This window comes from Drosophila subobscura, chromosome A (genome assembly GCF_008121235.1).
Source record: "Drosophila subobscura isolate 14011-0131.10 chromosome A, UCBerk_Dsub_1.0, whole genome shotgun sequence".
In the NCBI taxonomy this organism is placed as follows: Eukaryota; Metazoa; Arthropoda; class Insecta; order Diptera; family Drosophilidae; genus Drosophila; species Drosophila subobscura.
In genome coordinates this window covers 15538301-15674988 of record NC_048530.1, presented here as the reverse complement: position 1 = coordinate 15674988, position 136688 = coordinate 15538301, and the positions used below count along the sequence as shown (strand labels likewise).

Genomic DNA, 136688 nt, shown 5'->3' with positions numbered 1-136688 from the left:
CAGCAGCAGTGGGGGTGGAGGTGGAGTTGGAAAAACTTTTACAAATTAAGACGAGCGGCGGAGGTTGGGACACACCCAGCCACAGGCAGAGCCACACAGCCACACAGCTACACAGCTACACCCTTCAACCTTCAGCCTTCATCCTTCAGCTACACCCACAGACAGACAACGACTATTTTCCGCTGGGCAGGGCCACACCCCCCTTCGGACAGGCACAGGCACAGGCAGAGCCGCAGCTTCTGGCATTTCTTGTGCAGCTCCTGCCAGCAGCTTCTGCCCACGCACCCAATCTCTGGCCGGGCACTTCGGGCGGCGCTCATGTTAATCAGGTTATGATAATTATTTGTAACAAATTGTAGCCAGCCAGGCAGGCAGTGAGGCGGGGAGATCCGCGGGGGCGGCTGCAATTAAAATGTGTAAAATCCACAGTGCGTCAAATCGCGCCAAAGCTGGTGGAAAAGTTTATGAAAATGACAGAGCAAGGGGCAGGGGGCAGAACGACATTTTCATTTAGACAATTAAAATTTAAAGTGGCGTTAAATTATACAGGCATTAATGGGGGGTTTATGTCCAGGCAGGGAGGGGGGAGGGGCTGGGGGCTGGGGGCAGCAACACCAAAGGGTGAGTGGCTCCTCAATTATTCAGCACAAAAAAGTTTCCTGGGACTCCTCCTCCTTCAGCTCATCGCGTGTCACTTTGTCAGTTTCGTAAGTTGTAAGTTTTGCACTTTGCCTTGGCACTCCGCACCTCAACTGTCACGGAATAGGGGTGGTTGCCACGGGGAGGGGGAGGGTGGAGGGTGGAGGGGTGCAAATGAACTGCCAGTCAAACTATCGCTCGTCACAGAAAAGTGAGAGACGACAACTGAGAGAATGAAAACGAAAGCCAAACCGCAGCTCCGAAAGCCAAGAGGCAGAGGCAGCAGCAGCGGAGGAACTTCTTCATCTTTTTGGATAGTTTTCCCCCAGAGGGGTGGCAGGATGAGCACCAGCGGGGGGGGGTGGGCTGAGTGCGGCACTGCGGCAGGTGCACGATAAAAGTTTTTGAAGTTGACAATTAAGAAATTAAGTTGCCACTTAAGGCACACTGTCAGTATCAGTTTGACAAGCAGTCAAACAGCAAACAGAGACGGAGATGGAGCTGCAGCTGGGATGGGGGATAAAGGATAAAGGATACGGGATACAGGATACAGGATACGGCATTAAGCAGCTGAGAGATGGCAGCTGGAAGGCAGGGTATTCGGAGGAGCGCACCAGCAGAAAGATCCTTCCTGCTGCGACAAGCAAAAACCACTCGCTAGTTGAAAGTAGCGAGTTCCTTGCTGTTTCCTTGGCCTAAACGCTTCCAGCAGTAAGAGCATTCATGGTGCGGTGCGAGTGCTTTTGCCTTCTGCTTTCTGGGCTGACATTATCAACAGACTAACACCTTGGCAGGTGGCTGGCATGCTCGTGTGTGATACCCAGTCGCTACTCGCTGCCAACGCCACTACTCGCTGCCTCTGCCCTTACCTTTGCAACTGCCTCTGCCTCTGCCACCACCCTGGATGCCTGCCTCCTGCCACAGCGGCTCTTAGCTATAAATGCCACTCATAATTAAATCAAATGTTTGTCTGTCTCTTGCGAGAACTTTTGCCCGAGCACTCGCTCTCTCCGCGTGAAGCTTAAACATTCATTTCCTACGTGCCACGCCCCACTACACATGCTCCCATCCCATCCCACAGTCCGCAGTTGTTGCTGCTGCGGCTCTTGTTACTTTATCACTGGCAAAAAGGTAAATAGAAAGCGGCAAAAGTTGTTCCCTTGGGGGTAGATTTTCATATGCTCCCTGCCCCAACCCCCAATCCCACTGGGCTGAATTTATTCTGTGAATACATTCTCCTTGCAGAGCGAGACTGCCATCCAGCCATAGTTTCACTCTAATGAGCGTTTGTACGAGCGTGTGGCAAGCGTATCATTTCGCTGCTTGCTGCCTCTAAAATTGTATCCTAATGTCTTCAGTTGCTCCCGCTCCCGCTCCTGCTCCTGACACACATATGGCTGCTGCTGCTGCGTGTTTGGATGCGTTTGGCATGCCAAAATGACATTAGTCACACATCAAAAGAGATCGTGGGCAGGATAGGGAGACCGGGAGACCGGAGAGCGGGAGCTGTGCGGCTGGCAGTGGCACGGGCTGACAGATGGAGTTACATTTACACAACAGCATCATTTAGCAAACTCCCCGCCTCATGCCACTCGTTAAATCTGCCAGTTAGTAGTTGCCAGCGAGTAGCTGCTGGCTGCTGAAGTACTTCACATTCCACGTAGCCACAGCATCCGCAGAGTCAGAGTCTGACTGGAAGCTGCAGCATTTTTGGTGTGGCATATGAATTTCAACGATTTGACTTTAAGTCTTCGATGCGCCACGGCAATGTGTCTCCAGCCACAGCTCCTGGGCCAACTCCTGCTCGAACTCCTTCTCCCGTTAGGGAAGGTTACAACAGCAAAAAATTGAATAGCGAGTAAATGTTTGGCAGCTTCCGGTTTAAAATGGCCAAGCCAGAAGCCATTTGTGACAAATCTACGTAGAAAGAGGAAGCCAGGAGGCGGGAGGCTGGCGGCTGGAGGTCAGGGCAGAGAGATGGCTGCATAATGGATGCGGCGATAAAAGCCAGCGATGGGCAACAAAGGCAAACAGGAACTGGGAACAGGAACAGGGGACAGGGGCCAGGGGGCAGACCCATGTAAACGATACCTAATTTCCGTTGCATGTCGCTTGGACGGCTGGCAGGTGAGCAATGGGCAATGGGGAACGTGGAAAGGGGAACGTGTAAGGGCATGGGCGGAACGTGCGCTGGCTGTCTTGCACTGTTTATGAACAGCACGCGGGACGCTGGCCGCTGGCCGCTCGGTGCGCAGTGAGCCGTGAGCTTTTATAAACTTATCTCATAACATTAATTGTGGTCAACACTTTTTGGCCATTTAACCCAGACGCACACACACACGTATCAGAGAGAGCGGGGGGGGAGAGAGCGGGATGTGTGTGTTTACATTGTCAGTGATTTATGCAACTGCGCCACATGAGCCATAAATACCGAAATGCCAAAACTTTTCCCCTGACCAGGTGGAGGTCGTAGCCAGGACCGCAGCATGTCCAAGTGTGGGTGCGGGCTGCGGGCTGTGTGTGTGTGTGTGTGTGTGTGGGCTCCCAAGTGGCCAACTAAGCGGTCAAAGGATAGCCATGCCAGGCAGTCGCACAAAAGGGCCAAAGTTAAATATTTAAGCAGGCCAACTGCACAGAACGGAGAAAACAAGTCAATTAATTTGAAACGACCCAAGCAGCAGCGGAGAGCGAGGGAGAGCGAGCGAGAGAGGGAGAGAGAGAGAGAGAGAGTGGCAGGCAGGCAGAGCTCGAGCAATTGAGAAAGTTTCGTTGGGCGAAAACATGACATAAATAAAAAGGCAACTTAGCAGCAGCCCCAGGCCCCAGGCCCCAGGCCTCACCATCTTCTACCTGCGCACATTATCCCCCCCACCCCCGCTACAGCACGCCGCTAATGCCCAATGACTATGAGACTATGATATGCCATTATATCAATCGCATGACGCAACGGAAACGGCAGCGGTAAACACAAAAACAGCAAAGGAGACAGAAACAACAGCAAACGGCAGAACAGACAGCAACCCACAGGCAGGGCAGGCCGGGCAGAGGCGACGAGCAACAACAAATATTGCGCTGCTTACTTTTCGGCGGCGTCAGCACTCGAGTGTCGAAACGGAACGGAACGAAACGGAACGGAACAGTTACAAGCTCATTAAACGATTCGCAGCAGCCGCCGGGCTCACTGGCAGTGTGGGAGACGGAGAGTGCGAGAGTGGGAGGGTGCGAGTGCGAGTGCGAGCACGAGAACCGTTAATTTCTTTTTATGAACCAGCTGGGAAACATTTTCTGTAACAACGCCAAAGGGCAAGGCGACGAAAACAAAACTGAGCAGCAAAAAAATTAAGAAAATAAAACTTATCCTCAAGATAAATATCAGAGAGATAGAGAGAGAGCTCTGCCCGCGGGCCGGGCCCCTCAGCCACTCCAAAGCAGAGAGAGAGGCGAGGCCCAGCAGAAGCAACAACTGAGCAAACGGCAGGAGCGGGAACAGCGGGGCAGGCACAATGGGGAACAACTGCTGTAATCAGCAGTTAACGAAATATAAAAACAAAAAGGGACATCAGCGATGGGGAAGTGGAACCTGGGGACCGGGAACCGGCAACCGGGAATCGGCAACCGGGCACTGGGCTGGCGGACTTTGTTGGCTGTGCGCTAACGAGCAATTAGATTTCATTCTAAGCTGGGGAATTAATTGCTCTTCCTTTTGCCCAGCGGGAGACCCAAGCAAGCAAGCCAGCCAGCAAGGAGCGACCCAAGCAACGATACTCGCACTGCCATGGGGCCATATGCTGTCCTCCTTGTGATTCATTGAGAAAATGGCCAATTGGCGTGAATGCGGATGGGAATGGGAATGGGTATGGGAATGGACTGTGGCTCTGTCTACAAGCGACTCGAGCTCATCTTCACACTACTTGACAACGTAAGCACCTTTCGGAATTGCACATTAGCACATTAGCTGGAGGACACCGACCCACCGACCCACCCTGACCCATTCAGAGCCACAGCGAACACGCGTAATGAGGGGCCAGGCCACAGTTCGGGCTCCTGCCGCTGCTTGTGATTAATTTTTTATTGTGTGTCCAATAAGGGCTTGGCACAGCCGCAAATAATTGGGGTTTGTCTCGGCCATGAGATTTGTATTCGAATTAGATGAGCAAGACGAGCATCAAACGGCCTATTGAGCCATAAGCAGCCATCAGAGAGAGGGAGAGAGAGAGGGAGTCTCCCAGCCCCCATTTGTCGTGCTGCTTTTATCTTCGTGTGGCTGTGCACCTCCCACACAACTGTCGCCAGCAATTTGCCACAAAATATAAGAGAGAGAGACGCTTTAAATCCTTTCCCTGGCTGCTCCTCCTGCTCCTCGGATGCCAACGCCAACGCCCACGCCCACGTTGTCGACTATCGAAGTCATTTAACCAAAAAGCGATTAATCTATAAACACATAAACAACATGCCCGTCCCGGCTGCAGCCGGCAATGTCTACAGTGCAAAAAAAGAGCGAAAAAAAACGATTGAAAAAACAAAAACCAAACCAAAAACCCAACGACGGACACTGAAAAATGGCCAAAAATCAACGGGGGCAAAAATCGAAAATCGAGTATCGAGTCTGGTTCGAGCCGCCGCAGCCGCCGGGGGCTCCATGACCAACCTCAAACTCTTCCGTGCATTGGCATGCCCGTACCCTTTCCTCATAGCTGTCCCCTGGTAACTGGTCCTGCTGCTGCTGCTGCTGCTGCTGCTGTCCCCTCGTGGTGTCCCTCTGCTGGCGTTTTATGCAAATGTTTGGCCACATGCAGTGTCGGAGGCGATTTCCGGCCATGTGTGACAGTGGCCAGCGGCCAACGGCGAGCTCGGTGTGCCATGAGAAGGACCACGACCACGGACAGGCCAGCAATCCAGGCAATAAAAGTAACGGCTGCCGTCGTAAACAAAAAGACAGCCACGCGGCCAGCTCTTGATGGAACATCGAACCCTGAAATACCCTCCTCATGGGACGCAGTCTACAGAGGATCCGTGTCTGAGGCTGATCTCTCTGAGCAAAGTGTCTGCAACTTTCACGTGTTTCGCGGGCCCAACTCCTTTCAGCTTTCTCACCTCATCTTCACCTTTTGCGGAAGCTGCGACGCATCCGGCTGTGAATCAACACTGCCAGACTGAGGATGGACTCTCGCGCTCGCTCGGACACTGCCGCTCCTGTTGCTGTGGCCAGCGACCATTAAACGGTATTTGGCCATTTGCAATTTATGAGCCATTCCGCCCTTCAGTTGGCTGCAGATCCGGTCAAGGGTTGTGGCAGGGGCAGGGGCAGGGGCAGGGGCAGGGACGCTGCACGTTGGCTTGTCCGCGGAGTGGAATACTCTTCGTTGGCTCTGCTGGAATGACATTTGCATTGCCATTTCATATGTGCGCGATTATTGGTAAATTACTGTTGGCCGACATCACAGCACAGCAACAGGAGCAGTCAAGAGACGCCAAGGGGGATGCAGTTGGTAAGTTTCTCGAATTGCCAATAAATTTAACGATGAACGATGTGAAGTACAAAAGAAGCAACTAAATGTTGAAATTGTGCAATGAATTTGAACTCAACTCTTACAGTTTTAAAGCTAATTTTGTTGGAGAATGATTGTATTTACTCGATCACACTACCTGAAAGTGGAGTAGAAAGTGGAGCCAACACTGCACAGCAACACTGCAGCAGTGCAAGTCCGCACATTGCTGCTTAGCTGAGGCGAAAGCTCTAACAGTGAGACCTAACCGAGTGGGTGTGTGGGCGCTATGACGATCAGCTCGCGCCTAAGCACTGCGCCATGCAGAGTTTCGTGCAAGCGAGCGACCGAAAGCGATCGAAAGAGAGCGTTGTAGCAGGCAGCTGCAGTCCGCTGGGCTGCGCACGAACGCAAGCTGGAGAGCACGAACGAAGAAGGCGAGACAGATAGCCGAAAGAGCGGACGCTGCCGCTGTGTTTATGTGCGGCGAGTATTGCAAATAGCAAACCAAAGTGATAATATATTTGCATTATAATTGTATGATTGATGCTGAACCGAATGCTGGCAAAGAAAATAAAAAAAAGTAATTCTGAATGCAGAATGCGCCTTAACGGATTTAGGCTGCCGAGCAGGAAGCGCAGGCTAAACTACAGCAAAAGAGAAACAGAAAGAGAGAGACAGTAAGTGGCAGAGAGGAAGTCAAAGAGAAGACAAGCTAAGTGCCGGAAATATTTGGCCAAGCCACGATGGAGCGGGGGAGACTCGCAGCGGAAATCACAAAATAAGCAAATTGTCTGGCAAAAAGTAAAAAATAAATATAACGAGAAGGGACGTGTGAGACGCTTCTTACGCGTCACAACTTTCATGCCCGGCACTCAGTACCACAACTGCACCTTAGCGGTTATTTGTCATATTTTACACTTTTTCTTCATCTGTCATCTACATCAACAACACTACTCACGCCAAGGTTCAACTTCCCCTCTTGCGGGTGCGGAAGCGGCGGGGCTCATTCCTTAAATACACTTGTAACAGTGGGAGCACACAGAAGTCTGGATGCAAAACTTGGTTGCCCTATCTCTTATGGTCATTGAGTAGGACGGACAGACGGACAGACGGACGGACGGACATGGCTCTATCGACTCGGCTATTGATGCTATTGATGGGTCGGAAACGTTTCCTACTGTGCACTACATACAACCGGTATTCCCCACAAATACAATATACCCAATATTTGCTCTTCGAGTACCGGGTATAAAAATTGCTTCCGCAACGCACGGACGCAGCTGTCCTGCAGGACCTCCAACGATGGCTTGTGTACTTGTTGCACTTGCTGGCGACAGTCAGGCAGAAGCTCCTCTCTGAGCTCTGAGATATGCTTCTGCATTCTTTGGCTTGGAATTTGTCAAAGAAGTTTGCCCACCCACCTCTTGGCACCTCAGCAACGGCAACGGCAACGGCAACGGCAACGGCAAATAGCAACTGGCTGGCTGGCGAATTTGCCATTTATTTGCCATTGAAATCGGAATTTGTAGCTTCCCCACGCAGCTCAGGCCAGCTGCCTGCCTGGCATTCCGCTGCCATGTAATTATGGCAAATTCAGCTCCTTCCTCCTTCCATTCGCCGCAGTGCTGCCTGCTCTGAGCTGCACGCTGATGACTGACTGACTGACAATGGAAACCCTAGCACAGTGCTTTGATCTAACAAACAAATTTCGGGGTGGAGGCAGGTGTGGCGGGGTACAATTGTGGCGAACGGTAAACAAGCGAATGCCGAAAACTCCGAACACCAATTATGGGGGGTAGAGCGGGGACGAGCCCTCTGCTGCCGCTGTGCAAAAGTTCTAATGAGTTGCCTGGCAGCCTTTGGACATTGAAATGCGAGCGCTGAAATGTGTGTGCTGTGGCGCTCCTCTGTGATTGTGACGCCTCTCAGTTGTTGGAGGGGAACGTGCGGAGTGTGGCGGAACGAGTGGAGTGGAACGAGTGGAATGGAGCGGCCATGTGGGTGTTTGTCTTGTTTTTCTGGTTTATTGGGCTAATTCAATAACCAACAAAAGCGAGCCAGGCGGCAGCACACAAAAAAGGAACACAACAGCAGCAGCAGCAGCAGGAGCAGCAGGAGCAACCGATATGCCAGGGCTTCATCGAATGTGAGGTGGCAGGATGAGCAGGTCCTGGAGCATGGAGTGTGGTTGGGTGGCTGCTGAGATTGAGGGTTGCTGCTGAGCACACACGGCTGGGAGTTAGCCTTAATGCATGACAGTTATCTGCCCACAGGATTTCCGTTTTAGATCATCACAGAGAGAGAGAGGGAGAGGGAGAGGGAGAGGACGTTGGGTTCGACCTCCTGCTGAGACCATTGGCTCGGCTGTTCGCACTCAATCGGATAAGTTTGCCAGCTCCGCAAAAGTCGGTCGCACGGCAGCCGCAAGCACAAAATATAATGATAGCTGTCGAGTCGGTAAGTAAGTGTGCGGCGGCAAGCAGTGCAGGCAGAAAGCTGAGCTTGAGCTGCGCCCCCAAGCCCCTGGAGTCGCTTTTGCATGTGTGTTTAATTCTGGCAGGCACTAAATCAATTCGAAAGCAAAAGGACAACCAAAAACACCTAGAGAAGCGGCAGCACCAGGAGCAGACAGACTCCCAGTCGCAGTCCGCCCTAAGGGGGGGCACACACACACCCCCCCACTTCCCCACACACACACACACACACACGAGTTTATAACTTTATCGGGCATAACGAGTGCATTATCCTGGCACAGGCTGGCACACGTTCCGGCCACCCACTCCAGCTCCAGCTCCAGCTCCAGCTACGCCTGTGGGTCTCTCTCTCTCTCTCTCTCTCTCTCTCTCTCTCTCTCTCTCTCTCTCTGTGTTGTCTTGTTTTGTTGCGGCATTTAAAAATAACTTTAATGGAAAATTTATCGATCAGGCAGCATGCCTGTCGGCAGGGACCTGGGACCGTGCTGTGCCAGTCCTCCTCCTGCTGCTCCTGCTCCTGCTCCTGTTCTGTTGCTGATCCCTGCCTGGAGATAAGCAAACGCAAACGCAAACGCACAAGCACAAAGCCAGCAGCAACAATATCGTGTGTAGGCAGTAAATCGCCTGAAAAGAAATCAACAAGGATATTATGTGCCTCCTGCCATGTCCTGCCGCTGCTGCCGCTGCTGCTGCTGCTGCTGGTTAACCATTTGGCAGGTTTCGCCTGCCCCTTTTGTTCCCTTTGCTAGTCCTGTCTCTGTCTGCGCTTTCACCGAAAATCCACACACAATATTAAGACATTTTAGTGCCGTTTTCACTTCATTAGTTTTGATTTTCATGCAGGGATGCCACAGATGGATGGATGGATGAATGGAGCAGTTCTGGCGCTCTGTGGCTAGAGCGATGGCTAATTGATGGCACTGTTCCTGCCTGTTTTCTGGATTGTTTTTGGCATAAACTCACGGCTCACAGCTCACAGCTGGCAGACAGCAAAGCTCACACTTGGCGGCCCCCCCTTGGGCGGCACTTAATTATGCGACCGCCATCTTGGCAGAGTGTCGCCGAGGAGTGGGCCGGAGTGGGCCGACACATTGTGTGGCACATTGCAGCGGCAAACAACTTGCAAGAAAGTTTGTAGGGAAAGTAAAGGAAAAACTCGCAGGCGAAGTGCTCGCCAGGACTTAATCATGGCGCGGGAATTATGAAATGTGCTGCGTAACAGCCAACTGCCCGGCCCAAAAACCATTAAGCTAATGTACTCTCCACAGTCTGCGAGTGGTAAGCTCCAAGGCAGCGACGTGGACGGGGACGGGGGCGGGGACGGGGGCAGCAGTCGATGACTAGTGGCTGAATGCAGTTCGCGCGTCTGTTGTCCATTCATCTGCAGATTCACTCACGAAACTGACCAGAAAAAAGAGGACAAGGCAGCAGCAGGAGGAGCGGGCAGGCAACACCAGGCGAAGGCACTTAACCTAATAACGAGGCAGAGCGCTGCTGGCAGGGCGGGGGATGGCAGAACGTTAAGTAAACGCCAGTTAAAAGAGGAGCAGGAGCAGCAGCAGCAGCAGCCGCAGGACCAACTCCAAGGCGTACAAAAACTTTTGAAGAACTCGCATAAAAGTGACGGGCGCAGGACTCAACGACAGCGAGGACGACAACGAGGACGACTCCTTGGGCGACTGTGTCCAATTTGATGAAGACGTTGCTGAAATAAATACAAAAAGAAAACGCCAAAAAATGCCGCGACAATGACAACAAACAAGACAAAGACAGCGGCAACAGCCAAGCCAGCCCCGCCCTCAACACTGCCCCTGCCACCGCCCCAGCCCCTGCCCCTGCCACACTGGTTGAGGGGCAAACAAAGATGCAAATCCGCTTAAGTATCTTGCAATGATTGCCGTCAACGAGGCTGCCGCGGGAGCATGAGGGGGAACCAGTCGCAAACAAAAAAAACCAAGAAAATTCGCCTTCGTCTCGCTGTGTCTCTCTCGCTCTCTCTCGCTCTCTCTCGCTCTCGCTCCCTGGCTTGAACCACTTAAAGTGATCAAGAAGGATTCACAGTTTGTAAAATGGAATTTTATGGCTTAGTTAAGGACGCCAAAACGGGCCGGGCTGCACGGGGGGGGACAAAAAGGAAAATATTTTTGCGAGGCCGAAGGGAAAAAGTGAACAAATCACACCCCATTACAAAGGGGAGTGGAGCCGGGGCGGGGGCAGGACCCGGCAGGACCGAGAGAGATGCTGCTGCCACAGCTCATAGCCAGCGGCGGGGCAGTGCTCAAAGGGGGGGAGGGCGAGGCAGGGGTTTTCCTGTGCTTTTCTTTTCTTTTCTGTGTGTTTTTTTTGTTGCTCCTTTTTGCTCCACAGATTTGGAGCAGCTTATCGCGCGACTTCATTTGAATATTTCCTCGTGAATTGTCTTGGATTTTGGACCCCCTTGGCCTGCCCCCCGCCCCTGCCCCTGCCCCTCTCCACTTTGTTTATGCATTTGTTAATGTTGTAACGGAGATTTTTACGAGTGGAGCGGCATAATAACAGTAATGAAAAGCTATTATGAGCCAGGAGGCTGCCCCCCAGTCGCGGCTCGTGCCAGTCGGCCATATTAAGCGAATTAGAGCACCGGGAAACGCTTCGCCACGAGCGACTGAGGCGATAAACCAGCAACTGGGAGTGCGCCGAATGGCAGGCTCCAAGGGGGCATTGAGTGGGGGGGGATGCATGCCTCATAATTCGACTTTATGGCCGCTAATGGGCGACACATTTATAAGGGACACACACAGACACCTAGCCCCAGCCCCAGTCCATCCCTTTTGCATTTATTGAAATAAATAAGAAAAAATGTAAATGTAAATGTAAATGGGAGGCTGCCGCCCCCCGGCCGCCCCCGATCAGCTGACACAAACGTGTCTCAGGTGGGGCGTGCACCTGCCTCCCCCAGGACGCGACTTGACTCCTTTTGTTTTATCTTGGCGGGGAGAGAATTTCTTTTCTGAGCACAAATGTGCGCATGAATAAAATTAAGTTGATGGCGTTAGCATTGCCATTTCCGCTTCCTGCCGGCAGGACTCTCGCCGCACTCCACCCCTCCGCACTGTGGTGGTTCCTCCTGGCTGCTGGCTCGAGCCTGTGAAGTGAAGTGCACATGAAAAGCCACTTGAATGCCATAAGAATCGTTAAAAACCAACGAAACAAAACATTTGCTCGCCCAGAGTGGATTTCGTGGTAATGAAACGAAGAAGCGAACGAAGCCAGAAAGTGAGGAAGGAGGCGGCGGAAGGAATAAACAAAAGGCCGAAATGAATTAGACAACTTAATTATAAATGAGCTGAGGAGGAGCCAACAGCCAGACAAAGGATTTTGGCTCTCGCTCATTGTTGGGCCTCCTCAAGGAGCAGTCCTCGCAGTCCCCTCTCCACCCACAGAGTTGCCAAAAAATGTACAAATTTTCTGTTTACCCACTCATTAGGGTGTGGAGCAGGGAGGGGGTGGGAGAGGGAGAGGGAGAGGGAACAACAACGGAATTAACAAGTTAAACAGTCAACGAGCTGACTGCGCAATGACGAATGCCAAATTGAATGCAATTACAAATAAAATGGGGGAAAAAACAATTCGACAGGAAGGAAAGGAGAGCAAGGGAAAGATTTCAAGCAGTGGATGCAGGGGCGGGGCCAGCGATTGAGGCTAGAGATTGAAGCTAGAGGCTGTGGCCTGTGGGCTGCAGTGGGAGCCGCTGCCGGCGCTGGCTTTTGTTCCTAATTGAGTTGCTGCGACTGAAAGAATGAATGAAGAAAGAAATGAAACGGCCAAATGCAATAAAACTTCAATCGAAACGAAGGCAGGCAGGGAGGCAGCAGTGTGGCAAGCAGTGGGGTAAGCAGTGTGGCAAGCGGTAACGGCAAGCAGTGTGGCGGGCAGGGGAGCACTGAACTAGTTGCCATGCAGCCAGCCAGCGCGCTGATAGTTTCCTGTGCCATGTGCAGCCACTACACATATGTACACCAGAAGCACATAAGGATACATACATACATACAGCTATGCATGTGGATAATGTACATCGTGTCCCTACCCTGGCGAACACGGGGCGGAGCCAACAGGCCACGCCTCTGCAGCATAAATGACCCCCGCCCGCACCGTGTTGCTGTGGCCGTTGTTGTTGTTGTCATAAAAATCCCTAAAAGCGGGCGACAAAAGCAACGCCAACTACGCCGGGGAGGAGCCAGAGCTTTCGCGAGAGAGGGAGAGAGAGAGAGAGCGCAAGCACAAGCACAAAGCAGCCGCAAATAGAGACAGCAAGAGGAGAGCCGTTGGAGAGCGAAAAGCAAAAACTATAAAAGTTGCATTTTTGCTGCTGCTGCTGCTGCTGCTGCTGCTGTGGGAAGAGAGAGCGAGGGAACGAAGCGAAACGAAATGGAATGGAATGGAATGGATGGGCAGGGCAGGGCAGGGCTGAGCAAAGAGAAAACTTTGCAAGTGACATTCGAGTGGCTGTGCGAGCAGTGGGTGGGGGGAGGCAAGGCAAGACAAAAGTCAGTTGCAATGTTTTGTTTGCTTAACCGTTAGACTTCTTCCTCTGCCGCTGCTGCTGCTGCTGCTCCTCACACAAAAGGAATCAAGCAAATAAACACATCACTTACATCACCAGCGACACGGAGAGAGAGCGAGAGGGGAGGCCAAGTGTTTGTCACTGTGGAGACATGTGTGACGACGGAGGAAGACCTACAACCCACCCCAGCCCAGGCAAAAACCCATCAACTTCAGCTTTTGGGCACAGTCATCCTTGGGCATTGTTCGGAGCAGGGCGTAGGTGCGGGAGGGAGCGGCAGCAGGAGCAACGCCTGCCGCAGACAGGCCTACACAAGGTCTGTCGAGTGGCTGCCCCAAACCCTAAGTTGTGGCAGCTGTCGAGCATCTCGCAAGGCGCAACACGTTGCCCCGAAGACGCTGCAAGGTGCCTGCCTGCTGCTGCCGGTCTGACTTGGTGCTGCCTCCCGCCTCGCCTCTCCTTTTGGCTTGTAGTAAATTACTTTTTGTTTATCAAGCAGCAGACGCACACACGCACACGCACACGCACACACACGTGCGATTTGCATAAGGATGTGCTTATGATGTGGCTCGGATTAGGGCGCAATGGACTGGCACCGGCACTGGCACCGGCACTGTGAGTCCTCTGCCGGAATGGCTGGCTATCTAGACATCTACATAATATTAAGACAAAGCTCGTTGAGCCGTAAGACGATTTAATCGAGCTGAAATAATGGACTAAGGCAACGGACACACAGAAGGATGCGCAGCCTGTGTGCTGTCTATTATGTGTGCAAACTTGTTGAAGGAAGCCGAGCCTGGGGCTGGGGCTGAGGCCGAGGCTGCCGAGGAGCCAAGAGGCAGCAAGCAGTGGCCAGCAAGCAGTGGCCAGCCAGCAAGCAGTTGGCATTTGCCAGCAATGAAGCGCATTTGGGGCCCCTATCGAATTTGATGGCTTATCTGATTTCCAACAATTAAAAACAGGATTCTCACAGCAAAAGGACAACCCCCAGCCCCTCCCCCTTCGCTGTCTCGCTTGGCAGCGCTTTAATGCAATCAAAACATTTATAAAGCTTTAGACGCCGCCGCCGTTTGCCGTTCGCCGTTCGCCGAAAGACACCAATTTCGGGTGGTTGTTGTTTTAATTAGATTTCCAAGGCTCAGCCTGCAGGACGATGATTCGACTGTCTAAATTGCCACAGCTGTAAGGGGTTAACGTGCACCCCCAGCCCCCCTAAACCCTTTTAACCCTGCTGCTTGGGCTGGTAAGGCAGTGCCGAATGGCGGCATATCCTCGCGCCTTGCAGCTCTGACTGTGGCCTGGCTGTGCCGGCATGCCCGCTCCACTGCAGGGTGTCAGCATAATCTGCCGCTGGCAATCTCAACGCAGCGCTGAAGTGTGCCAGAGGCAGGGGCCGAGGCAGCGACTGAGGCATAATCAGAGGTGGAGTCAGAGGCAGAGGCAGAGGCAGAGGCAGAGACGCTGGCGCAGCCGCTTAAATTAATGAAGAAATAAAGACGCACGAGATTTACGCGCTTTAGGTGAGTTCTCCAGAAGGGTAGGGGAACGTGGAACGTGGAACGTGGGGAATGGGGAACGGAAATATGCAGGGAAGGATTCATGAAATGCCGCACAACGACTCCCAGGGGCACGATAAAAATCGAATTAATAAGAGTTGCGTATAAAATGAGACTCGAAAATGTCAAGCGCAGGGCGAGGCACAGAGTGAGGCACGCACCACGGCCACATTTGTATACATTATACTCGTATTATTTTTACTGAGATTCGCTGGAGATTTGGCAGACTCGCTGCTTGTAATTAGCCCTGAAGCCTGCCCAAAGGGTTGGGGACTCCCAGCCGAAGAGCTGGCCAACAATGAGCACGGGGAGCGGGAGAGAGCGAGGGCAAGGCAAGGGGTGGCCGGTGGATGCCACACAAGTGCATGCGACAGTTCCTTGTGTCCACTGTGCAGTCGCTCATCATGCAACGCCTGTCGCAGTGCCACAGGTGTTTAGGCTAATAACCAAGCCGGGGGCCAATGAACACAAATCACGCAGGCATGTAACGCACACGCACACACACAGCGCCACACAGAGACACAGACACGTACATGTGTAAGTAAATGATGACAAATGTCCTTGACAGCTTCGGCGGACAGGACAGTGGTTGTAAAACCCCTTTTACGGCCCAGCCCCATGGCAGCGTGTGACATGAGAGGATGAGAGGACATTCTGTGGCAGCTGCAACTAACAACAACAACAAATTACCCATTTAACAGGAGATCCGAAGCAGCAACGAGTAGGGGGAAGAGCAGCGAGAGGCAGCAGCAAGCAGCGAGAGGCAGGAGCAAGCAGCAGCAGCTGAAGTCCATGGCTACAGCCACAGCTTTGGCCATGAAGACAGAGACATCAGCTAATATTTGGGCACAGTTTGCCTCCTCCATAACGAACTCCACCATCTCCCATGTGCCTTTGCCTTGTCCTTGCACTCGCTGCAGCGTGTCCAGCGAGTCGCCTTGCCAGTCATTTATTTGCTGCCTCTCCCTGCTGTCTGCTGTCTGTGTGTGTTTATAATTATTCAATTCAATTAATTCCGTTTACGCCTTTTGGGCCCCCCCTGGCCCGTGGCACGACTCGACTTGAGGATGTGTCCGGCACTTCAGCCAGGGACCGAGCCCTCGCCATGGCTCGTTGGCTCGTTGTCCAGCAGCCATTTCCGCTTCCGCCTGCCGCTGCTGCTGAAGGCGCTCATGTGTGTGTCCTGTGTCTTTAGCTCTCCCTCTCTCTCTCCCGCTCTTCTTTTTTTTGGGTCAGGATCGATGTCAGCCTCGAGTGCGGGCGGCCACTGCTGCTGCTGCCGCTGCTGCTGCTGTGGCAACAATTTTAACTATCCGGCGGCCAAGGGTCCTTGCCTAGGCCGCTGGCACATGGCATTCCTGGCATAGTTCTGCAGCAAAACTTTTGTCTCGTTTTTTGCTTTTGTTCTGCGGCCAAATGGCAAATGAAATCCTTTTGATAACAGCAGTCGGGGCGTGGGGTCATGAGGCAGGCCACAAACGAATTTCATTTATTTTTTAATAAAGTTATGTTCGTATTTGTTGTTAGCATTAATCCGCTCGGCTCTTGTGTGTTTTTCTGTTCTGTTTCTGTTTGTGTTTGTGTTTGTCCATGTTCAACAATGGCCGCATCCGTTTCCGCTGGCCAGCAGCAAGCAGAAAAAGAATATTTCAAATTGCTCGAAAGCCAGAAAGGAGAAAGCCAGCAAAGCGAACATTTTGGACAGCAGGCATGGGCGGAAGCTGCAAATAGAATTATCGTGAAAAGTTTTGTTGTTGGCCAGGATTTGCCAGCAGATATTGCGTGCGTGTGTGTGCGTGTGTGTGTGTGTGTGTGTGTGTGTGCTCGCATCCTTATCACTTCCGTCATAAATTTCATTTTGGTTTTATTTTTCTATTAAAAACTAGCAGTGGAGCAGGCAGCGCGGCTCGGGCCTCTTGGCCATAAATCAAAAGGGAAGCCCAGCAAAAATAGAGACACTCGTCGCAGCGCAGTGCACCCCGCAGGACACACACATGGCAGGGGCAGGGGCGGGGCAGGGGCAGGGGCAGGGGCCAGTCGCAAATACTCATATTGTAATATGAAAAATAACAAAAGAGGCAAAGGGCAAGGGGAGGCAGAGGGAACGGCTGGCAGCTGAATATCTCAAGCGAATGCCCTGCCCTGCCCTGCCCTGCCCTGTGCCACGTGCTACGTGATCTCGCCACACACTCGCATGCAAATGTGGCAACATTAGAATTTTCAACAGTCCTGCCCGAATGCCCCACAGGAGCCGCAATAAAATCCTTGCTTGGGTTTTTTCTTCTCCTTTTTTTATCCGACTGCAGCATCGTTTGTCATTATTCAAATGCCTGAGACAAGACAACCCACACGAGAGCCCCCAATGAAGCTGTCTCCGGCAGGGGCTGGGGGAGGGCAGACTGTCAGCGATAGCCCCCAAGTGAGCGCCTGGCTGGAGGCTCTGCGGCACGCACCAAGTCTGTCAAGAGGCAAAGACAGAGAGGCGGACAGACAGCTTTTATAATGTGACACAACTTGAAATTAAATTAAATGCTTACTTCAACGACTTCAACGAGTTCCTGCTGTACCCGTGGATGTAGGCAGCGGGATTGAGGAGCAGACAGCAAAGAGAGTGACGCAGAGGAGCTCAAAGCAACGCACATTTGAGCAGCAGAGCGGCCGATCAAGAGATCAAGAGATCGACTCAAAGTCGCAGCGCACATATGAGCAGAAGAGCGGGAGATCAAGAGAGCGCGGTTCACAGTTTGACTGCTGCAACAACTATAATTACGGCACAACAAACAATCAACATGAGACCGTGGAGTCACACATGATTAGCGGCAACCTTTTCGGTAATATATCAACAATATATGTTGCATCGCGAGCACAGCAGAGCGTCAAACAATTATTTGCTTCTACTTGCTTGAACTTTTCATAACTGCATTTGCGTTTGCGTTTGCATTTGCGGGTTTGATCTCGCTGAGCGCAGCTGAGCGCAGCTTCGCTCCGCAGGTAGACAACGAAGAGCGAGCTTCGAGAGAGAGAGAGGGCGCTCAGCAGGGCAGGTACATAGAAAGCTTGAGCAAGCGTGAGCGCAGCACATGCAAATGGTTGCAGCAACAAAAACATGCGCCTGAGAACCAATGGAGATGTGTGTAGAGCTGCGAAGGCAGAGTCTTCAGAGAGCTTTTCGCATGCTCCCCACGTTATTCTCCAGCAAGCAGTTCTTCCAATGCGGATGCCTAGGAGCACTGCTTCCTGCCACTCTTTTTGTGACATTTGCTGCGATAAAGTTGCTTGCCACTCGGCATTCCATTTGGCAATAAAAAGCAGCGGGTAGAAAGAAAAAGAAGAATTAAATGTGCTTCTTATCGCACTCAAACTTTGAGCACATTATGCAGCGGCAGCCAGAGTGGATGGGGGGGAGGGAGAGTTGCGGGTTGCGGGCTGCCTTGGGTTGTGTGCCACAAACAATACTCATCAGGTATCATAAGCGCAATCAGCATGCTGCCTCCTGCCTCCTGCCCCCTGCCCCCTGCCCCCTGCCTGAGAATGTTTGAATGGCTGTCATTAAAATGTTGACAAAGGCGCAGAAAGGTGTAAAAACCGCAGCGTGATTGGGGCTTTCCACTGCTTGCCCTCCCCCAACCGAGCACCCCACCGCCCCACCGCCCATCCGCCCATCTGTGTAATGAGTTTTGTTAATGTGCCCCACAAATGGGTGGCCCGGAGCATCCGCCGCGATACTCATTCGGGTCTTCCTTTGCTGCCATTTACGAGCACAGAAATATATTTAAAGCATTTTACACATTGCAACTGACAGGCCCCAAGCCCTGATGATGTGCCCCGGCCACGCCGATGCCCTTGCCAACAGAGGGGGAGAGAGCAGGTGGCACTTCACTCAGCAGAGGGACTCTCGCTGCTCTCTCTCTCTGTGTGTTTGTGCTGGGGCAACATTCCGGCACTCAAGTGGCACACAACCCAGCCCACCTGTGTGTGTGGCTGCCACTCGGCGTGACCCTCGGCAAGCGCCAATCAAGTGGCTGGCTGCTACATGCGTAATTTGCACGCCAAGTGGCGGACCAACGTCTGGTAATTAAATTTTGGTATATGGTATACGCCGCAGAGCCAGAGCCTGGCCCAGAGTCTGGGCGAGAAGTGTGAAAATCATAAAAAGCATCATGTAGCCGCGTTGGCTAATTAAGCGCTCGGCCTTGTCTCGCACTTGCCAACACATAAAGGAAAAGCGACCCTTTTGCGGCGCTGTGTGTGTGTGTGGCAGTGTGTGTGGTGTGATTTCCATATTTTGATAATTTTTGATGATGTGCAGCACTGCTTGCTGGTGGCTTCTCGGCTGGCAACCGGAAATTAACTTCATAATGAGTACTTGATGGTGTCGGTGTGTGTGTGCGTGTGTGTGTGTGTGTGCGTGTGTGCGTGTGTCTGTCTGCTCTAAAAGATAACGCACATGCGGCGTGAATGGAAAACTATTTTTGCGCTCAAAAGTAGGCAATGATTTCGGGTCGGTCACTTAACACCCACTTCAGCGGCCACACAAACACCCTGACACACCCCATCTATAGCCCCACTTGTAGCCCCACTTGTAACCCCTTCTATGGGTAATGTCTATGCATATATGCTTTAAATTAATGACATCATAAATTAGCCTTAATTATTGTAATGAGCCCCCAAGTAACATTAATGAGGCGCCCACCCAGCCTGTGAGACACGGCCGCAGTCTGAGACAATTCAACTTAAAATGTTATTAATTTATGGCCCTGGCCATGTGTTAGGGCCAATTAGTGGCCGTCGCGTATTGTAGTGGGCGCGAAATTCAAGCAATTAAATGCACCTGATGACAGCGGCAATGGCAGAGGTGGCAGAAGGGGCACAGCGACAGAGACACATTAATCACACAAACACATAGAAAGAGAGAGAGAGAGAGAGAGAGAGAGAGAGAGACAGGTGCAGGGGTGCAGCATGGATTATGAAGGGTTGCAGGCCCAACCTCCCTCCCTCCCGACAGACACCAAGCAGCTGGAAGATCTCTTGGCTCTTCGGCCCTGATCTTCGGCCACATAAATCGCAGCCTTATCGAGGGAGCAGCAGTGGAGCAGCCCACAAATAAATTACACTGACCCAGCAATAAATTTCAAAATATATCAATGGAATTAGCCAGCAGCAGCCAGCAGCAAGCAAAGAAAAAAAATAAAGGAAGCAACAAGAAATTGTTTTCATTTGAATTTGGTATTGAGGCGGGAGGGTTGGCTTGGCTTGGGCTGGGGCTGTTGGTTAAGCAAACAAACAAACAAACAAACAACAATGAAACCAAGCAAACAGACAGACAGACAAGCAAAAAGCAAACAACAAGCGAGACGATGGCAGGCACTGGCACAGGCACAGGCATCCATGGACAGGGACAGGCTGCGGCGCGGCAAGTAAAAGGCCAAGGAAAAGTCCACGACGCACCCCGCACCCCGCACCGCGCCTTTCCCTTTTTTTTTATGCCAGCGCGCAAATGAAATTTTAATTTTTTCTCTTTTGCCTTTGCTGCCCACTTTTAATTCCTTCTGCTGCGCTCTTTGGACATTCATTTTTGCTCGCCTTTGCCTGCCAAGATGTGGCTTGAGGCATCCGCGGCGATTATGCACGGTAAATCATTTCGACATTTTCCCGTTCATAAGCACGTAATTTGACTTGATTTTTTGTAGCAGCCGCCGGCCATTTGGTTTATTGACTGCCCTGCCCGCCTTCAGCCAAGGGTCGTCGTCGTCGGCGTCGTCGTTGCCCTCCCAAGACCAAGTTGAGCCGCGTAGAAGTTGATCCTTGGAGTGTCTAGCAGGGGTGGTGGGGAGGGGTATGGGGGATGGAGGCATGACCACGACTTCGCATATAATTGCGGTTAATTAAGGCGATTTTTTAGGGCCGCGTCAAGTGAGCGTTAAAACAAATGGAAGGACAAACCCCACAGTGGAGGATGGGGCTGGGGCTGGGGCTGGGGCTGGGCACCCTGATGGATTTCGATAAGGAATGATCTACTAGCACTGTCCCCCTCCCCGCACCCCCCTGAACTTGGATTCACCTGCCTCTTCCCTGTCTTCCCTGTCTTCCCTGTCTTCTGCTTCCATTTGTTGGTGGTGTCTCTGCTGCTGCCGCTGCCACAAATAAAAAATTGATTATTAATGATGGAAAAAAGCGGGCCCAAAAAAGAAATTAATTATGGAAATGACTTGGCCTGTCTACCGGGAGGACATGCAACACCACAGCCCCAGCCCCAGCCCCAGCCCCGCACCTAATCGGCTTTTGTGGTTTGATTTATTTAAATTTCGGCAATGGAATTTTTTACCATTTTTTCCACGCACTTTTTTGCTTTTTTTTGGTGTGCATTCCGCTGGGCTCGTGTTCGAGTGGTTCGAGTGTTGTTGCCTTTCGCCCTCCCCCTGCCGCGCGCACCCCTGCCGCTTCAAGTAAATAACAATTTATTTTCATTAATTTGCGCCTTAACCCCTTGATGGCGGAACTTCATTAGGAATGCACGCGGCATAGACCATGGACTGCCCCGAATGCCGGATCCCAGTTGGGATGCGCGAAGCTCAACCCTTTCAACCCCCTCCAGCACTCTCTCTCTCTCTCTCTCACTCTGTGTAATTATTGCAATCTGTTCGATTTTGGGACACACTCAGACTGTCAGCAAGGGGGGTGGTGGGGGGGTAGCGCTGGCATTTTGCAATTTGGAAATGCAAATTAATTGCCACATGGCCCGGCTGGGAACGCACGGGGAGGGACAGGGGCTTCGAAGTGTTGCAAGGACTCTGCTCCATTAAAGTAAATTGTAATTGGTAATTCTGGTAATTCTGGTAATTCTCCATGTTGCTGCAGAGTCCTGCGGGTTGCTCCACAGGGTTGCTCCTGCCGTTGGACTTTCTTTTTATTTTTGTTTTATTTTTTTATTTATTCTCTTTTGCTTTGCTGTGTGCCAATATTAAAAGTCATAATTCAATTTTATTGCAAAATGTTTCAGGTGCCTTAATCATTTCTAATATCCTGCCTGGGACTGCCGCTGCCGCTGCCACTGCTTGACTCCCTGCTCTCGCACTGCTTGCCCTCCGCCTCTCGGCTGTACTTTTTGCCGCTTGGCTGATGCAGTGTCAGACGCTGCCTTCCGATGCCTTCCAAACCATAAATACTAATTTCACAGGCAATAAAGGCGCAACATTTGCCAGGAGTCGCGACTGTCTCACGTAATGCGAGTATTGCCATTTTGATTGCTGCCAGACATTTGCCAGCGATAACACAGATAACAGTTAATGGATGGAGAGGGAGAGGGAGAGGGAGAGGAGAGCGCGGAATGGACTGGCAATTTTTAATGGATTACGGCAGCTGCAAAGTAACGGTAGGTGGAGTGAGAGAAGGAGGAGGAGCAGCAAGAGAAGCAGCAGCAGCGGCAAGCAGGCAGCCTGAAGTTGATTTTGACAGCGGCCTTTGGCGGCCAGTGTTTAGTGTTCACAAATAGTTTCAGGCCCACTAATTAGAAGGGGGTGTGTGGGTGTGTGTTTACTCCCAGTTCCAATGCTTCGGCATACCCACATCAGTTGCAGCAGCCACAGTTCAAAGCGAATACCCCCCACCCCCCCAAAACTAGCCACTGGGCAGCAGCAGCAGCAGCAGCAGCAAACAGACAAACAAACGTAAGCAGAGGCAGAGGAGCGAGCAAACGGTGTTTCACTCAGAGACACGCACGCAGAAATGAGAAATGAGAGAGACGCGAGCTACGAGAGAGAGAGACGAGCTACTCTTGAGATCTAGCGCGTGGGCCAAGCACAACGAACTGCGGTTACTCTACACACTCGACGCACTCTCCACGTACACTCCAGCGCTGGCTCAAGGCTATGCAGAGCAGCAGGGCAGCGCATGGAGCAGGGCAGAGCAGCGCACGGCCGCTGTAACCCTTTGCTGGCGAGCAGCTTGGGCGCTGGACTCTCTTTGCATTGTTGCGGTTAGGGCAAGCGCTCGGGTGTGTGGATGTCTGTATGTGATTATACATAACGGTTCATTGCCTGGCAGAAGCAGCAGCAACATCTATAGCTGGAGCGGGGGGTGGAGGAGCAGGAGCAGGAGCAGGCATTCAGGCAACAACTCCGTCTAATCACTGTCACATGCAGGCGTCGCTTACGCATTCAAAGCGAAGCCGAGACAAAGGACAGCGGACAATGCAACTCTCACAGAGGAAGAGGGAGAAGGAGAAGGAGAGTGTGTGTGTGTGTGTGTGTGTGTGTGTGGGGCCAGTGGGCTGCTGTTAATTCGATTAATTACAACAATCAGCGGCATGTTTCATGTGGCAGCGACAGTTCGCTGCGTGTCCATGGGGGAGCTCTTGGCTGTTGGCCGTGTGTGTGGGTGGGTTGGGGACGCTTAACAAATTGCCCAATGCTAATGATGCGTCTGCACCGCCCATGCCCTGCCCCCGCCATCCCTGCCATCCCGCTGTCAGTGTGCCGCTGTGTGTGTGTGGCAAACAATCGAAGCATAATGACAATGATAGATTTGCCAATATCTGTCATGTTTATGAGCAAAACAAAGCGTGAACGCCGAAGGGTGGAGAGAGCAAGGAGAAAGCAAAGGGGCAGACGGGTGGGAAGGGTGGAATGAGCAGCGAAGAGAAAGAACAACGGGACATAATTGGATATAACATTTATACGCAATCATCGACAGATTGCAAAACGATTAAGCCAACCCTCGTCCACGTCCCCGTCCACGTCCAAGTCCTTGTGCCCTCGAGAAGAAAGTTCAGCGGAAAGAGAAGGAGCAAGAAAGAGACTCGTGGATGCCCTTACTCCAGCACGGATGGCTCTCCTTCTCGGTCGTAGTTTTTGTGGCTAATCACAAGGCACAAAGGAGCCAACCCTCCTGGAACAGGAACTGGAACTGGAACTGTAGCCAGAATCCAAATCTAATCAGCCAAGAAACGAAAACGAAAACGAAACGAAGGATGAATGCGGGTCCAGGGCCGGACAGTGGGCCCGTGGGCGCGTGGGCGTGGCACAGTTCATTTACTGTTCGTTCTTTCTGTTGTTGTTGTTGTTTGGCGGGGCTAAAAGCAGAAACAATCAACTTAATTTGGCGCCCGCTGAAAGCCCTGTGGCAGATAAATTAAGTCATTAGTTCGAGCCTTTGCCCGACTGCCTGCCCGACTGTCTGTCGTGGAAGAAACAGAAACTTTCCCCAGAGCTAAAGTGGAAAATAAATTGGCAAACGTTTGTTTTGAGATTAACCGCGATTAGAGCTGGGTTGGGTTGGGTTGCGTAGGCGGGGGCGGAGCATGGGGAATCGTAGCAAATGTTGCCATTATTTGATAAGCTCAAACATAGACATGGACTCTCGGCGGCGGCACCCAGCACCCAGCACCCCCAACCCACCTCCTGCCTGCCCATGTGTTTGTGTAAACAAATGGCAAATGCGAGAATAATCGTAGGAGATTAAAAAGTTTCATGCAGCCCGCACAAGCCAGAGAGGGAGACGGGGGTGCAGGGGGTGCGGGGGGAGCAGGGACCACGTTGAGGATGAGCTTGGGCTCGGAGCTGCTTTGACGCGAGACAAATGAGTGGCGCACGTGAAGCGCCCGTGTGTCCCCCAATCCCCGGGCCAAACTAATTTATGGCGCCGGCATACAAATTGCTTTCGGCTAACCAATACCCCGGCCAAGCCGCAGTCAGTGTCAGAGTCGGGGTACACGAGGGTTGGGTGGAGAGAGAGAGAGGCGCAACTAAGCCCCAAACTACACCCCCAGTGCCGGCAATTGAGTGAGCAAACTAACAAGTAATTAAGATGCACAGCAAAGGCCGACAAAGTTTCACTTCACTTGCCGCTGTCCAACACTACTTGGGGGCTTGCAACACTGCCACCTGTTACTGAGGACTGCAACCCAATTGCTTTGCCTCGTGCTCCATGGCAGGAACTAACTATGGCCATGATCTGTAACTCTATCAAAGTCCAGGAGGGAGTCAAAGCTTACATGAGCCAGGGGCCACATGCTGATCGATTTCTAAGCAATTTAACTTAGTTTCACCTAAACTGTTTCCAAGGCTGGGAGTCATGGGTGGGCGATTGCATCTGGCATACTGTTAGCCGTATTCGGTTTCCACTTTAGAAGCCTTCTGATGGTTGGCCTTTTGATGGTTTTGTGCTCCTCGCCGCAAAAGTTTTTAATTAAATCATGAGCAGTGCATTTGCCGCACACGTTGTAAACATTAGCCAAGGGTTAGAACTGCAACTACAGATGGGTGGTGGGTTGGTTGGTTGGTTGGTTGCATGGCTGTGGCGCAGACACTGAGCAAGACGAATAGCTGCACCAAAGTGGTGCCCCCTTGCACGATTGCAACGGTAGTTTGTCTGCATCAGATAGCACTCGCTGCCACAGCAAGCGAAAAAAAGCGCAACATCAGGGAGGCAGGAAGGGAGACATGAAGCAAGGAAGCGCCACGGCGACGCCTACTACAGCTCTGAACAGAGCGCTGTTAGCGCTGCTGTTAAGGCCGCTGTTAACTGCTCTGTTAACGCTCCCCCTTAAGCCACGCTCGGCCACTGGCACTGCTTTCTTTTTCCTTTTTGTATTTTTTCTTGGCGCTGCTGCTGCTGCTGCTGCTGCTGGGGATGGCACTGTTGGGCGCCTGGGGTGGGGCGTTACAGAAAGTGGGCGTTTACCAATTCGCACGTTGCTCTCTCGCTCTCGCTCTCCCTCTATCTCTCTCTCTCGCTCACACCCGACGAGAGGTGTTTGGCTCGCCTCTACTCAAGACGCCGACGACGTTGAAAACGAAGGCGCACACACGACAACGACAACGACAACGAGGACGACGACGATAAGGACGAGGACGAGGACGCTTCTTTGACATTTGGCCACTCCTACGTCTACACTTGCCCTTATGGCCCCCACCCACCCACTACCCACACCCAACACCCAACACCCAACGCCCAAAGGCAACCCCATCTTGACATGTGGGTCACAGGACACATTTCTGCTGCCACTGGCGGGACTGGAGCTGGGGCTGCTGGGGTGGTGCGGTTGGCTGTCCGCTGCTGCTGCTGCCTTGGAGCGACTTGATTGGCCTCTGGCCAGCCCGCGCAGTAAATGCCTCCAAATGCATTTTTAAGACATGCCCTGGGCTCGGCCTGTGCTCTAAAAGTACCGAAAATATGACAAGAATTTTGACTGAAAAACTGCAGCCGAATGTGCAGCAACTTGTGAGCGTTGTGTCTGCAGCATCGTGCAGCCTGCCTGCCTGCCTGCCTGCCTGCCTGCCTGCCTGCTGTGCTCCAAGTATTTCCCGAGTGGGATCGGTCATGCCGCTGAACTAATTTCCACAAAGCAATCCGAGCTGCTTGGAGTTATGCGCCTGAAGCCTGAGACCCGGCATGGTTTGGGAGGGTTAAGGGTTAAGGGCTAAGGCATGGCATTCCAGCTTTGAAGTTGACAGTTGTCGCATTACACAGGAGCAGGAAGGAGCAGCAAGGAGCAGCAAGGAGCAGCAAGGAGCAGGGGAGCCAAGGCAGCCGCAGCTTATACAAATTGTTTCTTATGCATATTTTCGCCCGTGCAACGTGCCACTGCTGCCACTGCCACTGCTGCCATAGCATCAGCTAAATTATGCCGAGTATTTGCGTAATTAAAACATGAAAAGAGTTTCCCTCGAAAACTCATTTAATTAAGCATGCGGCAGGATATCAGCGTGGCCGGGGGTCGGAGCACTCGTCAAGTGTCTTTTGAATGAATTAATTGCCACAGCCTCAGCCCGTTGTTGTCCCATTTAAGCGATTTCGCTCTCTCCCTCTCTCTGTTGGAGCTTATCAAAACATTTTACGCCATTCTTCTGTGCGCGGAATGATTGACAAGGCTGGAGTCCTGCCCGAGTGCTGGTGTCCTGCCCAGCCCATGCCGAATTGAAACATTATTTTTATAGATTTTCATGCAGACGACAACGCAAATGGGGGTGGCTGATAAGCCACTCGGAACAAAGAACATTTTCATAAGCATCATGCTGATTATGACACTAGGACAAAGACAAAGGACGAAGGACGAAGGCAACCCCGCAAGGAGCTGCTTGGGGAGGGGCAGCAGCAAAAGTGCTGATAAGAATAAGAAGGAGACTGAAACTGAAACTGAAACTATGCAACGTCCAACTTATGCCACAGATAGTGGGCCCCCAAGGGCACTTCCACTCCGCACTCACCCACCCCACCCCACCACACACATGTGTGTGTGTGTGTGTGCACAAAATCGAAATCTATAAATGACTTTTATTGTTATAGCCAGCGGCGGCGGCGGCGGCGGCTCCTTGTGCCCCAATATAATATATCCCGGAATCCGCATCCAATAAGACGGCAAACTTTGTGGCTGCCAGGCTGCCAGCTAGTCATATTCTCCTTCGTTGCTGAATATTGAAAAGATCCTATCCATGAGATACTATCGCCATGGCAAAGTTTTGCGGTCGTCGCAGACAAAAGACGCGCGTGTTCCCTTTTAAAGTTTCATTAATCAATGGCCTCAAATGGGAGTGGAATTGGTGTGTGTGGTGGGGGATGCCTCGATGGGTGGAAGTGGAAGTGGAAATGGAAGTGGAAGCCTCAATGGGAAGCCTGGATGGCTGTGTGCTAAAGCCGACTGGTGTGGCGTAACATTTTATTATTTCAATTGCGGAGTTTGGGCTTCAAAAATATGAAGCATCATTTATCAGCCTTCCCATTCCATTCCATTCCATTCCTCTTCGTTCCGCTCCGCACTGCTCCGCTCTGCTCTGCTCTGCTCTGGTGCGGTGTGCCTGGGATTGCCTGTCTGGGATGTGGATTCGGAATTGGCAACAACAATGCCGTGATTAATGGCCGTCAAAGCGAAAGAGTCAACAAATGTCAAGCGAATGCCAGCAGGCCCCGAAACTGCCGCCAAATCGCAATTGACAAAATCAGAGATTCGTGGCACTGCGCCGCTGTTTGGTGCTCGTACATTTTCGAGTATTACTCAAATTTATATCTTTTTACCCAAAACAACAACACTTCGGGCAAAGGAATGGAAGAGAATGTGCACTGCTGGCACACCGAATTCGGCCTGTGATAATTATCAAATTGGAATCCACACACACGCGTGGCTCAACACAGGCCTGCCCATGGTAGAATTACTAATAGGTAACGGATTCACCACAGTGCTTCTCATTCGAGGCCGGTAAATCTTGTCAGTCGTTTGCCAAACGTCGACGAAAGAGGTTGTGTAGCGCACGAATTTTTTCATTGTCTTCTTCTTCTTTTTCTTCATTGCTTACGAATGAAGGCGTAAGCGGAAGACAATGAAATTAAGTACTGTACATGCAAGTACTTTTTTATTTTGGATGTATTTTTTATTTTTAGAAATGAAAATGTCTGCAAAATATTGTTTGCTGTGCCGATCCAAAACTTAGCATGGAAGTATTTTAGCTCCATTATTTAGCTCATTTATTATCGAACATCTTTTCTTTGCTGTCAGCAGAAACAATAAAAACGAAGAGTGCAGAACGTAAAACGTTTGCTATCTGCTAGAGAGAGATAGCTTGCCTCTCTGAGAGCTGAGAGAGCGTGGTGAATAAGCTTATGGGCCTGCACTCAGCTGACGACGTTACCTATTAGTAATTCTACCATGGGCCTGCCTGCATCTCTCTTAAAATCTCTCTCTTACTTTTCGCATTTGCATGCATAAATATGCATGCAGAACAGCAACAACGATCAGCTCCAGTTCTCACTCTCTTCGCTCCAATAAGTAAGCAAAGACAACAACAACGCAGCAGAGTGCATAATCCGTTATGTTCTGTCTGTTAACGTTTGCTGAGAGCGTGGCTGAAGCTGTACAAGGTGGTGCATTCCCTTTCTCTCGAGCATACCAATGCAGTTGTATGTGCAAAGAATAAGCTAAGAAAAGAGAGCGCATTGCGGGAATGAACCATCTTATGTAGTTTCGTAATGGTCCCAGCCGAGTGTGCAGCGGCAGCACTGCAAAAGAGTAATGTAAGTACTTACTGAGAGAGAGAAGTCGAGTGTATGGTAGTAGATAAAAGAAGCTTCTTGCGGAAAGAGAGACACAACAGCGACGCAACGCGCTTAGCAAACGCAGGTAGAAAAATAAAAAGGTCAGCTTTGCCGTCCGCACGCTGAACGCATGTGCATACATGCATACACATGCAGGCACACGTACACCCGAAAGCTAAAGAACCGCAATTACGCCCAGCGCATTCTCTTATTCTCGCACTCTGAACATTTTGTGCCTAAAAAAGCCCACCAGATTTGCTGTTCGCTGTTCAAGCCTCCTCCCTCCCACAAATCTCCCTTTAAATGAGAACAACAATTGTTAATTAATTTTTTGAAATGTTTGTTAATTACATTTATTGTTTCGCTTTCTCTTTATCTTTCTGTTTTTGTTGTTTTTTCATATTTTCTTTTGTTTTATTTTATTTGTATTTTTTTGTTGGCTTTTTTGCGCTTCTTTAGTTTTGATTTCCTTCAATTGCCATCCTTTGTATTTTGTTGTTGTTGGTTTTTGTTATTGTTGCTGTCCATTCGTACACTCATACATTCGTACAATGCCGTAATACATATATGTATATGTAGATGTATGTATGTATGTAAGTTTATTGTATTTGATGTGTGTGTTTGTGTGTGTGTCTGTATAGGTCTAAGCGGGGGCTGTTTATGGGGCTGTTGGTCTCTTAAATATTTAGATATTTATATTTTGTTTTTGATTTAATTTTATGCTGCTCGAGCAATACGATACAAAAAAAGAGAAAAAAAAACCAGGAGCGGGCGAATTATTCACTTATTTCGTAAGGGTGGCTTTAAGATTACATTTTATCGTAGTTTATCTGCGTTATCGATAATCATAGATAGGTAGTATTGTTTATCGTTTATCGTTATCCGTTTTGGCAGCGCTTATCAATAACCCCGAAAGCTGCCGCTGCCGCTACTGCATTTAGATACATACATACATGGATACATTCATAGATTGATAGTACAATAGTGGTTTTTCCTTTGTTTTTTGTTTTCTTTTTCGTTTTGCTTATACACACACTTTGGTTTCTCCTGCTCCTCCTCCCACGCCCACTCGATCCGTGGATCTACATCCTTACACTCTAGATACATACTTTATATTTGCTAGTTCTGGGGAGGGGTGCGTGTGTGTTCCGCGACACACACACAGTGGACACTAACTATAGCCGATTATCGAATATTATTTAATTGGATGCGCGCACAAAAAAAAAATGTAATATGTAGGGATTAATAAATACAGTTGCTTGCTTTTTATAGATATATTGTAACTAGTTTCACTTGTTGGTTATCGGTTATACACATATTCTATATAGATACACAAATCTTTACATTCAACGCTAGTTTAGGTTTCGATTGCGGCTCTCTCTCTCTCTCGATTGGAGGACAACCCATCATCGACTCTGCACCACCTCGACTCTCCCACTCTGTCTGTCTGTCTGTCTGTCTGTGTGTCTCTCATGTCTATACATCTTTCGGTATCCGCTATGGTTAGCCTCGCACTAAACTAAACTTAAATAATAATCAACAATGTTGCTCTAACAGACTTAAAATGGAATCAGAACAAAAATCATATATGTATGTATGCATATGTAGATGTATGTATTTATGTATGTATTTATGTAATATCCTCCGCTCGTATGTTGTGTGTTTGTATAGTCGTATAGTCGTGTGCAGAGAATGTTTTGTTTTTCTATTTTGTTTCTTCAATATTTACACATTATCAAAAGTCAAAACGTTTTTGTTGCCAAGCCCCTCCCTCGGCATAGGCGCAGCATTGTGGCGAGATGCGGCGCGGCTGGATTTCTGTGTTCAATCGGTGGGGGCATAGAACCTGCCTGCCAGCCTGCCAGCCTGCCATTCCTCTCTTCCTTTTTGTATGCGTTCTTCTCTTGACTTTTTTGTTTTTTTGGCACTGCTTTGAATTTATTTTGGCACCGCACGCTTCGAGCGTGTAAAACTAAAATAATTATTACATATACACATATATCAATATGATGAGTTATGAATATGAATTATGAATACGAATATACCCATACGCAGTGGTACACACTCGGACACACAATAGAAATAAAAAATAAAAAAAAAATGCCAAAAAAAACATACTTCTAGTGTTCAACAGTTTTAGCAATTAAATTATGTACAGATCTTAAATAACGAAACGATTGCTCCGCCCCATATTCAGTTGGGGGGAAAAACTTAATTTGCAAGCCATTCAGCAAGTGATTGTTGTATGTGTGTTTGTGTGTTTGTGTGTGTGTGTGTGGCACAACTTAATCGAGTGAAAAAAACACTAGAAACTAGAACTCTAATTAAGCTTGAACTCAGTCAAAAAAAGCAAACCGAAGATTGAAGTATCGGACTCCACTCCATTCATTCGTCATTCCCTTATGCCCACATCCTGTGGCATCGTCTTCTCTTCTCCTATCTTCTGTTTTCTCTCTCTCTCTCTCTCGTTCAGTTGCGATTGTAAAACTTTCTTTGGTAGCGCTTGCAGCTGCTTCCCATGCTGCCAACGCCTCCGCCTGCTGCTCCTCCGCCGCCTGCTCCTGCTGCACCTCCAATGGATCCAGATGCTCCTCCTCCTCCTAGGCCCAGGCCCAGGCCCATAAGCTGCTGCTGATGCTGCTGCTGCTGCTGGTGTTGCTGCTGCTGCTGCTGCTGTTGCTGATGCTGCTGCTGTTGTTGTTGTTGGTGCAAGCCAAAGCCCGTGGCTCCGTAGAACTGCTGCTGGCCAGCAGCAGCAACACCCATTCCGGGCACACCCACTCCTCCCACTCCGACGACACCTGGTCCAACTCCGCCCATGCCCAGGGCTTTATTTTAGCTGGACGCCCCCAGCTGATTCTTCATGTGTGCAGCGGCGGCGGCGGCAGCTGCAGCGGCCGCAAACGGTGAACCGCCACCGGTGGGCGTCTGTGGTCCATTGTTGTTGTTGTGATCGCCCGGTGTGCGCGGACCATTGACCATGCCCACGCCCACGCCCACACCACCATTGGCCACGCCACCAGGTCCGCCGCCGAGCAGTCCGCCGGTGGCGCCCGCTGCACCAGCAGCGCCAGTGGGCGAGCCCTGGCCCAGCGAGGAGACGTGGCGCTTCAGCATCGGATGATTGGCCATCGAGGCGAAGACCAGCCGCTCCTCATAGTCGTACTCGCAGAGTATTTTGTTCTCGCACAAATAGAAGCGATCGCCCACGCAGAACCTGCAACGAGAGCGAAAAGAGAGGCGGAAAAAGGCGGTTAGAGCAAAAGATGCAACAAAAGGACAGGCAAAGGGGGCAGGAGGGGGCAGGCGGAGCAGGCAGCAGGCGGCAGGAAGTGGAAACGATTTTTCCACACGCTTAAGCAAGGAGAAACCAGAAGGAACAGCAGCAAAAAAGAAAGGACTCAAAGCAAGAGGCAGGAGCCAGTGAAGCCGGAGACAAAGATGACAATTGACAGCGGCTGAGCGTCGGCTGAAAGGTAACTCCAGGTACTCTCTCTCCCTCTCTGCCTCTCTGCCTCTCTCTGTGTGTGTTGTGCAGCACTGGAAACAAGAGCAAATCAAACGAAGAAGCAGCTAGAAACGAGAGAGGGAGAAACAGAGACAACCAACAGCCAGGCAGGCAGGACTATGACCAGTAGCAGCAGCACGAAGCACAAGCACGAAGGAAGTCAGATAAGCATTTGAAAATGTCGCTCCGCTGTCAGCAACAGTTGGTGGTGTGGGTGTGTGGTGTGGGGTGTGGGCTCTCGGTCTCCGGTTTACTAAAGCGCGGCAGTGGAGTGCATTCAGCCAACTGCAAATGAAGTTGCTACGAGCGGGGCCGGCCCCCGCCCCCAACTCCCTGAAGCCCTTTGTCAAAATATTTGTGTTAGCACCTGTACTGGACCTGGACCGAACACGCCCACGCGAATAGCGCAAGAGAAAGAGAGAGAGAGAGAGAGACAGAGAGAGTGCTCGCATTACAAACATTAAAAACGTCGCTAGGTGGCGCCATTAGGCCAGGGCGAAACGGCAGACAAAAGCAGACGAAAGAATGCCCTGAAGGAGCGACGCTGCGGTAGGAGCTGGACTTTCTGGATGCCTAGATGGATGCATGGCTAAACAGTTGAGAATACTTCTGTGATTCGATCCAATCAGTTCTTCCCTCTCAGAGAGAGAGAGAGGGCGAGCTGCAATCAGCGATCTCTTTGATTCGGCATCTGCATCAGAGCACACAGAATGTCCTTCCTGCCGCTGCCGCTGCCTGCCACTGTCCTGGCCACATAAAAAACGTTTAAAGTTTGACAAGTACATGGTGTGCCCTAGCCCCAGTACCAGCGGGAGGGGTGCCAGGGGAGTGGGTAACTGACACTGGCTCCTGCAGCCGCCTGTGTGTGTGTGGAGTGAAATCAGCTTACAGCAGGACTTACAGCGGATATGAAATTTGGCTTTTGATTTACGTCAACATTTTTTTGGTTTGCCTGCTGCTGGTCGCTCGAAGCTCCGGCACCCAAATCGATTGATGGGCAGCGGGAGTGGGCTGTGGGCGGTGGGCGGTGGGCGTGGTGCCCATGTGTGTGTGCGCTCCAAAAAAAGAGAAAATGCTTTGTTTATCTACCAAAAATATACACAAAAAATAATCTACGAAAACGAGTCAACAAAGTGGAAAGTTTTGGTCTTATTTTCGTGCTGGCTGGCTGGCTGGCTGGCGGCGCACCTGTGACATGGCCACAGAGGGAGAGAGGGAGAGCGGGAGAGGAGTACGGGATATGGCGACATCGACGAGGACGAGTTGATAAGTGAGTCCTGGAGTCTGTGTGTGCTCGCACATCCGGGCAGTCGCAGGACCAAAAGGAGGCAACAAATTGTCAACAGGAAATACAGAAAGCAAAAGAAAGCAACAAAAAATATGACGAAAGATTTGACTTGGCCCCTCAGGAGGCAGGAAGGAGCAGCAGCAGCAGCAGCAGCAGCAGGGGGGCTGGGGGGAATCGTCGAATGCTGACGACAGGAAATTATGCAAACCTCACCTCACTGCGGCAGTGCATCCTGCAACCAAACAGCCAAACAGCAACAGCAACAGGAAGCAAACGGACGAATCCAACTCTGCGGCAACAAAAAAATAAAACTCTCTTTTTTGTTGTGTGTTGCCCGCATTTTAAATGTGGCAGCAACAGAAGCAGCAGTGGCAGTGGCAGTGGCAGTGGCAGTACTCTGCCACAGAGATTCAGAATCAGAGTTCCGAGTCCCGAGTCCGCTGGTTGCAAGTCGCCCGCTGGCCATTGCGTGGACACGCCTCAATGGATTTTTTCGGCAATTGAATTAATTTACGTGAAAAATTGATTAGCCAGCGGACAGCGGGCTGCAGGATCTGTACGGTTCCAGATCAATCCACGAGACGCAGGTGGCGCGTAGCAGGAGGCATGCGGCATGCGGCATGCGGCAGGATCAGGGTTCGTTGCACTCCAAGGATGGGGCGGGCAGGGCGGTAGGCACGGCGACTCCTGTTACATTTTTAAAGTCAATTTTCGACAATGCGAAAACAAAGGCGACACGGACGGGGCGCACTATGGCTGGGGGTGCGGCAGGGGGTGGGCTGGAGACGATTCTCACAATATGCCAATATGTTTTAACATTTATTTCAATATTTTTGTTGGTGCCCAGCGATGCCGATGCCGATACCGGTGCCGTGTGGCGGCATTTTTAATATTTAATGCTGCCGAAACCCCACGCATACCCCCCCCCCACACACCCAACCCCTGCCCCTTGCTGTTGCACAATCACGGAGCATATGTGCACCCTCATTATTAATGCAAAAGATGCCCGTGGAAGGACCCGCAAACAAAGAGAGCGAAAAATATTGACCAAAAGGAACAGAATCGAGACGCTGCCTACCAGCACCCCGCCCCCCGCCCACCGCCCACTGCCTTAAAGCTCTCTCCAGAGTGACATTTCACGAATTGGCCAGAACCAATAAAATATCCAAAGCGAAATATGCATGGGAATGGCCCTGAATGGCACCCGAAAGGGTTTGGCACACCCAAAACCCCCCACACGGAATGGGTTTTAGGGCAGAATTTATGCGGTTTTCATAGAAAATCAACGACACTAAAGGGTCGCCCCAGCCCCCCCCCCGGCAGCTGCTTGTAAACGATGGCAATTTGCTGGGCATTGTTGCATGCATAATGGCCAAGACGTCAAGTGGCAAGATTAAAAGAAAAGGAGAAGGGCTCTGCAGGGGGAGGGGGGGTGGATCGACTGACTCACCGATGATTGCACTGCTGACAGGCAAAGCATTCCAAATGATAGACATTGGTGCGGGCGCGCATAACCATCTCGAAGGCGGGTATAACCTTGTTGCAGGCGGCACAGTAGCCCGTGTTGCCAAATAATCTACAAAGACACAAACAAAATATCGTTGTAAGTAGAGTTTTGAGCACTTGCCACACCTGCCACAGCATTTACCTTAAATAATCACGCTTGCAGAGCATTAGATTGCCCTTCGTGTAGAGGGTGGAGCCCACCTCGCCCAGTCGGCAGTCGCAGCAGCCGCACTTGAGGCAATCCTCGTGCCACAGCATGTCGAGGGCGCGCAGCAGGTAACGGTCCTGTATGTGCTTGCCGCAACCGGCGCATAGTTGGCTGCCGTTGTTGTTGTTGTTGTTGTTATTGGCCGCCGCCGCAATGCTTTGCACATTGCTGTTGCTGTTGTTGTTGCCATTGTTGCCACCGCCGTTGCAGCCGTTGTTTGTGTTGTTGTTGCTGTTGCTGTTGGCATTCTGTTGGCCCACATTGTTGCCACTGTTGTTGTTGTTGTTGTTGCTGTTCATGCTGGCGGCCTGCTGCTGCTGCTGCTGCTGCTGCTGCTGTCCGGATTGCTGCTGTTGATTCGATGAGAGCCCGACGAGTCCGGGTTCTGTTTTGGTAATATCCATAGTCATCATCTGCCAGAATGAAAGGGAGTGCAAAATGAATTGGCATCATTCAGTAATCAAAGCAAACATTTCATATTTTATGTACATCAACACCGAAAACATGATTCTCTATCGCTATCTGCGTCCAATAACTCTCCATGAGCGCCATTCGTGACACCGAGGGCGCCGGGGAGCGTGCCAATGGCAGTGGGGGCGGCGCATCGAACAAATATTGCAGCGGCAATGGCAAACGCCGGCCGCTGCGTGCCGCACTTGGATGCCTGCCGTGGTGTGGCACAAAGAACTCATCGATATTCTGCATAGTTATGTGACGCGCAGCGCCCCGCTTGGGCGTTGAGCTTGGCAGATTCTTAAAAGAATTCATTTTCGAATTTTCCTTAATTCTCATTGAAATTGCCGCAGCACGCCGATCTTTTTTTATAACGGAACCTGACAGACAGTGTGACCGCGAAATGATCGATGAAACATACCGTCAGAGCCTCGAAAATATACCGAAATATACCGTAACATAAACCGTAAATCTTAAATCATTTTCCTCGATTTTGATGTTCTAATTGATATTACCAGCTAGTTCGAAGTCTCCGCGCTTAAACTATAATTGTATCCTATTTATCAGTCTAATTTCTACAAGATTGGTTAGTTCACACGACTTCTTATGGAATGTTTACGAATTAATTTATAAACAAAAATAGCATAAACGTTAAGTGAGTGGGAATGGATTGCTACGTTTTCGACAATCGTTTGCCGTGCAGGTGGCGCTAGTGAGCGGTGCATTGCCTACTTTTGAGCGACGCCACGAAATTCGCCACTTAAAGTCTTCCCAGCAGAGCAGCTTCTTGCCGTTCCCATTTCTTAGGGGCGGAAAAGAAAACAAAAAAGAATTCTGTAGACACTTTGGGCTCGTCCGGGAGTTGAACCCGGGACCTCTCGCACCCGAAGCGAGAATCATACCACTAGACCAACGAGCCGGGCTGGAGCCCCCCTCCACATTTATTCAATAAAAGTGCTTGCCCACGCGGTCGCACATTTCTATTTATAGCATTTTTTGCAATCGTTGCCAGGTGAGCGATCGTTAACTTCTAACTTGAGTTCTGTTTTGAGCGCCCCCGCCCCCGCCACCGCTCGACACTTGTTCTGAATCACTGCTCTAGCTATCCCTCTCTCGCACGCGCACTCCCTAGGGGCATGTGTGGAGTGGTGTGAGTGCGCCTGTAGAGCCGCCTCTTTAGCTCAGTGGTAGAGCACTGGTCTCGTAAACCAGGGGTCGTGAGTTCAAACCTCACAGGAGGCAGGAAAAAGATCCTCCATCCGGGATTTTCTTCTCTTTTTCTTTTTTCCCTCTTCTTTCATTTCGTTGTTCTTATTTTTTCAACTTCTTTCATTTGTTAGCAAGCTCAAACATATCCGTGTGCAGGGACGGCCGCTGCTGCTGCCCGATAAGATGCCCAAAAAAAAACAAAATCCCAAAAGCCGCATTCCGCACGAAAGCCAGCAACAAATCAATGTAAACAAAGGCACACACACACACACACACACACACACACACACAGAAACGATTTAAAATAACGAAATTTATGACAAATTGGCGTTGAGCGCTTGCCCCTGGCCCTGCCACTAAATAGTTTCTTGCATCGGCTGGCAGTGGCTGGGAAAACCCTAAAATATGCATATTTTCCATGTACATATGTACCTCCCCCCCCCACCAACCCGTACCCACAGTCGACGGACACAATGTGTGGCGGCGGCTGTCTGGTGGCTCTGGGCTCTGGGCTCTGGGCTCTGCCCTCCGCTGATTGCCCTCGTCCGGTCTAGTGTGTGTGTGTGTGTGAGTGTGGCCAGAGCCTGGGAATGGGACAAATGGCTCGCATTAAGCCCTGCGCCATGTAGCACCAACTGTGACCTCGAGGCAGAGCGGGCCGAGGAGGAGGAGGAGTTGCAGCACCCACCACAGCTGCTGGAAATGACTTTAATTAGACGTTTTTCCCCTCCTGGAACTCCCCCCCCAGTGGATCCATCGGTGGATGGATCGAGTGTTCTCCTCGTGCCTCGCCGCTTCGTGGGGCGGGCGGGTTGTGCGACTCATAAAAATTCAATCAAATCAATTTATGTAAATTTAACGCGACGTTTCAAACAATAACAGGACATGGCAGGCCAGGGCAGTGCAGTCCTTGTCTGTGTCCACTCAATTGTTGGCCAGTTGCATGCAACAGAGGAGCGTGCAGCAGCGGGGCAGGGAGGGGCACAGCCGCCTGCATTGTTATTTAGTTTAGAATGAAATGAAATTGAATGCTAAATGCCGCGGCAAGCGGCAGCATCGCCCGGCGCTCGTTTTCCATATTAGATTTTCATTGCATGTGGCGCTGCTCCCCTCTCTCCCCCTCTCCCTCCACCTCTCTCTGTGCTCCACTCATTGCGGATTCATAGTTTTTGAGTGCGCGCCCCCGTCAATTAATTTATGCATTACATTTGGCGAGCATTTTGCGCCAAAAATGCTTTTCAATTTGCATGCAACTTGCGATGCTGCGATGCAATGACGCGATAGGCCGGCCTCTCCCTCTCTCTCCTCCTCCCTCTCTCTGTGTGTGTGCTGGCAGTTTTGATTGATGGACTGATTGACGGACGCTGGACGCTGGACTCCAACTGTTGTCTAATTAGTTTAGTTTCAGCTTTCAATGGGAGCTGCCACAAACTCATTCGCGTAATTCTACACCCAACACTGCCCCCCTGCACCTTCCCCCTTTGTGGCAGCCCTTCCGCTTGCTTCGTGGCCCCAAACTAATTGCGCGACCAACGACACTCATTAAAGCCAATCAATATTCAAATTTCACGTGCGGCAGAAGAGGCCAGAGGCAAGAGGCAGGAGGCAAGAGGCAACCAGCGTATTCCGGTCAGTGCTTGCCCCCGCACTCTGCCTCCTCCCCCCACCCACCCACACACAGCCATCTTTTGTGGCGTTTTCACAGTTTAGTTTTCTAAGTGAAGGCTTGGGGCATGCGGCGTTTCGTTACGATTTTGATCCGTTCCGTTCCGGACGAGCCAACGCTGGCTCCACCTCCACCTCCACTCTCTCCATCTCCCTCTCTCTCCCTCCCTCTCCCTGTACTTATTATGCATATGCATGTGACCCCAAGTTTGTCGCAACTTAAACCCTTTTTAACCCCGATGCCAGGCATGCGGCATGTGGCATGGAAATTACACGTTTGCACGCAAGTTAACGGAAGTTACTTTGGTTACCTGTGTGCCACATGGGGCACATGGCATTGCCTCCACTCAGAACTTCAGTTGATTTCTGCGGTCGCTCGCTTTATGTTTATGGTTTATTTATTTGGTCTCTTTCGCTTGCTGCCATTTTGTGTCATGTTTTATGCAGCAACCCCCACCCCCACCCCTGCCACCCCTGCCCGCCCTGCAGCTGTAGGGCTGGGGCAAGCCTTGGCCAAGTCAAGAGCGCATTTAATGACACTAATTAGTGGTTGCAGCAGCTCCTCCTCACGTGACAAGCGCTTTGCAACCCTCAGAGCTCCACCCTCCACCCTCCACCCCTTAAGCTGCTGGGCTTCAAATCACAGTGCCCCCCGCTGCAACCCTTAATTGGTAATTAATTTATTTTGCATAATTTTTGGCGCTGTGCAACATTCTGTGGCTGACAGCAGCATGCAGTGGATGGGGCATGCCGCATGAGGGGCACGCTGCGTATATTTACTTTTTGGGGCGACTGTGGAGGGGCGGCTGGCGGCCAGCGGGTGGCCAGCGGTCGAAAGGTGTCAAAAAGTGCGAATTAAGTGCGAATAAACGTGCTGAGCGTGCAACGTGTGGCAACAACAGCAGAGAGACAGTAAGCCACGCCCCCGTGTGTGTGTGTGTGTGTGTGTGTGTGCCTGTGTCGTGCCCCACCTGCCACCTGTCTCGCATTTTGCGTACATTTCCAACGCAGGCACGAAAAATAAATGTAAATTTAATTTGCACACGCAGCAGCAGCGGCGGGTTCCGCGGGGGTGGACAGCAATTTATAATCAAATTATGAATGCAGCAGCAGCAGCAGCAGCAGCAGCAGCGGGAAAACACACTTGCCACATGCCGGAATGCATGAGGAGATTCTCTTTGTGGGCTCAGCCATCCGCAGTCCGCAGTCCTCCTCTTGGGCAGCTTCTGCTCCTCCTTTTTGGTTCCTCCTTTCCGGTGATCTGGGCAAATCTTTGGCTTGATTTGTGCCGGGCTTAAAGTGAGGTCAAACCACTTTAAATGGAAATTGTGATGCCTCGCCCACAGCCCACAGCCCACGCTTGGCATGCCATTCCATGCGCAATGTCCTTTGGCCATGCAAGGCTTCCTCCTGTCGCTCCCGCTGCTGGCCGCCTCGTTTTCTTCCTCTTCTTGTAGCAAAAGTTGTCGTGAAGCAACAACAATGAGAACCCTACCCCTCCCCCCCCCACCCCACAAGTCAAGTACGCGACATGAAAACTAAAACAAAGCCAAGTGGAAAACGAGAGGAAAAATTAAAATAAAATAGAAGCACAAAAAAATGCACAAAAACAAGAAAACAATCAAAATTCATTTTTAATTTTTATGCCATAAAAATGCAGAAACGACAAAGCAGGGAGCGGGGGGGGAGTGGTACTAAGGACCAAGGAACACAAAAACTGGTCACCAAAAGCCGGCACGAAACGGAGCGCCTGGACAGCAGCTGGAAGACGGCAGAGGCAGAGGGAGAGGGACAGGGCGAGGACGAGGTCGAGGGACATGTTGCGCAACGAGGCAACAAAAAGTTGAGCCCCCACCCTAGAAACGGGGCAGGAGGGGCAGCGGGAGGGACGCTGGCATGTAACGGCTGGGACATGTTTTATGCTCATTTTTATGCGCGACTTTTGTTTGTTTTTTCTTGGGTTTTCTGTTAGAAAAGTTTGCTCAACGGTTGCCACATCACTCGTGCCCCGCCAAGTGGCACTGGCCGTTGGAGGCAACAATTAAATTTCCATTGCCTCTAATTATGGCCTGCTACGTCCTGCAAATGTCCTTAAACGGCCATAAATACCAATCAAAATCAAATGCACACGCAATGGATTGTCAGGGTGAAGGGGGGGGGGAGTGGCAAGCCGAGTGGGGGGCAACTGGCATTGACAGCAATTGACGTGCACCCAGCACCCACCCTGCAGCAGCAGCAGCAGCAGAATATTCCCCCAAACCGCTTCCATCCAGAAGGATGTGAAGAGGCCTTCAACTGCTCGTGCCGCGCGTCATGCGGCAGCGCGCCTCAGTCTGAAATCGATCAACAAATCGATAGAATTATCGATACATTAGCCATCGAAATGTTTGAAATATTTGCTTAAGGCCAAAGTTCATCCTTGACGCTTTGTCGCCTGTGCTTCCACTTTCGATTACGCTTTTTCGACTGCAACTCCGATTGCGATGGTGGTGCCAAGTGGCAAGTTGAGTGGGCCCAAACACACACATTCCAGGCAGCTTCTGGCATTGACTCTGCCACTGCCTCTCGCTCCACCGCTCTGCTGCTGCTGCTGCTGCTGCTGCTGCTGCTGCTGCTGCTGCTGCTGCTGCTGCTGCTGCTGCTGCTGCTGCTGCTGCTGCTGTGTGATTTATGCCCCATGTTGCTGCCACAGTTGTGTGCGCTGCTTGCTGTTGGCTGCCACTTCTATTGGTGTTTATGGTGTGGCAAATGGGTGGCGGCATATGGACGCGGCACGGCCCGTAGTTATTCTCGTTATTTGTTAATCCATTTGTTGGACATTTTTTGATTTGCTCTTTGGCTGTTGCCCCTTCTGAGACATCCCAAGTGAGATTTATGCCACACAGCACCCTGCCCTGTCAGCGACACATTGCGCTCTTCTGTTTGTTTGCTGACTGCGTGGATGTAATCCCAGTCCCAGTCCCAGTCACAATCCAAGCACCAAATCCTATTCCTAGTCCTGTTCCTATTCCTTTTCCCATTCGAATTCCATTTCAACTTTTACGTTGCCCCTGCCACAGTTTCCTCCTCCCCAACATTCTGCCTCTCGATTGGACACGATGTACGACATGGAAGTGGAATTTTTATTAAGTTGTTTTGTGCCTTGTGTCGTTTTGTGCTGTTATTTCTTTCTGCTTAAACAATTACGACAAATTGCGCTTTTATGGACTGCCAGAGAACAGAGTGCCAGAGTGGCTGCCACAGGGGGGCAGGGAGGCAGGGAGGGGAGCACACAGGATGACACGCACTCGTCAATGTGCAAAGCCCACAGCGCTAATATCCGATCGACGCTCAGGCAGCGATCACTCCGGGGTGCAGTGCAGTGGGGCAGTGGCAGTGGCACGCTGCACGTTCCACGCTGCATGCTGCACCATGAAGCGGCGTTAATTAGGCGAAAGCATCCGCCAAGCAGGTCAGAGCAGCAGCGTCGCAGCAGACAGACCCAAGGAGATTATCCGCGAGGCAAAAGATGCAGTAATCGATCAGTTATCGATCAGTTATCGAACAGCAATCGATACATTCATCGAAAAATGAATAATTTGCGCTTCGATGTCGCTTTTAGTTGACTCTTTGAACGATCTTTGACGCTCAGCCTTGCATTTTTCTGCTCAGCTCTCGATATTTCGAAGTAAGCCCCTCCCCATTCGTGGTATGTAACCCCCCCTCCCCGCCCATTTGCAGCCCCATCTGACAGTTTCAATTAGGCTTTAACACTCTGCTCCGTTTCGGACTTCAGACTTCAGACTTGAGAGACTGCGGAGACTGCGGAGACTGCGAGACTCCGGAATTGGAACTGAAGTTGAAGCTGAAGCTGAAGCTGAACGATGGCAATGGCTCTCTCGTTGCCGTCTCCGTCTCTCAAGTGGCTGGCAATTACGTTCAATTAACTTGGCCATAATGGTAACGGATGCTGCTGCTTCGGCTGCCACTGCTGCTGGCTCCATGGAGTTGCTTGCCTCCAAATGCGTGGCGATTGTAATTAAACGATGGAGATGGCAAACGATGGCTGCCTGGCTGGCTGGCTGCATTGCTGCCTCTTGCTGCTGCCTGAGATTCCAACTTCACATTGCATTCACTGCGAGTGGACTCCATTCGACTGAGTTAACTGCCGGCATGCCACCTAATCATAAATGATACCAAAAGGAAATGCTCTTCAAGGCAGCATCACGATCAGCACCTGCTGCTGCTGCTGCTGCTGCTGCTGCTGCTGGACTCCACACTGGCCTCTCCGCAGCCACTAATTACATTGATTCTTAGACGATTGCAATGGAGCACTGCCACCGTCTCTGACTCTGACTCTTGGGGGCACAGTTGGAGTCAGCAGCAACGTCAACGTCAACTTAATTAATTGTGCGTCCGGCCGTACTCCCGTTTCACCCGCCTCCTCTCTCGCTCTCGATCTCTCGCTCTTCTGTCTTGACTCGCAGACACAACTCGTTTCTCGCTTCACTCGCTTCCATTCCATTTCGCTGCAATTTGATTCGACTTCAAGTCTGATTCCGATTCCGATTCCGATCCGACGATCGACAGAGTCGCAGCTAATTTTGTGGAAAACACATTAATTAGCGCACAAATAAGCGAGTGAGCGGAGTGCAGTTTGCAGTTGACTTTGGCCAGAGCTTAAGCAGCGAGCAGTAGCAGAACTTTCTGTCTGTCTGTCTGTCTGTCTGTCTGAATGAAGATGTTGAGCCAGAGAAAGAGCTGATTGGTTGTCCAGGCCAAAATACATTTATTTGAGATTATAGGAGTGAGAATCGCTTCTGTGGCTGCTCATATTGTAAATAATCGATAAGCTATCGATAAGTAATCGATTTTGAATACGATTTACTTGCAGTGATCGATAAGTAATCGAAGAGTAATTCATTTCGATCCTTGAACTGCAGCAACCAGTGATTAATTTCCGTAATTCGTTTGCGCCTGATGCCTGCTCTTTCGCCTAGCTGCTCACATTAATTAATCGACATAAAGCACAATCAAAGATAAAGCTAAAGGGCAAGGGGAAGGCAGTTGAAGCAGCGAGAAGGTGGAAGGTGGAAGGTGGGGGAGCTACTCGTACTGGCGGTGGGCTCTATTGTTGCTGCCACTTGTATTGTTGTTGCAGAACTGTGTCAATTGTTGTTTGATCAGCACTCGGCGACAGAGTGGCGCATTGTACACACTGAGTGCCTGTACAGATGTGTGTCATGCCAGGCGCGATGATAATAATTGATGATTTAATTTGTGTTTGTGTTTGAAGACGAAGATAAAAGGAGATGAGATGTCCACTGCCTCCACCCCTTCGACCACTCATCCGCTCCATCCACTTCGACCACACGCACAAGAGGCGGAAGGTAGCGATAAAGTTGGAGGTGGAGCAGCAGCAGCAGCAGCAGCAGCAGCATTACAGTTAATTACATTTACGAATCGAATCGAAAATTACAGACACATTAAATAACGGCTAGCTGGCAGGAGCAGAAGCAACCAGGCGGCACCACCATCATCATCATCATCATCCTGCACTCGTGAGTGGCATCAGTGGCATCCTCTCCACAACCCACAAACATCTCTGAACATTTTGCAATATCATTAATAACAGAGGGAAGAACAGAGAGAGAGAGAGAGAGAGAGAGAGAGAGAGAGAGAGAGAGAGTACTGGCACTGCAATTTAAGTATTAATCGGTGGACAGCGAGAGAGAGAGAGAGAGGGGGGGAAAAGGCAAAGACATATTTACATAACGATTTTATGCAGTGCCGCCTCATAAAACGATTTACTGCTCGCTGTCCTGCCATGGTCGACTTTTGTATGTGCTGCACTTAACAGAGTAGCGAGTGACTAGCAGCGAGTAACTAGCAGCGAGTAGCGAGTAGCAAATAGCGAGTAACGAGTAGCGTGAAAATGTGCTTTATTTTTGTGTTCAATTACATTTGTAAGCCCCCAAAAAGCGAAGCTACCTTTGGCTCACGCAAAGAGTGGCCATCGAAAATGCATCGATGCCAGTCTTTCACTCTCCTGCTCTTTCGTGCCGTTGCATCCGCCTTCTCCGTGTGTGTGTGTGTGTGTGTGTGTGTCTCGTCCCTTCTTTCCACCTTTTCCTTCTGCACAGCTGAGCACGAACCGTTTTATCAGCACGTTTACACCATATTTACTTCATTTTAATAAAATTTCATGTGATTTTAAACGTGCAACGTTCCAACGGATGGCCATGGCGATGTCTGCAGATGAAAAGCGGCTGCTGCTGCTGCTGCACCACGTGTGGATGTGTGTGTGTGTGTGCTATGCCTTCATCGCTGTGTGCATGGGATGTATGGATGGGTTAAAAATGCACAATTGCTCATTCAAATGGAAATTATTTACACATTGGACACTGATTTACTTGATGGGGCAGCAGGCAGGCAGGCAGGCAGGCTGCAGGCTGGCTGGCAGCAGCAAAAACTGCTGCCAATGTCAGGCACTTGGCTTTGTATACAGGGACAGTGGCGTCGCAAATCCCCGCTCACGTGCTTGACTATTTGTCGGTACGCCACTGTCGCTGCGCACGGCAGAGAGGCAGAGCGAGCGCCAGAGCGAGAGAGTGCGAGAGTGCGAGAGAGAGAGAGTGAGAGAGTGAGAGCGGGGTTTATCGTCGGTTTATTAATATCCTTTCTGCTTGGTTATGTTTTATATGAAATTACTCAAGTGCAATCGACTGTGTTTACGCCGGGGTTTACTCTCTCTCTCTCTCTCTCTCTCTCTCTCCCTCTCTGTCTTACTCTTTCTAGCGGTTCTGTTTTTCGCGTTTTTTATTCAAATTCGGTTTGCATTTCTTTCCGCATTTTTTTGCGCTTTGCATTGCCCCAATGTGTGCTTGCTCCCCCTCCGACCCGCGTGCTTTATTGTTGTTTTTAATTATCATATGCACACGAATTGCCGTGCATATGTCCGTCCCTCTGGTATGTCTCTCCTTCCAGCTGTATGTACATACATATGTATGTATGTATGTTTGTGCATGTTTTATGCCGCCATTGCGCGGCTGTTAATTTAATTTCGCAATTATTTGCAATGACGTTTAATCGAAATTTGAATATTGTTTATTTGAGCATGAAAAATATGCCAAAAGCAGCGCAGCAGCAACAGATACGCCAACAGCTGTACTGCGGTGAGACTCGACGCTCTGTTAAATTAACAGCAGATCAGTGCGCTGTTAGCGTACCGTTTCTGCCTAGAGCAGAGCGCTCTTCGTAATGTGTAACATAACAGAATCCCCGAAAAAGAGCGTAACAGCGTGGTGCGTATGTACATTTGTATGTTAGAGAGGGGGGGCGGCTTCTGTAAGCTGTAATTTCCCTTAAAGCGTTGGCGGTGCAGAGATCACATTACAGCTCTGTTATCTTCTATTATTTTCTGCTGTCAACGACCTGTAAACTGCCTGAGCCAAGCCGGCGGGTGCTGCCTGAAAACTTTTCCTGCATGTAAATCCTAACAGCGCTCTGTTGTGTCTGCTTTTGTTGTTGCTCTACTCTCGATCGCAGCACAAACATATTTTCCACATTAAAATCCAACGCTAATTGACAGAAAAACACTTTAAATACAAATCTAAGCAGAATTGCCGGCCAATCGGTTTGCTCTTTAATTGCATTGAATACAAATTAAGTGTATGGATTGTTGATTGTTGGATAATTAATGATTGAACAAACGGCGATTCGCCGTCGCGTCGCGTCGAGGCAGGCAGGCGCAGTCGCAGTCGCAGGCAGATCGTTAAACAATCAACAAAACGGCAAAAACGACAACAAAATGACAATTAATTGAATATCATTTTTATGGAATTAACATTCAAATGTAGCGAAATAGCAAGGGGCAGGAGGAGGAAGAGGAGCTGCACATGTCACGACATTTTGTTGTTCATTGTGGGGGCATAAACGACTCAAAGAATACACTAACAGGGCAGCCAGGAGCAGGGATTCTTATGCTCTCCTGCAAGCTGAAAGTCTCCACAAAGCAGTTCAAGCAGTTCAAATGTTAGGCATGCCCCGCTCAACGCCTCTGCCATCATTGCCATCTTCATTGGTTATCATAAAAGCGGCGGCGACACTCATAACATTTAGCCATTGTGCGCGGCATTCACCTCCTAACAGCGATTCAATTAACAGCAAAACAGAAAAAAAATCACAGAAAGGCGAAATAAATAAAATAATTGGCAATAAAAATACAATTTGCACGATCATATACGATTTTGTCGATGTAATTGGCTAACAAACTAAACGAATGAATGGCTGAATGAGCGAATGACTGACTGACTGACTGACTGACTGATGGATGCAACGATTCAACGCCTCAGTGACCAAATGAGGCACTAAGAATAGTCGAAAGAGATGGCAATACGACTGCGCTGATATTTGTATGGGAAATGAGAGAGACAGAGAGAGATCTGAGGATCGTTTAGGGATCCCCCCACACTTAACCCTGCAGGGCTGTCTAGGGTTAAGTCTCAGCTACAGGGTGTTCCGCTCAAGCCTAGGTCTACAGGGTACTCCTGGCTCTCTCTCTCTCTCTATCTCTCTTTCTCTTACTTCTTTCTCATAGTTTTTTTTTTGGTTAATTAAATTTGATTTTTGGTCCCGCTTCCGCTAGTCACTCCCTCCCTCGCCCTCTCTCTTTCTCTCTCTCTCTCTCTCTGTTTTGTGTTCCATCTTCGCATTTAATTTGCTGCCTTTATGCTTTTGTTCTGTGATATGTGGCATGGTGAGGCATGGGGCATGGGGCATGGGGCATCCAGTACCAGTACCAGTACCAGTGCCAGTCCCCGTTCCTGCCACATCAGCAGCCGCGGCAGTAGCAACGTTTCGCTTAATTGGCTGCCAATTTATTTTATTTGCGCAAAATTGCAGTCGGACCATGAAAAAAAAAACACAAACAAACAAAAACAAAAACAAAAACAGAAGAAAGAAAAAAAAAAATGCCAAAAGGCAAGCAAACGGGCAGAGCGGCTAGGCAACATGTTGCGGCTCCCACACACACGATGGTGGCCGAGGCCACATGTTGCACTGCTGCTGCTGCTGCTGCTGCCTCGTCTCTGCTGCGTCGCTGCCAATTAATACGCCGTTCTAATTTTTATGACATTATTAAGGAGGTCCATGATCTGTTCTGTGCGTGCAACTGCAACTGCCACATGGAGAGAGAGAGAGAGAGAGAGAGAGAGAGACAGACTCCCGACGAGTCCAGCGATGCAGCCTGGCCTGCCTTTTATGTGAAGTTTATGGAACTTAATTGTTGCCGCAGCCCGGCAGGCACTCGTTCACTCAGCATGTTGCTTGGAGCCGCCGGCGAACTCCTAGCTCTGGCTGTGGCTCCCCTGACAACCGGCAACATGTTGCTCCCATTTATGTGTGAAGTGGCGCGCTCTCCACGCCCCAGCACCAGCACCAGCACCAGCACCAGTTGCTCTTTCGCTTCATCCTTCATCTGTGTCTACGTCTTCGTCTTCCTTTGCGTCTTCCCTCTCTGTCTGCGTCGCTGTGCAACGTCTTCAGCGTCTGCATTCCTTGGCAGCTTCATTAACAATGTTTGTTGTTGCCTCTTTGCCACTGCCACTGCCACTGCTACTGTTTGCCCTTTTTGCCACATGTCTTTTGTTGTGTTTTTGCTACTGTACTGCTGCCTGCTGCCTGCTGGCTGCCACACAGTAGTCGCTGCCTGTTCCCTCTGCCTCTTTGCCACACTCTCCCGGCAGCTTCAGCCCAAAGGGGACTTTCAGTTTTTCTGTGTGTCTGTGCCTGTGTCTGTGTGTGCTTCCCCTTTTGTTGCCGCTTGTTTGCTCGCCTCTTCATCGGCCAGCCAGCCAGCCAGCCAGCCACTTGTTGCATGCCCGACTCCTGCTGCTGCTGCTGTTTTTACTAATAATTGGCTTCAATGAGTTCCATAATTGTTTTGCTTTTGGACTTTTAATGATGTCGTCGTCGTCGTTGTTGTTGTTGTTGTTGTTGTTGTTGTTTCTGTTGCAAGTTGCAGTTACTTCTTCTCCTGTGGCTGCTGCTTCTCGTTTGTCGCTCATCATTTCTGCAGAGTTGTGCCCATGTGTGTGGGGCATGGGGCATGTGGCATGGTGCTAGTGGGTCTTGTGTGTGTCTAGTGGGCGGATGGAGAAAGATCACAGATCACATGCAAGGGTGCTGGGAAAATTGCTGATATGCCAATAATCGATCAACCGATCAAATCGATAGACGGCAATCGATGACCGATGACTGACAATCGATTTTTGGTAGAAAATGCAGAAAAATTGCACAAAGCAAAAGGGCAGAAAGAAAAACAGACACTGAGCGATAAACGATAAAGTAATCGATAGCTTGATTAATCGATAATTATCTATAAAGATCTTTAGCAGGGCAAAACAAATGCAACGCCATACATCTCAGCATATCAACTTTGGCCCTCCTCCTCTACCCCCTTCGTTCTACTTCTTCTCCCTCTTCTCCCTCTTCTTTCGCTGCTTGCGATCTTCTGGCAGCGCAGTCAACAAATGCCGCTGGCAACATGTTGCTGCTCTTGCCTGCGCATGTTGCTGTTGCTGCTGCTGCTGCCGTTGCTGTTATTATTTTGTACAAGCAATTAAATGCCTGCTGCTTGCTGCTACTTGCTACTTGCTACTCCTCTTCCTTCGTGCTTGGCCCACTCGCATCGCCTGCCGCGTTTTGTGGCGTGTTAATTAACTCAATTACGATTGCTCGTCGACGCTCGTCGCAGGCAGCGGCGGACGCGGTGGCAGCGGGGCAGCCACATTGCTGGCTGCACTTTTTGATAATTATAATATTTATAGCCGTTGTAGCTCTGGTGCGCGGCTCTTGGCTCTTTTAGCTCCTTGCTTTTGGCCCAGAGAGAAGGAACTTGCCAGCTCCAGCTCCAACTCGAACTCTCCTCTCCTTGCCCTGCCCTGCCTCGCCTTTCGGACTGCCTGGAAAAAGTCTAATTAAAGCAGCGGCGGCAAAGGCAGGAACAAGTGTGGCCATTTAATTTTATGACATTATCATGTGCACAGTTATGTATCGCCCCAATGTTGCATGCACCGTGGGCATATATAATTGTGTGGCATTGCGTGCACCAGACAAGGGTTGCCTGGCGGTACAGTACGCGTCACAGCTGTAATTGCAGCAGGTTGCCAGTGCAGAGGGGGGGGAGCGGCACAGAGCTGGGCGTGGCCATCAGGAAGCGGTCTCGGCCACCTTTTCGCCGTTTCGCGACTAAGCGAATTATCGAGCCATGAACTTGAAATATTTATGGACTCTTTCGCCTTCCACCCCTGCCGCAAAAAGCCACCCCCTTGCGCACCAAAAGGAACAGAAAAAAAAGAAGGGTTGCTGCCTGGCAAAAGTGATTTAATTATAAAGTTCGCTTTCCACACGACAGGGATGGAGGAGATGTGCATGTGGAGAAATTAACAAAAAATAATAATAATAATACAATTTGTCTCTGCTGAGACACTGCCACACACAGCCCTTGGCCCCCGCACGCCGCTCGTGTGTCTCATTCTCAAATGTCATTCACAATACGCTCGGACTCATCAACGTCAAACACAAACATCAGCGGCAACAACAACAGCAGCAGCATCAGTGTGGCAGCAACATAAGCTGTGCTCTGCTTCCGCTGCCTGCCTCTTGCCTCTTGCCGCTCGCCCGCATGCCCCTTCTTCCTGTCTGAAGCGACGCTTTAAGCTGTCATGTTTTGGACAGTTTGTTTGCTAAATTGTTTTGTAACATGATTTAGACACATTATGTGCCTCAGTCTCAGTCTCAGTCTGTGCCACAGTCTCGGCCCCTGCCCCCGCCTCTGCCTGTCTGTATCTTTTGCCTTCTCCTTCTCTGCCTGCAACGTTCCACATGTTGTACGATTAGTGGAGTAAAATGTAAAAGTCATTTGTTAGTTGGTCTTCTGCCAGTGCCGCCTGCTCCCCTTTAAGTTTCTGATATTTACATATAATCCTAAAATATTATATACTATTCTCGACCACTTGTCGAAGCTGTAAAAGTAACAGCAACTGGTAACAGCGCCCTCAACATTAAGCCACTATTAACGGGGGGCTCCCTGCTACTGTTAACGGGGTGCTCCCTGCTACTGTTAAAGGGGTTCTCCCTGCTACTGTTAACGGGGTGCTCCCTGCTACTGTTAACGGGGTTCTCCCTACCACTGTTAACGGGGTTCTCCCTACCACTGTTAACGCATCTATGTAACTTCCTCTGTTATTTTTGCAACTCTCCTTTCCGCTTTTCTACTCTCTACACATTTACATAACAAAAGAGACGAAGAAAGAAGTTCAAAGTAAACAAACCAAAAGTTATTTTCCCGCTCGGAAATGTCTTGGGAGTATCTCTCCAATTGGATCGCTTGGAATCGTTTGATCGACTGTTGATTCTTGGCTCGCTCTCCACTCAATTAGCATAATTTGCATCTGCCGCGGCATGTAACATGCAACAGCCAGTGAAACACGCTTGTGGGTCACACACAGCAGCAACAAACTGTTGTCCGCTCTGGGCCCCCCTCTGCACTGTCCTGCCACGGGCACAAGTAATCTAATTCCCGCAGCGACACAAACATTCATCCAAAGTCATTTCCTCCACAAATTCTGCTGCAACTTCCGCTGACGACAGCAGCGGCAACGGCAACAGCAACAGCATTGGCTCTGGCTCTGGCGGCAATTGCTAATTTGCAATGCAGACGGCGGATTCAGAGGCGGGAGCCACACCCCCGCTGTCCCTCCAAGCAGCAGCAGCAGCAGCGACGGCGGCGCATAATTTTGTTGGCTTTCTTTTCGTTTTCGTTTCTTTTCTTTTCTTTTAGTTTTTCGGCGTGGCGTCCGTCTGGCTTGACATTTTCGTTTGTTGCACTGCCAAATGCGAAAAAGTGGCAATTAATTTTGTCAGTGTTGCATTTAATGGGCCTCTGCCACGGCCCCCCACCACCCTGCCACAGGGGGATTCATTCGTACTCCCATTATATTGTGTGTGTTCAATAGATTTAATTAGTTTTAATTGAAATAATCAGCATCGTGCGATGTGCAGAGAGAGAGAGAGTGACTCTTGTGTCTCTCTTCGCTTATCAAAACAACGAGAGACATAAAAATGGTTGGTTGCCACAACCCAAGGGATACCCTGTGCAATATGCGATCATTTGTAAGCACGGAAGGGACAAATTTACACACGAGATGTACACATGCTTGCATTATCGCCGTTACGCTGCTGCAAAACGCCCAATATTAGTCGCCAGCAGAGCCGCTAACAGTGCCTTAACAGAGTTTGCAAAAGCCTCGCGAGCCCAATAAGATCTACAATGCAGCGTGAGCATAGCCCAAGAGCGGAAGCTTCAATAGAGCCGCCACCATGGGCGCCTAACCCACCCCAATTCCACCTATTCCGCTTTAGTGCTTAAATGTCTCCTGATGTGGCATTTCTACTTATTGATTGATGAACTCAAATAACCGTATCGCAGTTTTTGGTGGGGATTTAAAAGCGGCACCCACTGTAAAGACTGCTCGCCAGACCCAGCAACAACAACAACAACGAAAGCAAAACCGTTAAGACTGCCCCACAAAAGCAGTAAGGCAGCGGGCGCCAGGCGACAAAACATTCATAATTTGTGGCTTAATTAGCCTTAAAATATGCACAAAAAGCAACCTTCATTTGTTTTTGGGGTTTTTTTTTGTTTTGACTGATTAAGAGCTCTCTCCTCTCCCCCCGTCAGTGTTCCCCTCCCACCGGGCAATACACGACGAGCTGCTTGAATTTTTACGAGCATGTGCTGCCGCTGGTGCCGTTGTTTTTACGACAGCCGCAAAAGAAAGAAAGAGAGTGAGTGCGAGAGAGAGAGAGAGGGAGCAGAAGCAGGTAGACACATGACAAATGTTGGGCCAGCGCCGTTATATGCGCTTCTCATGCTGTTTACTTACGCACATCCGAGGTCCGAGGTGTCGTTTAGTGTTGTGTTTAACTTTGAATATGTGTGGTTGACACTTACCTGGAAGGAAAAGGAGAAAGAAGAGGTGGGATGGCATATTAGTTATGATATAATCAAGCATTAAAGCGTTTATCTTATCGCCCGCCGGGTGTTAATCTCATCTTTACGGGTATTTGCTGTCAGAGATTCCGTCAGAGCAGATTCCTAAAATGTTCGACCGAATGTTAAGTCTTGTCGAACACATCTCTGACACATCCATCAACACTCTGCCAGCCCCTCACTGCCGCCCCTTGCCCAGCGGTGGCACTCTGCCAAACAGCAACAAACATTCGTCCATTCATTCATTCACACACACACATAAACAACTCTACAATCGATCAATCACAACAAACACACAAAATCTCTGCAATTATCTCAAAGTCGATCTCCCTCACCCCGCCACACCCTCGCCGCTCATTCAAATAATTAAAAATAAACACCGTTGACCGAAATAAATTCTAAAATCGAAACAAAGTTGTCGCTGACGTCGCTGTTGCTGTTGCTGTTGCTGTCGCTGTGTCGCGGCCAGCGTCAACGTTGATGCTGGTCGGCTAATTGGCGTTTGTTGCTTCTTGCACATGTACCTACGCTCGTCTCGTATGTGCATGTATGAACGTGTCTGTGCATGCATGACTCTGTGTGCGCTCGCACTCCCCCTCGCGCTCACCCTCTCTCTCTCTATCAGCATCTTCACCCTGCGCTCTCTCTCTCTCTTTCTGAGTCTCTTGAGTGCAAGCTGCGAGTGCTGTTTCCTTGCCTAATTGCTCGGCGTTTTGCGTTTGCGCGACGTCGTCGTCGCTGTCTCCGTCTCTGTCGCTGTCGTTGTCAGGCGTAATCGTGTTCATTGCCTCAAATCGCTCGCATTGCCATTTTAATTGGTTTCTCAATTATTTGTGATGCCCGTGCAAGGGGGGGGAGGAAGAGTGAGAGAAAGACAGTACCCTAACACTCCAGCTAGAGTCCATGCATTCAACGGTTAATCTGTCCACATAGACGTTCACATGGCAAAGGGAGAGAGGCGGAATAAGAGTCTCCTTCTGTTCACAACTGTAAAGGGTATACGCTCTTTGCTTCTGTTTATGTTTCTCTTTTAATGTTGGGCAGCAAACGCAAAAGCATTTGTTCCATTTTCAAAGTTCCTTCTGGCACTTTCTTTTCTTTGCACTCATAAGAGAAAAGAGAGAGAGAGAGAGACAGCGAGTGAGCTCTTGAGTATTCTTTCCTTTGCCTTTCCTTCGGTAAGGGTATACCCTCTTCGCTGCAACGTTTTTCCCTCGCTTTTTATTTTCGGTTTAACGATTTCACAAAAAATGATGTTAATTAATAATCAAATTGTATTGTTGTTGCTTTTTTTTATTTGTCGCTTGTTATGCAAGTCGCGTAGTCGCATTTACATTTTATGTATTTAGTTGTTTGCTTCTGTTGCCGTTGTTGTTTCAATACATATATTCTTTAATTCTTAATGTTTATTAATAAATCAATTGGCAAGAAGCGAGGCAGAAACAGTAAGAGAAAGAGAAGCAAGAACAAAAACAAAAGCAGAACCAGATGCGCGCGCGATGCCCGAGGAATTTCAATTATAAATAAATACAAATAAAAAATAAACAGCGAATAAATCACAACAAAAGGCGGTGTGCGGCACAGTGTGGTGGAGAGGGACGGGGGGGAAGGGCGTTGCACGAATCGTGATTGTCAAGAAAACTGAAATCTCGACTAATTAGTTTGTTATTCTATTCTCTAGAAGATGCAGAGAGAGAGAGAGAGAGAGAGAGAGATGTGTAGGGTGTACGCAGAGAGACACGTATGAACGTTAAGGGAGGGGTGGTTGTGGGGTGGGGCAAGGGGCACGGGGCAGACGCTTGAACAATAATAATGCAGGCCACTGAGCAATACAAATCATTTATTTATTTATTTGTTTGTGCGCTCCGCTGCTGCCGCGGCTCTTTAATTGGATTTGTTGCAGCAACAACAATAGCGAAAGCAACAAAAAATAACAAATAATATTAATTAACAATTAATGCAGTTACAGCAGCGGAGTGGCAGGCGGAGAAGGAGAGGAGGCGGTCGGTCGGTCGGTCAAGGAAGAGGAAGAAAGCAGGCGAAAAAAAGCGAAAATCAAGAAAGAAAAAAAAAACAAACCAAGAAAAAGGCATTAATTAAAAAATATATTAAAGTCTGCGATGCAACAAAAGCAACAACAACAACCACTGAACGAGCAACAGCGACGACTGCGACTGCAGCAAATTTAATTAAAATATATTTTAACAAACGATGCTCGTAAAACGTTGCGCCACTAATTAGACAAAGAGAGAGAGAGAGAGAGAGAGAGAATGGAAGAGGCAGAGGAAAGGAGAGCAAAAGAGCAGTGGCGGCACGTAAGTGATCAACGTTCCACATTGCAACACGCGGCGTATGCGCAGTGCAAGGACAATCTCCGATTAGTTATCTGAGCCACAAGTACAAACATCGATAAATAAACGATAGATCGATAATTTGAATGGATAAATGAGTACAGCTAATTACTACTGGGTCAAAGCGAAGGCATTAATCCCTTCATTAACCACAAATCACAAGCCACAAGCAGCGGAACGGTGGAGGGGTAGCGAAAAGCCCCACCCCAGCGCACATTCGAAAAAAAGACTCAACCCTGTGGGCGTAGAACTAACATTTATTCCACTTGCGATGCTAATTAGAGGAAAAAGACAAAAGCGAACGAGCAGGCCAGCCCAGGCCTGGCCACAGAGACGCCCACGCAGCCTCCACCTCCTGCTGCTGCTGCTGCTGCTGTTGCTCTTCCTGCGATCTGTATTTCCGTCTCTGTCTGGCTGCTGTGGCTGATGTTCGTTAGTTTTGATGTCTGTGTGGTGCAGGGGGACAGCGACTGTGGCAGGAACTGTGTAGTCATGGCATGGCCATAAATCTAAAGCACAAGCAGAGGTAGCAGCAGCAGATGTACATAGAAGCAGAAGCAGAAGCAGAAGAAGAAGTGACTCTGCCACATACGCGGCAGAGAGCTACACAGCGAGTGTCGCCCGTCCGCCCGGTGCTCATTAAGTGGCAGCGGGTAGCTTGGCCCACGGTTGCAAGTTGCACTTTTCCACAGTTGCAGTTGCCACACACGTTCTCCTCTCTACGCTTCTCTGCTGTTCTGCCATCTCTCCCTCTCTTCCTTTTGTGTGTCTCTTTTTTCATAACATAATTAACAAAAATTTAAACAAGCTCCAGGTCTCGCTCTCTGTTGCTCTTTGGGCCGCCTCTCATCCATTGTTTTTGTTGCCCGCCCAATGTGGCTCCATCTCCTTCTTGCTCTCTTTTATTGCATCTCTCTCTCGCTCTCTCTCTCTCTCTCTGTGTGTGTGTGTCACTGTTGGAATTTTAATGATGACTACTTTTAGACATACACGCCTCTCCATTGAGTGCCCCCGCCCCTCCCCAACCCAAGAACCCCACTCAGTGATTCCCCTCTGGCCGGCCTGCTTCGCTTCGCTTCGTTCCATTCGTTCCGTTTCCCAGTGTGGGCTTCCTTCTGAGCGATAAAAAAAAAGCATTCACTCTTCTGGCAACAGGCACACTGTCCAACAAGGTTTGCAGCTCCACGCTGCAGTTGCAGTTGCAGTTGCAGTCTCTCGAAAAAGTGTTAATTCTTGAACACTCCACTTCGGTCCACTCCACTGCTAATCACTCTGCTAAGTGCTCCCATTTGCATGGCATTGTTCGCTGTTCGCTGTTCGTTGTTCGTTGGCTTTTGGCATTCATTCATTCGTGTATTCACTCGTTCATTCGCTCATTCATTCAGTGTATTCAGTGCATTCGTTCGCTCGTTGCAATTATCGGCTGCAATCCTCTAACAACCACAGAGACACCACAAAGTTAGAGACAACTCCAAAGCTGCAGCCACAAAGCCCGGGTCTTGGCTTCTGCTTGCAGTTGCAGTAATTAAAAGAAAAAGAAACAACAACAAAAACAGAGCCAGTAGTAGGCCACGTTAACTAATTGGCAGCTGGGTTACTGCCCCTCTACATCTCTCGCGCTCTCTCTGTAGCGATAATTGGAAGCTGCTGACCCACCATGATCATCATCATCATTATTATCGTGTCAGCTAGAGGGGCAGGGACGAGTGTTGCACATTCTTCGTGTGGATCAGTGTCCATGAAAGTCTCTTAATTCTCGCACAAGTCAACTAAATGCCATTTACCAACACTGTGTGTTGTTCTAGTGTTGTAAAACTTCTTCTATGGCTAAATTGGTGCAGAGGGTGCCATTAATTGGCACACAAAAACACTAAATGACATTTACCAGCACTGTGTGTTGTTCTAGTGTTGTAAAACTCTTTCTGCTACCTCCTTTGTACACTAATTGAACGTAACAGTAACACTTCACTGTTCTACAAACGCTATTGTTGCCTCCTTTGGCTTGCCTTCTTCAACACTTGCGTAGTTAGATCACTTTACAACACTGCTTGGACTTCGTGCAGCCGTTTTTTGTTTTTCGGGGGCGTTTCTCTCTCACACAGAAAACGCTGAAAAACCTAAGTGTAAATCTATGTAATCGAATCAGCAGAAACAAGAACATGACACGGCTGTTGCTGCTGCTGCTGCCGCTGCAATCAAATCCAAATGCCGATTCAAACCCCCCAACAGCACCCCCCCTCCATCCATTGACAATTTAGTATTTAAATTTTCAACATTCGTTCGCTATTCGCATTGTAGCAGGCCAGCAGACAGCAGACGGCAGACAGCAGCCACCAGCCGCTGCACAACAATTTAATAGTTTGTTTATTCTAAAATATATAAATCATGTCGATTTGCATGTGGCCGCTTGCATTTTGCATTTACATTTATTCTCTCGATTTCTTGCCAATTAAAAAAAAAGCGGACAGAGTCGCAGCGTCGAAGTCTCCGCACACACACACACACAACAGGCACACAAGTTCGATCCACAGCACACGTTCCACACACTACTGCAGCTCGTTCCACACACACGCACGCACAGTGCTGGCCACGCGGGGGTGGGTGGCCGGCTAATCGCAAATCCACAAAGCGATTTGCGATTGTGAATGAGAATGAGAGGCGTCAATCGTCAATCAATTGACCTGGGACACTGCTTTGCGTATGAGTGGTGGCTGATGGAATGACGAGAGTGTAATGAGAGATGCAGGGTGGAAGAGGAATGGGGGGGGTAATCAGGGCAACGCTTTAAAATGTTGCTAATTAGCCGGTCAAAGGTGTCGCTTGTGGGATTGCAAGCAAGCAGATGGGATGCAGTGGATGCTATTCGGGCACCGTTTGGTTCTTCTGAGTGGATGCCATTAATGGACTTAAAGAGCGCATTTATGATTACATTGGATACGTATCCAAATGCGTTCCAACTCCGTTTCGTCAACTGTCTGGGGGTGGGGCAGCGGGGCGACTTAATTAACACATTTCGTACTGCTGCTGCTGTTGCTGTTGCTGGTGCAGCTGCCGCTGCCGCTGTTGCAACGCCTAGAAATGGTCTAATTAAAATGCTCGCCAATGTGCTGCCCCCCGGTCCCCTCGCCTGTTGAAAATGCAGTTTTGCTTGCAGCTTTTTGCTTAATTAAAGCAATCAAATCGTAACAATTGCTGCCAATTGTTGCTGTTGCTGTTTTTGGCCACATTATGCGCTCGACCAAATGTATTCCCATTAAATCACTTTTTGCTGTCGTACCAGAGAGAGAGAGAGAGAGAGAGAGAGAGCGCGCGCGAGTGAGATGCAATGGCATGCACACCTCTCGCCTCTCGCCTCTCGCCCACACACACGCGTATCACAATCCCGCTCTGGCTGTTATGCTAATGCGTGTAAAAAACCAATTAAAAATTGTTGCCTTTCCTTCTTCGCTCTCATTATCTGCCGCCCGAGTGCGGCAACAAATTAAATGGAATTTATTTGCATTTTCGTTTCATTTTAAGCGCATTTAATGCGCCTAATAATAATAATAATAAGCATGAAAAGGTGTAAGACAACAGAGGAGAAGAACACTCCACACCCCTCTGCACTCCACCTCACCTCTCTTCTCAGCGATCCACAAAGAGCTTTCTGACTGTCAGCAGCGTCCCACCAAGTTGTCTCCTCGCTGCTGTGTTGTCATTGCTGTTGGGCTTCGCTCGCTCTCTCTCTAGCAATTTATGGAAAGTCAATTAATTCTAATGAGCGCCTCCTCAATGACTGGGTGTCTGTGTGGCATGTGTGTGTGTGTGTGTGTTTGCTTGCGGCATGTAATTTCCATTTTTTATCCATTTTCTTTCACTTGGCGCAACTTAATTTAATGCGTTTGCAGAAACCGCAGAAGAAACACAACACAACAACAGGCCAACAATTGCATCCGCATTTCGTGCCAGCTCCTCTCCACCTCACTCCCCACCCCTCTACACACACCCTTCTCGAGAGTGTCTTCATGATTATTTGCTAATTAATTACGTCGACTACTTTTCGCGGCTTTCGTTTTGCGCCTGCGTGCACGTGGCTTTTCTGTTAACAGAGGGAATAACAGACTGAGCATAACAGCACTCCACACACACACGCGCACCCTCCCCGTTTCTCTATCTCTCTATCTCTCTGGAATCCCCCACAGACCACAGAAAGACCGAGAAACGTGTCGAATTTATGAACATGGAACATATCATATCCTTTCCTTCTTAGCTTCTACTTCGTCTTCCATGATATGCCACGCCACTTCACTCCACACTTCCAGGCCGTCAGTCCATTCCCATTCCTTTCCCATTTCCAACGATCGCCTGGCTCCTTTGAGCGTTCTCTTTGAAGGAATTTTAACAAGTTGCTGCAGCAACAAGAACAAAAGCAGTGCTAATTCCCCAAAGGCGGGCCCCCAGCACATTAACAATTTAAATACAACAAAACCAAAATCAGAAATCGAAATAAAATAACAAAATATATAAATAAGCCACAGCGTGGGGAAGTGTACGGAAGGGGAAGGGGAAGGGGAAAGGGTAAGGGCAGCAGGCATGGCAAAATTTGCACTTTTGGAACAGGAACGGAATGGAACGGAGCAGCAGCATCCAGCAGCATTCGCGATTCCCGAGTAGCAAAACAGAGGAACAAAAGCCAAAGCAAAGCAGAAAAAAATCATCAGAAAGAGGATCGGCATTGGCATTGGCATCGGCATCGGCGGCGGCCAGTTGCTGGTGCTGCCTGAGAATCCCCGAGAGCTCATTAAAAAATACCAAAATCTTTGTACTGAAAATGTGACAAAATTTTTAAATCACCTTCACTCAGAGCAGAGCAGAAAAGAGACGACGGCAGAGCGGCAGAACAGAGACTGAGACAGCGGCAGAACAGCGACACCGTTGTCCTGTGTCCCAACAGTGGGATGGATTCAAGTGGAATGTGGCAATACTTTACTGTGGGAAGATCCCTCAGGTTCTTATCCTCTGGTATCTGCCGCAGGAATATGCATGCAAATGTAGAATTACCTCCGGATGGATTAAGGAATCTAAAAGAGAACTTGCCCAATTCAGAGCAGAACCCACAAATGTCGATTTTATGCTGCATTTTTGCCGATCCTCGCCCACTGTCCCCCCACTGACGGTCCCAGAGAGAGAGAGCGAGAGCAACGGAATGCGATGGCTCTCTGGGCAGAACCCGAGTGTGGTGGCTGGTGCCGGTGCCGGTGCCTTCGTGGTTGATGCATTCGTCTGCTTCCTCGATTTGGCAGAAGGGCCCTGAGGGGGCGGGGTGGAGGAACGATCGGGTGTGGTGCGGTGTGGGGGAGACAGAGACAGAGACAGAGCCAAAGCCAAACAAAAGTGCAAGTGATGCTCATGTTGGAAATCAGGTTCCCCCTTGAGGGTCGCAAAGGAGAACCAAGGGGGGAACGGGGGACTCCAGGGCTCTGGGTTTTGCGGGATGTTTGCGCTTTTGTGTGGACTTTTTTTTTAATGAGCCTCTAATTGACATCTGCATTTATTTGCTGTCGCATCCGCATCCCGCGATTCTCCTACTCCCATCGATCACCGCGAACCAACACAAAAAGAGTGAGAGAGAGGGAGACACAGCCACAGCAGCAGCAGCAGCAGCAGTGAAACAAAAAAAAAGAATATTTTAATTGGCATTTTAACTAAAAGTGTTTAGGCTTTAGTTAAAATTGTTGGCCAGAACCGACGGCTGGGAACCGGTTTCCCCACTTGGCTTGGCCGTCGCTCGGACACCCCCCGCGCCTACCCACCGCCGCGCCACGAACGACATGGCTCAACCCAATTAACGCGGCTTGCTCTCCTCTCCACACCACTCCTCTGCACGGAGCTCAGAGCACAGAGCACAGATCGCCGACTGACACGGGGGGGAATTGTGGATCGGCTCTGTTTGCCGCATTATGCAAAAATAAATATTGCAAATTTGATAAGAGAGCAACGCAGAGAGAGAGACAAGGGAAACGGACTGAGAATTGTTCTCTCTCTCTCTCTCCCTCTCTCTCTGTTGGCGGCGGCACACAAAAGCGAATGTCGCACGCACTGCTTGCCTCATTTACTCAAATCGAAAGCGACAATGCTTCGTTTGCTCCTCCACGAAAGGGGAAGGGGGATGGGTATGGGGAGGGGGAGGGGGAGGAGAGCGCCCTGCTGCTAATGATGATGTTTGCCGGCAATCTTCATCATTATCGTCATCATCATCATCGTGATGATCGGGGGAGCCGGAGCGTAAAGCGTAAAGCGAACAAAAAACGACAAAAAAGGGCAAAAGCCAGAAAAGAATCAAAAGCAGCGCAAAACAGCACGAAGGTGGAGGAGGGTGGAGGGCAGGCAGTCAGCAGGTAGAAGCGGGCCCAGGCAGGGCCAGGGACTAGTGTGTGTACGCACCATGCGGTGCTCTTCCTCCTCATCCTCCTTCTTCTCTTCCTACTTGAGTGCTGCGCTGCGCTGCGCTGCGCTGCTGCCTTCCACTAAAAGCCAATTAAATGTGAGATCGTGTAATTGGCAAATTAATTTCAAACCAATTATAATGGAAAACGACCACAAAATACGAAGGAAGGGGAGGAACACAAAAAAAAGAGTGAGATAGAGAACCAACGAAGAGTGGAGTTAGGCGGGGGTGGGGGAACAGAAGAAAAAGGAGCAGCAGCATCAGAAGAGCAGAGCGGGTATTCTCGCTCTCTCTCTCTCTTCGCTGCGTGTGAGGAATGGGAGGCAGGGATCGCATTTAAGAGAGCGAAAGCTGTACCGTTACGACAGAGCGTAAGCGCACTTGATTCATGCTTTGTTTTACTTTTACCACTGCTTGCCCTCCCACTCGACTCCCACTGCTTGCATGCAGTGCACGGCCTTCTATGTGTTTCCCCTGCTTCAATGCAGTGTGCTTGCGGGCCGCACTTCATTTTTCATTTCATATTTTGGCGCGACGCACTTCCTCCCTCCCCTCCCCTCCCCGTTGCGTTCCTCTTCCGTGTTTCGACTATTCCCACCGGCAAGACGGCGGAGGCCAACCACAATGCCACTTCTGGCCCCCGGCTGAGGCTCCTTTGCTCTCTCTCTCCCTCTATCCTCTCTTCTTCCTGTCTTTCAGAATATTAATAAGACCAATTGATGCAACTGAAGCCGCGCCACTCAGCCAGCGAGGTGGCTTGAGATGGACACCAGCTGTGGCACGAACCCAAAACAAAGGAACATTTTGATCTCGGCTCACGCACGATCCCCTGGCACGAATCCATCCCTAGGCAGCCGCTCTCCGGCTACCATCCTGCCGCTTTCTGGGCCACAAACAGCCACAATGCGATGTTCACTTTTTAATTAACGAGTTTTTTTTTTCTCTCTCTCTCTCTCTCGCTCTCTCTGCATGCGTGCGTGCTCCGTCTCCGTCTCTGTCTGCGAGTTCTGGCTCCGGCTCTACCTCTTGCCTCTGGCTTTGGGCGCAACCTTAGCGCACTTTTATTTTAATTTAATTTAACTGCAAAAGTCGTCGCATGCCACCAATTGCAGGGAGACCAGTCTCGGCTTGGCTCTCCTCTCCCAGTCTCTCTCTCCCAGTCTCTCTCTCTCTCTGTCTCTCGCTTTGTGGCAGACAACAACAAGTTTTGGGCCTCGGCTCCGATCTGCGACGACTCGGGTTTCGGACACTGACTCTGTGGTCGGTGGCTGTCGCTGGGGCAATGCCATTTATTAATAAAATATTTGCAAATTGTTGTCATGTTACTTCCTCTCTGCACCCCAGCCTCTCCGACTCTAGCCTGTTACACTGTGCAACACATGAATGCAGTTCTAGTCGAGTGCCCCGCAAAAGTGTCATAAATTAAAGGATTATCAGGGGAGGCAGAGAGCGAAATAAAATCAAGCCACGGAATACGCTGCTAAGCAAGTTGTTGGCATTAAGGCGACTCTTGCCGCAATGTGTGGCAATTACACTGTCCACCAAGCTGGTCTTTACAGGCATTGCAGCCCCAAAAAGTATGCTATGCGCCAGATGCGGCTTCTTTCACACACAAAATTATATTCAATTTTCGCGCTTTTGTTTTCGACTAAAAACTGTTCTCTGCCTTTGTTGCACAGTGTGAAAACCTCCTGGGGAGCCCCAAAGCGAAAGAGGGCGTTGCATGTAGGTGCGTCGCATCATCATCATCATCATCATCTTCATCTTCATCATCGCACGCCTGCCGATGATCGTCTGGCGGCTACTGTGCTGCGGCTGTGGCAACCTGGGCCCTGGGTCTGGGGTCTGCCTCCAGAGGTGCGCGTGCGCGCCCTGCCACCGATAAGATCAGCGGGGAACAGCAGAGGCACTGCGGCAGGCACAGAGGCAGGCAATAAGCCATACTAATAGGCTCTGCGGCCCTGCTTCCCGCACTGATGGGAAGATGGGCGATGGCAATGCGAGATGAAGGGAACCTCCTTCACGTCTGCCACACTCCACACACCGTGCAGCACTCTGCCACACTCCTCACCCTCACTCTGCTTTATTTGCCACATTTGTATGAATAATTTAATTATTGTTTAAATGTTAATTAATGCAACGTGAGAGGCAGCAACTGCGACTGCGACTGCAAGGCAAGGCACTTCATAGGCACCTCCACCTCCAGCTCTGCCTCCACTCTCTGCCACTGCCACTGCAGGAGCCTCTCCACTCTCTTCATTTTGACAGACACGCATTCAACATTCGGGCAGGGGGGCATTAATGGGGCTGCTTGACTGACAACGACGGTAATGGCGGAGGGGACATGGGAATGATGGGTGTGGCTCTGTGTCTGTGGCTGCCACAGAGACTGCAGTTGGGCCATAGGCAAATGTGTGAAATTTTAGATGATTCAATTGGGATCTCGAGAGCCCTTTCCGTGGTAATTTAATCAACAGACAACAACAAGTTCGCCGCCCCCCACAATATCTTCGGGGCAAGGAAAATGCCACAATGTGGAGATTCTGTATTCTCTCTGTCATTTGCGCTTTGGCTCAAATTTCAATTGTGATTCTCGAGCCGCGAGTCAATTTTCCTGGAAATGCCACAAGAAACCGAAAGCTTTCACATTGCCACACTGACCCTAGCCCTTTGGTTTATTTTTAAAACCAGTCCAGCAAATTTTTAAATTGTTTTGCAAATTTGAACATTTTTATTCAGCAAATTTGCAGCTTAAGGACTGCCAAAGGGAATTGTAGGCCCGAGGCCACTGCTTTTCTCCGCTCTACCACGATCGCTGAGTTGTTTGTTTTTTTTTTCTCGCTCTGCCGCTGCCCACTACGCCGCCCACGTCTGCGTCAGCGTCTATGCAGTAATCCGAAACCGCAGCGATTAGCAGCGAATTCCTCGCCCGTTCTCGCCTCTTCCACTCTTCCACTCTTCCACTGCTCTGTGATTCTCTCGACAACGGTAATTAGAACAAATGGCGAAAATAAACAGTTTCTTGCGCTGCCAGAAGAACAGAAATCTGCAGGCAGACAAACAGAAAAGAAAACAAAACACAAGCGGAAAAACAGAGGCAGAAACGTAAACCAATTAAAAGGATCGTCGTGTACAAGGGGATTGCGGCTGGCGGCTAGCGGCTAGCGGCTAGGGGTAGGTGTTGCGGTGTTGGGGACGATGGGGTTTCCACTTACATATGCTGAAATCGAGTGGCACGGCACTGTTGCTGCTGCTGGTGCTGCTGCTTCTGCCGCTTTTCACTAGAATTCAGTTGTTGGGTTGGCGGATTGGTTGTTGGGGGGGCGGGGGTTGGGTGTCCGTTTTGTTTATTTAGCTGAGATTCCCGCTTATTGTTATTGTTGCACAGTGGAATGCGTTGGCTGTTTATGCTTCACTCTCGAAACGCGCTAATTGAGTGCAAATTCCAATGTTGCTGGTGCTGGTGCTGTTGCTGTTGCCTTGCCTCTCTGTGTGTGGAGGAGAGCGCTGCGCGGGATAACCGTTAATTGAGTAACCAGCAAGATCACTTTGCTGAAAGAGCGCAGGCGGCAGACAGGCAGGCAGGCAGGCGGAAGAGAGTGATTGAGTAAGTGCGTAAGAGAGGAGACACCTGAACATACGCACACACACACACACATACACACACACACACGCGGATCACGGATCAAAGAGTGGGGAGGGGAAGGGCAGTCGATGCTCAATTAGTTAGCTCGCAAATTTGCATACTTTTTGTTGTATTTGATGACTTTTCTGCTCACAGAGGGGGGCTGAACACGCACACACGGTCACAGCAAAAAAAAAATACACTTAGCACAGATACGAAAATACAGTAACTGTTTCTTGGTTTCTTGGTTAATGTACGATACACGGCTGCTACAACACGCTCGCTCTCTCGCTTTGCTTTTTCATCAGAGCACACACCACACACGACCGTCAGCGCCGAAGTTTGTTTGGATTTTGAATTGAAATATTGAAATATTGCAGAAGTGACTCAGTGTAACGCGAAATTGAGCATCGGCTTGCCTCGGCTCGTTTCGTTTTCTCTCGGGTGCATGAATGAAAACAGAGATACGTACGTTTCTGCAGCAGCAGCGACGCAACGTCGACGGCGCTCAAGTAGGTGGTTGGCCACTGCGCTCGTTCTCGCTCGCTCGCTCTCTCACTCTCTGGCTCTCTCTCCCTCTCCCCATGCGGCTTATCAGCTGCTGCTGAGACCGGCATTTGCTGGTGTCTTTCCGTATGTCTGTCTGACTCTGTTCTAGCGAGGGTTGTTTCTGCTCTTGCGCGTCGGTGGCCCCCGCGGTTGGTTGGGGCCGCGGCGCTGCCATTGGATGTCGCCGAAAACTGAGGCTGCCTATCACAGGTGCCCCCCAAGCAACGGGGGTGGTTGCCTAACAGACCACTAACAGAGCAGAGCCGAGCTCTGTTAAAGGCGCACCTGAGTAGTGTCCAGCAGGTGACCGACCACCCGCCCTCCACCCAGCATATAGGTGGGGCCTGCAATAGTTTTTCTGCCCCTCGACAGTTATTTTCGTTCGGATGTGTTGCTTCTCATTTGATTTGCCCGCTCTCTCTCTCTCTCTCTCTTTCGGTGGCTCTCTGTAACGACGTAACTAACCCCCTCTCCGACACACACCAGCAGACCCGTTGCAAATGAGATGTTTCTTGAGAAAAACATCAACAAAAACGACAACAAAAGCAGAGACGCGGCAGAAGCAACCACACGATGAAGGGGCTGCATAAATAATGCGCTCAAAAACTACTTTGCCAGGAGACTTGGGTGGCGAAAGGGGAAAGGCAAAGGAATGGTATCAAGAGAGCGACAATGCATCCCTTCCCCTGTAAGCGCTAGCGGTGGGCAGGGGGCAGGGAGCAGACATTATTCATACATAAAAAGCCAATTAAAAATTTATAATAAACCCCGCGCCAAATGCAGCAACCCCCAAAAAAAGCCAAAGAAAAGGAGACGCAGCCCACAGTGGCACGCACAGTGGGACTAGTCGAATGGGATGATGGGAGAGACACACACAATAAGAACTGTTATCAATCAGTGGGCCCACTGTTCGGCGCATGTGGGAGGTTTAGGGGTGGTGGGGGAGGTTGGGGGGCTGGTCACACGCATCTAGCGGTAAATTAGATGTAAAATAATGAACATTTCAATTAAAATAATTAATATTATGGTCAGAGGGGTATTCCTCTTTTGGGGGGGATGCTGCACTAAGCACTCAATTAACCATTTTAATGTTTATGGATCAGGTTGGAGCGAAGGGCTGCTGTGCTTTTTAATTATAATTAAACATGCGAGCCGCCTGAGTGGGTGCTGTGCTGCCTTCCACCCACCCCTTACTCCCTCTCTCACTCTCTCTCTTGCAATCTCTTTGGCTCTGGCCATGACATAATCACTTAGCCGCGTGCAGAGCCGCATTTAGAATTAATTCCACTCAAGTGCGTTTCTCTGGGCCAGCAGCAGCAGCCCAGCCCAGAGTGAGTGGTGGGTGGCAAAGAGACACACAAAAAAAAAGCACGTGGCTCTGCATTCACCGTTAGAGTACATTTCGCGAGCGCAACAAATTGCACGCTAATTGCTCATGTTCAATTAAGAGCAAAGGAGCCAAAGCCCGAGCAAAAGCAAAAGCAAAAGCACTCGCCAACACAACCAAACTCCCACTCAAACCATTATTGGCTCTGGCGGCAAGGTGTATGAATTGAAGGTGAGGCGAGCCCCAGCAGGCACTTTGAAGATGGTCGCACGCACACAGAAAACATCTACAGTGGAAGAATGACAGTGAAAATATGCAAAGGGAAAATAAGTGGAGTCGCCTACCTTCAATTAATACACCATTGGCTCTGGCTTCGGAATTCGACACACACACACAAACACGCACGGACACACGCGGTGTGCGCTTTCCCACAAGCCAGAACCAGAGCAGGATTGTCGTGATGCTGGGGAGAAGGAAAGGGAGAGGGAGAGAGAGGTATAGCAGCCAGAGCGGACTGCTTTTTGTTTTGGTCTTGATCCCTTGCGCAAATAATTGCCTAATTGTCTCTCTGTTCTGTTGTCTCACTCTCTCTCTCTCTCGAACTGCTTGTCGCCCGTTCCATGCATGCAAATGGCAGCGCATATTTCTTATACACAAATCCATTTCCATCTATTAATTGGCAGGCCTCCCTCCCTCAGCTGCTGGAGCAGCTGCTCCGCAGGACTCTGGGCCCTTTTTTTACTCAATTAAGCGCTTCTGCAAATACAAAATGAGACAGAAGCGGAGAAGCGGAGCAACGTTCCACTTGAATTCTAGCTGCGGTTTTGCGGAGGGAGAGTAGGATTAGGACACTGGTCTCGATTTCCATTTGCATTCCCATTTCCAGTCCCGTTTCCCAGGCGGCGGAGCGAACACACTGTGTTTGCATACGTCATTAAAGATGGCCGACCCTTGCTCTCTCTTCTTGCATCGTCATCATCATCATCCTTGCCCTTCAAATGGGCACTTTGCCCATTTGCATGGTGAAACTATACTCTCTGCCATTAACCTGATCGCCTGTCAACGCACGCTCTCTTTCCCGCGCTCAAGCTCTGATCTTTTTGACACACTTTCGCACGCAAATTCTAATTGCAATTACTATTGATATTGATTGCTCTTCGGTTCGGTCCGTTTCTCTTTAAAATGCAAACCCAAAACAGCGGCGACAGACGATAGAACGGGACCAAAGCGCGCCTGATTGCAGGCCATTGTGCGACGTCATCGCAATATCAGATTTCAATGCATAATTTACGGCCTGCGACTTTAGCTGCGATTCCGACTGCACTTTAAAGTCCGACAAAATCTTAACCCAAGCAAACCCACAGCCCAGGCCACCCACCAGGACGTGGTACGGCGACATTTGCTCTTGATAAATGATACGGCGCCGCCTACGCGAACGCGTCAAGGGTTGCCGCCGCATTTTGCGGTGCGCCGCAACGCCGATCAAACGCGATAAACGTTGACAGTGGTCCGGTACGGGTCCGGGCGGGCCGGAACAGTGCAGGGGTGAAGGTTACGGTTAACGGCAGCGCCAGCAACAGAAGCAGCAGCGGCGACTGTGGTTGACAGTGCAAACGGTTGCAAGTCAAAATTAATTAGAATTTTTCAACAAGAACTGACTGACACAAACACACACACACATGCATGTACTCTCTCCTATAGGATTTCAATGTGACAGCCTCGACTTTCTAATGCTCTCAACAGCAAAGACAATTATGGGATGACACTTACAAACACCTAACAAATGGAATGAGTGCGAAACTTTGTTAACAATAATCACACAACCTTATTTCTGGCTATATTCGTAATTTCAGTCTACAAGCAGTTGTCAAATGACATTCCTCAGTGGTAGAGTATAAGCAGTTCTCCTTTACCCGGGACTAATGTACCACAGAGCAGGAGAAGGAGAAGGGTAATCACGAGCATAGCGGTAAATTGAAATCAGTACAAAACAGAAGAGAAGAAGAAGCAGAATACAAAACAAAAAGTAAAAAACGATCATTAATCATCGGGCGAAAAGGGTTGACACGCTTTGCAGTGGCTGGCACAGGGCAGGGTGGCTGCCTCTATGCCTCTGCCACTGTTCCTGTTCCTGGTTGTGCTTCCGCTGCTTGACCGGAGTGTCGCAGCGACAGCCAGCCCCCAGGCCACAAACAAAGATATGTACACGGGATGGGAGTTGGCTTAATGCATTTAATGAAAGAGACCTTTTCCATTTCTTTCCATGTAAACGAGGAGCACTTGGGCAACGTTAACTAGCTGTTGGGCGGAGAGCCTTCCATCACCGATGACGACGACCCTGACGAGGGCGATGATGATTCCTGGTGGTCCTCGTCGTCGGAGGAAGAGGACAGGTCGAGCAGTCCCTGCATAATCTCCAGACTGCGGCCGTTCACCATCTCGGTGAGGGTCTGCGCACAGCGCCGATCCTGCATCATCTGTTCGATATTCTTGTGGAGGGCGTATGGATCGCCCAATAGACCATTCCGCAGCTCCTTAATGCAGCGACGTTTGCGACGCAGGCCATGCTCATCGGTGTGCTCCTCCAGCAGCAGATTCACGGCACGCTCCACGTTATTCCCGGCCTCGCTCAGGCGGCTTCGGACCAGGCCCTCCGGATAGCCCATGGCCATAATCACTTTCACTCGGCGCTCCGTTTCCTTTTGGTCAATAGCAGCAACATCTTTTGCTTTTGCTTTTGCTGTTGACTCTGCTGACACGACTTGCGGTGCTTTCGACATCTCGCTTGCTCTGATTTCGCTTTCGTTTATGCTTTGAGCAATGCTTCGATAGACTGGATAGGGGTGAGGGAAGATATTCACGAGAAAGAAGTTTATGCTGTGCCCTCTCTCGCATTCCTTATTATTTCGTCATTCTTTGTTGTTTTTTTCTAAGCCACCTAAACCGCTCTCCCAAAATGTGAAGTTAAGACGTAGTTTCTATACCCTCACAGAGAGTATACCAGTTCGGGCACATATTTACATACATATGTATTTGCAATGCAGAGGTAAAAGCAAATTCAGCTGCAAAATGTACATGGTTAAGCCATTTCCCATGTACCCAAGAACGTGCCATATCCATTTATTTTTATGTACTAAAGGTCAGGCGGAATAATCAATCAGAAATCTTAGAGCGCCGAAAGCAAAGGGTATACGAAAACCGACGCTACTCTACAGCTGATCTTCGACAGCTCTGCTTGCCGCTCTCTGGGTACTTCTGCTCTCAGAGCATTCTCTCTCCCTCTCGTTTCCTTATTAGCTTCTTGTTCTTTTTTGACTGCCGCTCTCTTGTGTCTATAAACAGTTATGTCATACTGCTGTCGATACATATGTATGTTTGCATGTAAATATGTATGTATTTATGTACATATTTATGTGTTTGAAAGGAAACGAAAATATAATCTTGTGTGTGCGATTGTTTTGGCTGATTTTGGGGCAAAAGCAATAAGTTAACAACAATTATACACACAGACACACACACACAAGCACAAAGAAAAGGCTGAGGGTCCCGCAGCTGCTGCTGTTTTCCCTCTGCCACTGACTTTGACTTCTATGTATTTATGCGTTGCACAATTTTAAATAATCACCCCACTGGGAAATTTCAAGCAAAATACCCTTTCGCTCGCTCGCTCCATCTCTCTCTCGCTCTCTCTCGCACTTTCTGTGTGTTTATGTTGTATTTACACTGATTTATTGCCATTTTCTTTTGGTTTGTTCTGTTTTTGGTCACTCTTCTTCTTTGACCCATGGGAAAGGGTTACGACGAACAAGTGGCCCGTAAAAAACACTGCCAAACCCTCATCTATCACAATTTCTGTGCCCGTTCTGCTCACAGTTTTGGGTTAAAAACGCATTATTGTGCTTTTCTGGTAATTGAAGTTTTTAGTTTTCATTAGCCGGACAGGGGACAAGGGATACGACGACGACGACAAGGGACGACATGATGAAGATTGCAACAAAGAGATGCTGGGAATGAATAAGAGAAAAGTAAAATAAATTACACATTTAAATTAACCCATTAACGACGGTCGGAAAATGAGTGGCGCACCACGGCCATCCAACGAATGCGGTGTCTACCACCGAAGGAGATTCGGAATGTATCAACAACGACCTTTCCAAGAGGGGATGGTGGGGATGGAGGGGAGGGGCACATAATATCGGATTAACGTTACAGTCAGTCACCACTTTTGTGCAAATGTTTGCAGGCGCTGCAGCGGCAATTTTAAAGCGGAAATTGAAAAGTTTTTCCCAGCGATTCCTTCCAGAACAGAACCTTTTTGAAATATGTGCGAAACGTGCACAGTTCGCGCCGATACTTATCAGGAGTTTCGGTGTCGAAGTCAGAGCCCAGCCGGCTTTGCCGATTGTTCGATTTTACAACAAATGGCAAAATCACTTAACACACCGTTAACACCCACATTAGTTGTACTTGGCCGCACACACACACACAGCCAAGAGCACGTGACAATATAAGCACGGGAGTGGGAGTGGGAGTGGGACAAGCAGCGTTGCGTTCCACTTACAGTTAGAGTTTCAATTACTTTAGCCACCACCAATACCCCGCACAGAAAAAAAGTCCTCTCATAATCGAATTAAATGAGAGTGTGGCAGCGGGAGAGAGCGAGAGCGCTATTCAGTCATTAAAAACGGAGGGAGCACGATTGCACGCAAATTTGCTGGTACCACCGCCGATTCCCTTCCAAAAGCAAATTCCCCTTCCACACCCTGCTGTTGCTGGTCACACACATGCAAGGGAAACTATGAATGAATGAAATTGGCAAACGCACGTGTCGCTCTGGTCACCCGAGATAAGCAACTGCTGCCGCGTGGCCCTCGCTCTAGATCTCTCCCTCTCCCTGCATCGAGCGAGAGATACCATCGATGCACGGATGATGAACTACAATGCGAATATGAGAGAGCGAGAGAGAGTGCGCTGCGTATTTATGACTTTGAATCCGATTTCCAGATCCATTGCCAGCCAACGATAATCGTTATTAATATTATTAGTGTTTGTTCGCTGCAGCCACACCCTTACCCGCAGTGAGGCTACAATGACTGTGACACAATCGAGTGACTGCGTGGACAGGACACTGAATCCTTTGAAGGACTCTTACTGTGGGAGTATTCCAATGAATAATCCCATCACAGGAAGTGTATCCCTCCTTCGGTGTTGAATGTTCCCCCACTTCCCAAGGCGATGAACTGCGAATCGGAAAATTGAAGCTTAGCGCGAGAGAAAAATGGCAAATAGATGGCCATCTCCATAGATGGCAGCACTCCCAAAAGGGATTTGGACATATTAGGACGAAAAGCCCTAAATCGGATCCGCACTGCCCCCCCACCCACAACCACAAGGGAGCTGTTTACTTTTTTCTAACCAGAAATCCACCTCAAATTGATCCCGTCCCCTCACCTACGCAAAAGGGCCAAGGGGCAGGCCCTACCCCCTTACCCTACAGCTACCACCTACCCCATGGCTTGCGGCCACACAATTTGACTCTGCGATCTGAATGCACTGGAAGATGGAATAATGAAATGGAAACCGAGCTTAGCAAATCACAAATTTATGAGGCAATCCATCAATGCCAGGCGGAACAGTTTTCAGGGGACAACGCGCGGCGGCGCACCATTCTAATCGCTTCCCACGATCGGCAGAGGCACAGGCAGAGCTAGCGCAGGGAGCATTTCCATATGTAAAATTGCGCCTTCATTAATCCGTAAATTAGAACCATCGAATGATAGCTGCGCCGCTTCCCCCTGTAGAGTTCACCGCTGGCTGGAGTGCACTGCACCCCCTGTGCAGTACCCTGAAACAAATCACTGCACACACACACACACACACACACACACAGAAGATGCACGCACATGAATGCCATATGAAGGGCAAAGGCGACAGGCAAAACCCAAACCCACCGAAATTCCCACCACCACGCGTGTACACAGTGGGCAGGCGTTGGCCAAGCGAGCGGCGAATATCGAATCGAAATTAGAAACCACAAAAAATCCCTACTGGCTATTTGTTTATCTACTTCTGGATAATAAATACAAATGATTTTATTGTATTTTCATCAATCGTAGCTTCAATTTCGCCGAGTGACAGTACGAAACTCTCTGTGCCATTCCCACCCACTGTGCGACCCGTCATCAGCTTCGGCCTGGCACTGACATGTCAGCAGGCGAGAGAGAGAAGAGGGTGAGAGAGCGGCAGCAACAACAGTAAATGGTTGGACAATCGTTGAAACGAAATGACATTTTATATTAAAACTGTATTAGCCAGACAGACACCGCGAGGGAGCGAGCGAGAGCGACACTGGGCAAGAGACGCGAACGTTTCGGCGTTGCGGCGGCGCCTGTCAAAATCAGCAGCGCGTTAGGACATTTGAATGAGAAGAGGAGGAACGACCCGAGCGACCGACCGACGGCACCTTGCCATCAAATTGCACGCAGTGAGGCATGAAAAATGCGCCTGCCGGAGCAGAGACAGAGGAAGAGAGAGAGGGAGAGAGAGAGAGAGAGGAGCGGGACATCAGAACTCAATTCGAGCGTGAACGCGGGGAGCGATGGGCAGCCGCGACAGCATTTGACATAATCAAATTACCTAATGGCCAGGCGGACGGGATGCAGATCGGTATGGACTTTGGCTTTCTTCTTTCTCCTCCTGTTAGAAAACAAAACAGGCCTGGCCATTCCCACTTGGGAGCCTTTACGAATTCGATTCCAAATCGTCACACAAAAAAGAGGCTTACGCACGAACAACAACGCTGAGAGAACTAAATTTCTAGTCGACAAAGTAATATTTTTTTCACAAAATTAGTCTGCTAAATCGCGAAATAATGAACAACAAGGGGAACAAGGGGATAACCCCAAGGAAACTGGCGACCGTCGCGACCAATCAGAAGCGGGCAGTCGAGTCCCGAGGCCTGCGGATCCCATACCAGGCGAACCTGCACCGCGCCGAGTCGAAGCAACCGGAGAGCTTTCGGATACCCGCTACCAATGTGGTCAAGACCTCGAAGATCTATGACCACGTGAAGAGCAGGGTGGAAAGCCATTGGAGGGGCAGCAACCGCAGGGTGGTTGAAACCTTCTGCTATTCGAGTGAGGTTTCCCTGACTAGGAGACCATCTACCCAGAAATACAACACGAACGATTGCACTGCACGCTGTGATTATCCCATGAGCACCGCACCAAGTGCCAACACTCTGGATTCCATGGACCCAAGTCACTTCAAAGAGGAAGATTGGGAGGCGGGCGACATCGAAGCGCGGCTGAATGCGTCTCGGGACGATGACAATCCGTCGTGCAGTCCTCGCAGCGTTCGCTCCCACAGAAGCATCACCAGCATCCGAAGTGACAGCTACCCGTATTCAGAGGAGGAACAGACGTCATCCCAGCTCTCCCTGGGGCCCACAACAAGCCAATGGGAAGTCGTAGCCAGCGGCGGACACACTCAGCAACAGATGCTAGAGTTTCTGGCCAAGACCCATCCGTACCTGCTGTCGTCTGCGGCATTCCAGAATTTCAAGCGCGATCTGCGAAACGTATTCTGCGGGAGCAGCAGCAGCTGCCCCATATGCCCGGACCCGGCCACCACCTTCGATGAGCGCCTGGCCATGGTTCTGGACCGTTGGGCGTACGACCTCTTCAAGGTGTTCTTTGCCAGGAAGTGGCCAGAGAAGCGAGAGGAGGAGCAGGCAGACGAGGCAGCGGAGGGAAAGCAGTTGGTGGAGCTGATGGCACCAACCGAATCCTTCGCACACAACAGACGCCAAAAGGCAACGCCTGCCTTCCACGCACTAATCTCCGCGATGGTCGAGCAGCAAGCGAAACCCTCGCCCATCTACATGGTAACCAAAAGCGTACGTTGAGCCTTTATCCTACAGATATCCTGTCTAAATAGAACATAAAGTCAGTCGAAACTCACCTTGAAATCGGGCGGAGTGGTCGTGGTGGGTGTGGCTGTGGTTGTGGGTGTCACCCCGGCCGCGGGATTCAGCTCGATGTTTATGTTATTGGGCTCCATGATGAGTCCGAGGCTCTGGAGATTGCACACCTGCGGCATTTGCATGGTGGGCGTCGGTACCTTGAGCACGGCGACAGTGCAGTCGATGCTCGAGGCTGTCACCGTGGCCGTTGCGGGCAGCGTCTCCGGCATTCTGTTCTCCCGCCTATTCTCTGTATGTCAGCTGTTGTTGTTGCTCCACCTCCTGCTGCTGGCCTCGACAGTCGAGCTGCAAAATGGAAACTTTGATTTAAACACACGACAAGCAGTGCATCAAAAAGGGCACACGACAAGCAGTGCAACAAGGTGAATTTACATAGAAGATTCCGTGGTGCGCTGTGTATTCACCACGCAGCAACCACTTACAGCTAGAAAGGGATGGAGATACTTCACCATGGTGAAGTTAATTCCAGTTGGAGACAACTCCACACAGAAAGATCTAAAACACAGTTTGGTTTTTCCGTTATTCTCGTTTAAATGCAAATTGCAAATTTGCAATTTAATTTTTATTTTTAGCTTTCAGTTTTGGTATAAGTTCAAAGGTCCAAAGTAATTCCTACGATTACTAATAATAGTAGCACAAGAGGCACCTCTGGGCCCAAAAATACAAAACGTACAAATACAAAAAAAAAAGAGGGTAAGGAAAGTGAGAGCAAAGGAGAGGGTATTACTGGCTGAATTCGGTTTATAAATTAAAGGATAGGCGGCAGACACCATCAGTGCGGTTTAGTATCCAGTATCCAAGGGCCTTAGGCCTGCTGACGTCTTTTTATCTCTGCGGGCAAATCCTCCAGCTTGACGCTCGTCTCCTGCCGCGTGGTCACCTCGCGCAGCTTGACGAGTCCCTGGGCCAGCTCCGCGTCGCCCAGGACAACCACCAGTGGAATCTGGTGCTCCTCGCAGTGCTGCAGCTGGGCCAACAGCTTCGGATTCAGCTTGTACGAGTGCTCCGCCTGCAGAAGAACAGATTGGATATTCGATTACAAGGAGATCCTTTCGAGTACACTGCTTCAGCGCACCTTGATGCCTGCATCCCAGAGCTGGTTGAGCACGCGCAGCCGCTGCTCGTGTAGACCCTTGTGGGCGGAGGCCACGTACGCCTCCACGTCGTTGGTGCGCAGCTTCACTTTGCTGGCCGCAAAGCGGGCCTCCAGCACCGAGAAGATGCGCTCCACACCAATGGAGACGCCCACGCAGGGCACGGCCTTGCCGCGGGGATCGAACATGCCCACCAGATTGTCGTAGCGTCCGCCACCGGCCACAGATCCGACGGTGGCCTGCTCCGCGGGCTCCCCGTTCTGCTGGGCCGATTTAGCCGGCGAGCTGCGGCTGCCGGGCTCCGCCTTGAGCACACCCTCGTAGATGACGCCCGTGTAGTAGTCGAGGCCGCGCGCCAGGCTCAGATCGAAGCTCACACGCTTGTCCAGGCCGAAGATGGAGCAGTACTTGAGCAGCAGCTGCATTCCCTCTAGACCCTTGACTGCATTGGGCACCGCCTTGAGCTTGGGATCCGCCAGCAGCTGCTCCACCAGTTCCGTGCCGCCGCTCAGGCGCACATACTCGCCAATCCTGTCGGCTGTGGCCTCGTCCAGGCCCTTCTCCGTCACCATCTCCTTGCGCACTTCCGCCCAGGGGGACTGGAAAGAGAACCGATCTCGATTAGGGCATATCCACTAAGCAGAGGCATGTGTCCCAGCTCCTACCTTGTCCAGCTTGTCCACGGCCGAGCAGATGGCGCGGAAGCTCTCAGCCGGTACGCCGCATGCCTCGAACATGCCGTCCAGCAGCTGGCGATGGTTCAGCTTTATCACATAGTCGCCAATCTCGAGGGTGTCCAGTATCTCGGACACGATCTTCACGCACTCCGCATCGGCCAGCATGGGGTCGTAGGTGCCGGCGATGTCAAAGTCGCACTGATAGAACTCCCGGTAGCGGCCGCGGGTCATGGCCGGATTGTCCCGCCGATACACCTTGGCGATGTGGTAGCGCTTGATGCTGGATATCTTGTTCATGGCCAGGTAGCGGGCCAGCGGCACGGTGAGATCGTATCGCATGGACAGAATCTCGCCGCCCTGGTCCTTCAGATCATAAATCAGCTTCGAGTCCTCGCCGTACTTTCCAGTCAGCACTTCCTGTGAGGGGGGGGGATGAATCTTTAGTGAGCTTTGGCCTGGTATGGGGGAGGGTGCTGAACTCACCTTTAGCTCAAAGACGGGCGTGTCGATGGCCTCGCCACCGTGGCGCTTAAACACCTGCACAATCTTGTCGAGAACGCCCTGACGCAGCGTCATCTGCTGTGGTCCATAGTCCCGGGTGCCCTTGGGCGTCTTCAGGGTGAACTTTTGGCTAGCGGGCGCCACATCGCCGCCTAGTTTGGCCTTGAGGGCCAGCAGGCGGGCGACTTCCTCATCGATCTGCAAGTAAGAAGCGGTATATGGCGCTGCAATACTTGTGTCAGTGTTGGTAAGCGGTACTTAGATGCTAACCTTATTGATCTGTGCTTGTTGTTGTTGTTCTTGTATTTCTTGTTGCTGTTGTGGCTCATGCTGATTTTGTTGTTGTTGCTGTTTATCAATTTGAAATTTCTTCTGCTGCTGCGGCTGCTGTTGCTGCTCTCCCAGCAATTTCGTTGATCTCGCGCGTACACCGCCTGGCGGCGCCAGCTGGTACATTGTTGCACACTGAAACGCAGCACTACAGCGCCACTGGCGGCCAATTGAACGCAACATATGTTTTTTGTTTTTGCTTTTTGCTTTACTTTCAAACTTTGTTCGTTTTTTTCTTTGCTCCTCTTTCTAATCTTCTTATTTTTCTTTATTACTGCTCAATAATTGGCAACAACTTTCTTTCGCAATTTGCCTTTTCAAACCTAATTAAACAACAACAACAATAAATGAAACTTGTTAAGGTTCGGACCTCTCTCTCTCTCTCTTTCGCCTTGCGGTTACTTTTTCTACTTATTATTTTATGACTAAATGTGTTAGTGACGAAATAAGGTGAATGTACAATAAAAACCAATGCGTGTGTGTGTGTGTGTGTGTGTGCAGTCTAAACCAATTGGAATCTAAGCCAGAATTTAAAAAAAACAATACAAATATTGCGTTCCATTGACCGTCAGGGCGCTGATGCGTTTTCTTTCGTTTATTATTGAACACTTTTTTTGATAGCACTTAAACACTCGGAGGGGGTGGGACGAATCGGAACGGAACCAAAACAGGAAAGTGACGCGCGGCGGCTGGTTCAGTGGACTGAGGGTGGTGGGGGTTGAAGGACAAACAGTTCACTGAACTGAACTGGTTCTCGGATCCTTTGCACTGTTTGCATCAGTGTTCCGCCAGATGGCAGCACTGGGAGGGACGGTGGGCAACAGCTGATCTTGCATTAGCACGCATGCATAGCACAGCACACACATGCATATACACACACACACTCATGCAGAATTTTGACATTAGACATCGAGTTACTTAAAAGATAATGCGGTCTAGCAGGTTTTTGAGCGGGGGCCCCCCGCAACAGAAAAGCTACTATAACCACCATGTGCCCGCCGTCGCATATGTATATGCCTCCTGCTTGACGAGTCTCCCATCATACGGACAAAGTCAGTCAGTCAGTTGGTCACACACAAACACACACACACACACACACAACACAACACACTGCATAATGCGTCCAACAACAAATGCCAGCGGCCAAAAAGCTCCCTTGACAACTGTCCGAAAGTGGATGGATGTGGTAGTGGGGTTCAAGCGGTAATCGTGCATTTGGATATATAATTTAAGAGTGCAATGCCTGCCACAAAACAAAAAGAGAAACAACAACAACGACAGCAGCAAAAGCAAACGAGAATGTGAAAGTTGCAGAGCGCGCGCGCTCGTATGTTTCTTTTGTGTTCGCATTATTGCTATTTCTGTTTCTGTTTCTCCTTCTTGTGTTGCTTGCTGCTGTTGCTTCTACTGCTTGCTGGCTCTGCAATCAATCTAATTACTGTAAAATTCAATAAATTGAACTGCCAACGCAGCACTGAATCACAGCAGCGGTGGCACACAGCGGCAGTTGCGTGAATTCTGATTTCGGTTCTGCAAAAGCTGACGAAATCCGCAACCCTGATTGCGCCCTGGGATGGTGATGGTGCAACAGGGTCTGGGATTAGCAGCAGCCAGCCATCAGTGAAAAGAGGGGGGGACTCCAGCAATTTCAAGAACAATTGCATTATTTCTGTGTACACACACAATGGTGGTCATTGGTTACGGCCAGTGGTTGGTGGCTGGCAGTGGCTTTGGCAGTGGCAGAGCGGCATGCATATGGTGGGGGAGGATGGGGGGATGCTGTGCGCATGTAGCAAACAGAACACTGACCTTCTCCTTGGACTCCTTGGCTCCCTTCAACTGACGCACGAGATCGCCTTGCAGTTTAATTTGCTCCAAAATCTGTTCACGCGAATCACTCATATTCCGGGACAAGTGCCAGCCAAAGACAACAGAAAAATCGGCAACACGGGGAGCACAGCAATGGCAGGGTACACTTTTTCGTGGCAATGGAAAATGGCAAGGCGCGCGACGCAAAGAATACAATTTTTATTTTTGCCAAAAAACGTTGATGGACGCACGAGGTAAGCAGTGTGCCCGCGGAGTTATCGATTAAATATGCCGTCTGACCGTCAATAACATACCAAAATATACCTTTCCAATTTATAAATATACCACTGAACAAAAAAAACTTTTGTCTTTTAATATTCCATTTAATATTACAAGCATAAATAAACTCTCAGCGCTAGAAATATAATTTTATCTGAATGATGAATCCATTCTCCATAAGATTGGCTAGTTTTCATAGCTTCCTTTTATTGGATTGCGTACAAATAAGGTTTAAACTAAAAAGGTAAACACAAATAGAGCATTAAACGTATCGTAAGAGTGAATTTAACGTAAGTGGTAATGAAATGCAAGGACATCGCTGCGATAAAAATTCCCATTTTTTTTAGAGAGAAACATCCTATAAACGACACCAAACTATCACGGAAATGAGAGAAGTTGCCCGTCTGAACTTCAGAAATATACCGAAACATTCCTTCATTTAAATAAATTACCGCAAAAATATACCGCGAAAAAAAGCGAACTTAACCCACTTATCCCTGCACTATTTAAACAGCTTAAAAACTTAGTTAAGCCACGGAAAAAATAATGTTGGTAAATGTTCCTCCAAGCCGTTTTGGCAGATAAATGGCTTTATTTTGGATTATAAATGCTAAAATGGTTAAAGATAGATCGCAAAGCCAGATTTTCCCTACCAAAAACATCTTTCAAAACAAACAGCAAAACAGCTGCTGGTGCCATTAGCAACGCCTCAAAGTCTGACTCAAGCTGCGCTCAGGCACGCAGACGCAGACCCGCGCAGATGGAAATGCGTCAGCTGTGCTGTCTTGTTTTTAAAAATTATACTCTTAAAAATCAAGGCATGTTTTATGTACAGGTTGGAGTTTCATACTTGGTCTCCCTCTCTCTCCTTTGATTCTGTCTGCACGCACTGTTACACAGTTACACACGTTACTATTGTGAAGGAGAGAGTAACGCTCTCACCTGTCCAAGATAGACCTTATCAAAGCTTATTCTCTGCGCGATCTCTCTCGCCGCCTCTCACTCTCTCCGTCGTCTCTCTGGCGTGCTCTTCAGGTGTGTGTGTCGTGTGCATAAGCTACAGTTAGATGTACGAACGTGTGTATAGATGAAACTGAAATCGATAATAGATGGAGCAGGCCCAATTTTCAGCGAAGCGGAGTCGAAGTGCGGCCTCGGTATCCACGAAGCTGCATCAGTCGGTCGCGAAAACTGCCAAGTGACGGTTGGGGGCAACTGCGACATCAACATTATACCTCAAAATACACACACAAACATCGACATCAAGAACTAACGGCGATCGGCCACCCGTGGCTAAAAGACTTGAGCCCTGAGTCCCGAAAAACTTCTTCGGCGCAGCATTCTGTTATAATTTTTAAATATTCTTCTCATTCTTTGTTTCTTATGTTGTTTTTTTAAATTTGTTTTAATTTGTTTTCTTTATTTTCTTTGCTTGCGACCGTTTTTATTTTTGGTGGCTCGGTGTTTTGTTTTTTTTTGTCGGTTTTTATTGTTGTTATTTGCGGTCAAGGCTTAAACCTGACTGCCGGCAGTCGACCGATCAATCGCTTTGTAAACGTTTAAATTTTGTGTTAATATTTTGCGGCTGCGCCGAACACGCAGAATGAGGTAAGAAGCGGGAGAAGTGGGAGAAGAGGTGAAGCGTAAAGCGTGGGCGGGGGCGGGGTGGTCTTGTTAAGCCGCGTGCATCGAATCCAAGATGTGCAGGTAGCAGAGGTGGCAGATATTTGCATGCATATCGATATACAGATCACATACACACACACATACATATGTATGCATGTAAATATCTCTTATCGGCGGTGATTGCATGTGCGTAGCGTATCGATCTCTTTGCGGTGCCAATCACACTCCACTTGTGACACCTTCCACTTGTGTAAATAATTAGCACAAAAAAGCAATTTAAAACTGAAAACAGAAACTAAGTCCGCGCCCGGTACAGCTGGCGGCGACAAACAGTCAAATGTTATTATTCGCCGCATCATTTCAATCAATTCTTGAGATCCCATTTGTGTGTGTTTTTTGTTCTTAGAGAACACAGAAACAAGAAGAACTAATCACAGAAAGCCGACACTGACAGGAGAGACGACAAAACAGACGTCAGGTCGTTGTTATCGAGAACTTCTGCATTGCTCTGGCTATTTCGTTCGTTTCTTGTGGCATTTACTGCAGGTGTAAAACAATAACGTCAATTAGCGCTCTTTATGGTTTATGGCCCCAGAGTTTACGATGCCCCAATAGCTTATGCATGGCACAAGATATGGAAGGAGAGGGCCTAGCGATAGGAGATATATGACAGCAGAAGTGAAATGAAAGGGAATTCATTCAGCAGGAAATCGCTGCAGTATATGAATGTACATCCATCCACATAGAGTTTATTTACATTCTGATAAAAAGCACGAAAAGCCATTGCACAGAAATCACACAATTCAATTATGAATTGCTCATAAAATTGTGGATTTTACAATACCAAAATGCGAATTTAGATAATGATTTGACAGCCGCTGGAGCCGAGCCGAACCGCAGCATCTGAAACTGGTTTTTCGCATTTGGCAAAGTTCCCCTGACCTCTGGAAACACATAACTGAATAAATTATAGAAATCCCAATGCACCGAGAGAAAAAAAAGGGCGCTGAAATTGCTTTTTACATATTTGTGGCATTCGATTTGCGCCAAGGGTAGAAATGTTGAAAAGTTTTATTTATTTATGCCAACATTTTGATATTTTATTGAAAGTATTTGTTTTCAAAATATTTTACATTTAATTTGAATATATTTCATATTTTATTTAATTGAAATGAATTTCTTGCATAATTCATTTATTTTCATATTTATTTGAAATACATTTTATATTTAATTCGAATTCAAACTTCTGAAGAGTATTATTTCTGAACACTCTTTTGTTCCATTTTTTATTTTATTATCCTTTTCTTTTGCCACTTAAAATTCTGGCATACGCTTTATTGTAAAGCAAAATATTTTTTTTTGTTGGCCATTAAAATTCGAATTTCTGGACAATTCTAATTAGTAAACGTTTTAATTTTTTAGATTTTCGTGCATTTCAGTTTGAGTTTCATTTCATAACTATGAAACTCAAGAAACTCAACTCAATTCAATTAACTAATTGAAATATATTTTATTTAATTAAAAGTGTTTTCTGTGCAGATTAAATATGGGCCTTAACAAGCACCAACAAAAAACACTTTAAGTATTAGTATTTGTATTATTAAATAATTAAATCAAAGTGAATTAAATGAATTATGCCACGTTCTTTTCTCTCAGTGCATGGCAAGAGCGTGGCACGGGGAGGGAGCGTATAATTATCTGCTGGGGTTTTCGCAACTGTTGAATGGGCAGCTCCCCTTTGGCTCCCTTTGGCGGCCGCAACTGTACCAATACTCAATTATTATTTTATTCAAGCTACACAAAAGGTACATAAATATGTACTTAGTATAACTACATTGTATGTACATATACATTACACAGCGCTGTGCCTAGCCGTGACGTCACGTGCGTCTCTTTATCGGCCAGGCCAGGGAATTGCTAGACAAACGATTAATTTATTTTTGCTTTTGTTTTTTCGTTGGCGAGCGTCTAACTCTGATTAACCAGTGACGGTGCACTTGCTTCGCCTTTCAGCGATTGATAAATACTTTGGAAATTTGTTTTTAATTTCTTGTTGTGGCTCTTGGCTGATTGCTGTGCCCTGCCCTAATGAAAAGATGTTCGCGGGATGGAATTTTATCTGGCAAAGATTGAAGCAGCGAACATGACAACCTGCCTGCCAGCCAGCCAGCCAGCATCCAGCCCCAGTACACCTCTAGGTTCAAGTCCACGTCCAAGTCCAAGTCCAAGTCCAGGTGCAAGTTCCACTAGGAAATCCCTGTCACGAGCGCCACTTGAGACTCAGCGGAGTGGCCGCCGCACCGCTTATCGCAGGACTAATTACGACTAAAACCCGCGCAGATCTAAAGCTCTAAAGCCGTTTTATGGCCCACCAACGACGGCGGCAGTTTCAATTGGAGGCCCATTCGGTGGCCCAAAAAACCCTAAATGATTGAACCCAATCTGCGTGGCTTCGTATCGTGTCGTATCGTATGGATCACGTATCGCTAGGATGCGATTATGCGCAATAACGGACACAATCATAATTGCCCGCACCGCAAAGCTCTTCTCTCTGAAGAAATCTACGTTAATTATAGAAAATTGCTTGTTAATAGCACTTGTTGAGTTTTCGTTGTGATCCCCTCGTTGGCATTTTTATGACCAGCAGCAGCAGCAGCAGCAGCAGCGATCAAGAATGCTATCAGAAAAGCCGATAAGAATGCCCAAGCTGCCGCCTGCCGCCTGTCGCCTGTCGCCTGCACCCCGTTCCGGAGGTGGGCGATGATGACCAGGCAGACAGGGAAAATGTTCCGTGTCACGGCCACTCGAGAACTGGACACTCATTTATCCACGTTACCAGTTGGGTGACGGTGACGGCGACGATGGTGGCACCTTATTTATGCCCTGGATTTCCGGGGTATCGCTACGTGTGTTCAGGCACATATCTGTGGTCTGTCGTGAGATTGAGCGAAAGAGATTCTGAATCTGCTGGAGGGAAGCTTATTCTGCCTTGCACCAATGCCATTCCTTTTGGCTCTCCTCAGAGTTCCCCGCAACGCCACAGAATCGTTATATTTCCACTGCTTCCTTCTCGTTGCCTTCCTGCAGCGTGCCATATTCTGCGTAGGGTATTGCCGCATTCCTGCTCTTTGGCCTGGCGATTTGGTGACTGCTGACTCGACGCTTTTCATACTGCGGCCTGCGATCAAAATCAAAACATTAGAGAGCTAATCGGCGAAATGCTCGCTCAGATCTGCAGACCGATAGCGTTCTCTTCGATTAAACACTCGACCAAATCACACTTGAACCACTCGAAGCGTGTGTGGAACGTAGGCAGGGGCAGGCGGCAGGGGCAGGGGCAGGGCACTGGAAATTGATCCCCAATTGATCCTCCTCTTGTGTGTGTTTGCTTTCAGGTTGGTGTGCAACAAGAAGACTTTGCTATGGCTACTCCTGGCTGCTGTCCTGGTCACCGCGCTGACGCTGGGCCTCGTCTTTGGGCTGAAGGGCAGCGGTGCGCCTCTCATTAGTGGCGCTGTCGTCTCGAATGGCATCGGTTGTGCCGCCATTGGTGGCAACATGCTGGAGGATGGTGGCTCTGCCGTGGATGCGGCCATTGCCACACTGCTCTGCGAGGGTCTGCTGCTGCCCCACTCGATGGGCATCGGCGGGGGCTTCGTGGCGACCATTTACACGAGGAGCACGCGACGCGTGGAGACGGTGATAGCGCGTGAGTCGGCACCGGCGGCCTCCCACAAGGACATGTTTGTGGGTCAGACGACCATCACGGGCGCCATGGCGGGCGCTGTGCCCGGCGAGATACTCGGCTACTGGGAGATGCATCGCAAGCACGGACGCCTGCCCTGGAAGACGCTCTTCCAGCCAGCGATTAAGCTGGCCCGCGAGGGCCATGTCGTGTCGCGGTATCTGGCCTCGGCCATTCAATCGAAACTCAGCGAAATCCAGAACGAACCTTCGCTGTCTGCCATGTTCCTGAATGCGAATGGCGAGCCCTATGTGGAGGGGGACTACATGAAGCGCACCACGCTGGCCGACACTCTGGAGCGCATTGCCGCGAACGGAGCGGGCGAGATCTACGACGGGGGGGAGACGGGTCGCAAGTTTGTCGAGGACATACAGAAGCTGGGCGGCATCATCACGGAGCAGGACTTGAGGGACTATCGCGTGCAGTGGGACAGCGATGGGCACATTGCGGCCAATGTCACCGGCGGCTATACACTGTACTCGACGCCGCTGCCCAGCAGTGGACCCATTCTGGCCTTCATTCTCAACATCATGGGCGATCTGTACACGGAGGACAAGGCTGTCTACTGGCAGCGTGCCGTGGAGGCCTTCAAGCATGCCTACGGGCAGCGCACGAATCTGGGGGACTACCACAGCGATCCGGTCAGCGGTGCCAGCATTCAGGAGACGCTCGAGAAGATTCTCAGCGCCGAGCTGGTGGCCGATGTGCGCAAGCTCATCCACGATGACAGCACCTCGCAGGACAACCTCTATTATGGCGCCAATTTCTCTGTGGAATCGGACCATGGCACCGCGCACATGAATGTGCTGGCCACCAACGGTGATGCCGTCTCCATTACCAGCACCATCAACAATTAGTGAGTGGCGGAACGAGCACTGGGCACGAGAACTGCCCAGCGGCAACTGACCAATCTCTGTGTGTTCCCTTTGCAGCTTTGGCTCGAAGGTTGCCTCCGCACAGACGGGCATCATATTGAACGACGAAATGGATGACTTCTCCACACCGGGCGTGATCAATAGCTTCGGTGTGCCCGCCTCTCCAGCCAATTACATTTATCCCGGCAAGCGGCCAATGTCCTCCATGTCGCCCGTCATCATTGTCGATGGCGATGGCAATGTACGGCTGCTGGTGGGCGCCGCCGGTGGCACCAAAATCACCACTAGCGTGGCAATGGTAGGCCCCAAGCACAAATTTATTGAATTTCTAATTAGTTTCTGATTCGCCGCAGGTCATCATGAAATATCTCATACGGCACGAGAGCATGGAACATGCTGTCAATGATGGCCGCATACACCATCAGCTGGTGCCCATGCGCGTTCACTATGAGGGCGATGTGGAGAGCGAAATTTCAGATTATCTCGAAAAGGTGGGACACACCATGTACCAGGAGTCGGAGGGTTCCAGCTTTGCGGCCGTCACTGCCATTGGATCGCTGAAGGATCCGGAGCCATTCTTTGATCGCCGCCGCGTTGGCAGCGCCTTAACCCTCAAGAATCGCAACAAAATGCAGCACTAAAAGTGGCCAAACGGGTGCTCGTGATTTCAGTTTTATTTATTTAACTTTAGTTTTATTATTAAGTCACAATCGAGTGGAGTGGAGGAGAGCGGAAAATGCAGTAACTGCATATAATTAATTGTTGAAGAATATTTCGAATAGAGAAAAGTTTTTTTTTTATGTAAATAACTGGCTTTGAACAGCCAAATAAATGAATTCTGTTAATCAAATTTTGTTTTATTGCAATTCAAATTTAAATTCGATTTTGAAATGCCACATGCTATCGGCGCCACTCGGCTAGCCTTCTTAAGTTCACTTTGTGGCAGCACAGCAGCGCGGCAGAAAGCTGGTGCAATAAATTTACCCAACACTAGTTTCGAGCACAATAACGTTTTATGCTTTTAACTTGTTTGTGTAAGCCTTACTTTATGAGCTATGCAATAAAAGGAAGTTTTGAATGACAGCCTATATTGTAGCAAATTGTTTAATTTATCGTCTAAAATTATATTTTTAGTGCTGAGGTTCCTAACAAACTTGTAACATTCAGCCGAATATCAAAATCATGGAATATAACAGGATGCACAGCACGCTTAGCCTATAGTCGACCAATGAGTATTTCAATTTACGCACGAATATTATGAAACTTGAACCATTTTTAGGGACTGATTTTGTGACAAAGTAGATGAACGGAGCTACAAGAATAATTAATGAGCAGCAGTCTTTATCGAAACTTTACACAAGGTGTTCCACCTTATTAAATAAGGGTGCGTTAAGTGGGTTAAGTGTATGTTTTCTGTGGTATTTTTTGAAGTAGAGCTAGTATATTTCGGTATTCATATCACCTGCAATTGTAATCAATTAAAATTGTCAATAAACAACAATAATCATGGACAACTTGCATGCATTGACACGCGAAGATATATTGGAGCAGTTCAAAAAGGTGTGTATTCCATTTGCATGCAGGAAATGCATTGCATTTATGACATGCAAGAAATGTGTATCCATGTGACAATGTTTTTGTTGTTGTTGTTATTGCAGAGGGAATTGCATTTAACAAATGCCAAAGACTTATCGCTGGAGGAACTACTGGTGATATACAAGGGATTCATTGTGCCGCTGCCACGCCGCGAGCCACGGGAACGCCGTCAACAGAAGCCCATGGAAATCGATCAGCTGACGGAGCGCATCAAAGTGGTGTCCATGGTCGGCGGCAAGCGACCGATAGCGGAGGAGCCCTGCTGTTCCCATCAAGCGAATCGTGAGGCCAAACAAATCAAGATGGACCTCCAGTGACCTCCGGCCGACGCGACGATAAGGAGCGAACCAAAATAGACATTTCTCAATTGTACGCCAGCCGAGATGCATCGCTTGCTGTTGGTGCTCGGCCTGCTGATGGCTGCTGTGGCTGCGGCCGAAGTTCTACCGCTGGAACCGGACTTGGAGGGCTACCAGGTGGTGCTGCGGCGTGCCGCCAACCGCTCCGATAAGCTGCAAGTCTTCCAAAGCATTTGGGGGGCCATACGGTCCGATTTTATCGACGACACCGACAAGGTGAAGGGTTTGTACACCCAGCTGTCCAATTTCATACGCAACGAGATGCAGTGCACCAGCGGACCGACGGGCCACTCAGCCTGTGAGCTGCAGCAAGAGGTGCGACGACATCTGCGCTCCCTGATGGCCCAACGCCTGGCCAACCTCATCAATGCCGAGGAGAGCATTCAGTCGTATGGCATGTATGTGGGATCCAGCGTTGAGCCGTCCCTCGTACGTGACGTGCTGGAGCATGCCATCGAAGATGTCTACTTCCATCGGCCACTGGAGAAGCTCACGCAGCAGCTGGACCAACTGTACACGGACCGGGACGAGGTCAGCTTCAAGATGATGATCGAGGCGCAGCTGTCACTCTACTGGCGCTACCAGGCCATGCACGACAGCAACGAGGCCTTCCTGTTCAACATGGCGCATGCCGTGAGCAAGATTCAGACCCATCACATGTACGCCAGCGTGGACGCATCGCTGCAACGTCGCGTCGAGGCACTGCACAGCAGTCTGCCGCCAGTGCTGGGCTCACTCTTCCATCCGCAAGGCTTCTGCCTGCTCAGTCGCGACAATCGCGAGTATTTGTACGTGACCATCACGGACGACTGGAACTACGGCCTCAATGGACGGAAGGTCTTCACGTGGCACGAACAAAACTACACCGACTCGGCGGGCCTCATTCGTGCCTTTGTCCAGGAGCAGCTCTCCACGCCCGTGTTCACGCTGCGCAGCGAGCTCTTCAAGTGGTATTTATTTGTGGATCCCAGCGAGGGCAATCGCTTGGGTGCCCTGCGCTCCGGCAGTCCCAGCTCGTCGACCAGCTTCTGGACCATTACCTACGTGGAGGATGCGCTCATCTTTCGCCAGCGCGATCTCACGCTCTGTGCAGCCGAGAGGTTTGATCAGGAGCGACGATGGATCAAAGTGCTGCCGGGACAAATGCACACGCCGCCATCCGAGGCATGCCAGTGGCTGCCCGTCGACTGCGCGCCCTCAAAATGAAAGAGATGCCACATAAAAGTTACAATTTGTGTATTCTCGATATATTCCTAAAATGTCTTCAGTTTGTACACTCGATGGTAATTTACAGATGTTTTTCGAGAGAATAATATTATCCAAGGAAAGAGGAAAGTGAATGGCTTCGGTTTGGGCAGTTTTCGGTGCTTAATTAATGTCTGTGTCTAGGAGTCAGCTGGAGTTGGATTAAAGTTAAACGTAAACTAAAGCAAAGTCCTCTGGGTCTAGTCCAAGTGTACGAATATTTTCTATGACTTCTTTTCCTTATTTGGCATTTTGCTTAAACTAAAATGAACAGAATTTCCTCTCATCCGTAGTCTAACGAGTCTTTAGTGAGTCTTCTTCTTTTGTTGCTTCTACTCCTGCTCCATGTATTCGTCGTCATCGCTATCTGAATCGTAGTCCTGTGGCATGTTTGCACCACGCGGCGTTTCGCGTTGTTGTGGCGGTGGCTGTGGCTGTGGCATAGTCGCTCGACGACGCTGCTGGCTCACGTTGAACCTGTGCTCGGACGAGGGCCGATAGTGCATGCTGCAATGCAGATAGTCCTCGGCATCGATCAAGTCGGCCGCCTCCATGGACTCTTCTATGGTGCGTGAATAGTCCTCGATTTCTTCGTCAAACAAATGTGGATCCCCATTGGCGAAGGAGGCGAAGCGCCACGGATTGCGCATTTTGCTCATTATGTTCCACTGCTTGCAGTTGGGGCTGTTCACGAACTCGCGCAGCTCGGCCAGTGATTTTTGCGTCTCGTTGACCGTCTGCTGGTAGTACTCCTCCTGTGTCAGCAGCCGCCGCTTGGGCGGAAAGCGACGTCGGTAGTACGAGCGCACGTAGCCCAAGAGCGATGCGGGTAAATAGTAAACGGTAAAGATGCAGACCATCAGCGAGAGCACGCCGCGGGAGTGCCAGCTGCTGAAGTAGGCCAATGCCCCGCCAACCGCCTGCAGCAGCCACATGATGATGTTCTGGGAGCGTGGATTCTTGGGCGGGCCAATGCGGTAGCAGATGAGGAATGAGATGAGGCCGGTTATTATCAGATACCACACCACATAGTCGCGATAAGTCACTATGATTAGCCGCATATTGTCAACCAATTGCTTGATTATGTACAGCCCAATGGTCCAGCCTCCAATCAGGACGCCATACATCATGGGACGCCGGGGGAAAAGCTTAGACGTCAGCGAGATGATCAGCAGCAGTGAGCCACAAATGCCCAGCATAATGCCGGCCAAGTAGTAGAAGATGCTGTTCTTGGCCAAGCTGCGGCTGCTCCAGAAAACGAGCGCCCCCAGGCCGAATTGCAGCAGCCGCCAGACATCGCACTGCGCATGATGTAGTCGCACATTGTAGGGCTGGCGCGAGGATACGCCAATGCATTGCGGCTCAAATGGCGACAGATGTATGCGCTGACGCTTCTGCGAGAAAAGCGTGACGCTGAACAGGGAGCGCTGCTCGTTGTAGTGATCCAGAACCTCCTTTGGTGTGCGTCCGCCGTACTCGGAGTAGTCATCGTTGCCGATGCCCAGCAGGAACTCAACCGTCTCGAAGAGGCTGAGCAGCGAGGATGGCTTACCGGGATAGCAGTACGTCCTCAGCGTATTCGATCCATAGCCATTTGCTGTGACATCGACGGATGCACCCGGCGCCAAAATCACAGTGTCCATAATTGGTGGCGGGGTTGTGGCAGTGCATAGCGCCAATAGTGTGAATATGAAGATGGATCCATGCATCGCTAGTGGCTGAAACATGTCTATTTTTTTTGGCAGTTCTTTTATTCAGACAATTGACACAAAAACGAAAACAAATAACTTTGAACTGCGGTAACTGGAGTTGTTGTTGTTGTGTATCGATATACCAAGCGCGTTGGTATCCGATAGAGGTGGCTATCGATGCTAATCATCCTGCCAAATATCGGCTGTACGTGCTTCTTATGCGGAAAGCCTGCAGTGAGAGCGAGATAAATATATGAATGGCCATAGCTACATGTTCATGTAATTAGCAACAGAGACACCTGACGAGGGAATATATACGTTTAGAGCAATCGCTAGTGAAGGCGGCATTGTGAAAAACCTCCGTTATTGACCTCCTCCCGATATTTTCGGTGTACTTCGAAAATAAGGTATATGTTGGTATATTTGTGAGGGTCAGGCGGTATATTTCATCGAAAACTCCACGGTCACACTGAGCACTGGGCAAAAACAGCGGTTTGACGATTTTCCGCAACAAATTCCATTTTTTCCACTCCAAAAAGAAAAAAGGTGAATATTGCGTACACCCTCAAGGTGTTTTCCGAGCCACAACTGATGGCGGTGTTGTGACTTGTGCAAGGATATTGTTTTGTGACTGGCAAGGAGAAAGTCAATTGAACGCCGCCTAACCTACAAAGTTACATAATTTTAGCATAATTGTTGTTATGATTAGAAGTTGCTGCTGCAAGGACATCAAGGCGACACACAAATTAAATAATTTACCCATTCCACTTGCAGCGAAATATGTCGTTCGTGAAGAATGCCCGTTTCTTGGCCGCACGCGGCGCTCGCCTTGCCCAGTCCCGTGCCTACTCGGACGAGATGAAGCTGACCTTTGCTGCTGCCAACAAGACCTTCTACGATGCCACCGTGGTGCGCCAAATCGATGTGCCCTCCTTCAGCGGCGCATTCGGCATTCTGGCCAAGCATGTGCCCACATTGGGTAAGTCCACACGTCCAGCCTTAGGGGACTCCAAGCTGATTATATCATATCCGAAAGAAATTCGTCTAATTTGATGTTCTTCTCTTGTGCCCACCTAGCTGTGCTGAAGCCCGGTGTTGTCCAGGTTGTGGAGAACGATGGCAAGACAACCAAATACTTTGTCTCCAGCGGTTCGGTGACAGTCAACGAGGACTCATCCGTTCAGGTGCTCGCCGAGGAAGCCCACAACATTGCGGACATTGACATCTCCGAGGCCAGACAGCTGCTGTCCAAATATCAGTCCCAGCTGAGCTCCGCTGGTGACGATAAGGTATGTCCCCTTGGTCTTGCCCAACCAGAACTCTCTGCTCACTCTCCCGATCGATCTTTCGTTGCAGGCCAAGGCAGAGGCTGCCATTGCCGTTGAAGTTGCTGAGGCGTTAGTCAAAGCTGCCGAATAGACGTAATCACAACCACAAACAGCATCCAAACATTTGCTAAAGCATTGCGTTTAAATTAAAAAAAAAAAAACACAAACGTAACTGAATTGGTGGCCAATTTGAAAAACTGGCTGAAACTGGCGTTATGAAACAATAAAAAGCGAATAATAATATCCAAAACTAATGACAATCCGTGTGTGGATCAACCAATCAAGTAACATCAGTCCGCATCAACGCAGCGCAGAGACTCATCTTTTTGTTATATTTTTTTTTGTGTGTGTGTCAATCAGGGAGAAATGTCTTACACTGTGCAACATGTTGTGTGGCTGAGCTGAGGGCTTCGCTGGCCTTTAGCTGCTAAAAAATGTGTGGCAACGTGTTTACTTAACGATGGTTGAAGTTGTTGCTCAAAACCTTTGAGTTAAACAGCAAACGGCTAGGGATGTTTCTCCTTATAAATATAGTTATATTAATATTGTATTTGTCAGAAGGCAGTATCATAGTTGTCTTTTGCCGTGGCACAGATCTGAAGTGATCTTTAATCACATTTGCCTGCAAAACACCTTCAATTAGCATAAAACCCTTTGATATACGTTAACGTGCATCTTATCCACACCATGCAACACTTATTTTGCTGCACAGTGTAGTATGAATGGCGACAGCTGTGACTGGTGTGACCAGCCCAAGCGGAAGGTCAAGTTTACAGCGCCTGAAAGTTTGAAGATCTTTTCTCTTTTTTTTTCGGTTTCAATTTGTTTATATTTTCTAGCAAAAAAAATGTGTGTAAAAAAAATGGACTTAAATTAACTCATGGCGTTGTGTAGGAAGTGTGTCGATAGAGGTAGTAGTAGTATGTCGAAGTTCGAAGGTTTTCCCGTGTTTCGTATGTGTGTGCGTGTGTGTGGGATGCTGCTGGGAAAGCGTCGCTTAGTAGGCTGGTGGGCCGTAGGTCTGGGCGGGCGCATGTCCCACTGGCAGCAGTTGCTCCTCGGGCGCAAAGACCTGGGCGGGTGCTTGCTGGGGCACGCTCAGAAGCGGCGCTGGTGCCTGCAGGGGAGCAGAGTAAACTGGAGCTGGCGCGGGGGCATAGTTGACTTGCGGTGCGGGGGCATAGTTCACTTGAGCCTGAGCCTGAGCGTGGGCCTGGGCAGAAGCATAGTTCACCTGCGGGGCGGGGGCGTAGTTCACTTGAGGAGCGGGCGCATAGTTCACCTGCGGTGCGGGAGCAGCGTAGACTGGAGCTGGAGCGGGAGCAGCATAGACTGGAGCTGGGGCAGCGTAAACTGGAGCTGGAGCAGGAGCAGCGTAGACTGGAGCTGGTGCGGGAGCAGCGTAAACTGGAGCGGGAGCAGCATAAACTGGAGCCTCCTGGACAGGGGCCAGATAGGAGTTCACTGGAGCTGGAACATCGATGGGAGCGTAAGCTGAGTTACCGCCGCCATAGCCGCCCGAATGCTCATGGATGACGCGCACCACCTTGGCTTGTCCGCCCGAATGGGAGCCGGAATGTCCGCCGTAGGAGACACCAGCATCGTGGCTCTCGTGCACCACCTTGATGACCTGGGAGACACCCGATGAGCCGCCGCTGATGCCGCCGCCAATGAATGCGGGACCGCTGACCAGAGGAGCGGACTCCGACAGTACCTTGATCACCTTGACGGAGGCGGGGCCAGCTGGGACACCATAGACGGGAGCTGGACCATGGCCGCCATGACCGCCATGGCTGCCGCCCTCGGAGATGACCTTCACTTTGTAGACCTGTGGGGTGGGCTCGTAGCCATAGCCGCCGGCATAGCCGCCGCCGCCGCCTCCGGAGTAGCCACCGCCAGAGTAGCCGCCCTGCTGATGGATGACCTTGACCACCTGAACTGGACCATGACCGCCATGTCCGCCGTGTCCGCCATGTGAGCCACCGCCGTAGCCACCGCCGTAGCCGCCACCGCCGCCAGAGTAGCCACCGCCGCTGCCGCCGCCCAAGCTAAGGCCGGACTTGAGACCGCCGCCTCCTCCGCTGCCACCGCCGCCACCACCGAGCAGACCGAGGAAGCCAGCATTGGCCACAGCAAACAGAGCACACATACAAACGAAGACCTGGGCACAGGGGAGGAAAAGGGGAAGTTATAGTGTGGCTATCCAGGATGAGGGTGTGTGTGTGGGCGACTCACCTTCATGTTGACTACTATTCCACTTGATGCGATGACAACGTTACCAATATCGAATGGGTTCCTAAACGCCTTGAGTGGGTTATGCTCTTCAGAGACGACTGATGTCTGATTGAACGCATCAGGTTGCTTTTATACGATGATCTGCAGCGATCACAAAACGATGTAAGAGCGATCATAATGAAGTCCCACAATTCAAATTAGCAACGCAACAAAACAGCATAACACGACCCGACGCATCCCAGACACAGGCCCATGCCCATGCCCATGCCCATACCCAAGATCCAAACAAAGGCATTTCATTAACATTTCCAGCGGTTCATCATCATCGAGATTGGAATCATCATCATCGTCACATATAATCATAATCATGCTTGGATGATGCAAAACTCAAGTAGCAACACGAAGAAGGAAGTCTTCGATGGCTTGCTTTCATTTTCACTTGGCCGCACCCAATTTCGGGCCGTGGGTTCTTCATCCAACAACTGCCATTTCCATTAGCCCCCACACCCCATACCCCATCCCATCCCATTCCATTCCGAAACCAATTCCGATTTCTTTCCAGTTTGCAGCCTCGCATTTCGTAAAGCCCTTACGTTACGTTAGGCGGCATCTGCATTTCCGAAATTCCGAAAGCCAACACAAGCCAACGCTCCCACAATTAGCATGAAAATGGTTTGAGGTCGAACTGGAGTCCGAGCTCACTGAACTGCTTGCCATAAGGCTGATAAGGTACGGGGGCTGCAGGCGAGGCGGCATCGACAGCATGTGGCTTTCATATTTCGTTTTGTCATTTGCATAGATCAGCGCTTAGCTTGGCTTGGCTTGGCTCTTCTCTTGGTTGCCTCACACGGCGGCTCGCTGTCTGTCCGTTTTGGAGCCATTAACTGAACCGAACCCAAGCCCAACCCCAAACCAATAGGCCATAGGCCACAGCTCACAGCAGTCCAAGCAGTGCCATCCCCCCCATCCACAATCATTGGCTATTTCAAGGTGAATTTGGAATCTGATTTTGTTCCGAAATCCGTTGTCAACTAGCGCCCAATATTATGATTATGCAAGTGGCTTCTCACGCGTGTAAAAACGCATCATTGTCTATCCAATGAACATAAAACGACAGCGACAACCATAACAAAACAAAAAACAAAAGAAAACACACACACACGCACGCACAACAAGTTCATTGAAAATCAGCCTCTAATGTGTGTGTGTGTGTTCGTGTGCGTGTGTCTGATATTGCTCAATGGGCCTCCCAGACAGGTACCAAAAATATTGATTACCTCGATCAAATCACATTCCACAGCAATGCAGTGCAAATTGCTAAGTCTTCAGTATCCAGATTGCCATAAAATTAATGGCATAAATTGATAAAGCAAAGTCACAAGAATGTTGCAGAGCGGGCGCCAATGTTATGAATGCAGATGTTATGGATAAAGACAGATTATATAATGTTAGAATGAGGCTTAAATGTTAAGTGTGTGTTTTATGGACTTCAATGGTGCTATTTTTAGCTAATGTATTAGCTAAAATGAATGTTTTTGCAGTTAAATTATGAATTTTGTGATTAGAAGAGAGAAGAGATGAAATGTGCGAAACAGCAGAAACGGCAAAACGTGTGGAAACGGTAAAACGGTATGAGAGCGGAGAACATTCTCCCTCAATCTCTCTCTCTCATCCTGCGCAACATTATTTCCTTTTTTCGATGTATTATAATTTATTAATAGACAAAAAAAAAAGAAAATTCGTTTTATACAAGTTTTATACGGTTAATGTTAGCGGTCAGCAGCAGATTATAAGGCACAGAGCACTGCACTTATTTCTGTTTCAGCCAGCCACCGTAGGCCAGGGGAGCATCGTAGACGGCGCCATGTCCGACACGGACGACGGAGGGAACCACGGCCACATTCTCGTAGACGGGCACATGACGGACGACGGGCACTGTACGCACCACTGGCACATGGCGGACAACGGGTACGGTGCGCACCACGGGAACGGTGCGAACCAGTGGCACGGTAGCCACTGGGCCGTAGGCAGCACCATGGATGACACTGCTTTGGGCAAGGGCCAGGCAGGCGGCGAACAGGAGGCAAGCAATGAAGAACTGAAAAGAGGAAGGCGTATTATCCAGTTGCGTGTGTGTGTGTGTGTTTGGAGGAGAGTGCCCCATTATCCTGTGGGGTTTGTGCACTCACCTTCATGTTGAGTTGTTTGGTTGATTGCTTGGTTGGCGGATGATTTGTGTTGATTTGTTTGGCCGAGACAGAGATCTTATATAGTGGCCAGAACCCGCTCGAAAGTAGAGCAATAAAACGGCCAAAGAACACAGCCAGAGGCAACTACAACACAACACAACACAGAACAATATGAATCAATTGGTATCGGAGTTTCGTAAGGCGTCGATATGCAAATTCAAAATCTCAGACACACATCAGTGGAGATACTTGAGAGGTGTTTGCCATTATTAGTGATACTACTACCCCGCAATAATAATGGAATTATTCGCTTTGACGAACAATGCGAGGCAGCATCATAACTTATTTATTTACGAATGAAATAAAACGCCTTTCAAATGCCAGAACAATGAGAACTTGTTCCTCTTCTTGTGGGATGTTCAACAGGTGCCAGTGCCAGTGCCAGTGGCCAGGTGCTCGTCACTCTGTGACGCAGGAGCGACACCTATTGGCGGGATTTCCGCAATGCTTCCACGCCCATTGCCGATTTGTCGCCATTTGATGAATTCTTTTCAAAGAGGCAGGCGCCTTCGGTGTGCAAATTGATCGTCTTGTCTATCTGTGTCCAAATTGCTTTGGGAGTGTTTTTCGGCTAAACTTTATTTATGATCCCATTGTTCACGCCCTATTATGCTTTTCGGTTCAGCCAGCAAAACTGCCAAAACGCATGCAAATTTATGCAAATGCAAACGACGCTTCCTCAATTCAATTTATTTGGCTTTGGCTTTTCCAAAAAAACCCAACTCGAAATAGAAATATCTATGCATGTTAAGTTGATATTTAAAACATGTTTTGTTTGCAAGTTGTCTTCGCTTTGTGTTAGTTATTTTTAAAGATGTTTTCTCCCACGCGCCTTGCTGACACCTTGCAGCACTGAGAGCTTTACGTGCGTGCCGTTACACAGCACTGAAACCAAGCCCAAGCACAGCTGTTCTGCTCTGTACCACTACCGGTTGAGAAGCAACAAGTTGTCGAATTATGCTTTTTTTTTGCTTGACCTTTTTAGTTTGATCTTATATTGTAAGCAATCCAACAAAAATAAGTCATGAAAACTAGTCAACCTCATGCAGAATTGATTTATTAATCGGATACAATTATAGTATACGCGCTGAGAATCTTAACCAGATGGTAATATTAAAAAGAAGATCAAAGTCGAGGAAAATGATTTAAGATTTATGGTATATTTACAGTATATTTTGAAAATGAAAGTGTATGTTTCTGTATTTTCCGAGGGTCTGTCGGTATATTTGATCGATAATTCCGCGGTCACACTGATTGCAATATTACTGCTCAATTTCGTATCAAAATGCAGCAGAAAAAGTGAAAAAGTAAACAAAAATCATATCAATTGGGTTGCTTTGAGACCGCACGATGTCTGGGCAGGGTTTCGGCAGCAGGAACAGGCACAGCAAAATTTGTAGCACCGCCAACATGGCGCACCTGCTCCAATGCTCTTGATGTTGACGTCAACAAAGTGAAATTCGAGTGAACGGAAAAGAGAAACAAACACACAACACACACATAAAAGAAGAATAGCTGCGACAAAAGAGAATCGCTAATTGGAGCGCCGAAATAACACCACTGGAGCATACACACAGAACGGGAACGGGAGCGAAATGTACTCTGAATGGGCCTCACTGTCGGCCCAGATTACGGCCAACAGCTGCGGTGCGCAATGCTTCAGTGTGCTGAACAAATTCCCAGCCTCGGCTGGACGGGAAGTGGTCGTGTCGGTGGTCAAGCAGCTGGGCACCAATCTGGGCATCACACAGAATGCCGAGCCCAGCCATTTGGTCAAGGATGAGGAGGTGAGTATCAATGGGCCATCAATCTGTTGGTGAATCTGACAACTGCGACTCGTCTGTACAGGTGAAATGGTGCATGGATGTCATCTGCTTTGGCCTATCGCTGCCCCTGCAGGAGCACGAGACCATCAAGGACTGCGTGAATGTCTACTGCGAGTGGCTGACGGCGCTGCATCCGCAGCCGCGCATCAGTGTGCCGAAGCCCATATGCGAGGATGCCAATCTGTATGCACGCCAGATAATCAATCACTTTCACAATCTGTTTGTGCCGCGCCAGGGCGAAAGTAAGTACATCAAGTCGCCAATGCAGACATCCATCGATCCGCTGTCTATTGCCGCCACTGCCCCATAAATGTCCACTCGCTGTGTCTTATGTATTAACCCCCATCTAAATTTCAAGTCTTGCCATTTCTATACCAAACCACGCTTGGTAGGTTGCTCGAACTTATTTACATTTCGATGCCAGAAGCTGGCGGGATACGGGCGTGACTAATGAGTTCCTTTTTGCTGGCCATTTCAGGTGCCGACACCATTAAGCGGCAGGCGGTGCTGTGTCATCGGGTGCTGCGCACACTTCAGCAGACGGCGCAGATATCGCAGCTGATGGATCGTCAGACGTGGGACACGCTGCTGCTCTTCCTGCTGGCCATTAACGAGATTCTACTGGCGCCGCCCACCGTCAAGGATGATGTCGGCGATCAGCTGTGCGAGCGTGTGCTCTCCGTGCTCTTTGAAGTGTGGCTGCTGGCCTGCGTGCGCAGCTTCCCCTCGCCCTCGATGTGGAAAACGCTGCAGGAGTCGTGCTCCATGTGGCGGCATCGCGTGGCCCTGGTCGATCAATGGAATCGTGTCAACTTGGCCCTCACCTCCCGCCTGCTCGAGTTCAGCTATGGCCCAGCGTTTCCGCAGCTCAAAAATGGTTTGTGGTGCCCACAAGTGTGTGTCTCTGGCAAATGTCACTCATGCAGCTCTCTGCCATCCACAGCCGACGAGGATGGCCAGCTGATACCTGTGGGCATGTCGAACGATTGTGTGGCCCAGACATGGTATCGCTTCTTGCGCATGATCGGAAATCCCACGGCGCTCTGCTCACCGCACATCATCAGCAAATCGTCGCACTTCGTGCAGTGGGCGCTCACCCACGAGAAGGGCGCTGAGACGCACCAGCATCCGTGTCTGCAGCAGCTGCCGCAGATCTTTCTCAACGCCATGAAGGGCATCTCCAGCCAGGTGGATGCGTTTCTGGGTAAGAGCCGAACCCTCGCCCCAATCTCTCACTCTCTCATCCAGCGACCATAGGCTTCAAGTAGCAAATAGTTTTTGTGGTAGGCTGCTAGCCCAGTATTACTCTCTCTTTCTCTCTCTCTCTTTCTCTTGTTCGTTTGTTCATCTCTCTCGCTTATCTAACCCAACAAAAACTTGTACTTAAAACCGAAAACCCAACCGAAAAATGGGCTATTTGAGTAGGCGTTTATCAGCCGCCGCCACAGCAGACGGATAATGTCGTGACAAATCTAATGGAGATACGTCACTCGCTGAACGAGGCCACCTCCTCCACGCTGCAGCAGTTTATCCACTCGAGCAGCGCTTCGAATATATCTGCGAATGGCCTGCAGCAGCAGCAGGGCTCCGGTTTGGGCTCCGGCTCCGGATCCGCCGCGCAGCAACTGCAGCTCCAGCTGCAGCATCAGCATCTGCATCACCATCACCATCTTCACTATCCGCACTTGCATTTACATGGCGCTGGCAGCTTCCTGCGCGACAATTTCATGAGCAACTCGGCCAGCACTGCCCTGAACGCCATCATGGGTCATCACGGTCATCATCAGCATCCGAATCAGCTCCATCAGCAGCAGCAGCAGCAGCAGCAGCTATCACTCTCCCATAGTGGAGCCTCGCCGACGTCCAGCGCCAGCGCCTCTGCGGTGGGCAGCACCAGCGCTGGTGGCAGCCACTCGGCCGGAGTCGTTGGCAGCATATCCTTTAGCACGGCTGAGGCCAGTCTGGGGACAACAGCTGCCACGAGCACGCCCACACCGCCTCTACAGCGACGATTGGCCAAGAGTTTTAGCGTGGCGCCCACCATAACGCAGCAAAAGGGTGCGAGAACTCATCTAGAATCTAGAACTAGAATGTTTTACTCAATGTTGTGCTTTGTTTTTGTATTGTAACCTGGCAGAAGGCAGTGCGAAGAGCCTCCTCCAACCATCAAAAGTGTCGAACCAAGAAGCTCTTTCTCTATTATTTTAGCACAAGAATCTTTTTTTACGTCCGAATCTAAGCAATTGAATTATTGCACTCATCCGAAAGTGCTGATGGGGCAAGAGGTGTCCGAATTCTCATAGAAATGTTTACTTGGGAATACTTAATCTAGCTAAACGCTTCATTGGTTGCTTTATTACTGCTCTGCCAGGGCGTTTGGGCCTTCGGAACACCGAAGTAAATTTCATTTGTCGTGCTTTTTGATTTGGCTTTTGCATTCCCTGTGATTTACTTAGCTTGCCTCGAATGTTGACTTAATGCTCCATTAATTGTATTCGCCATTAGCTCCCAGATCGGTGTTTATGTTTTAGTTTTAGCTTCACGATGACTTGACACGAGAGCAACCTGCCTCGGGGCACCGCGCACCGCGCACCGCATGCACGTTTTGCATTTTAGTTTTTTCCTTCGTTTTTGTATAATTTGTTCCGTAGCATGAGTGGAATAATCTGTGTGTAATTGCTCGGAGCGCGAGTGTGGCTGTGGAGTGGAAGAGTAACTGTGTTCCACTTTGCGACTGCCATCGCATCGTAGCAGCAGATTCACATTCCCATTCCCATTCCAATTCCCATTCCGATTCCCATTCGAATTCCAATTCCCGTTCCGGGACCCAAGCCTGGTCCCATTATGCATTGTATTTTATCTATTGTACGCCCACAATTAATGCCAGCCACATTGCATGTGTGATGGCAGCGGGCAGGCTCCTCTCTGCCACTGCCTCGCTACTAATTTCTCACACTTGCTCTGCTCTACTCTACTCCACCGCTCTCTCTCTCTCTCTCTCTCTCTCTCCACAACACAACACGCACATTCCAACACCCAAACACACACACACACACGAATGCTTTGTGCAGGCTTGAGCAAAACCTCGCTTATCGGCCTCACGGGAGGCGGTGCACGCAATGCGATCGGCAGCAGCAGCAACAGCAGCAACAGCAACAACAACAACAGCTACACCCACAGCAGCGGCTCGACGAGCGCTGGCCCAGTCCAAGGCTCGGGTGGTGGTGGTGGTGGTGGTGCCGCCGTTGCCCCTGGCATTGGCACTGGCATTGGCCCTGGCTCCGGTTCTGGTTCTGGCACTGGTGGCCAGGCACCAACTCCGGTCTCGGCCGCTGGGGCTGCGGCACCCACAACGCCAACATCGACATCGGGTCCGCCCTCGGCGAGCAGCAGCATCAACTGTAAGTGTTGTGCGAAACATTTGTCGCTTCTGAAACAATCTAACAGATGTTTTCCCTCGCTCACAATCTCCTCTCACCCTTTCTCTATCTCTCTATCGCCCTCGGCTCTGCTCTGCTCTGCTCTGCTTTGCGTTTTCAGCTCTGCCACTGACAGCGATGGGAGCCGGCACTGAGCTGGCGGTGGCGCGGCCCAAGTGTAACAGCATTCTCCACGTATTCCACGAGTGGCTGTTCGAGGCAGCGCACATAGGTGGCGATACCTGGCGCCAGAATCGCAAGAGTAAGTAGTGGAACACAGCAGCAGCAGCAGCTGCAGCAGCTGCAGCAGCTAAAGGATCTAAAGGATATTTTCGTCTCACAGAGCAGGCATGCGAGGCTAGCAAGCGGCCATCGTCGATGATCATGGAGCACCGCAAGGGTTCCATTTCGCTGTCGCAGCCCAACTCGCTGAACGATCCCGCCTCACTGCCGCCCACGCTGACCATCGACAAGTACGAGTCGGGCCGTGCCGAGGCCATTGGCACACTGTGCAAGATCTTTTGTGCAAAGAAGACCGGCGAGGAGATATTGCCAGTGTATTTGGCTCGCTTCTACATGGCCCTGCAGCAGTGCCTCAAGATCACCGAGTCGAAGGAGTGCGATGAGACGCTGGCCAGCATACTGCTGCACTCGGGCGATCTCTTTCGCCTGGATCTGGATGGCATCAATGTGCTGCTGCCGGGCTTCATAGCCGCCCTAGAGATTGTGCTGCCCGACAAGGATCTGAAGCTGAAGACACAATCCATGGCATTCAATCGCACGGAGCTCCGGCGCTCGGCCATCAACATATTGCTGTCGATAATGGTGCTGCCACTGCACTATCAGGCACTGCCCATCCGTGATCTGTCCAGCGAGACGAGCGAAAAGTAAGCAGGAGTGACAGCAAAGGGACTTCCACTTATCCTCACCCTTTCTTTACCTCTCCTAGAATGTTCACATTCATTCAGCTGAAGTCGCGTCTCATGAACATTCTGATGAATGCGCTGCAGGTGGAAACAGATGCCCAGAACACACACATGCTGCTGGGCGGTCTGCTGTTGTGCGTCCAGGATGCCGTCACCTTCGAGGAAACGGACATGGGGGGCACGGCCTCCACTCATATGCACAGCTCTGGCGGTGCACAGCACCACGAGGCCAATCTACTCAGCTCGGGTAAGGTTTTTTGTAGGAGATCAGCAATTAACTTCTTGATTTGATTTCGTATCCACATTCTTTTTTGTTGTTTAATTTGTTCTGTATTTATTTATTTTTTCGCATTTTGTGTAAACTTTTTTGTGCTGTGGTGCTGATGGAACAGCTTGCTCGGAGCGTTCCGCCTCGCTGGTCAGCGCTGGCACGGCCAGCTTGGGTGCCCAAACGACGGCCACCATGGGCGCTGGTTCGGGCTCCATGCGCGACACGGCCTCGGCCCACGATTATCCAAGTTTAACCATCTCCGATGACATGTCATTTGAGTTTGGCCAAGAGCTGGAAGGCGTGACCACATATGGTAAAGAGAACGATTTTCTATACATTTTTTGTTGTTCTGTGTCCCGTTCGGTTTCCCTTGCATTTCATTTTTGTTTCATCGTTCGATCGCGCAAAGTTCTTAATCAAATTTGACTACAAATTTATTTTCACCAAATCTCAACTGACAGATAATGCCCATGCGCTGTTTGTGCGTGCCACGTATTTGGTCTGCCATCGGCTCATCTCGTCGTGGAAAACAGACTTGAATGTCTCCCTGGCCGCCCTGGAGCTGTTGTCCGGCTTGGCCAGGCTGCATATACGCGAAACAGGTAGCGTGTCTCCTTCACTCCATAATTGAATGTGCATGAACGGTTTTGGTGCTACTCATTCCCCCTTGCAAACGCATTGATCGGATCCTTACTAACAACTATGTGTATATCCCGCTTGTTTGTCTGTCCAAAGCCTAGGTTAAGCTTCAAAGTTGAATTTACCATAAAGGTGATGTCGTCCGCTGTGTGTGGGGGAGTACCAGCAGCTTATTCACCTCGCTCCAATAAATTCACCTTGCGTGTGTCTCCGCTGTCTTGGGTGTTTTTCCATGCTAATTGTTATCTAACGGGATCTTGAATGCATTTGCAAAGGAATTGCAAGACGCGGTGTCGCCGTGGATAATTCTTTCATTTGTTTTCCTGGTGTTAATGTCGTTGTTTTTCTGTCGTCTTTTATTTTTGCTCGTTTGTTTTCCACTTGACCACTGTGAATGTGTGTAAACCCAAATCCAAACCCCCCCTCCCCCAATCCTTAACCCCACCTTAACACTTTGACTGTCCAATTTTTGCTTTTGTGAATTTTTCGATGCGGCAGCCAGGAAGTTTACAAATGGTAATTGATTGAAATGCTAACAAAACCAAACTAACGCCACTATTTTCTGTCTTTCTTTCTTTCTTTCGTTTACTTTTCGATTCGTTTCTTTTCTAATCACCATCTAACCCCCGAACCCGAAACCGTAACACTCATTGACAATTGATAATTGCAATTATTTTCTATATATTTCGTTTGTATATCCACAACAAAAAAACCCCCACAAATATCAATGTAAATAACACACCAAAACACCACAAACCAAACCAAACCAAACACACCACACACCAAACACACCACACCACAACCCACCTTAGACACATTAGTGAAAATCTATGAAGCTAGTCAGAATCTAACGATAATCTCCTCAGACGCTCTAGAGTGCAAGCGCGCCGTCAAGTGGATATGCGACTACATATGCTATCAGTGCTCGAGGCCACCGCCGGCGCACAGCAAGGATCTGCATAGCACAATTGTGGCTGCGTTTCAGTGCACCGCCGCCTGGCTGATGCAGCATCCGTATTTGCTGCAGGACAAGGACTGCCTGCAGACGGTGCTCGAGGTGGTTGAGCTGGGCATATCGGGCACCAAGAGTCAGAGCAAAAGCGGCGATATACCCAAGTTCAAGGATGAGAAGGAACTGAAGCCGGCCTCCATGCGGGTGCGAGATGCGGCCGAGAATCTGCTCACCATCATCCTCGAACAGGTTGGCTATTTTCCCAGCGAATGTGGCCCCGAGTCCATATCATCGCTGCTCGATGAACTGGCCCTGATGAAGCACTGCAACTCGATGGTGCCAGCGGCGGCGGCCAGCACCGAGCAGGCCATTGCCAAGTTCAAGTATTTTGTGACGGAAAACTCGACCATTTTGGCACTGCTCGAGGAGCCGCTGGGCAATGATCAGGATCCGCAGCCAACAGTGACACGTGAGTGCAGTCTTGAATCAGTTTTTGACTTGTTCGCTTTACTTTTGTTTGTTTCGACAGTGCTGATCCGTGGACCATTTGGCCGACATGCGTGGACCATGCAGCTGCGACACTTGCCACGCAGCAAGTCGGGCATCAAGTACCATGCCATCAATCCCGGCCGTCCCATACCCATGAACGATGTTAGCCAGCGGCCCGAGTGCGAGCAAAAGAACTTCCCGGACGGCGTGGACAAGGTGCAGCCGTGCGTGGCCGACTATTCCATACCCACCATCGATCAGATACGCGAGCAGTATGGTTCCGCCAGTATACGGGAGCTGGAGGCGCTGCTCGAGAACCAGAGCATACACGAGAAGCTGGCCTGGGCGGAGGCGGACAACAGTGTGGACAGTCTGTCGCATTCGCAGGAGTGCGTGCCGCCGTTGGTGTGCCAAGAGTTTCATGCCGCACGGCTATTCCTTTCGCATTTCGGTTTTCTCACCTTCGAGACACGCAATCCGCACAATCCAGCCGAGGCGCTGGGCACACCGCCCCAGCGACCGCTCATCGTGCTGGACACAAAGTCGACGGCATTTGCCGCCGATCTGGATCGACTGGACAAGCTCAGTGCCCGCACCCACGATACCGTCTATGTGTTCTACGTTAAGGTAAGGAACCAAAATGGCAACCAAGAATTTCCATTCCTAATTTCCGATTCAAAACAAATTTTCCCTGCAGACGGGTCAGACGAGTGCCCAGCAAATAATTGGCAATATGGTCGAGGAGACGAGCCACACTTATGATCCGCATTTTGCCGGCATGCTGCAGACCCTCGGCTGGCCGGTGCTGGTTGCCGATCACTCGGGCTGGACGGGCTTTGCCCACAACTCCTGGTCGCTAAAGGGAACGCCAGAGGAGCAGCAACAGCAGCTGCAGCTGAAATCCAATGTGCCCAGCGAGCTCAATTACAATGGATCACAGCGTGTGCTCTATTGGGCGGATGTCTCGTCGGAGATTGCGTTCGTGGTGCCGACAACGTGGAATCTTCGCTACAACAGCGACACGAGCGATGGCGGCAGTCTCTCCGGCAGCGATCAGCTTGGCACGAGCAATGTTTGGGCACGTTGCGAGTCGGAGGCAGGAACTGGTGCAGCCAAGTCAAAGCCGCGTAATCTCAGCTTGGAATTGGACACGAGCACGGGCACTGGGCGCAGCCAAAAGGATCCTGTGCCACCAACGCGTCGCAAGGGGAACGTAACCAAGCCGACGCTGCTCGCACAGGCTCCGGCCAAGATCTTCCTCGTGTGGCTGGAGAGCTACGAGGACTACCTGAACTTCCCGCTCGAGGATCTGCTCGCCTACACACGCACCGGCGAGGAGCTGCACTCGCTGCAGCAGCCCCGGGCCGCTGACTGTCATGTGATCTTCGTGCACTCGTTGCTGTCGGGACTGTTAAGGGTCAAGCTGCAGGGCCCGCCCGGTCGCATGAGCTTTGCCACGCCCCTAGTCGATGGCATGGTGCTGAGTCGACGCGTCGTTGGCAATCTGGTGCGTCAGACGGCCCTAAACATATCCCGCAGACGGCGACTGGACAACGATAAGTAAGATTTGAGTCACAGCAAAGGATTTATTCGAATTAATATTGATCTTTTTGTGTTTGTGTACAGCTATCAACCGCCGCATGTGCGACGCCGCTTGAAGGTGCAGGACATTGTCCAGAAGTACAAAATGGATTTGAGCGAGGCCGAGCTGCTGGCCCATCTGTTTCAGCGTGCAATTTAGCCGGTCGTTGGCAACACAAGTATTTACTAAACCTAGAATTAAGAACACCACCAAAATGGCCTGTCCATGCCTGTATTATCGTGTGCTTAACTAAAATCTACCAATCATTCTACCCGATTCCCGAACCAAGGGGCAAACGGTATGGGATTCACTGCAAGGCTCCCCAAGTATCGATATCGATGACTATATCGATGACTCTTGCAGCTATTCTAATTTGTATTTATATATTTTTTTTTACTAATAAATCGAATTATTATACTTTTTAAAAGTATAAGCAGCGTTGTACTTAAATTCATGATCTCCGCCTCCCTCTTGGGTAATCTGTGCAGCTGGTGAAGAGGAAACCGCGTAAAGTGGGTCAAACATCCGAAAACAATTTGGCCCCACGGCTATGTGACACACACACACACACACACAAACAGCTGAGAAGATCGCATGAAGCAGAGTGAAAGTAAAATAAAACAAATTTCGGATATGTAAGATGTAAATCGTTGAATGAATCAATATAATCCAACTAAAGGGAGTCATAATTGTTCTAATTTGCCACAACTGAGATCATTAACTGTTTGAGTTTGTGTGGCTTTCAATCAGAGAAATCATTCATTAAAAACCACTTCGAAATACAACAAGCTACGCGGCGCGTGTTTTCTTCGAAGGTCGTGTGCCGTGTTGCGTGGAAAGGTGGAAACTTGCCCTCCAATTTTGTGGGGGAATTTTGTAAGCTGTGGAATTGGGCTTCGGTATTGAGCCGGTCCAACAGTTCGCAACGCCTTCAACGATGGTTAATCAATTCAAATTGTTGCTGCGGCTGAGGGCCATCAATGAAAGTCGTGATATAATAATAATAACAATAAAATGAAACCACCACAACAAAGTTACATCTGTTCGTTGTGTTTTTGTTTTTGTTTTGTTTTGCATTTCGTTGATGTATTTATTTATTAACAAAATAATTTAAATTAACAATGAAGAGGCGCTTTGAGCCCATGGGGGTTTTTCTTTTCTTTTTTCTTTTTTGTTTGTACTTTGGTCACAAAGCAATGACTGTGCGAGAAGGACTAGCCTATGAAAAAAAATAATATAAAATAGATAAATTTATAGTTGATAAAAAAAAAGTATTAATTTGGTCTAGCTAACTAAGCTGGTAGCGGTGCCACTGGTGCCACTGGTGCCACTACCAGGCAGAAGAAGGTGGACCACCGCTGCTCCAGCCAGCGCTGGGCGCGGGGGAGCCACCGCTGCTCCAGCCACTGCCGCCATGGGAGGAACCGCCACCGCTGCTCCAGCCACTACCGCCATGAGAGGAACCGCCGCCATTGTTCCAGCCACTGGCAGCAGCGCCAGCCTGCACATGTTGCTGCTGCTGCTGCTGATTGTCCTGGACGCGCATCACCTTCAGTGTTCCACGCTGCACAACGTGGCCGCTCTTGAAGAAGGCACCCTGAGCCTGGTCGGCCTTCATGATGATGGCATTGCCCTTGCTGCCGTATGCATTGATCAGCTGGCCATTGATGGCGCCCACACCAGCTGAACCGCCGCCACCGCCGCCGAAGGCATCCTCTTGCAGCACCAACTGCAGAATCTGTGGCAGAATTGCGTTGAACTGCTGCACATCGTAGGATGAGGAGCCGCCATAGCCATGACCAGAAGCATACGATTGTCCATAGGAGTGGGATGAGTGACCCTGGTCATAGGAGTAGCCACCGCCGCTTACTGCGTGGTAAGCCACTGGAGCTGGAGCTTGCTCGATGACTTTAAAGACTTGCTCCTGCTGACCGCCATAGGAGCCGTGACCGTGACTGTGGCTGTGGCTGTGACCGTGATCATGTCCATAGCTGTGTCCACCGGCCACGATGCCACCTGCTGATCCACCAGCATTGCTGTAGCCTTGCCCCTCCTGCAGAATGACTTTAATGATCTGGGCTGAGCCACCGCCTCCGCCGCCGCCATGCGAGTAGCCATGACCATGGGCATATCCATGTCCACCGCCACCTCCTCCATGACCACCTCCGTGACCGCCTCCGTGACCTCCTCCAGAGCTAGGCGTGGCAATCACATTGTATGTGGTCTTGCTTCCTCCTCCTCCACCGCCGCCACCACCGCCGCCGCCGCCAAGTAACGACAGGAAGGTGGCATTGCAGGCGCAGACCGTGGCCAAGAGGCAGATGAAGACCTAACCGTCATAGAGAGTAACCGTTCCGTTTAGTATGTTTATCCATTTGTTATCCAAAGACTCCGGTTGATCCGTGATGCGATCGACTTACCTTCATGTTAGCTGGAATCGTTGACTCTCTCGGAGATTCTCTCTAGTTGTGAGTGTGTGCGGTGCGGAAGGAACACCTGTGCGCGTCGAGCTGTTCCCGGTAGGTGAATGATGCCCAGCTACGCGCTTCCCGTAGCTTTTATACATAGATCGGATATGGGCTGCCCATTGGCCCACTCCCGTTAGAGGCGACGCAACCCGCGAGAGATGGAGATGGAGATGAAGAGATGGCGATGGCGATGGCAATGTCAATGGAGAGATGTGTGACGTCAGCGATGAAGAGCTGCCGATATGGACTCATCGTAGCTGCTGGGCTGCTGCTCTTGCAACTCACATTGGATGCTTGAACACTCACGCACGCATCTGAATGGGAGCGGGCCGGCCTACCCGCCACCCAAAACAGGGTGCCATGTCGGAGATAATTGATGCTTCGCTCGGGCCCCGTTAGGTTAATCCACTTTGTCGGTGAGGCACCCGTTTCCGCGTTGCCATCGTCTTCAATGGCCAAATAATATGCAACACTAACAACGCTGGCGGAGGCAAGCAAACAAAAACAAACAACTACAAACAGATAACACACAAGCCTAGGCAGACCGACCAAACAGCTGTGTAGCGGGGAGGGGGCTTCGTCGGTCAAGCAGGGCAGAGGCAGAGGCAGAGACAGGGCCAAACGTTGACGATGGCATAGACCGCAACCGCGACTGACCGGCTCTTTGCATACGATTATCGATTTGGGCGCATCGGTGAGCTCTGAGTCGAGTCGGATGGGATCGGATCGGATCGGATCCAAATCTGCCTCTTGGGTCGTTCGGATTGCAACAGCAACAGCAACAGCTCTTCGTGTGCTCACACACCTATGCACATGTGTCGATTGGGCCAATCTCTTGCGCTCTCTGGGAAAGAAACGGATTGGCAGCCGGACACCGTAGTCCGAGTCGACAGCCGGATTATTATATCATGCAACATAATTTGAAATTTGTTAATTTTGTGTGCATTTTTGTATAAATTATTTAATGCGCGCTGTTGCGCATGTTGCCCCGACCACAGACCGAGCCAGACCTTCGAACCCCCTCCGACCCAGTGTAGTCTCTTTTGCTCTTCTCTTTGATTTGCTGATGACCCGTTACCCGGCTCGATTACAAGCTCCATCTGAAGAGCACACACACACACACACACATACAGCACACAAATATTTAAGCGTTCGGCATTTTAGCACCTTGTTGTTTCTGTAGCTATAGCTGTTTCGGTTGCTGTCGGGGCAGGCCAGTCAGTCGTCAGTCTCCCAGGTCTCGGAATGGAAATCAGAGTGATCATAATGAGGATGATTTGACGTGCTGTGTGCAAATACTTGGCCTGATCAATGGCCCATCCAATGGCCGGCTCCAGTCCAGTGCAGACGCTTGAGTCACCTTATGCAACAGCGATATTGGTTTACGATATGTCATAAAACATACAAATGTATGTACATATATTTAAATGCATAAATCTATGACCGAAATTCCGAACGCTGATGATAAATCTGCTCGTATTTGTGTCACACAAATGGCAGCCAAGCCGAATTCCAATCCAAATTTTAGCTTGGTGTTCATTCTCGAAAGGGTTTTTTCATGATTGTTTGAATATTCTTAGAAAAGCGAAAGTTTACCCAGGCCACAAATACCTACAATCTTACGCAAACTAATTCCACATATTATTAAACCTGTAGAGAGAAATGTTTCGACGCAAAGTTGGAAGCTACAAATATCTAGCAATGGAGTGCTAACAACACAGCTCAAGTCTCTAGCTTTCCAGTAGGTATGTAAATTATTTGTTTCACCAAATGGAAGTACCACGGAAACAGCGGGTTTGCACATGCTTCTTCCTATTCCTATTCCAAACAAGAAAACAAGAACAAGTGCAAGACAACAAGAAGCTGTCGTTGTCTTTCGGGTAACAAACCAATCGATCTAAATTGCTGCACTGGAGGACTGGAGGACTATTTGCGCTTGCAAGTCCTGTGGAAGCTACCAAACGAGTCTTAGTGCTTCTGCTGATCTGCGTTTGACTATTGGACACAGAATTCACACACAGAAAATACGAAGCCTCGCATAAATACATTAATGCAAGAAACTATGTCTGCCTTGACAAAAATTAATTGAATGTATTGTTGAATGTTGAATTGAAACACACATTTACGAATGTAAATTGATTCTGCTGGTGTCGAGTATCAAACTCGGCTTGTAGATCATCATCGGGTAGTTCGGCGTCCTCAATCGTGCGGATCTGATCCCAATTCCTTGATTACGTCACTGTCCGCCCCACAGTAGGGACACTCGCGAAAGTCCATCAGGAACGCCACCTATGGACACATGGGATGTTTCAACCAAAAAAACCAACAGAAAGCAAACGCAGGCAATGACTCACCTCTGGATGCTTCTCGCATTTGGCGCCAATGCGTCCATGGAAGGACTGGTGGCAGCGGCCACACTTTAGAGATTTCCCTGGACGCTCGCATATGCATGTCTTGACAATGGTTTTCTTGGATTTCATATTCGGATTGATATACTGCTGCTCGACTAACTCCACATTGCTGTTGACGTCCACGTCCACGTGTTCCTTGACGACATTCTTCGATCGCTTTCGAGCCATGGACATTTTCTGCGCCTTAAAGTTGATCACGTCACGCGGCGACGATGCAGTCAGATTCCCGTAGCGAGCGTTCAGACGGGCAAAAATTGAATTCTGATCAGTTCCCTCTGATTTTGGGATTGTAATTATATTATTATACACATTTCTCACGTCTCTCTTGCATGCATTGTATATTTACCCATTTTGCTTTTGATTTACACGATTTTGTTGTTTATTAGTTGGTAAAACGGCGCCCAAGTGATAATTTATCAAAGTGCGTTCACTTGCCACAATTATAAGCGGTGTACGCTTATACAAAAGTCTAAATTGAAATATTAACAAGAGCAATTCCACAAATTACGCCTTTGAATTTTTTTTACTTGGCCTGCTATTGTCATTTCTGGTAACGGTGATCACCAGTGCTGTGAAGCGCAGGATCCTTGAGCGTATTAACTATCGAAAGCAAGGTATCGCACTGAATAATTTGCAAAATGTAATAAAACTTAATTGAATTACACTTTTTTTGTTCACAAGGGTACTGCAGCTGAATACTGGTAAAATTACAATCACTAGTGTGCAATTTAAACATGGTATTTGATATACATATCTTGAATTATTTTTAAATGCAAAAGAAGCACAGGAAGTGATTTCTGGACACCTGCAACACTAAAATGTTTTTTTTTTTTTTTTTACAAGCCTTCACACTATAGTCATCCCTTTCACACACGCGCTGCAAACATAGTATATGCACGGCAGAAGAGCACAGATATAGAGCCCAATGACTTAAAACCAATGAGAATGTGCGAAATGCACATTATGGCGGACTTCTCTTTTTTCTTTGTATCATGAAACACATACTTATGTGTATATGTACATATTTGTGTCTGTATATTTGCATATACTTTCTGTAAGCAGCAATTCCAACAATTTGTATGCACATACTGCTTCATGGGTCGAACAAGGAGTTAAGTAAACTACATGTACATACATATATGTACATATATGTCTGTATTTGTAAGTAAGTATGTATGTAGGTATGTACCTACATACATACATGTCTGTCTTGTTGCGCGCCTGGATCTCAGAGACGATAAAGGCTAGAGCCACCAAATTTTGCATCCAGAGTTAAGTTAAAAACCAATTTTTTCACTAGACAAATTATGTGGTTAATTGGAGTGATAAATTATTGTCATTCCTTTGGCCCTTGGATATGCGTTGGATTTACTTCTGCCAAGACTGTGAGTCAACATGCAAATTTCCTAATTGCTTTCCGCCAACCGTTCACGTAGCACAGACATATACATATGTACATATGTATGTATTTGTGCTTAATCATTTTTAATGAATTGAAAAAAAGAGCATTTCATATTTTTGTGGGCACCTATCAGGCTTTAAGCATATCATTTATGACTTCACAATATGTAAAATGATTTGTATACATTTTATGAGCTTCGCCTGTCGAGTTGCCCGTGCAAATATATTCACCAAATAGTTGTGTTTGTAGTTTTCGGCTAGCAACAAATTCCATAGTCTCTATAGGAAAGTCACTCTTCTGTTGGAATGGGCCGGAACCAGGCAACGATTCGCAAGTGGACAGGCAAGTCACCTGAGCACGACGAGAATGTACCTCTACCCGATCCCATATGGCCCGCATGGCGTGTGGCGTACTGGCTCATTGTTTTCATCGTCGTTGGACTTCTGTACTATTGGTTTTATATTCTCCTCCATGCGGACTCTGGCGAGTGCAACGAGTACGACTTGCAGTGCGAACATTGAGGTGGTAAAAACTGTCTAACCGATACAATGTTAAACATTAAAACCATTAAACAAGAACGATGGGAGGGAGAGCTTGATCATACCGATGAGAACTTTATTATATAGCAAACAGATTTGGAGCAATTTTTGTGAGCTTTATAAAAACATCTTAAAACCTTTCTTGAACTGTTGAAATTGGATAACTAAATAATATAATGTGATTAAAGCATATATGCGGGTATCTGGTAATTGGAATAGACACTGGAAAACTTGATGACCCAACCGACACCGTCGTAATTTACAGTCTTATGGAATCGGACGACAAGTTTGCTACTATCGCTCTTGTAGACACGCGGGGCGTCATCGCCGCAGAATCGTCGCATCTCTCGTTCCTCGCCACTGCCCGCTTGCTTCTCCAGGATCTGCAGATAGTCTGTGTGGCAGGTGCTTCTCGAGCCCAGGTCGAAGGCTGGCCAAAGTAAAGGACAAACGATAAGTTTTGAGGTAAGCTCAAAGAGCGAATGGAAAAAGCTTGACTTACTCTCAAAGAATAGGAGCACGCGGTTGTTGCTGGGCACTTGGATTGTCCAGCGACAGTCGGAGTTGTTGCGCACATTCTCCGGATAGAAGGGGTTGGTGAAGATGCCCTCGGTATTGTAGAGCTGGCCGCCGCAACCGGGTCCCGCCTCGACGGGGCTGGCCAGGAAGGTCAGGTCCAGTGTGCTCAGGTACGAGCCCGTCTTAATATGCAGTCGCAGCTCGTTCGTCTGGCTAAAGAGACTCTTGCCCGCATCCACGTAGGAGCAGATGCGCTGCAGCGACTGGTTGTTCCTGTCGAACACCTGCATGTTCTCCTGATCGCAGTCAAATGAACCGAACACCAGCTCCGCCTGGTACAAGCTGAGCGTGTAGTTGGCTGGCGCCCGTATATAGACGTCGCAGTCCGACGTTTCCGACAGCCGCACTCGTCCCTGCAGCCCACTGTAGTGGCGCTGACAGTCCGAATCCAGGGACACACGGATCTGGAAGCCGGGTCGTGTCACCGCACCATTTGTGCGGAACTTTACATACACCTCGTGCGCATTCGCATAGTACGTGTCCGGCTTGCCGGCACCGCAGTACACATGCTCCGTGGCATAATTCATCATGTTGCTGCCGGATGTGTGACCGTTGAAAATAAGCTCACTGCCATAGCCCTGCTCCACCATGAGCGCATCCTGCAAGTCAGAAGAAGAGAGAGAGAGAAGACGAGAGAGTGAGTAAATGGCAGTAGGCAATCTGCACACAGTGAAGGAAAAAACGTTCTTGCTTCTCTGCTGCTGCATCAGCCGAGCTTTTGAGCTTTTGGGCCACCCCCACGAAGTTGCTGCGCTGCCGCTGCATCAGCCGAGCTTTTGAGATCTTCTTCTATGCCTCGTGGCCGGACTTCTGATTTAGTTGGTTACAAAACAGGTTTATCCCTTCTTCTTCGCCAATTTAAAGTCAAAGGAAATTGAAAGTGAAGCAATTTATCGTATAGTTACCTCAGTGTTGTAGATTTTCAGATAGTCGGCGACGCAGCTGCCATTGGCATCGGGCCCCTCCAAATCGAAGCTGATGAACTGCAGATTCAGAGCCGCATCGCCAACAATCTTCCAGAAGCAAGCGACACCGTTGTCGTAGTTGCCGCCGGATTCCGTGGAGGGAGAGCTGAGTGTGGTCTGCTTGAGACCGGCGGATTCCAGCTTGATCTCCGGACTGCCGCACAGCCGCGGCTTGCTGCTGACGGTCAGCTCGAAGCCGGCGTCATTGATGGCGGAATTTGTGAAAAAGCGCAGGAAGAGTGTGTGACGGGATGTGGTGATGGTTGGCGGCTGATCCTGGCCGCAGAACTTGCCAATGAGCTCCGAAAAGGGTCCGGCCCCGTCGCGCAGCTCAACAAAGTCCTTGCCGCAGTCGTCGCCCTGCTCCACATGGAAGGTGGGGAACTCCAAGCTGAGCTGCTGATCGGCCGGCGCATTGAACACAATGTTGCAGTCCAGATTGTGCTCGTAGCCCTCCTGGCTATGGAACTTGCTGAACACATACCTGCTGGAGCCGTTGATCCGGATATGCTCGTCGCAGTTGCGCAGCACGCGCACCAGCGCACGGAATCCTCGCGAGGGATCACGTTCATCGGAGAAACTGTGGATCAGAGCACGTTGGCTGCCAATGCTGATCGTGGGCAAATCTTCGGTGATGCGCCCACAGAAGCGTCCCGCACGCATCCTCTCATTCGGCACCGCCCCAGCAAAGACTTCCACACCGTCGTAGGCGCAGTTGGAGTGCGCCTCAAAGTCGATGAGCTCAAACCGGATGGTGAACTTGTGGCCCTCCGGCGCTGTCAGATTCCAGTAGCAGTCGCTGCTCGGCGGCAGCATGTTGTCCGTGTGCTGCCGGGGCGAGGCCACCGCTCCCGTCTCGCTGATGACGCCACCGCATAGCCGGGTGCTGTACACCAGCCGGAAGCCGCGACCGTTGTAGCTGCTGTCCGTGCGCAGTGTCAGATCGATGGACTGCTTGGCCCGGTACTCGTGATTGTGCTTCACACCGCATATGGTGGCCTGCTGCACGTGATCGCCGCCATCTCGGCTGACCACGGTGACGTTGTCGAATGGACAGACATTTATGGGCGCCTGCTCCAGGTCAAACTGCAGGAAGCTGACCAGAACGCCAGCGGCGTGCGGATCCCGCGGCACGAATGTCCAGCTGCACTTGAGGTTATGCTCATAGCCCGGGTAGCCGGGGCTGGTCAGCTCCTGTTCGTCGTCTGTGGCATAGAGAGTGCCGCCACAGTTGCGCTCGAATTTGGCCACGAATCCGTCGCCAACCACATCGCCATCGGAGCGAAAGATGAGCCGCATAAAGGGCGTTGTGGTGTTGATCTGCTGCGGCGGTGCACGGCCACAAATCCTCTGCAGATCGGTCCAATTGCCAGCGGAATCGTTGCGCTGTTGCACCAGCAGATAGTCCTTGGTGCAGCCGGTGCTGTCCTCGATGTAGAAGCGCGACTGGAAGGAGAGTCCAATGTGATAGCCCGGCGATGATTCCACCTCCCACACGCACTCCACATTGTTCTTGTACTGCTCGCTGAATTCGACATGCCGATACGGATAGCTGAGCTTCCCGCCGCATCCCGAGCCGTACTTGATGGACACATTGAAGGTGGAGTTGGCCTCGTACCGATCCGCATGGTACTCCAGGAACAGTCCACGCTCCACCACCAGATTCACGGCCGATGCCTGGTCACAGTACGTGCCCAGCGATGGAGAGTTCTGGTCCGGGCCGTTGTACACCTTCAGGAACTGCTTATGACAGTCGCCTGCTCCTCCAGCTCCAGCTCCAGCTCCAGCTGCATTTGGTAGATTCACTGTGAGCGACACCTCCAGCTGAATGTCCGACACCTGAGACGATGGTCCATCCTCTCCGCTCGCATCCATGTCTGGTCCAATGGCCCAGGCACAGTCGATGGCACCCTCCACATTACGCATGCCAAAGGGCTCGCGGATGGTCAGATTATCGCCCGGCTCCAGGGGCCAAATGCCGCCACACGACTGCATGCTGTAGCCAAGCCGCAGCTGCCTCAGCTCGTTGCGCACGCTGGCCGAGACGGTCATCTGAATGGGGAAGGGCACGCGAACTGTGGGCAGATTGTCACCCGGGGCAATGCTCTCGAATCCGCAGAGAATGTGCGACAGCAGCGGCTCAGACTGCTCCAGGCGGGACAGCTTGAGGGGCGATAGCAGACCGCAGATGTGCTGGTTCCTCATGATCACGGAGCTGGTGTTATACTTCAGCACCTGGATGAGCAGTGTGGAGTTGGGCGGTGGCGTCAGGTTGTAGCTGCAGTGCACCAGGCTGGTCAGATTGGGCCGCTCAAAGTTGAGCGTTTCCCAGGGCCCGCCCTCGAGCAGATTCAGGCGCCGGCACTCGCTCACTCCGTGGGCGCTGAAGCGCAGCTTGAAGCCGCGATGACGGCTAAAGGGCAGCAGGAAGGCATCGATGCCCATTGTGTTGTCCGAGGAGATTATCTCGGCGGGTGGGTCACCGGTGTATCGACCCAGAATGGACTGCATTTTGTGATCATTGGCAAAGGTGAGGCGGCCCCGAAAGACGGGCGAACCGCGTGCCGTTGTCCCTCCGCCCGTATCAAAGTCGAGTATCTCGACGCGTACGCGCCGTCCCTTGGGCACCTCCAGGCGCCACACACAGTGCATCGGATGGGTGACGCCATCTGGATAGCCCGGCGACTGCAGCACTCCCTGCATGGCCTCGATCTTCTCGCCGCATCGCGAACCGATTGCCTTGTAGCGGAAGCGGAAGCCCTCATTGTCCTTCAGATTGCCATCGATCAGTCGCAGTCGCACCACAATCTTGTTGGTCTCCACCAGCAGTCGTCTGTCGTGTGTGCCGCACACCAGCAATGTGTCAATGATGCGCTCCTCACCCTCCAAGCCGTACGCCTCGATCTCCTCCAGCCGCACGTGCGTATGCTGAGAGCAGTTGCCAGCCACCTGGGCCGGCAGCTGCAGCCGCTCGCTCTCCAGCTCAATGGTGTTGCCCTTCTCCACCTCGATGGTGTATACGCACTCCTCCAAGGTCATGCCCTGGTCCGTGTGCAGCTGCAGCTGTTCGGGCGTCGGCGAACTGAACTCTCCCTCGGGACTGAAGTAGCTGCCGCCGCAGCGGGCAATGCTGAGGCGAGCCTGGAAGCCGTGCAGCGGCTCTGGCACCTCCGTGTAGTAGCGTATCCTTAGCTGGCTGCCCGAGGAGTATATCGTGTTCGGTTTGCGATTGCCACAGAAACGTCCCAGCTCGGGCTTCAGCTCCGTGCTGCCATCGTTCATTTGGATGAACTCGCGATCACATTGGGCAGAATCGCCCGCTGCCCCCGTGGCTGCCGTCAGATCGAAGTTGCCGAAGAACTGCACAGAGATCCTGTGCTGTGGCGGCGCAGAGATTAGCCACACGCACTCCGAGTGCGGATTGGGCAGATTGGGATAGTTGGGCGAGGTGATGACCTGCTGCTCGCCAGCGGCGGGACCCAGCACAATGCGGCCGGAGCAGGCATGGCCCAGCTCCTCGAAGCGGAAGGTGACCCTGAAGCGGGGATATCCCTGATAGCGGAACTTGATGTACGCCCTATTCGATGTGGTCTCCAGCACATCGGTGTTGCCGCTGTCGCAATACTTGCCCCTGCCCAGGAAGGGTGAGTCTGCCGCATCGCCGTTCCGCACCATCAGGAAGGTGCCGCACAGCTGTCCGCTGCCAAAGGGAGGAGCCGGAGACGCACCGTTCGCATTGTCCAGCTGAAACTCGGGAAAGTCGATGCGAATGCGACGACCCTGACGCACGCGCAACTTCCACACGCACTCCTGTGGCCTCAGGGGGCTGCCACGGACCGAATCGGTGATGTTTATCACGCCCCTGGAGGCGGACAGCTCTGAGCCGCATTCCGTGCGCACCAAACCATTGAAGCCCGTCTGATTGACGCTGGCATCCGTGATGAACTCCACCTTGAGGTAGGGATTGCCATGGAAGATACGCGTCGCTGTGTTGTTCGGCTCCGCGCAGAGTTTCGCCTGCTCCGTCCAGGTCTGCATGTCAGAGCTCTGCGAGATCTGCAAATAGTCGGCGATGCACTCACCAGAGCCAAAGACCTCCAGGTCGAGCTTGGCCAGCTGGAAGACGGCGTGCATGGCCGTATTGACCGGCACCAGAGTCCATGCGCACTGCAAGCCATTCTCATAGCCGCCGGGATAGCCGGGCGAATTCAATGTGAACATTGTCTGGTTGAGGCTGAGCAGCTGCTGGCCACAGTGTCGTGTCTGCTCCTCGGCTGTGCGATTTGAGCGCAGTGACTCCTTGGACAGCTGCTGCCAGTTGAGCTTGAAGGGGCCCCGACTGGCCGTGAAGTAAACCATATTCGTGCTGGATCTGATCGGTGCATCGCCCACTTCAGTCTCCAGTCGAGCACCAATGTCCGAGTAGCCATCGTAGAAGCTCAAATGCGGCTGATCCAAGTCCCTGAGATGCTCTATGGTGATCATGACCACATAGTTCTTGTCCACGGTAATGCGCCAGCTGTACGGATCGGAAGTTTGGAATTTACTCGGATATTGCGGTGAAGTAACCACTCCAGCGGTGCCATTTAGCTCGTTGTGTCGCTCTGAAAAATGTGCAGAAAGTTAGCCAAAGGACGGGGAACACAGCAAGAGTCTTACCATAATTGTAGGATGCCATGAACCCCTCGCCCACGTTGTCATCGTCGCTCTTGAACTTCATCCAGATGGAGCCGCGAGAGTGTATGACACCGGGCACCTGATTGCCACAATAGACACCGATGAGTGGGCCGGGCTCGCGCTCGCGCACCTCCAGATAGTCCCGATTGCAGCCATCGGACTGCTCCAGATCCATCGACTCGATGGTGAGGCTCAGGGAGTTGCCCTCGCTGGCGACCAGCACCCACACGCAATCGATATTGGGCGGATAGCTGTCCGGGTAGTACGGACTGCTGAAGCGGCCAGAAATGGACGTGTACACGCTGCCACAGGCCGTGTCCATGGTCATGAAATGTCCCTCAAACTCCTCCACCAGCAGCAGCGGCAGACTGATGGTCAACGACTGGCCATGCGATATTATCGCCGGCGGATGCGAGCGACAGAACTGAAGACGCGGCGTGCCCGTAGCCTCGGGCCCGTCGTACACCTTAACGCCAACGGGCATGCAGTCACCCTCCTGGGGGTACGTACTGTCCACCTCCGGGCGCAGCTTAATGCTGGTGGCCGTTAAAATAATGTGCTTGCCGGGATCAGAGGCCTGCAGCACCCAGAGACAGGTCTCGTTGCGTGGCGCCTGTCGCTCCAAACTGAGATACTCAAAATCGGTGTCATCGATGGTAATCTGTTGGCCGCACGACTCATGGAAGTGCAGCCTGAAACCCGGTCGCGAAATGGAATCATCACTCACAAACCTCACAATGGCCGTGTTCGAGGCGGACATTCGTTTGTGACTGGCGCCGGTGTCGCAGAGCTTAAAGATTTGCTGACCCTCGGCATCCTCGTCGCCGCCTATCGTGTCGAACGCCTCGAGGTAGTCCCAGGAGCAATCGTATCCAGACTCGATGTCCATGTCCTGCACATCAAAGACAATGCGATGATGCGGTGACACCTCCACCAGCCATTCGCAATGACTCTGCTCCGGATACGGCATGGGATAGTTGGGTGATTGGATGACACCATTACGACCGCTCAACTTGCCACCGCAGGCTGTAAGGTTAAAGAGGGGGAAACGTTATACACACAATGCAAATACAAAGAAATTGCATGAGAAGCGTATGCTTTTTCATTAAATTTTCGTTTCACGCTTCAATTCTCTTTTAACCCATCCTTCGCCGCTGAACGTTGACCGCTGTGGGGAGGACCAATAACTTATTCACCACGCACACAGAGACAAGCGCTAGAAAGGGATAGAGATAGCGACTCCCCTGTGGTGAAGACGTCAACGCTGAAGTCATTTGCGCTGCACAGTGGGCGACACAACCGAAAAGAAGTGACAAAAGTCGAAAAGTTGTTTGAGCGCTTCTCATATAATCAATAAACGCATCAAATAGAGTATTTTCCAGTGCGTTAAACTAACGCATTTTCAAGATAAAATTTAGTTTAGAAGATATGAGCACTTAGAGTGGAAAACTGTTGGCAGTGTGCAAACATTTATTGATTGCCCACTGTCGAGAGTCGAAACTTCTGCCTGCAGCGGCGGGTGGTCTGGCAGGGACGAAGCATGGGCGAAAAGAGAATTAAAAACCTGTGCGCTCCCTCTCCCTCCTCCGATAGAACAGCAGCCATTTTGGTTTTGTTTAGTCTTTGCTTGCTACTCACTCGATCGAACTGTGCGATAGGTGGCCTCAAAGCCGCGTCCATTGTGCTCGCCATCGGCGATGAATCGTATGTGCATGCGATGGCCAGAACTAGTGAGGATCAGCTGGCTGGTGGAGCCACAGTGGCGTTCGTGGGCAAACACCTCGTGCATATGATTGGACACCTGCCAGAACAGAGATTAGAGTAATTCCGGGAGTGCATAATGGTACCCACCGTCAGTGCGTCCTTGGAGCAATTGACGCTCTCCTCGAGGTCCAAATTGTTGACAGTCAGCTCAATAGTGTCGCCCATTTGTACGTTGATCAGCCAGTAGCATTCGAGATTGTTCGGGTACATGCCCGGATGGTTGGGTGATTGAAAGGAGCCGCTCTCGGCGCGAAACTCTTGCAGGCAGCCATCGATGCGATACTCCAGCTGGAAGTTGACATTGCTGGCATTGTGCACGACGGTCAGCACATCGCCGCTGGCATTGTGCGCACCCGGCCCGACCAGGGGCAACAGAGTGGCACCGTCAATGAGATAGACGCCGCCAGGTAGCGCTGTGGGCACACGCTCCTCCTGCCGCTCCAGGTGCGAGACCTCAAGGCGAATGCGATTACCGCTGGGCGCACGTATCGTCCAGCTGCAATTGATGGGCACCTGATCCCAGTATGGCTCCATAAAGTTCAAGCTCTCGATGGTGCCGTAGGTGGCTGTGACATTGCGCCGACAGTTGGTCGTATAGGAGATGCGGAAGCCGCGCATCGCATTGTTTACGTCAGAGTTGAAGGCGATCGTCACCTCGTTGTCATCGAGTCGCACCACGCGTTGGCTCTCTTCTGGCAGGTCGCAGATTTTCAGCATGGGCTCATAGCCCGGATGCCGTGCACCCATAAAGATCTTCACATTGTCGTACGAGCAGTCATCGGAGCTCTCCAGCTCCATGTCCTCGATGAGCAGCTGCACACCCGAGCCCGGATGGACGCGCACCTGCCACTCGCAGTGCGCATTGTGCGGATAGCTGCCGGGATAACGCGGTGAGGTTATTACGCCCTCATTGGAGCTCAGGCGACCGCCACAGCCGCTGGCAAAGACGCGCCAGCGCAGACGAAAGCCATGGCCACTGATGGCCGCATCCGTGTGGAAGTGCAGGCGCAGCTCATTGCTGAAGCTGGGAATGCGCGTGGGAATACGTGAGCCGCAGAAGCGTCCGATGAGCGGCGAGGCCAGATCGCCGCCATTGCGCACCTCGAGATAGTCCCGGCTGCAGTTTGCGGAGCTCTCCAGATCGAATATCTCCAGCTGCACCTCCACCAGATGGCCAATGCCCACCGTCAGATGCCAGTCGCAGTCGAGCTCCGCAGAGTAGTTCATCGGATAGCCGGGTGAGAGCAGCTCGCCGCTGGAGGCGTGTATGTGGCCGCCACAGCTGTCGGTGTCCACGAAGCTGTACTCCACCTCGAAGCCATCATAGCCACTGCTGTAGTCCGACACAAACTTGATGGTCAGCAGGCGGGCCTGCGTGACAAAGTCCTCCGGCAAAGCCGCGGAGCAGTAGCGCACCAGCGGCTTGGCATCCGGCTTGTAGGCATCCATGCTGTCGAAAATCTCCACACGATCGTACGAACAATCGCTGCTCGACTCCAGCTGAAAGCTCATCCAGTGCAGCCGTATGACCTTGCGTGCCGGCGCCTGAATCACCCAGTAGCAAGTGAGATCATTGTCATAGTGGCCGCCCTCTGACACAGGCAGACGGATGCGTCCCTCTTTGGTGTGGACACCGCCACAATGATCGCTGGCAGCGGCCACTGTCTGATACTCGAACTTGAAGCCACGTCCACGACTATTTCTGTCCGTTTGCAGCTGCAGAATCAAGTGGTTTGTGCGGCTAATAAACTCCTCATCCGGCAGATGCGTGCCACAGTAGGGTCCCAGTATCTGGCGGTTAATGCCAGCGTTGATCTGTCCGAGAGGCAAAAGCATCATCAAGAACATGGCAATCAAGGATCTTTGGCAGAGAGACAAACTCACCCTCAAACTGGTGCCCAGACAGGCGTCGTCCTCGTCAACATCATCGATTGTCTGTAGACCATCCTTCAGCTGGAAGTCAAGTCGATTCAGAACGATCAACTTATTGGGCGCCGTGCTGATTGTGTAGGTGCAGAGCGTGTCGCTGGTCGTCAGATTGGGATAGCCGGGCGAGAGCACAGTGCCCGAGTCACTGTCGAATGTGTAGGAGCAGAGTGTCCGGTAGTGGAGCTCGAAGCGTCCGCGGACAGCGTACGCCTTGATGCGCACCCGGTTGAACAGAGACCTGAAGTTGGGCGGAATGCCAGGCGTTTCGCCACAGTGCTTGGCCTGCAGCAGGCTGCTGCCAAGCTCGGTCACATCGTACAGCTCCAGGCAATCCTGGCGACCCATTTCGAAGGCGACAAAGTCAATGCCCACCGATTCGCCAATGGCCAGGCGTATCTCGTACTCGCAGGACATGGCCACATCGCTGGTCAGACTGCTGGAGCGTATGGAGCCCTCCGGGCTGGTGTAGGTGCCGCCGCAGCCCGGCACACGCTCCTCAACTGAATAGTGCAGCTGAAAGCCCGAGTCGCTGCCATCGGCATCCGAATGGAACTGAATGATGGCCTCATGGGTGGGCAGCAGCAGTGGGGCGGGTTGGCCGCTGCTGCAAAACTTTGCCAGCTCTCGATTCGAAATGGAGTCCCTGATCTGTGAAGACAGCAAACAAAAGATGGAGTAGAGTGGTGCCCAACCCTCAATCCTCAACTCCCAGCGCGCTACTCACCTCGACATAGTCGAAATTGCAGTTGGTGTGCTGCTCCAGCTGCAGACTGAAGAACGTGAGCTTGATGCGTTTGCTGGTGGGTGCCACCAGGTGCCAGCGGCAGTCCCGATTCCTGGGATAGTTGCCCGGCGATCCGGGCGAGGCCAAGGTGCCGTACGATTCGAATTCGAGGCGGCCACCGCACTGCGGCTGCATCGACACCCAGCTGAGATCGAAGCCCTCGCGTGAGGTGCTGTTATCCGAGCGGAACCACAGGTACAGCTGATTGCCCGACGAGATGATGTTGCCGCCATGCGGCAAATGGTTGCCACAGTAGCGACCGATGATCTGTGCCGCCGCCGAGCGGCCATCGTTGACCTGCAGCCAGTCGAAGCGGCATTCGGTAGAGTCCTCCAGATCGAAGGTGCTGAATGTGACATTCAGCACCAGCGACTCGTTTGTGCGGATTACCCACGCACATTGGGCATTGTGCTCGTAGCCGATGCCCTCCGGCGGATACCTCAGTCGACCGCTCGCGGCGCTCAGCAGCGCATTGCAGCTGCTAAAGCGCGTGGCGCACAATCGATCCCGGTAGCCCGGCAGACACTGGCACACAAAACCATCTGCACTCGACAGCGTGGGATTGCAGCGTCCTCCATTCTTGCAGGGATGCGCGTCACACGGATTGGGCAGTGGCTCGCAGAGTGGCGGCCGGAATCCACGGTTGCACAGGCACGTAAAGTTCGAGGGTCCACCATCCAAGCAGATGCCATTGTTCTACACAGCATGGGAGAGCATTCAAATCATGCACATGCATCTATGTTGTTTTCGATCAATACTCACCAGACATGGATTGGATTTGCAATTTAGGACTGTGCCATTGACACAGCCATTAGCACCATAGCCTGGGCCAACCATGCCGCTCGGACAGCTGCACACAACAGTGCCGGAGATCTCGAAACAGTTGGCCGCCGGATGGCAGATACTGCCACGCTGCGCGCAGCTGCTGATGGTGGCCAGCTCGGAGTTGCCGGGATTGCTGCTGCTGCTGCTGCCGCTGCTGCTCGGACTGTTACGCTCGCAGGTGCGCCCATCGCCCGTCCAGCCCACGGGACACTCGCCGCAGTGATGGGAGCCGTAGGTGTTGAGGCAGTCCACGCGCGGATTGAGGCTGCAGCCACCGTTGTTGGTCTCGCACTCGTTTAGGTCGCGGCAACTGATGCCGTTGCCCGTGAGGCCGGCGGCACAAGGTGCGCACGTGAAGCTGCCCGGCAGATTGATGCACTTTGTCGAGCAGGGCGTGTGGGCAGCCGTGTCACTGCACTCGTCGACATCCTCACCGCAGACAGGCGTCAGCCCGTTGGTCTTCCAGCCCGGCGTGCATAGGCAACGGTAGCCAGCCTCATCGGAGCTGGGCACACAGGCGCCATGTCCACAGAGCTCCCAGGCGCTGGCCTGTGTGCAGTCACCCTTCCGCTGGGTGCAGTGCATTCCATGCCAGCCCGGCAAACACAAACAGCTGTAGGATCCAAACTGATTCAGGCACTGGGCTCCGTTCTGGCAGGCCAAATCAGTGCCCTCATACAGGGCGCACTCGTTCACATCAATCTCGCACTTGGCACCCTAAAACGCAAGAGAGACGATCAGAGACGCCCCCAAATACGCCCCACAAAACGCACCTCGAAGGACGGCCGGCACTGGCAGCGATAGCCACTGAAGGTGTTGTAGCAGCTGCCGCCATTCTCGCAGGGTCCACTCTGGCAGCTGTTCAGCTCCAGCTGCGTCTCCAGTCGATTCACCTTGTTCTCCATGGCACGCAATCGGATTTGATAGCGTCGCAGCAAAACCCGTGAGCCGCGTGTTCTGCAGCGAAATCATGGAGAGAGATACAAATTCTAGACTTCAGAATTGGAGCAAACTACACAGAAAAGTTCAACTTTCACTGGGAAAGGCTGGAGCAAGCTGAATTTACTTAGCCGATTACCAAAGGGCAATCCCTTACGACAATCAAAGGGCCGAGAGAGTGTGGGTCCTATTGGTCCTCACCACAGCGGACAACTTCACCTTCCACGTAAATTCACTTCAAGCTAGAGCAAGTCGTGCCCTGAATGCAATTTTCTTTAGTTGTACTTATTTTTTTGCTACAACTTGGATGCCTACAGAGGTACTCCCTTTCCATCCCACTCACCTGTTCAGCTGCTGCTGCAGCATGCTCTTGAGTCCATTCGCACCAAATGCACGCCGCTGGAAGTCTGTTAATTGGTCTGCCAGCTCACGGATATCAACAAAATCCTCGGTCGAGCTCCATTCATCCTTGTTGCTGCCGTTGGGTCGCTTCTTTGAGCCCGCGCTGGCCAGCAGCAGCTCGAGCACATCGTACTCCTCGTTGATGGTCAGACGTGAGTTGCCCGACAGGCGAAAGCTAATGTTGCGATTGGCACCGGATTCGAAGATCAAGTTGCCATCTTTGCTGATGATTTTCGGTCTGAAAATCGAGCAGAATGAAGACCACGACGAGCACTGTTTGTGGGGCGAGCGTCACTTACGAATTGACAAAAGCCTCCACCGCTGGCCAAACAACCAGAAGTAGAATTAGGCATGGCCCCAGCAGGAGGCTGCCACTTGCAGCAGCTCCTGGCATATTGCCCGAGGACACACTTTGCAATAAAAAACACACAACACACACACAACAAAAAAAGAGAGTATTCCGCTGCGCTCGGCTAACGATGTGCGACTGTGAGGCTAAGCCGGAACGCTGCTGCTCAGATCGACTCAGTTCCAGTGTGTTGCAAGTGTGGGGGCGGCACCCAGGAGTACGCCCATCAAACTAACATTCCTCGTGCGCTCCAACCCAATCAGAATAAAAATCGTTCATTTTGTTTAGTATCGTAGACACACACACAGATATATATTTAAATATATTTTCTTTTTTTGTGAGCATTTTACTCGAATCGATTTTGATGGACGTGGTGATGGAGTACAGATGCTGCGTGCCGGATACTGATCCCGAATCGGATTGCGCTCGGTTTCCCAGGCTTAGGTTGCTAATAATATCCATTATAATAGCACATAAATTATATCATTTAGCTTAGGGTTTTAGGTTTGCCTTTGCCCCTGGCTCTTACATTTTGCTTGGTGCCATTTGTGGTTCACTCTTTTACTAATTACATCAATCTCTTTTTTTGGTAATTTATAGAATAGACTCTGGTTGCGTGGTGTTAAGGGTTAAGTTCAGGCTATGCGCAGTTTAAGTTTCTGCTCGCTGTGCCAGTTGCCGTTCACTAAATGTCTAGTTTAAGTGTTTTTCTTTCTGTATTAGTTACAAATGCACAAAGAGATTATTATTATTATGAGCTACTGTCGCCATATGGATAGGAACTAGAGAACGGAAGAGTGTGTCTTGGTTTGCTAACGGAGTTCCTCTAATGGTGTTTTGGCTGCTTCTACTGGTTGACTGGTTGGCTGATTGGCAGTACCCTAAACCGTACTGAATAAAGGATTCAAAAGCGCAGGAAGCTCACATATTTGCCTTTGCTTTTAGGGCTTGTAAAAACAATTTTGAAATTAATTTCCATTTAGTGTGCTGCCTTTTTTGTTTTGGTTCTTTCTGGGTTCAGTACAGTGTTCCATAAGTTGTCATAAATTCAAGCTTTAACAATAATAATTGCTTTCATTTAATGTGCTTGGCTTGGTGGTTCTTCTATGTGGGTTCGCTCTGTGTGTGGGGGCCCAAGGTTGGCTCTGCAGTTGCAAGAACTCTCGTGTCATTGGATGGGTATGGGTGGGTGGTGGCCACACACACACACACACACACACACCTCTCTACATGGTACATACCTAGTCTTATACTTATGGCTTGCCGTGCAATATCTATATTTTGATGTATTTTGAAACGCTTTGAAGTGGGCAAATCAAATACCATACACATTACGTTGGACGTTAGCCTGCCTGCCTCTACATAGACATTTATATATAGTTTACGTGTAATTATGTTGTTCTTTTGTTTCTTTTTTTGTTTATGTATATTTAAGTGTATATGTATAACGCCTAATAAGTAACGTAAGTTGGTTGCTTTGTTTGTGTGTATAAAAAAAAATCACAAAGATGAAATGACTTGCGTTAAGAGTCCAGAGTAAGTATAAATAATAACAAGGCTGGCGGCACGCAGACAGTTCCACATCTGCTGTGACAACAACAACAACATCATCAAAAAAAAAGGATATTCATTAAGGTAATAATCGTAGAAATTAGAATAACTAAATTTTATGGGTGCCAGGGGGGGGCACGTGCGCTACACGGTAAATAAATATTAAAAATATACACTCCGACAGTTACACTTTCTGCCTAGGTTTGGGGGCTGGGGCTGGGGCTTGGGCTTTTTCTCTCTAAAAACATTCCTCAAATCTTCCGTATTTTCTATCCTGCATTTTGCTCTCAATTTACTTTAAAGTGCCAGCTTTAGTTGGGGCTGCCTGCGGCATTCTTGGTCGTTTTTGATCTTCTTATGTGCTCCGATTTGTGATAGAAGAACTTGTAGCTCGATTGCTTTTCTGTGTATGCCACAAGGGAATCTAGAAGAGAGTTCAATTGAGTGGCAGTTTCAACCTAAATATCTCGTAATGTGACATACCAAAGGATACGTAGCCAAGGTTGGCTGTGTCCAGCGCAAAGTACAGCGCTTGGGCCTTTTGTTCGTTCAGCTTGCCCCCCGCATGCCGCATCAGACGCACAAAGCTCTCCCTGCTTATTTTCTCACTCGATTCGCTATAGAGCTGCAAAAGAGAAAAGGTTATCAATGGAGACACTAAATAATATCCACTGCCGCATGCATTACATTGACAAGTGCGCGTAGAAAGGTCGCTAGATCGGCGTTTTTCAATTTGCTAAAGAGCGAGCACAGGAGGAAGCTTTTCAGCGAGACTGTGCCACGGCGACGCTAAACGAAAAGAGATAGAGATAGTTTATCAGCAGTTGGAGCGAGAAGGTTCATCGTCATAACACATACATGATCCAGCAGGGCAAACAATTTGTGCAAGCTCGGATTCTTGAGATCCACCTGAAGCAGCTCCGCAAAGGTGATAATGTCCAGCTTGTCCGTGTTGGACAAACTCAAGTATAATTCGCACAGCTCCGTGTCTCGTGTGCTCTCCAACAGGCCCAGTTGCTCGATGGTACGCTCAATCTCTACAATGTCGCCGGGAAAGGGTATCTTCATGTCACGAGCGCGACTCATTATGATGACATCCTCGAAGGAATAGTCCGATGTGGGCACACCCAGAGCCCTGTGGGAAGCCAATTCAAGTGTTAGCAATGATTCCCAAGAGATCAACAGATTAAAGATCATTTCTCCCACACTTACTTGGCCATCACCTTGCGCACATTGTTTGCATAGAGATTTGCATCGGCCATTTCGGCTTCGTTCGGCTGATAGACGGGCAGATATTCCACCTCGCAGCGATTGTAGAACTGTGTCATGGTCATCCAAAGCAAACGTAGCCTAATATAAACGAACAGACACACATTAGAATGTTACAAAATATAAACAACAAATGGAAGGTGAGACATACACGCCGGGCCCATCCCAGGTCCAGGTGAAGGTGTCATATTTATTCGGATATTTGAGCAGGACTGGCTGCACGGGCACACCCGGATAGAAGGCGCCCGGCTTGAACTTGATCAGTGCCGTGCGATTTGTGCAGGTGCCCTCGGCAAAGATGACAACCTGCGGCCAATCGTCTGTGGATCGTGCACGGTCTACAATGTCCTTTATGGTGTTTTGCCTGGAATTGGGATCCTCACGCTGCACATAGATCGGCTGGGCGTAGTTGATGATGCGACCCAGCAGCGGTATGTCGGCCGTCTCTCGTTTGGCCACTATCGATGGCGGTCCGGTGGCCACCACCAGTATGGAGTCCACATAGGAGGAATGCGGTGCCACCACCAGTATGGGCGCCTGCTTGGGTGTCGCCGGTGTACCCTTCATATTTATGTAGTGAAATGATCCCGAAGTGTACAACATGCGCATGGCCTTCGCCGTCATGTATTGCATTTGCCTGTGAAGAGCAAAAGGAACAGGGGATTAGTTGGGCCACCAGGGTATGCGGATGGATATTCCAGCACTTACTTGCGCCAGCCGGTTAGCGGCCTTGCCTTGAGATCATCCAGCGTCATGCCATAGAGCCCAATGCAGGCGAACATCCACGCAGAGAGAAGGGAGAGCACACATCCGACCACACGAATGGGCAGCAACAAAACCGTCAGCACATACACCTGCAAGGGAAGCAAAGGCATGCGCATAATTAATTGAAATAATTCATTGAAATCTTAAAATAAATGACAAGGCACATGGCTGGTTGGTGTCTGCCTGGTGTGCATTAGCTGCTATGCCTAATAGGAATATGCCATGCAGGCGCAACAGCCACAAAATTTATTGATTTTTCCCCGTTTGCATTGCGATTTTTGGCTACCATTCAGCCCCAAAGGGATAATTGTTTTTATCTTGATTGATCTTGTGTGGCCGATTTCTTGCCGATTTTTTGCCTTCCATAAACCTTAGCTACACCACACATATAATTCTGCACATAAATCCACTTCACTACAAAGATTTCAATGTTTACATCTGCCGATAGCCAATAATGGGGTTGGCGACTAATCGCTGCTTATCATTCAAGTGCCGGCTACCGGGCCAAATACCGGACTTTGGATTCGATTTGTGGCCGATCGCAAAATGTTCCAATGAACCCGAAGCATGGAAAAAGTCAGTCAAACAAATGTTTGATTGCCTCTGCCCCGCTGTCAAGCGGGAAGCAGAAAAGCAGAGCAAGCAATAAAGCGGCGATTCCATGCTCTTTTGCATGGCTAGAAAGTGGAATTTTGTGTGTTTGGGGAATGCTTTTATTTTAGAATAAATTTCAACGGATCAGCAACAAATAGGTTTGTATGTACAGTTGTGTTCAATGAAATAGTAGTGCCGTGCCACACAATTTTCTCAACTATTTTTGAGACCCTTCCAGTCTTTCGAATTGAACAAGTGATACCTTTTTGGAAAGCCTGAAAAGTACACATTAGAACCCAGAAAGAATCCTGGAACATTTGCATTCCATCTTCTTGTTTTACATGACTTAAGAAAAATACCTATACAAAATGCTGTTCAATAAAATAGTAGTGTTTTTTTAGAAAATTTAAAAAAACAACGAAACTGGAATTAGTGCATATGTTTCATGTTCTATATGTTTCTTGAGGTTTAATATGTAGTTTTTAATCAAATTTGTTTTCACTGTGGCCTTACGCCCACCTGTCATGTGTAAATAAGGTACTGCCCAAGCTTAAATAAGATCTGAGACTATAATTCTTAAACACCTTGACAAAACTGTGCTCTGGTTGACGGATTTGTAATAGTAATAACACATTTCACATTTTACAATAAGATTTCGTTGGGATTTTGGTCTAGAGACTGAGCAAGACATGGAAAAGTGTCGACCTCTTCGGATAAAATTCCATTCCTAGCGAGCTTTCTTGCGTGTTTCAGATCATTATCTTGATGACAGATCCTTTTGATAGGCATTTTTCAATAGTAATATTACTGTATTGTATTAAAAAGTATGCTGGCACACACCACTTTATGAAATACGTCAGTATAAGGCTAGGAAATAAGAGTTTATATGGGCTGTAGCCCATAAGGGTCAACCCAACATGCCCAATGTTGTTTTTTCAAGAATTTGGGCAGTTATCAGATATCTGTGAACACCAAACATATTCTTTTGAGTCTTTCTTACCATATAAAACAACTTTACACTCATCTGTCAAAAGTATTTTTCGGACTGTGACACGGCCCAGTCCACATGCCTCATGTCCTCATTTTTCAAAAGATGAGTCGTGTACCCATGTGCTTTTATTCTCAAACGCGTAGCTTCCGGGGACCTCTTGCACCTAAATAATGTGTAATCAGTCGTGTATTAACTATCAAAACACTTTCAGAGCGATATAAAATTGTTTTCATAACTTTTGAGGATATTGAAGACCTTGGTCTTGCCTTCAACCATCTTCGACCATCTACTAAAAGACAGTTTTTTCGTATAAAAAATCATTTTTCAGGGTGCTTCTTTTAATTTAAACTATTTAATATAATAGTAAAAGCACATTCAAATTCATTTTGAATTCCATTATACCTCCTGATTTTAGTTTTTAGTCTAATTCTTAGGTCTCCCATATTGGACCGCTCATTGATTACTTCTACGCTCCAAAAACAAAAGTACCGCTATATTCAAACATTTCTTTCATCAAAATATTCAATATATAAACTAAGCTTACTGATGGTAACTTTTTTGAATTGATTTAATTTGTTTTTTAATTTTTTTTTAATACTTGCACCCAGCACTACTATTTTATTGAACAGCAGTTTTTATGGGTATTTTTCTAAAGTCATGTAAAACAAGAAGATGGAATGCAAATGTTCCAGGATTCTTTCTGGGTTCTAATGTGAACATTTCAGGCTTTCCAAAAAGGTGACACTTGTTCAATTCGAAAGACTGGAAGGGTCTCAAAAATAGTTGTGAAAATTGTGTGGCGCGGCACTACTATTTCATTGAACACAACTGTATGTGTGTGTGTATGTACTTATTTATTTATGTATGCATGCAGGGTGGGCTTTTGGCTACGACTGGGAGAAGGAGAAGCAAACACAGCACGTAGAAGAGAATGCTATAATCGATATTCTGACCATGGGATTGATACCTTGTCCGCTACTCAGACATGCTGATCTATGTTTTGATCTAATTGATATTCAGCAGGCGTAAAATTTAACGAAAATTATATCTTGGAACTGTGAAAAATACAATGTAGAATTAGAATTCCAAAAAGTTTGAACAATTCTCAAACGATCAAGAGAAAGCTTTGCCCTTGCACCTCACAAATCCCACATCTTTGTACTGTACATACTTACTAATGTATGTGTGTACATACATACACATATCTAAAAGCGGATGAAGAGCAAAAAGCACAACGAAAAAGGAAGACAGCAGTGGAGTAGTCCAATGCCAATGCCGCCGCAGAGTACCTTGAACTTTCTGTGGCTATGAAGACGAGCGAAAACAGGTTTTTGCATCTCCTCTCCGCCCAACCTCAACACCCGCTCTGTCACTGTTCAGCTGTGCTTTGGGGAGGGGGTTTTTATTTTATTTTCGTTTTTAATGTTATTAGTGGGTCAATGGCTCGGGCCATTTTGAAGCTTCCTCTTGTGATCTTCTTCCGCTGTGCGCTTTACCGTAGGTGCATCGGCACTCAGCTGTTTCCACAGCGCACTCTCTGTCTCGCCCTCTCTCCCTCACCGTCTCTCTCTCTCGCTCTCTGTGTCTGTTATGTGAAGAGCTCTTCAAAAACACAAAGCAAAAAGCGTTTCAAGAGTTCGCGATAATGATCATGCGATGGGGGCACGTCCTTGCTGTGCCAACTGCTCCCATTGCTGCGAGTTGTATTCTTTGAAAACCGACACGCAGTTGCTTGTGTGTGTGTGTGGGTGCGATTGCTAAAACAAAATACACACCGTGTGCGTGACGAGGCTGCTCAAGTCTTTAAGATAAGGAAGCGCCCACTATTGATAATATGGAGGGATATAACTCCTAGAACAAATGTAACCCTGAAGTATAACTTTAACTTCTATGAACCTCGAATGTTTGTTTTACCGTAATTCCGATGCTAGCTTCAATTTCATTTCAAGAAACTGCACACCCGCCTCTCTACTTCTTATCAATCGAATCGCTGTGTCTGTTTTTTCCCAGCATGTTTCTATTTCAATTGAGACTTTGAGACTTGACTCAGCGATAGAGCCATTTGGGTGCGTCATTTAGATCAGCTGTCACACAACAACAAAAGCATACACACATACACACAAATGTGCATATGTGAGGGTAGGTGATTATTTATGCATACCCAAGAAACGGACCGATCTAATCGATTTGCGAGTGCATTACCAGTATCGGGCTTGGGTGCTCAAGTTCTTAGTCAGTTTAAAAATAGTCGAACCGCACAAATGAATCAGAATGCATACCATAGCACATATGAAATAAATATATGTACATACTAATAGGATAGATATCGACCTATGACAACTAATGAGGATCCAGAGAAATAAATACACAAACGGCACTGCTGTGGTCAGTCTTTTCTGTGACTCAATTACTCTTTTGATTGAGAAAGAGAGATTTCAAAGAGATATCTTCTTTTTAGCGAGTGTCCTCTGTGGATAATGCCGAAACAAGGTTAAGCTCTGCCCCCCAAACTTGTGGCGATGTTCTCAAATTAGATCCATTTGAGGGCTGCAAATCTCGCGCCATTTTTACGGTTTTGGTATTTGTTTTTGTTGAATACTTTGTTTTTACTGGCACACGGGGAAGCAATTAGAATGTGTGGGAAACTGTAAACGTTTTGCCGATTGCGCCATCGGATGAGAGTGAAGCGGCGGCCGAGCGAGTGTACTGTTCTTAGAAACGCACTGTAGGAAGGAGAGGAGGAGAAGAAAGAGGAGCAATAACAAAGCGGAACTACACACCAGCTGGGTGAGCGAGCAACGGTGAATGGTGCACGGCGCGAAGGGGGTTATGGGGGAATGGAATGGTAAGAGCACAGCACATGCCATGCCAAAAGAACCGGCAACAAAGTACGCAACAACAACAGCAACACACACACCAGCCGCAAGTGGAACAAGAAAATCATACGATTCTCGCTGCCCGCCTGCGAAACGCTGACGTAGGCAGAGCGAGGCGACAGCAGGCAGCAGCGGCAGATAAAAAAAAAGCTCATTGCAAAGGAGAAGACGAACAACAACGGCGAACAATGAATGTAACGGCAAATGCATGTCAAGTGCAATGCAAAGGCGATGACAGAGCACAGCAGAGCATACCAGAAAGAGTGCAAGAGAAAGTAGCAGCGCACTTGAAATGCTGTGTGCCCAAGAGGAAGCAGCAAAACAGCGGTATCTACTCCATCATTAGCTTGGCGGCGGTCGCCCATGTGCTCCGTGCTCGCTCGCTCTGATTTGCATGAATGAATGGCACAGAGAAGAATGGCGAAAGGCAAATAACGTTTCCGTCTGCAAAATGTAATGTGGAATGCGACTCGCGACTCACCTTGGCCACCTCAATGTGACTGTCGATTTCGACGCGGTGCACGAAGGGATTGATGTAGTTGTATCCCTTGGATGCCCATGCATCCTCCTCGGAGTCCCGCTTCGACAGACTTCCGCTGGTGTGGATGGGACTATCATTGGCCATTACAACATCCGCATCCTCCCCGGGAACGGCATCGCCGCTAGCGGGCGCCGTCTGCGACGATCGTCGGCATCGCTTTACTGTCGACGTTGTCATTGCACTCGCACTCGCACGTTTTCTCTCCCCCGCGGTAACTGTATCGCTTGCGCACTTTCACACGAAAACACACAAATAAATAAAAGGATACGAGTCCGACTTTAGTGTAGATTATACGACCGCCCGTATACTGAGTGTTTCCTTGGATTCCGAACTGTTTTAAGCTACACTTTTTGTTCAGCAACAATAAAGTCGTGGGTAGTGTGTATGTGGGTTGGTAGGTGTTTGTTGTTTAGGGTTGTCAAAAATATATGATAGTATGAATATATCGATATTTTTTCACAGTAAAAATATATTTATATCGTGATGTTTGTTTTGCCAAAATATCAATTCATTTGCGATATTTTTTGATATTTAATGTTTGGTCACATATATTTCGAAAACCAACGGAAACGGTATGACCCTTAGCTCATACCTCTTTTCTGTGAGCTAGACAGAAATATGATTGAGCCAAAAACTGCAAATGAGAATGTGAGCGAAATAGAAGTATGAACTGAACAAGTCTGTGCGTGTTCTGAACTTTATGGCAACCATGTATTTCTGCAGCGCGCGGAATTTAATTTCAGCAAATACATACAAGCAAAAAATATCAAATATATCGATATTTTTTCATGAAACTATAATGTGTATATCAGTGAAACGCTAAAACTTCTAAAAATTCTATCCGATATATCAATCAATTCTCCACAAGATTGTCTGGTTTTGACGACTGTCTTTTCTTGAAATGTTGCCAAAGTCTAAAACTAAAAAGTATTTTTCTATGCCAACATACTAAAAAACCAGCTCTAAATTTGTACTCCCTATTACGCTGGTCTGGCAGCACTGCCACTGGGCGCGCGTTTGAATTTAAACTGCACGCAATTTTTGTACTTTCACGTGCTCAGCATCGCACCACCACATGCGTGTCGCCCGATCTCTGGGTATACCTCTAATCGCGCTTTAGAGTTCACGGCCCTGCCACCCATGTGTTTGAAACGTGTTGTCGAAATTAAAAGCGAATTTGTTTCCAAGGCAAGGCCATGCTCTAGCTTGAAGTCGTAGTACTACAAATTCGTATTATCAGTGGTTTGGTTAGGCAATGTGGACCAACCAGTTTTTGGATTCCATTGTGTCGTCTTATCCGAGAGATAAACTGGTTTCTTCCCCCAGATCAGGAGCGTATTTGGTCGCGATGGGCTGGCGCGGGTGTGGCAGAGCTGAGACATTAACTGTTATACGGATTTGACCTTGCCGAAGTTAAATTTTGCGGCCCTGGCAATCCTCGCCCTGCCACGCGACGCAATCCCC

At 49.7% G+C, this 136688-nt stretch overlaps 16 protein-coding genes and 2 non-coding genes across 37 annotated transcripts; 6 read left to right on the top strand and 12 right to left on the bottom strand.

The window, feature by feature from the left end:
* Nucleotides 1-30616: 30616 nt before the first annotated feature.
* Nucleotides 30617-31578, bottom strand: LOC117900079 (developmental protein eyes absent-like). Its single transcript, XM_034810287.1, has one exon. The coding sequence runs from the start codon at nt 31544-31546 to the stop codon at nt 31196-31198; it is 351 nt and encodes a 116-aa protein (XP_034666178.1). The 5' UTR covers nt 31547-31578; the 3' UTR covers nt 30617-31195.
* On the bottom strand, nt 31527-79396 carry LOC117899702 (LIM/homeobox protein Lhx2). 3 transcript variants are annotated; one of them, XM_034809923.1, is made up of 5 exons: nt 79273-79396; nt 74840-75146; nt 35171-35649; nt 34973-35098; nt 31527-31943 (listed from the first exon to the last, which is right to left on the bottom strand). In XM_034809923.1, the coding sequence occupies exons 2-5, from the start codon at nt 75068-75070 to the stop codon at nt 31562-31564; spliced, it is 1218 nt and encodes a 405-aa protein (XP_034665814.1). In that variant the 5' UTR covers nt 75071-75146; nt 79273-79396; the 3' UTR covers nt 31527-31561. The 3 variants fall into 3 exon arrangements, with proteins under 3 accessions (XP_034665814.1, XP_034665822.1, XP_034665804.1); XM_034809931.1 differs by lacking the exons at nt 74840-75146; nt 79273-79396 and adding an exon at nt 48522-48627 and having other exon boundaries at nt 35171-35423; XM_034809913.1 differs by lacking the exons at nt 74840-75146; nt 79273-79396 and adding an exon at nt 35726-36072.
* On the bottom strand, nt 36537-36608 carry Trnap-cgg. Its single transcript has one exon. It is a non-coding gene; the product is annotated as a tRNA-Pro (tRNA).
* On the top strand, nt 36860-36931 carry Trnat-cgu. The gene has a single exon. It is a non-coding gene; the product is annotated as a tRNA-Thr (tRNA).
* On the bottom strand, nt 69099-69714 carry LOC117900019. The gene has a single exon (XM_034810208.1). It carries the CDS (start codon nt 69655-69657, stop codon nt 69172-69174), a length of 486 nt encoding a protein of 161 aa, XP_034666099.1. The 5' UTR covers nt 69658-69714; the 3' UTR covers nt 69099-69171.
* Nucleotides 75384-79405, bottom strand: LOC117899646 (histidine--tRNA ligase, cytoplasmic). Of its 2 annotated transcripts, none has more exons than XM_034809835.1 (5): nt 79273-79405; nt 77116-77331; nt 76621-77049; nt 75937-76554; nt 75384-75870 (listed from the first exon to the last, which is right to left on the bottom strand). In XM_034809835.1, exons 1-5 carry the CDS (start codon nt 79363-79365, stop codon nt 75667-75669), a joined length of 1560 nt encoding a protein of 519 aa, XP_034665726.1. In that variant the 5' UTR covers nt 79366-79405; the 3' UTR covers nt 75384-75666. The 2 variants fall into 2 exon arrangements, with proteins under 2 accessions (XP_034665726.1, XP_034665717.1); XM_034809826.1 differs by lacking the exon at nt 79273-79405 and adding an exon at nt 77404-77675.
* On the bottom strand, nt 77935-94392 carry LOC117899750 (cuticle protein 16.5). 4 transcript variants are annotated; one of them, XM_034810010.1, is made up of 3 exons: nt 94252-94391; nt 92973-94177; nt 77935-77961 (listed from the first exon to the last, which is right to left on the bottom strand). In XM_034810010.1, the coding sequence occupies exons 1-2, from the start codon at nt 94255-94257 to the stop codon at nt 93014-93016; spliced, it is 1170 nt and encodes a 389-aa protein (XP_034665901.1). In that variant the 5' UTR covers nt 94258-94391; the 3' UTR covers nt 77935-77961; nt 92973-93013. The 4 variants fall into 4 exon arrangements, with proteins under 4 accessions (XP_034665901.1, XP_034665917.1, XP_034665909.1 ...); XM_034810026.1 differs by lacking the exon at nt 77935-77961 and having other exon boundaries at nt 92807-93451; nt 93767-94177; nt 94252-94392; XM_034810018.1 differs by lacking the exon at nt 77935-77961 and having other exon boundaries at nt 92809-93363; nt 93433-94177.
* On the top strand, nt 80710-86643 carry LOC117899642 (scoloptoxin SSD14). The gene is made up of 4 exons (XM_034809813.1): nt 80710-81159; nt 84573-85778; nt 85855-86095; nt 86151-86643. The coding sequence occupies exons 1-4, from the start codon at nt 81155-81157 to the stop codon at nt 86436-86438; spliced, it is 1740 nt and encodes a 579-aa protein (XP_034665704.1). The 5' UTR covers nt 80710-81154; the 3' UTR covers nt 86439-86643.
* On the top strand, nt 87249-87742 carry LOC117900087. The gene is made up of 2 exons (XM_034810300.1): nt 87249-87357; nt 87456-87742. Exons 1-2 carry the CDS (start codon nt 87304-87306, stop codon nt 87708-87710), a joined length of 309 nt encoding a protein of 102 aa, XP_034666191.1. The 5' UTR covers nt 87249-87303; the 3' UTR covers nt 87711-87742.
* Nucleotides 87731-89087, top strand: LOC117899741. Its single transcript, XM_034809989.1, has one exon. The coding sequence runs from the start codon at nt 87777-87779 to the stop codon at nt 88956-88958; it is 1182 nt and encodes a 393-aa protein (XP_034665880.1). The 5' UTR covers nt 87731-87776; the 3' UTR covers nt 88959-89087.
* LOC117899694 (nuclear envelope integral membrane protein 1) lies at nt 88982-90806 on the bottom strand. The gene has a single exon (XM_034809901.1). It carries the CDS (start codon nt 90722-90724, stop codon nt 89330-89332), a length of 1395 nt encoding a protein of 464 aa, XP_034665792.1. The 5' UTR covers nt 90725-90806; the 3' UTR covers nt 88982-89329.
* On the top strand, nt 91105-92184 carry LOC117900028 (ATP synthase subunit delta, mitochondrial). 2 transcript variants are annotated; one of them, XM_034810219.1, is made up of 4 exons: nt 91105-91234; nt 91463-91667; nt 91766-91977; nt 92045-92184. In XM_034810219.1, the coding sequence occupies exons 2-4, from the start codon at nt 91469-91471 to the stop codon at nt 92105-92107; spliced, it is 474 nt and encodes a 157-aa protein (XP_034666110.1). In that variant the 5' UTR covers nt 91105-91234; nt 91463-91468; the 3' UTR covers nt 92108-92184. The 2 variants fall into 2 exon arrangements, with proteins under 2 accessions (XP_034666110.1, XP_034666118.1); XM_034810227.1 differs by lacking the exon at nt 91105-91234 and adding an exon at nt 91342-91361.
* Nucleotides 94393-95995: 1603 nt separating the features above from the next.
* Nucleotides 95996-96583, bottom strand: LOC117900093. Its single transcript, XM_034810314.1, has 2 exons — nt 96441-96583; nt 95996-96349 (listed from the first exon to the last, which is right to left on the bottom strand). Exons 1-2 carry the CDS (start codon nt 96444-96446, stop codon nt 96062-96064), a joined length of 294 nt encoding a protein of 97 aa, XP_034666205.1. The 5' UTR covers nt 96447-96583; the 3' UTR covers nt 95996-96061.
* A 1156-nt stretch (nt 96584-97739) lies between these two features.
* On the top strand, nt 97740-107054 carry LOC117899345 (ral GTPase-activating protein subunit beta). 13 transcript variants are annotated; one of them, XM_034809312.1, is made up of 16 exons: nt 97740-98287; nt 98349-98568; nt 98805-99203; nt 99270-99530; nt 99752-100384; nt 101398-101727; nt 101867-102007; nt 102089-102632; nt 102695-102918; nt 103064-103255; nt 103404-103544; nt 104080-104097; nt 104448-105002; nt 105063-105649; nt 105720-106582; nt 106649-107054. In XM_034809312.1, the coding sequence occupies exons 1-16, from the start codon at nt 98096-98098 to the stop codon at nt 106761-106763; spliced, it is 5415 nt and encodes a 1804-aa protein (XP_034665203.1). In that variant the 5' UTR covers nt 97740-98095; the 3' UTR covers nt 106764-107054. The 13 variants fall into 13 exon arrangements, with proteins under 13 accessions (XP_034665203.1, XP_034665192.1, XP_034665246.1 ...); XM_034809301.1 differs by lacking the exon at nt 104080-104097 and having other exon boundaries at nt 104394-105002; XM_034809321.1 differs by lacking the exon at nt 104080-104097 and having other exon boundaries at nt 97741-98287.
* Nucleotides 107055-107746: 692 nt separating this feature from the next.
* LOC117899807 (glycine-rich protein DOT1) lies at nt 107747-109177 on the bottom strand. Its single transcript, XM_034810087.1, has 2 exons — nt 109025-109177; nt 107747-108933 (listed from the first exon to the last, which is right to left on the bottom strand). Exons 1-2 carry the CDS (start codon nt 109028-109030, stop codon nt 107935-107937), a joined length of 1005 nt encoding a protein of 334 aa, XP_034665978.1. The 5' UTR covers nt 109031-109177; the 3' UTR covers nt 107747-107934.
* A 2045-nt stretch (nt 109178-111222) lies between these two features.
* Nucleotides 111223-112021, bottom strand: LOC117900051 (uncharacterized protein CG13380-like). Its single transcript, XM_034810250.1, has 3 exons — nt 111830-112021; nt 111427-111758; nt 111223-111361 (listed from the first exon to the last, which is right to left on the bottom strand). Exons 1-3 carry the CDS (start codon nt 111831-111833, stop codon nt 111272-111274), a joined length of 426 nt encoding a protein of 141 aa, XP_034666141.1. The 5' UTR covers nt 111834-112021; the 3' UTR covers nt 111223-111271.
* A 1458-nt stretch (nt 112022-113479) lies between these two features.
* Nucleotides 113480-126682, bottom strand: LOC117895947 (cubilin homolog). The gene is made up of 12 exons (XM_034803901.1): nt 126588-126682; nt 126230-126526; nt 125721-125904; nt 124885-125664; nt 124063-124818; nt 123294-123986; nt 121497-123224; nt 121284-121446; nt 119628-120671; nt 114909-119572; nt 113927-114602; nt 113480-113854 (listed from the first exon to the last, which is right to left on the bottom strand). Exons 1-12 carry the CDS (start codon nt 126680-126682, stop codon nt 113607-113609), a joined length of 11328 nt encoding a protein of 3775 aa, XP_034659792.1. The 3' UTR covers nt 113480-113606.
* Nucleotides 126683-127349: 667 nt separating this feature from the next.
* LOC117899668 (lysophosphatidylcholine acyltransferase) lies at nt 127350-135620 on the bottom strand. Its single transcript, XM_034809859.1, has 8 exons — nt 135165-135620; nt 130166-130311; nt 129609-130094; nt 129401-129538; nt 129047-129323; nt 128876-128977; nt 128672-128813; nt 127350-128612 (listed from the first exon to the last, which is right to left on the bottom strand). Exons 1-8 carry the CDS (start codon nt 135399-135401, stop codon nt 128500-128502), a joined length of 1641 nt encoding a protein of 546 aa, XP_034665750.1. The 5' UTR covers nt 135402-135620; the 3' UTR covers nt 127350-128499.
* Nucleotides 135621-136688: the final 1068 nt, after the last annotated feature.

What these genes read in the sequence shown, in the direction of transcription:
- LOC117899646 (XM_034809826.1), bottom strand. Translation starts at nt 77,646, where the DNA reads ATGTTGCGTTCAATTGGCCGCCAGTGGCGCTGTAGTGCTGCGTTTCAG. An exon ending in CGCCCGTCTTTGAGCTAAAG is followed by an intron (nt 77,050 to 77,115) that starts GTGAGTTCAGCA and finishes CCCCCCTCACAG; the next exon opens with GAAGTGCTGACTGGAAAGTA. An exon ending in TCTGGGATGCAGGCATCAAG is followed by an intron (nt 75,871 to 75,936) that starts GTGCGCTGAAGC and finishes GTTCTTCTGCAG; the next exon opens with GCGGAGCACTCGTACAAGCT.
- LOC117900087 (XM_034810300.1), top strand. Translation starts at nt 87,304, where the DNA reads ATGGACAACTTGCATGCATTGACACGCGAAGATATATTGGAGCAGTTC. An exon ending in TATTGGAGCAGTTCAAAAAG is followed by an intron (nt 87,358 to 87,455) that starts GTGTGTATTCCA and finishes TTGTTATTGCAG; the next exon opens with AGGGAATTGCATTTAACAAA.
- LOC117899702 (XM_034809913.1), bottom strand. Translation starts at nt 36,028, where the DNA reads ATGAGAATTAAGGAAAATTCGAAAATGAATTCTTTTAAGAATCTGCCA. An exon ending in ATCATGTTTTCGGTGTTGAT is followed by an intron (nt 35,650 to 35,725) that starts GTACATAAAATA and finishes TCATTCTGGCAG; the next exon opens with ATGATGACTATGGATATTAC. An exon ending in TGTCAGCAGTGCAATCATCG is followed by an intron (nt 31,944 to 34,972) that starts GTGAGTCAGTCG and finishes CTCTCGTTGCAG; the next exon opens with GTTCTGCGTGGGCGATCGCT.
- LOC117895947 (XM_034803901.1), bottom strand. Translation starts at nt 126,682, where the DNA reads ATGCCAGGAGCTGCTGCAAGTGGCAGCCTCCTGCTGGGGCCATGCCTA. An exon ending in CTGCAGCAGCAGCTGAACAG is followed by an intron (nt 125,905 to 126,229) that starts GTGAGTGGGATG and finishes ATTTCGCTGCAG; the next exon opens with AACACGCGGCTCACGGGTTT. An exon ending in AGTGCCGGCCGTCCTTCGAG is followed by an intron (nt 125,665 to 125,720) that starts GTGCGTTTTGTG and finishes CTTGCGTTTTAG; the next exon opens with GGTGCCAAGTGCGAGATTGA.
- LOC117899668 (XM_034809859.1), bottom strand. Translation starts at nt 135,401, where the DNA reads ATGACAACGTCGACAGTAAAGCGATGCCGACGATCGTCGCAGACGGCG. An exon ending in ACCTGGGATGGGCCCGGCGT is followed by an intron (nt 129,539 to 129,608) that starts GTATGTCTCACC and finishes CGTTTATATTAG; the next exon opens with GCTACGTTTGCTTTGGATGA. An exon ending in GTGCGCAAGGTGATGGCCAA is followed by an intron (nt 129,324 to 129,400) that starts GTAAGTGTGGGA and finishes GGCTTCCCACAG; the next exon opens with GGCTCTGGGTGTGCCCACAT.
- LOC117900028 (XM_034810219.1), top strand. Translation starts at nt 91,469, where the DNA reads ATGTCGTTCGTGAAGAATGCCCGTTTCTTGGCCGCACGCGGCGCTCGC. An exon ending in CAAGCATGTGCCCACATTGG is followed by an intron (nt 91,668 to 91,765) that starts GTAAGTCCACAC and finishes GTGCCCACCTAG; the next exon opens with CTGTGCTGAAGCCCGGTGTT. An exon ending in GCTCCGCTGGTGACGATAAG is followed by an intron (nt 91,978 to 92,044) that starts GTATGTCCCCTT and finishes CTTTCGTTGCAG; the next exon opens with GCCAAGGCAGAGGCTGCCAT.
- LOC117899694 (XM_034809901.1), bottom strand. Translation starts at nt 90,724, where the DNA reads ATGTTTCAGCCACTAGCGATGCATGGATCCATCTTCATATTCACACTA.
- LOC117899345 (XM_034809301.1), top strand. Translation starts at nt 98,096, where the DNA reads ATGTACTCTGAATGGGCCTCACTGTCGGCCCAGATTACGGCCAACAGC. An exon ending in GCTGCATATACGCGAAACAG is followed by an intron (nt 103,545 to 104,393) that starts GTAGCGTGTCTC and finishes AACCCACCTTAG; the next exon opens with ACACATTAGTGAAAATCTAT. An exon ending in TCTATGTGTTCTACGTTAAG is followed by an intron (nt 105,650 to 105,719) that starts GTAAGGAACCAA and finishes TTTTCCCTGCAG; the next exon opens with ACGGGTCAGACGAGTGCCCA.
- LOC117899741 (XM_034809989.1), top strand. Translation starts at nt 87,777, where the DNA reads ATGCATCGCTTGCTGTTGGTGCTCGGCCTGCTGATGGCTGCTGTGGCT.
- LOC117900019 (XM_034810208.1), bottom strand. Translation starts at nt 69,657, where the DNA reads ATGTCGAAAGCACCGCAAGTCGTGTCAGCAGAGTCAACAGCAAAAGCA.
- LOC117900079 (XM_034810287.1), bottom strand. Translation starts at nt 31,546, where the DNA reads ATGGGCGGAGTTGGACCAGGTGTCGTCGGAGTGGGAGGAGTGGGTGTG.
- LOC117900051 (XM_034810250.1), bottom strand. An exon ending in AATGCGAGAAGCATCCAGAG is followed by an intron (nt 111,362 to 111,426) that starts GTGAGTCATTGC and finishes ATGTGTCCATAG; the next exon opens with GTGGCGTTCCTGATGGACTT.
- LOC117899642 (XM_034809813.1), top strand. An exon ending in ACCAGCACCATCAACAATTA is followed by an intron (nt 85,779 to 85,854) that starts GTGAGTGGCGGA and finishes TTCCCTTTGCAG; the next exon opens with CTTTGGCTCGAAGGTTGCCT. An exon ending in TCACCACTAGCGTGGCAATG is followed by an intron (nt 86,096 to 86,150) that starts GTAGGCCCCAAG and finishes GATTCGCCGCAG; the next exon opens with GTCATCATGAAATATCTCAT.